Here is a 129919-nt window from a genome sequence, read left to right as displayed (position 1 = left end):
TTGCTCACCCAGAGTGCGTGGCAATGGGCCCCCAGCGATGGGTGCTCACACATGAGGGTGCAGCAATGGGTACCTGGTACTGGGTCCTCACCCAGAGTGCGTGGCAATGGGCCCCCAGTGATGGCTGCTCACCCATGAGGGTGTAGCAGTGGGTGCCTGGTAATGGGTGCTCACCCAGAGTGCGTGGCAATGGGCCCCCAGCGATGGGTGCTCACACATGAGGGTGCAGCAATGGGTACCTGGTACTGGGTCCTCACCCAGAGTGCGTGGCAATGGGCCCCCAGTGATGGGTGCTCACCCATGAGGGTGTAGCAGTGGGTGCCTGGTAATGGGTGCTCACCCAGAGTGCGTGGCAATGGGCCACCAGCGATGGGTGCTCACCCATGAGGGTGTAGCATTGGGTGCCTGGTAATGGGTGCTCACCCAGAGTGCGTGAGAATGGGCCCCCAGTGATGGGTGCTCACCCATAAGGGTGTAGCAGTGGGTACCTGGTACTGGGTCCTCACCCAGAGTGCGTGGCAATGGGCCCCCAGTGATGGGTGCTCACCCATGAGGGTGTAGCAGTGGGTGCCTGGTAATGGGTGCTCACCCAGAGTGCGTGGCAATGGGCCCCCAGTGATGGGTGGTCACCCATGAGGGTGTAGCAGTGGGTGCCTGGTAATGGGTGCTCACCCAGAGTGTGTGGCAATGGGCCACCAGCGATGGGTGCTCACCCATGAGGGTGTAGCAGTGGGTGCCTGGTAATGGGTGCTCACCCAGAGTGCGTGGGAATGGGCCCCCAGCGATGGGTGCTCACCCATGAGGGTGGAGCAGTGGGTACCTGGTACTGGGTCCTCACCCAGAGTGCGTGGCAATGGGCCCCCAGTGATGGGTGCTCACCCATGAGGGTGTAGCAGTGGGTGCCTGGTAATGGGTGCTCACCCAGAGTGCGTGGCAATGGGTCCCCAGTGATGGGTGGTCACCCATGAGGGTGTAGCAGTGGGTGCCTGGTAATGGGTGCTCACCCAGAGTGCGTGGCAATGGGCCACCAGCGATGGGTGGTCACCCATGAGGGTGTAGCAGTGGGTGCCTGGTAATGGGTGCTCACCCAGAGTGCGTGGGAATGGGCCCCAGTGATGGGTGCTCACCCATGAGGGTGTAGCAGTGGGTACCTGGTACTGGGTCCTCACCCAGAGTGCGTGGAAATGGGCCCCCAGTGATGGGTGCTCACCCATGAGGGTGTAGCAGTGGGTGCCTGGTAATGGGTGCTCACCCAGAGTGCGTGGCAATGGGCCCCCAGTGATGGGTGCTCACCCATGAGGGTGTAGCAGTGGGTGCCTGGTAATGGGTGCTCACCCAGAGTGCGTGGCAATGGGCCACCAGCGATGGGTGCTCACCCATGAGGGTGTAGCAGTGGGTGCCTGGTAATGGGTGCTCACCCAGAGTGCGTGGCAATGGGCCACCAGCGATGGGTGCTCACCCATGAGGGTGTAGCAGTGGGTGCCTGGTAATGGGTGCTCACCCAGAGTGCGTGGGAATGGGCCCCCAGTGATGGGTGCTCACCCATGAGGGTGTAGCAGTGGGTACCTGGTACTGGGTCCTCACCCAGAGTGCGTGGCAATGGGCCCCCAGTGATGGGTGGTCACCCATGAGGGTGTAGCAGTGGGTGCCTGGTAATGGGTGCTCACCCAGAGTGCGTGGGAATGGGCCCCCAGTGATGGGTGCTCACCCATGAGGGTGTAGCAGTGGGTACCTGGTACTGGGTCCTCACCCAGAGTGCGTGGCAATGGGCCCCCAGTGATGGGTGCTCACCCATGAGGGTGTAGCAGTGGGTGCCTGGTAATGGGTGCTCACCCAGAGTGCGTGGCAATGGGCCCCCAGTGATGGGTGCTCACCCATGAGGGTGTAGCAGTGGGTGCCTGGTAATGGGTGCTCACCCAGAGTGCGTGGCAATGGGCCCCCAGTGATGGGTGCTCACCCATGAGGGTGTAGCAGTGGGTGCCTGGTAATGGGTGCTCACCCAGAGTGCGTGGCAATGGGCCCCCAGTGATGGGTGGTCACCCATGAGGGTGTAGCAGTGGGTGCCTGGTAATGGGTGCTCACCCAGAGTGCGTGGCAATGGGCCACCAGCGATGGGTGCTCACCCATGAGGGTGTAGCAGTGGGTGCCTGGTAATGGGTGCTCACCCAGAGTGCGTGGGAATGGGCCCCCAGTGATGGGTGCTCACCCATGAGGGTGTAGCAGTGGGTACCTGGTACTGGGTCCTCACCCAGAGTGCGTGGCAATGGGCCCCCAGTGATGGGTGCTCACCCATGAGGGTGTAGCAGTGGGTGCCTGGTAATGGGTGCTCACCCAGAGTGCGTGGCAATGGGCCCCCAGTGATGGGTGGTCACCCATGAGGGTGTAGCAGTGGGTGCCTGGTAATGGGTGCTCACCCAGAGTGCGTGGCAATGGGCCACCAGCGATGGGTGCTCTCCCATGAGGGTGTAGCAGTGGGTGCCTGGTAATGGGTGCTCACCCAGAGTGCGTGGGAATGGGCCCCCAGTGATGGGTGCTCACCCATGAGGGTGTAGCAGTGGGTACCTGGTACTGGGTCCTCACCCAGAGTGCGTGGCAATGGGCCCCCAGTGATGGGTGCTCACCCATGAGGGTGTAGCAGTGGGTGCCTGGTAATGGGTGCTCACCCAGAGTGCGTGGCAATGGGCCCCCAGTGATGGGTGGTCACCCATGAGGGTGTAGCAGTGGGTGCCTGGTAATGGGTGCTCACCCAGAGTGCGTGGGAATGGGCCCCCAGTGATGGGTGATCACCCATGAGGGTGTAGCAGTGGGTACCTGGTACTGGGTCCTCACCCAGAGTGCGTGGCAATGGGCCCCCAGTGATGGGTGCTCACCCATGAGGGTGTAGCAGTGGGTGCCTGGTAATGGGTGCTCACCCAGAGTGCGTGGCAATGGGCCCCCAGTGATGGGTGCTCACCCATGAGGGTGTAGCAGTGGGTGCCTGGTAATGGGTGCTCACCCAGAGTGCGTGGCAATGGGCCACCAGCGATGGGTGCTCACCCATGAGGGTGTAGCAGTGGGTGCCTGGTAATGGGTGCTCACCCAGAGTGCGTGGGAATGGGCCCCCAGTGATGGGTGCTCACCCATGAGGGTGTAGCAGTGGGTACCTGGTACTGGGTCCTCACCCAGAGTGCGTGGCAATGGGCCCCCAGTGATGGGTGCTCACCCATGAGGGTGTAGCAGTGGGTGCCTGGTAATGGGTGCTCACCCAGAGTGCGTGGCAATGGGCCCCCAGTGATGGGTGGTCACCCATGAGGGTGTAGCAGTGGGTGCCTGGTAATGGGTGCTCACCTAGAGTGCGTGGCAATGGGCCACCAGCGATGGGTGCTCACCCATGAGGGTGTAGCAGTGGGTGCCTGGTAATGGGTGCTCACCCAGAGTGCGTGGGAATGGGCCCCCAGTGATGGGTGCTCACCCATGAGGGTGTAGCAGTGGGTACCTGGTACTGGGTCCTCACCCAGAGTGCGTGGCAATGGGCCCCCAGTGATGGGTGCTTACCCATGAGGGTGTAGCAGTGGGTGCCTGGTAATGGGTGCTCACCCAGAGTGCGTGGCAATGGGCACCCAGTGATGGGTGCTCACCCATGAGGGTGTAGCAGTGGGTGCCTGGTAATGGGTGCTCATCCAGAGTGCGTGGCAATGGGCCACCAGCGATGGGTGCTCACCCATGAGGGTGTAGCAGTGGGTGCCTGGTAATGGGTGCTCACCCAGAGTGCGTGGGAATGGGCCCCCAGTGATGGGTGCTCACCCATGAGGGTGTAGCAGTGGGTACCTGGTACTGGGTCCTCACCCAGAGTTCGTGGCAATGGGCCCCCAGTGATGGGTGCTCACCCATGAGGGTGTAGCAGTGGGTACCTGGTACTGGGTCCTCACCCAGAGTTCGTGGCAATGGGCCCCCAGTGATGGGTGCTCACCCATGAGGGTGTAGCAGTGGGTGCCTGGTAATGGGTGCTCACCCAGAGTGCGTGGCAATGGGCCCCCAGTGATGGGTGCTCACCCATGAGGGTGTAGCAGTGGGTGCCTGGTAATGGGTGCTCACCCAGAGTGCGTGGCAATGGGCCACCAGCGATGGGTGCTCACCCATGAGGGTGTAGCAGTGGGTGCCTGGTAATGGGTGCTCACCCAGAGTGCGTGGCAATGGGCCCCCAGTGATGGGTGCTCACCCATGAGGGTGTAGCAGTGGGTACCTGGTACTGGGTCCTCACCCAGAGTGCGTGGCAATGGGCCCCCAGTGATGGGTGCTCACCCATGAGGGTGTAGCAGTGGGTGCCTGGTAATGGGTGCTCACCCAGAGTGCGTGGGAATGGGCCCCCAGTGATGGGTGGTCACCCATGAGGGTGCAGCAATGGGTACCTGGTACTGGGTGCTCACCCAGAGTGCGTGGCAATGGGCCCCCAGTGATGGGTGCTCACCCATGAGGGTGTAGCAGTGGGTGCCTGGTAATGGGTGCTCACCCAGAGTGCGTGGCAATGGGCCACCAGCGATGGGTGCTCACCCATGAGGGTGTAGCAGTGGGTGCCTGGTAATGGGTGCTCACCCAGAGTGCGTGGCAATGGGCCCCCAGTGATGGGTGCTCACCCATGAGGGTGTAGCAGTGGGTACCTGGTACTGGGTCCTCACCCAGAGTGCGTGGCAATGGGCCCCCAGTGATGGGTGCTCACCCATGAGGGTGTAGCAGTGGGTGCCTGGTAATGGGTGCTCACCCAGAGTGCGTGGCAATGGGCAGCAATGGGTACCTGGTACTGGGTGCTCACCCAGAGTGCGTGGCAATGGGCCCCCAGTGATGGGTGCTCACCCATGAGGGTGTAGCAGTGGGTGCCTGGTAATGGGTGCTCACCCAGAGTGCGTGGGAATGGGCCCCCAGTGATGGGTGCTCACCCATGAGGGTGTAGCAGTGGGTGCCTGGTAATGGGTGCTCACCCAGAGTGCGTGGGAATGGGCCCCCAGTGATGGGTGCTCACCCATGAGGGTGTAGCAGTGGGTACCTGGTAATGGGTGCTCACCCAGAGTGCGTGGGAATGGGCCCCCAGTGATGGGTGCTCACCCATGAGGGTGTAGCAGTGGGTGCCTGGTAATGGGTGCTAACCCAGAGTGTGTGGGAATGGGCCCCCAGTGATGGGTGCTCACCCATGAGGGTGTAGCAGTGGGTACCTGGTAATGGGTGCTCACCCAGAGTGCGTGGCAATGGGCCCCCAGTGATGGGTGCTCACCCATGAGGGTGTAGCAGTGGGTGCCTGGTAATGGGTGCTCACCCAGAGTGCGTGGGAATGGGCCCCCAGTGATGGGTGCTCACCCATGAGGGTGTAGCAGTGGGTACCTGGTAATGGGTGCTCACCCAGAGTGCGTGGGAATGGGCCCCCAGTGATGGGTGCTCACCCATGAGGGTGTAGCAGTGGGTACCTGGTAATGGGTGCTCACCCAGAGTGCGTGGGAATGGGCCCCCAGTGATGGGTGCTCACCCATGAGGGTGTAGCAGTGGGTGCCTGGTAATGGGTGCTCACCCAGAGTGCGTGGGAATGGGCCCCCAGTGATGGGTGCTCACCCATGAGGGTGTAGCAGTGGGTACCTGGTAATGGGTGCTCACCCAGAGTGCGTGGGAATGGGCCCCCAGTGATGGGTGCTCACCCATGAGGGTGTAGCAGTGGGTGCCTGGTAATGGGTGCTCACCCAGAGTGCGTGGGAATGGGCCCCCAGTGATGGGTGCTCACCCATGAGGGTGTAGCAGTGGGTACCTGGTACTGTGTCCTCACCCAGAGTGCGTGGCAATGGGCCCCCAGCGATGGGTGCTCACCCATGAGGGTGTAGCAGTGGGTGCCTGGTAATGGGTCCTCACCCAGAGTGCGTGGCAATGGGCCCCCAGTGATGGGTGCTCACCCATGAGGGTGTAGCAGTGGGTGCCTGGTAATGGGTGCTCACCCAGAGTGCGTGGGAATGGGCCCCCAGTGATGGGTGCTCACCCATGAGGGTGTAGCAGTGGGTACCTGGTAATGGGTGCTCACCCAGAGTGCGTGGCAATGGGCCCCCAGTGATGGGTGCTCACCCATGAGGGTGTAGCAGTGGGTGCCTGGTAATGGGTGCTCACCCAGAGTGCGTGGGAATGGGCCCCCAGTGATGGGTGCTCACCCATGAGGGTGTAGCAGTGGGTGCCTGGTAATGGGTCCTCACCCAGAGTGCGTGGCAATGGGCCCCCAGTGATGGGTGCTCACCCATGAGGGTGTAGCAGTGGGTGCCTGGTAATGGGTGCTCACCCAGAGTGCGTGGGAATGGGCCCCCAGTGATGGGTGCTCACCCATGAGGGTGTAGCAGTGGGTACCTGGTACTGTGTCCTCACCCAGAGTGCGTGGCAATGGGCCCCCAGCGATGGGTGCTCACCCATGAGGGTGTAGCAGTGGGTGCCTGGTAATGGGTCCTCACCCAGAGTGCGTGGCAATGGGCCCCCAGTGATGGGTGCTCACCCATGAGGGTGTAGCAGTGGGTGCCTGGTAATGGGTGCTCACCCAGAGTGCGTGGGAATGGGCCCCCAGTGATGGGTGCTCACCCATGAGGGTGTAGCAGTGGGTGCCTGGTAATGGGTGCTCACCTAGAGTGCGTGGCAATGGGCCCCCAGCGATGGGTGCTCACCCATGAGGGTGTAGCAGTGGGTGCCTGGTAATGGGTGCTCACCCAGAGTGCGTGGCAATGGGCCCCCAGTGATGGGTGCTCACCCATGAGGGTGTAGCAGTGGGTGCCTGGTAATGGGTGCTCACCCAGAGTGCGTGGGAATGGGCCCCCAGTGATGGGTGCTCACCCATGAGGGTGTAGCAGTGGGTGCCTGGTAATGGGTGCTCACCTAGAGTGCGTGGCAATGGGCCCCCAGCGATGGGTGCTCACCCATGAGGGTGTAGCAGTGGGTGCCTGGTAATGGGTGCTCACCCAGAGTGCGTGGCAATGGGCCCCCAGTGATGGGTGCTCACCCATGAGGGTGTAGCAGTGGGTGCCTGGTAATGGGTGCTCACCTAGAGTGCGTGGCAATGGGCCCCCAGCGATGGGTGCTCACCCATGAGGGTGTAGCAGTGGGTGCCTGGTAATGGGTGCTCACCCAGAGTGCGTGGCAATGGGCCCCCAGTGATGGGTGCTCACCCATGAGGGTGTAGCAGTGGGTGCCTGGTAATGGGTGCTCACCCAGAGTGCGTGGCAATGGGCCCCCAGTGATGGGTGCTCACCCATGAGGGTGTAGCAGTGGGTGCCTGGTAATGGGTGCTCACCCAGAGTGCGTGGGAATGGGCCCCCAGTGATGGGTGCTCACCCATGAGGGTGTAGCAGTGGGTGCCTGGTAATGGGTCCTCACCCAGAGTGCGTGGCAATGGGCCCCCAGTGATGGGTGCTCACCCATGAGGGTGTAGCAGTGGGTGCCTGGTAATGGGTGCTCACCCAGAGTGCGTGGGAATGGGCCCCCAGTGATGGGTGCTCACCCATGAGGGTGTAGCAGTGGGTACCTGGTACTGTGTCCTCACCCAGAGTGCGTGGCAATGGGCCCCCAGCGATGGGTGCTCACCCATGAGGGTGTAGCAGTGGGTGCCTGGTAATGGGTCCTCACCCAGAGTGCGTGGCAATGGGCCCCCAGTGATGGGTGCTCACCCATGAGGGTGTAGCAGTGGGTGCCTGGTAATGGGTGCTCACCCAGAGTGCGTGGGAATGGGCCCCCAGTGATGGGTGCTCACCCATGAGGGTGTAGCAGTGGGTGCCTGGTAATGGGTGCTCACCTAGAGTGCGTGGCAATGGGCCCCCAGCGATGGGTGCTCACCCATGAGGGTGTAGCAGTGGGTGCCTGGTAATGGGTGCTCACCCAGAGTGCGTGGCAATGGGCCCCCAGTGATGGGTGCTCACCCATGAGGGTGTAGCAGTGGGTGCCTGGTAATGGGTGCTCACCCAGAGTGCGTGGGAATGGGCCCCCAGTGATGGGTGCTCACCCATGAGGGTGTAGCAGTGGGTGCCTGGTACTGGGTCCTCACCCAGAGTGCGTGGCAATGGGCCCCCAGCGATGGGTGCTCACCCATGAGGGTGTAGCAGTGGGTGCCTGGTAATGGGTGCTCACCCAGAGTGCGTGGCCAGTGATGGGCTCTCGGTCAAACTCGGCCATCAGTGAGCCCAGCTCCAGTGAGGTTCCCTGGGCAGAGCCCCTGAGCTGTGAGGGCCAGACCGGCTCAGCGTCTGCACCCATGGGCCGTTCCCCCACCTACGGGTGCTGCTGAAGTGAAGGCCGCCAGACGCGGGCACGAGCAGGGAGCCAGGGCCGGGACACGAGCGCCCCCCCGCGGTGCTGGCCGTCCCCGCATCGTGCGAGGTCACGTGAGGAGGCGGACTGTCCGCGCTGCGCAGGCGCGGCTCCTGCCGTTGCCCCGGTAACCGGCCCGGCGGGATGAGCGCGGCCGAGGTGGACGAACGGGTCCGCGGCAAGTACCGGCTGCGGCGGCGGCTGGGCAGCGGGGTGAGAGCCCGGGGGGGGGTGGCTGGAGAGGGCCCGGGGGGGGGCTGGGGAGAGCCCGGGGGGGGGGGCTGGGGAGGGCCCGGGGGGGGGGGCTGGGGAGGGCCCGGGGGGGGGGGGCTGGGGAGGGCCCGGGGGGGGGGGCTGGGGAGGGCCCGGGGGGGGGTGGCTGGAGAGGGCCCGGGGGGGGGGCTGGGGAGGGCCCGGGGGGGGGGCTGGGGAGAGCCCGGGGGGGGGGGCTGGGGAGGGCCCGGGGGGGGGGCTGGGGAGGGCCCGGGGGGGGGGTGGCTGGAGAGGGCCCGGGGGGGGGGGGCTGGGGAGGGCCCGGGGGGGGGGCTGGGGAGGGCCCGGGGGGGGGTGTGAGGGTGATGGGGGGTGAGGGTGAGCAACAGGGAGGGGGGGGGGGAGGGCCCGGGGGGGGTGTGAGGGTGAGCAGCAGGGAGGGGGGGGGGGAGGGCCTGGGGGGGGTGGATGTGAGGATGAGGGTTGGGGAAGGAGAGGAGTGGGAGTGAGGACTGAAGTGGGGAGGGGGTGTAAGGGAGCGCGGTCAGTGAGTGGGGGGGGTGAAGTGTAGTGGGGTTAGGGGCAGGGTGGGAGAGGGTGTGAGGGCCAGCAGTGAGGAGGGATGAAGGGTGTCGTGGAGATGGGGCAGGCCCTTCATTCCAACCCGTCCCTGCCAGCCCTGTATGCCCAGTGTCTGTCATCGTACCTCTGCCTCTTCCTGTCCCCCTGCCAGTCCCACCCACGTCCCCCTCCCCAAAAGTGTCTGTTTTTGTGCTATAATGTTCTATGGTTGACTGACTGCCCTCCTGGGGTCATTTACGGTGAATAATTAACACATCGAACCATCTTCAAGGTTCAAGATTCCATTTATTGCTTATAATGCATTATAAATTTAACCTACGTGATAATCGACAATTTAACTTTTGCCCTCCACATGGAAGCCGGCTAAAAGCTGAATGTAAAGGTATTTCTTCCCTTTTCATGCAGGCCCAAGAAAGCTTGCTCCAATCTCCCCTTTCAGCCTGAAGGTGGCTGGGGCAATGATGGAGCGTTAAGGCAACATGGCTACTTGTGCCATGATGCCATAGATATGTGCCGAGTGGTGGCTGTCTTCATTACCCATAATGCCCTATGCAGCTGTAACCTCTCTGCATTTCCCAGAACAGATCCAACTACTTGGGGGAATTACAGGTAGGGTAGATAGCCATTGTCCTGATGGCCCAGTGAGGTGCTGGAGGCCAGAGCAGCTGGCAGGGCTGTCACAGCCGCCTCCTGCCCTGATGGCCCCCGCCGGCTGCCCCTGCCCTGAGGGGGTAGTGAGTGGGAGAGAGATGGGTCGCAGGCTGACAGTGTCATCGCAATTTCATCAGCCCACCCCAAGTGTTTGGTGGAACGTTCCACTCTACCGCTGACACTCCCTCAGAGAGGGATTGAAGTCGGCACCTTGGAGCTGGTCAGGGAGCATTCATCAAGGTAAGTTTTCCGATGTGAGGGCGGAGAATCTCCTCCTTTATAACCATATAACCGTTTACAGCACGGAAACAGGCCACGTCGGCCCTTCAAGTCCGTACCGGTTCACTTGAACAACTGCACTAGCTCCTCCGCAAACTCCTGAGGAAGCAGAGGCTCTCTTCGTGATGCCACCGGTGCGCTGGTTGTCATTATCTCAAAACTTTTACTAAGATGTATCTTGATTTTTGATATGCCTGTGGTTTTGGAGCAAAGTCGGGTCAGATACAGCAATGAGCTCTCTGAACCCTTCTCCATTAACAATGGCGTGAAGCAAGGCTGTGTTCTCGCACCAACCCTCTTTTCAATCTTCTTCAGCATGATGCTGAACCAAGCCATGAAAGACCCCAACAATGAAGACGCTGTTTACATCCGGTACCGCACGGATGGCAGTCTCTTCAATCTGAGGCGCCTGCAAGCTCACACCAAGACACAAGAGAAACTTGTCCGTGAACTACTCTTTGCAGACGATGCCGCTTTAGTTGCCCATTCAGAGCCAGCTCTTCAGCGCTTGACGTCCTGCTTTGCGGAAACTGCCAAAATGTTTGGCCTGGAAGTCAGCCTGAAGAAAACTGAGGTCCTCCATCAGCCAGCTCCCCACCATGACTACCAGCCCCCCCACATCTCCATCGGGCACACAAAACTCAAAATGGTCAACCAGTTTACCTATCTCGGCTGCACCATTTCATCAGATGCAAGGATCGACAATGAGATAGACAACAGACTCGCCAAGGCAAATAGCGCCTTTGGAAGACTACACAAAAGAGTCTGGAAAAACAACCAACTGAAAAACCTCACAAAGATAAGCGTATACAGAGCCGTTGTCATACCCACACTCCTGTTCGGCTCCGAATCATGGGTCCTCTACCGGCACCACCTACGGCTCCTAGAACGCTTCCACCAGCGTTGTCTCCGCTCCATCCTCAACATCCATTGGAGCGCTTACACCCCTAACGTCGAAGTACTCGAGATGGCAGAGGTCGACAGCATTGAGTCCACGCTGCTGAAGATCCAGCTGCGCTGGATGGGTCACGTCTCCAGAATGGAGGACCATCACCTTCCCAAGATCGTGTTATATGGCGAGCTCTCCACTGGCCACCGTGACAGAGGTGCACCAAAGAAAAGGTACAAGGACTGCCTAAAGAAATCTCTTGGTGCCTGCCATATTGACCACCGCCAGTGGGCTGATAACGCCTCAAACCGTGCATCTTGGCGCCTCACAGTTTGGCGGGCAGCAGCCTCCTTTGAAGAAGACCGCAGAGCCCACCTCACTGACAAAAGGCAAAGGAGGAAAAACCCAACACCCAACCCCAACCCACCAATTTTCCCCTGCAACCGCTGCAACCGTGTCTGCCTGTCCAGCATCGGACTTGTCAGCCACAAACGAGCCTGCAGCTGACGTGGACTTTTACCCCCTCCATAAATCTTCGTCCGCGAAGCCAAGCCAAAGAAGAAAAAAAAAAGTCTTTGGTGGTTGAGCCTGCAGTATACATCCTTTGAGAACAATTAGGATTTTAATACTGGGAGAAGATGAATGGTGGATGTTTCAGTTTGGAATCCTCCATCAAGACCATTTTCATGGTCCACCACACGGCCATTTTCAGTGTCACCTACAAATATGCTCAGATTTTTGGCTTTATGAAAGGGTCTAAAGAGTTGCCGTGAGCATTGCCCAGCATGCCTTACAGTGGGAGAAAAGAGAAGCAAAAAAGTGTCTTTTCAGAAACACCGTCAGCTCCTTTAACTGGTTGTTAAGGTCTATATAGAGCTGTGATGCATCGAGTCCACGCTGCTGAAGATCCAGCTGCGCTGGGTGGGTCACGTCTCCAGAATGGAGGACCATCGCCTTCCCAAGATCGTGTTATATGGTGAGCTCTCCACTGGCCACCGTGACAGAGGTGCACCAAAGAGGTACAAGGACTGCCTAAAGAAATCTCTTGGTGCCTGCCACATTGACCACCGCCAGTGGGCTGATATCGCCTCAAACTGTGTATCTTGGCGCCTCACAGTTCGGCGGGCAGCAACCTCCTTTGAAGAAGACCGCACTGACAAAAGGCAAAGGAGGAAAAACCCAACACCCAACCGCTGCAACCGCTGCAACCGTGTCTGCCTGTCCCGCATCGGACTTGTCAGCCACAAACGAGCCTGCAGCTGACGTGGACTTTACCCCTCCATAAATCTTCGTCTGCGAAGCCAAGCTAAAGAAGAAGAAGAGAGCTGTGAGCATTAGGACTAGCCCCTTGAACCCGCTCTTATCAGCAGAGTATATGCAGGGGAAATTCACATGGTCACATAACCCACACGTGAACACCACACTGACACGGAGATCCAGATCCAACCCAGGTTTCAGGCCCTGTGAGGCAGAGGCCCTTCCAGGTTTTTTTCACAACACGATAGAAGCTGATTCTGGCAATTTAAACCTGTGCCACCCAATTAACCTATAACTCTGTATATTTTGGAGGGTGGGAGCAAACAATAGCACCCTGAGGAAATCCCACACAGACACAGGGAGAACATAACAATTCCTTATTGACAGCACAGGATTCGAACCCGAGCTTCTGGCACTGTAATAGCATCACACTAACTGCTAAGCTAGAAGTCCCTCTGTGCTGGAAATTGAGGAGAAACAAACAATATTTGTAGTTGATAAAATTGCAAGAGAAATTCAGGAGTCTGAAAGATGACAAAGCCCAAGTGCACAATAATCTCCCCAGCCCCACAACCCTACCCACTGCCAGTGTGGGCCCCTGCCCACAGACCAGCTGCCACTGCAGGCCTCTTCCCGGCCACTGAACCCCAGCTAGTGCAGGCCACTGTCACAGACCTGCTGCCAGTATGGGCCCACTGACCCACGGCAGGTGCAGTCCCTGCAAACACTGACCCACTGCCAAGGCAGGCCCCCTGGCCATTGACCTGCTATGTTAAGATCATGTCCACCGACTAGCTGTCCATGCAAGGCCCTGCCCACAACCAGTGCGGGCCCCTCTCTCACCTCTTGACCCACTGCCAGCATTGTCCTTTGCCCATTGCCTGTGTACTCCCTACCGAATACCAACTGCTTGTGCCGTCCCATCTCACTGACCACTGCCACTAAAGTCCCCTCACCTGATTGAACACACTGATAATCACTGACCCTTCACCCTACGGTACACACCGATGATCACTGACCCCCTCACCATACTGAAAACACTAATATCCACCGAACCCTTAACCTTCCGGACACACCAATAATCACTGACCCCTCATCCTATCATACACACTGATAATTACTGACCCCCTCACCCTACCTTACACACTGATAATCACCAATCCCTCATTCTACTGTTACACCAATATCCACCAAACCTGCACCCTATCTTGCAAAACGAATATCACCAACCCCTCACCCTACCAAACACACCAATAATATCCAACCCCTCACCCTACTGTATACACCAATATCCTCCGAACCTTCACTCTACCATACCGATAATTACCAACCCCTCACACTACCGTAAACACCGATAATCTCCGACCACTCACTCTACTATATACACCAATATCCACTGAATCCTAACTCTACCATACACACCGATAATCAGTGACTCCTCACCCTACCGTACACACCGATAATCACTGATCCCTCATTCTACTGTGTGCAGACCGATAATCACTGACCCCCTCACCGTACCATACAGACTGATAATCACTGACCCCCTCATCTGACTGTACACACTGATAATCACCAACCCCTCACCCTACTGTACACCGATAATCACCAACCCCTCACCCTACGGTACAGACTGATAACCAACCCCTCACCCTACTGTACAGACCGATAATCACCAACCCCTCACCCTACCATACACACCGATAATCACCGACCCCTCACCCTACCGTACATACCAATAATCACCAACCCTTCACCCTCTTGTACAGACTGATAATCACTGACCCTCTCACCCTACCGAACACCGATAATCACTTACCCCCTCACCCTACCGAACACCGATAATCACTGACCCCCTCACCCTACCGTACACACTGATAATCACTGACCCCTCACTCTACCGTACACACCGATAATCACCAACCCTTCACCCTACTGTACAGACTGATAATCACTGACCCCCCCCTCACCCTACCGAACACCGATAATCACTGACCCTTCACCCTACCTTCTCTCTCTTCTCTTCTCTTTGGCTTGGCTTCGCGGACGAAGATTTATGGAGGGGGTAAAAGTCCACGTCAGCTGCAGGCTCGATTGTGGCTGACAAGTCCGATGCGGGACAGGCAGACACGGTTGCAGCGGTTGCAGGGGAAAATTGGTGGGTTGGGGTTGGGTGTTGGGTTTTTCCTCCTTTGTCTTTTGTCAGTGAGGTGGGCTCTGCGGTCTTACACACCGATAATCACCAACCCCTCACCCTACAGTGCACGCCAATAATCACTGACCTCCTCACCCTATTGAGTACATACCAATAATAAAATAAGGATATTGGGAACTCAAATAGTAATAGGAAATTAAACCACAGAGATCCTGATGTTTGTTGTACGGAAGGACCTCGGGGTGTGTCTATAAGTTGACGTCACCAGAGGTAGGAATGATTGAATTCCATGACATAAACAAAGATCAAACAACGTTAAGCTGAGCAAGACATACTTTCTGGGTTTATTAGGTGTCCCTCTCTTATGGACTCCTCACCTGACCGGACACAGTTCACCAATCTGGCTGCATCTTGCATGTGGCCTTGAAGTTGTCCTTGTTCTCAATTGGCTGGTTAGTGTGCACACCCAAGTGTGGCCTCTGGCGAGTCATCAGTGGTGATGGCTTCACACAAGAATATGCGCAAGGCTGCAACAAGTCCATACATCTCGGAAAACTCACTCACTTTGATGGAGCAGTGATGAAGACATTTGGAAGCTTCCTTTCGTGGGCAAAGGCATTTAATGCAACAGTTGGAACATCTTGCTGGAGTTGTTCAAAGCATTGCTTAGGCTGGGCTTGGAGCATTGTGCGCAGGTCTGATTCCCAAGATTTCATCTGGAATGGATGACTAGTGATAAAGAGAGATGGGATGGATTTATTTTCACGGGAATGTAGGAGCTGAGGATGAACCTATTTGGGGAGTGTGTGGAGTCTAAAACTAGAGGCCAAGGTTTCAAGTGAGGGGTGGACATTGAAAGGTCTGTGAGGACAAGCCTTCCGTAAAGAGGGCAGTATGCAGGGGAGGTGGTGGAGCGGGTCAAAAATCACAGCATTCATGTTCCCAGGTGAGAAGATTCTGGAACGAGAAGGAAAGGTTTAAAGTGACGGGGTAAAGATTTGAGAGGCACTTCAGAAGCAACTTTTTCCCCTTAGAGCATGGTCCATATTTGGAACGAGTTCCCAGATGAAATGTTAGAAATTACAACACTCAAAAGACATTTGGAAAGATGTATGGAGAGGAAGGGATTAGAAGGATATGGACCTGGAAAATCGGACTAGCCTGGAATGGCAATGTGGTCTCTGCAGGAAGGGAGTGAGTGTACGGTTGAACCAGATGCATCTGTAAATCTCATTTCTAGGCTTATGGAATAGTGTGGAAAGCAATTGATCGACAGACAGGAGAGATCGTGGCAGTGAAGAAAATCTTTGAAGCCTTCAGAAACCGGACAGATGCTCAGGTATCTTGGGGACAAGGGTGGGAATTGCGTGTTTTTATTTTATTTACAGCATGGAAGAAGCTGAGCCCGGTCATTTAAACCCATGCACCCAGTTACACCCAAATTAACCAACAATCCCCATACGTTTTTGGAGGGTGGAAGGAAACCAGAACACCCACGGAGGAGACCCACGGAGACATGGGAAGAATGTACAAACTCATTACAGACAGCGCTGATCCAAACCCTGACCACTGGTGCTGTAATAGCATTGCGCTAACTGCTACGCTCACTGTCCCGTTGATTTAGAGATCCCATAGCTAGCTACTATCAGACCCCAACTGTGGAGGCTGTGTCCCCAGTCCTGCAGTGATGGGGTGCCAGAGTAGATGTACTTTCTGGGTTCCTGGCCAGAATAATCCCTCCCGTTTCCCTCTTAGTTTTTCCCATGAGCAGGGGAAGGGTGTTTTCATTTCCACATTGGGGCAAGGGGAGCCTCAGTATGTAGTGAGCCTTTACTGTCCATATCCCATTCGGGTAGTTCCACCCTGTGCTAGCCACCCAGCCCTGGGTAGTGGGAGGTAGAGAAAGGTTTGTTCTGCTCTGCCTGATCCTGCCTGATTTTTTTTTTTTACAGAGGACCTTCCGTGAAATTTTGTTCCTTCAGGTGAGTTTCTTGTATTGATGATGTCATGAGGAGATCCATTGGGGTGATGGGAACTCACAGAGATATCATTCCATTGGCCCCATGTGCAGGCATCAGTTTGGCACAGATACATGGGGAAGGGTTTGTTCATGTGCTCTCCTGTTCTTTGTTCACAATGTGGCTACAAGAGCTGGTCAGAGATGAGAAGTGTTGTGGAACACTCCAGTTTCCTGGATGAGTGCAGCTTCAACATCTCACAAGTGCCAAAGGGTGGTTGAGGAAGGATTTTTGCACGCCTTTCATCAATATCTGTGATAGCAATATCAGATCACTATTCACTGGTCAGCACTGACAGTTCATCGACTTGTAACTTGTACCCCTCCACTTTTCCCGGTTATCTTCTCACACCTATGCTGCTCTGCCCACTGAACTATCTTCATTTTCCTTTTGTGCTGGTTTCCACATTTGTGAATGGATATACTGCCTTTGGAGACGAACAGAGAAGTTGGAACACAGAACAGCCATTCTCAGCGGGGAGGCCCTATGGTCTCCCTGGGGCCACAGCACATTTAAGAAAAAGCCTTGTTTTCTTTTTGCCTCATGTGACATCAGTTTTTATGTTTTTCTTGTAGTTGGAGAGAAGTACGAAGGAAATCAAAACTTGACTACTTCACAGTTTCCAGGCACCCACTACTTTGTGTATAAAACAAAATGCATACCCTCAACATTTCCCCCTAAACTTTCTTTCCCTCCCATAAAGATGTCCTCTGGGATTTGCTACAGTTGTTCCAGGAAAAAGTGCTGCCCATCTACCCTATTTATGCCTCTCAAAATCATGAAGCTCTTGATTAAATCACCTCTCACTCTTCTTCATGCCAAACCTTGCCTCATGAGACACCAGGTTGATTTTGAAAATAAGGAAGTTAATTTATGAGGAGAGTTTGAATAGGCTGGAATTATAGAAGGATGAGACCATAAGATATGGGAGCAGAAGTAGGCTATTCAACCCATATAGTCTGCTCGCCGTTCCATCATGAGCCGATCCATTCTCCCACTCAGCCCCACTCTCCCATATTCTCTCCATAACCTTTGATACCCTGACTATTCAGATATCTATCTCTTCTGGTTTTCCATCCCATAGGATGGTGATGATTCCCTTCTGTTAGTTTGGGAGTGTTTGATATGAGGATACCCACTCCTCAGAAAGGAGCAGCGTGTGTGTGAATGGATTTAGGTGAGTAGGGAGTTGCACATGTCTAGACCCACCCTCTTGGATCCAGCAGCATGGTGAGGTCCAAGACGCCTGGGGGAAGATCTGTTGCAGTGAATGGCCTTACCAAGCTTCAATGAAAGGGATGCCCTTTCTGAACTTCACAGCACGTATTTGCTCGATGGCCATTGACCTTACAAAAGGGTTCATCCGCCCTTTGACAGGTCTTGTTTTACATCCTGCAGGGTGTTTAACAACCCTCCGCACCAGGCAAGCCTGGTGGGGGAGAGGTTTAGTCACTGACCACCTGACCATGCGACAGGTAGTACTGGGTTACCTGGTACCAGTAGCACTCAAACCAGTGACCTGACCTATCAATCTCTGTCATAAATATACCCAACGACCTGGTCACCACAGCCACCTGTGGTAGCAAATACCAGAAGTTCTCCGGTCCCTGGCTAAAGAAATTCCTCTGTATTTCTGTTTTAAATACGCATCTGTTAATCCTGAAGTTGTGCCCTCTTGTCTTGTACTCCTCTACTGTGGAAAATAACTTTGCCTTTCAACATTTGAAGTCCCTTCTCATTCTTCTGAATTCCACGGAGTTAGGACCAAGAGCCATCAAACATGAGAGGGGATCTTAATTGGAACACAGAAATTTATAGCATAGTCCAGGCCCTTCGGCCCACAGTGCTGTGCTGACCTAACCTAGTCTACCAACTGCTAGAATTTTCCCACTGTATAATCCTCTGTTTTTCTCAGTTTCATGTACCTATATAACAGTCACTTAAACAACCCCACTATACCTACCTCCACCACCGATACCAGCAACATGTTCCGTGCACCTGCCACTCTCTGTGTGAAGAATCTACCTCTTACATCCCCCTGTACTTACACCCATGCACCTTAAAACTGCACCCCCTTGTGTTGGCCATTTCAGCCCTGGGGAAAAGCCTCTGGCCATCCACATGATCAATGCCTCTCATCATCTTGTACATCTCTATCTTGTACATTCTCTGTCGCTCCAAGGAGAAAAGACCCAAGATCACTCAATCTCAGAAGGCATGGTCTCCATCCAGGGAACATCCTTGTAAATCTCCTCTGCATCTTCTCAACAGAGAGGACCAGAAGTGACCAGAACTGAACATAACATTCCAATATTCTAAATTACATTTCTTATCAAAACATTAAATTATGAAAAGAGTGCTATAGATTTGTAGAAGCAGGAAGCGTGTTTTCACTGGCAAGTGAGATGAAAGTGAAGGACATAGCCACAATATTCAAAGGCTGTAGATTTAAGATTTGGATGGAGGAGGAGCAGCTTCTCCGGAGAGCAGTGAATCTGGAATTCTCTGCCCAAGACACAGCCAAGCATGTCTCATTAAATGTGCCTAAGATACATATACAGTATAACTCTAATAAAATCAGAAATCGGATTCTCTGAAATCCTCTATTATCCAAAATTTTAAAAAAATCTGAAACAAATCAGAATCAAATCAAATCAAATCAAATAGCTTTTTATTGTCATTGTACAAGTTATACAACGAGATTCATGACAGCAGTACAAGGTTACCAATGCAGCGACGCAACCACAGAAGTTAAATAAAAAATTTAATTTACAGTGCCGTATATGTCCTTGATGTGAATAGAGGGGGGGTGTCGGCTGTATGTATAATAGATGTGGAGGACAGAGAGGGGAATTTGTGGATATGTGTGTTCAGTACCCCCTCCATAAATCTTCGTCCGCGAAGCCAAGCCAAAGAAAGAAAAGAAGAAAGTAGTGACAGCCTGGGAGAAAAAGCTGTTTCTGAATCTGTTTGTTCTTGTCTTGATTGACCTGTAGCGTCTGCCAGAGGGTAGTAGGTCAAACAGATGCAGGGCAGGGTGGGTGGGGTCCTTTATTATTGCTTGTGCTCTGCTGAGGCAACGAGAGGTGTTGAAATCCTTCAGGGAGGGTAGGGGACATCCAATTATCTTTTCTGCTGCCCTCACCACCCGTTGAAGTCTTTGCCGCTCTTCTTCAGTGCAATGGGAGAACCATACTGTGCTGCAGTACAGCAGGATGCTCTGTCTGGTGGAACTGTAGAAGGTAATCAGCCACTTCTGACCCACCTTGCTCTTTTTGAGCATTCTCAGGAAGTACAGGCGCCTCTGGGCCTTTTTGATGACTGCTGAAGTGTTTACAGTCCAGGAGAGGTCGTCTGAGATATTGATGCCCAGGAGGGTGAAGCTGTGGACCCTCGTCACACAGTCACCATCTATGTAGAAGGGGAGGGGAAGCTGGGCTTCCTGAAGTCCAGAATGATTTCCTTTGTTTTTGTGGTGTTTAGGATCAGGTTATGAGCCCGGCACCACTCGGTCAGATTCAGGATTTCATTCCTGTAGGCAGACTCATCTCCCCCTGTGATCAACCCCACCACCGTGGTGTCATCTGCAAACTTCGCCACGGTGTTACTGGCGTGGACAGGTCTGCAGTCGGCGGTGTAAAGAGTGAAGAGCAAAGGGCTCAGCACACAGCCTCGTGGGGAGCCCGTGCTCAATGTGCGGGTGGAGGACAGGTGGGTTCCAAGTTTGGCAGTCTGTGGTCTATCTGTAAGGAAATCTTTGATCCATGAACAGGTGAGAGGATGAAGGCCCAGAGCAGACAGTTTGCTGACTAGGATATCGGGGATAATGGTGTTAAAGGCTGAGGTGAAGTCCACGAAAAGTACCCTTGCATAGGTGTTCCTGTGTTCCAGATGGCTCAGCACAGTGTGGAGGATGATGGATATGGTGTCTTCCGTCGATCTGTTTGCTTTATAAGCGAACTGGTGTGGGTCGAAGGAGGGAGGAAGACAGTCTTGGGTGTGGCCTAGGACCAGTCGTTCCAGGCACTTGGTGATGACAGGTGTGAGTGCTACTGGACGGTAGTCATTTAGGCCGGTTATTTGTGGTTTCTTTGGTATGGGTATGATGGTGGAGGCCTTCAGACAAGCTGGTATAATGGCTTTTGACAGGGAAAGGTTGAAGATTGTGGTGAAGACCTGGGACAGCTGATTTGCACAGGCCCTAAGTTCCTTCCCCGGTACGCCGTCTGGACCAGCCGCTTTTCTTGGGTTTACCCTGGCGAGGGTTCATTCCACCTCGAATGGCTGCACAGTCAGTGGCTCGTAGCTAGGGGCGGACTGGGTTAGAGGGGGTGCAGCTGTAGGCTGCCGGGCGGTGGACTCAAAGCGTGCGAAGAAGGTATTTAACTCCTCCGCAAATGCAGTGCTTGAGTCCACAATTTTGCTGGGCTGACCCCTGAAGTTGGTCAGCTGTTGTAACCCTTGCCACACTCGCCTGGGATTGTTGTCGGTGAGACGGCCTTCCAGTACTTCCTTATAATCTAGCTTGGCTTTCCTGAAGCCCTGGCAGCACTATACAATTTATTATCACTGGATCTAAAGGCAGTGTTGCGGCTCCTGAGGAGTGATTTAACCTCCCTAGTCATCCAGGGTTTCTGGTATATCCAGAATTTTTTCGGAGCCGAACTAACCAGGACCTCGGGCTCCCGGGCAGGAGCAGGACCCACGGGCTATCACCACGAATGGGGCCTCAGTGGGCAAGTGTCGGTGATTGGCGATGGCCAGCAAGTTTTTTTGGTGAGAATTAACCATTTTTTTAATGCTTAAAAAAAGCCTTCCCCTGTTGTTTAAACACTGTTGCAAGTGAGTTGCTGTTGCTACTGGGCTGTTTTAAAACCAAAAATTACCAGTTCTCCAGGAAAAAAACTTTATCTGATGTAGGCCCGGTCCAGACTATTTTGGATAATCGGAGTTGTACTGTAGATATATTTTTGAATAATATGGGAATTAAGGGTTATATGGAATGGGTGGGTAGTGGAGTTGAGTGAAACACCAAAGTCTGCAGATGCTGTGTGTGGCGATACAACCACTACACTGGCTGCACTCCTACCAGCCTACTGCATGGGGGAACCACTGTACCTGCAGGTAGGCAACCTGGGAGGCTGGCCCCACCTGCCAGCTTTCAATCACCGTCCTGTATAGAATGGGGGACAGTCAGACGCATGTGCAACCAGCAAAGATACTGAGACTGGAGTACGTTTAAGCTGTTGTACAGTCTGTGGACTTTGCTTCAGAATGATTCACATGGCAGCGCTCATAATTTAATTAGCTTAAAAGTAAAAGGACCATGATGAAGTTCCTCACCATCGAGAGGCTGGATATCGATCCTCAACACCCGGAATTTCCAGCATACTTCGAGATCTGCAATTGAAGTAATCATCCACATACAGGCTGATGTCATCAACACTAACCAGAAGAAAGTCATGGTACGTCACACCAAGCTGAGCCCGCATGCTTTCCAGGCTATCCGACACTGCACAGATTTTCCTGGAAGGCATGTACTGGTTTCCGATTAATTTAATCTACGCTCGGTACCTGCTCAGCATCAGGGTACAGCAGCCAGGTGAGATGGCATATGCTTACCTGGGGGCAATGCGAGATCTAGCACGCCCATGTACGATCGAAGCTGGGGAAGTGGAGGGACTCGTCCAAGATGCCTGTGTGCGAGGGTTGCGGTCAAGGGCAACTTAATAGAGACTGTTGGAGGAGAATAATGCTTCCCTTACCAGGATCATGAACGTGGTCTGCTCCCTAGAAGCTGCAGCTCATCATGCAGAGGTCTTCGATGCTCACCTTCCCCAACCTCCAGCCTGGCCGACGTCGATGACAGCAGTCACTGAGGGGCTGCTGCCGACGCAGTCTGCTACTGTAAGTACTGCGGGTCCCAGAGTGAGTCAGACAGGTGATCCCAAAAGAGCTGTCCTGCAAGGAGCTCACATTGTTCCTGATGCAGCAAGAAAGGCCGCTTCACCAAAATGTTCCTCTCCAAACCCACCGGGAGCACTGCGGCCCTCCAAGACTAACTGGGAGCTCCTTCCAACCCTGAATGCGTGCATCTCCTGGGCACTGCCATATGGGCCAGCCAACCCCTGACCACCTCACCTTTCCTGACTCACAGCTAAGACAAAGTCGTCAACCTGCGTGTGTGCAAAACTCGCCACACCCCACACTCCAAAAGGCACCAACTGGCTGCTACTCGCCACAACCATCAGGGAGCAGCAACTTGGACCCTGAGGTGGTCCTAGCGTCCTCCACACTAATGGGGGACATTTCCCATGGACTCAGGTTCTCAATGACGGACATTACTGTCAATGGGAAGGTAATAAAATACCTGTTTGAAAGTGGTAGTACTGAGCGCTTTGTGCACCCGAGCGGGGTCCGTACGCTGAAACTCAAAAGTATATCCAGAGAACTTCGCTATTCCTTTTGCGGCCCAGGACCACTCCATCAAACCACTGGGGTGCTGCTCAGTGAACTTGACTATGAGGGGAACATATCAAGGGTTCTGGCTTCTGGTCATGCCAAAGCTCTGTGCCCCAGTTATCCTGGGACTAGACTTCCAGTGTCACCTGCACAGCTTCACCTTTACCTTCGGTGGCCCACTCCCCCCCCACTCACCATCCACAGCACAAAGTCCAGTGACTGCCCTCAGTCCACTTGCGGGCTCTCAACCCTACAGATGTCCTCTCCATCCCTCTTCAACTATCTAACATCAGACTGTAAGTCCATAGCTGCCAAGAGCAGGCACTGATGTGCGGCCGACAAGACCTTAATCAAGGCAGAGGTGAGACGGTTTCTGGTGGAAGGAGTTATAGAGCCCAGCACCAGCCCCTCGAGAGCCCAGATCCTTGTCATAAAAGGGGGCAGCAAACTGAGGATGGTCATCAACTATAATCAGACCATCAACTCTGATGGTACCCCCCACCAGCTGGACGCCTACCCACTGCCCCGCATTGGCGATATGATCAACAAGATAGCCCAGGACTGGGTTTTTCTCGATGATTGACCTGAGGTCGGCCTATCATCAGCTCCCCGACCATGCCCGGGATAAACCTTATTCCGCATTTGAGGCAGATGGGCGCTTCTAGTTCTGCCAGGTCCTGTTTGGGGTCTTTGTGTTTCAGCGGGAGATGGACTGCATGGTAGACTGGCACAATCTAAGAGCGACTTTCCCATACTTGGATGATGTCACCATCTGTGGCCATGACCAGCAGGACCATGATGTCAACCTGAAGAGATTTCTCCAGACAGCTGAGGCGCTGAACTTCACTTACAACAGGGATCAGTGCGTGTTCAGCACCACCCGCCTCGCGTCCTGGGGTGCATTGTGGAACACAGTGTCATCAGTCCTGACCCAGAATGCATGTGCTCCCTAATGGAACTGCCCCTCCCTTACACACTCAAGGCCCTCCACAGGTGCCTAGGGCTCTTCTCTTACTACTCCCAGTGGGTCCCTCACTTCTCGGACAAGGTCTGCCCACTGGCCAAAGCTACCACTTTTCCCCTCCCTGCTGATGCGCAAGCGGCCTTTGGCTGCAACAGACAAGACATCGCCAATGCACGATACTGCCGTGGATGCGAACCCCCCACTCCAAGTGGAGTGCGATGCCTCTGATGTTGCCCTCGCTGCCACCCTCTGTCAAGGGGGCAGACCTGTGGACTTTTTCTCCAAGAGCCTCCACAGTCCATCGAAAAGGTGGCCCAGGTGATCATGGAAGCAGTTTGTCACTGGTGCCACTATCTGGCAGACAGAAGGTTCACCCTTCTCACTGACCAGCACGTGGTGGCATTCATGTTCAGCACCACCCACAGAGGCAAGATCAAAAACAACAGGATCTTGCACTGGAGAGTTGAGCTGGCCACTTTCATCTACGACATCCAGTATAGGCCGGGGACCCTCAATGACTCTCCTGAGGCCCTGTCTCGTTCCTGCGCCAGTGCTAGATCTGAACAGCTTCAAGCGCTGCATGACACGCGTCTGTACCACTTCATTAAGTCCTAGAATCTCCTCTTCACCATCCAAGAAGTCTGCACCATTACTGAGTCCTACAGGGTCTGTGAAGAGTGCAAAACTGCGCTTCTACCCGCAAAAGGCCCATGTAGTGAAGGCCACTTGGCCCTTAGAGCGACTCAGCGTTGAATTCAAGGGACCACTGCCTTCCACGAATAAGAACGTCTATTTCCTCTCAGTCATAGATGAATACTCCTGTTTTCCCTTTGCCATCCCTTGCCCTAACACCTCCACTGCCTCCGTTATCAAGGCCCTGGTGCAGATCTTCACCATGTTTGGATACCCGGCATTTATCTACAGTGAACGAGGCTCCAGCTTCGTGAGTGAGGAGTGTGAGGCATTGCAGCTCGTCACACGACTAGCTAGAACCCCAGGGGCAACGGGCAGGTGGAGCGTAAAAATGGGGTAATCTGGAAGGCAGTCCTGGCCCTGATATCAAAAGGCTGGTCCATCAACTATTGACAAGAGGCCCCCAAGCCATATGGTTGCTCTTGTGCAGACCCCCCACAAATGCCTTTTCTCCTTTCCTAGGAATTTGGCAACTGGTGTCTCCCTGCCAGTGTGGCTGACATCTCCGGGACTGGAGCTCCTCCGTAAACGCATGAGGACCCACAAATCCGATCCCCTAGTTGAGCAAGTGCACCTTCTCCATTAAAACTCAAATGATGCTACGTCAGGTACCCCAATGGACGTGAGGACACTGTCTCAACCAGGGACCTGGAACCACCAGGGACCTGGAACCACCAGGGGCCCGGACCTCTCACCCTGGGCATCCATGGTTCATCCAGGAGCCACCACCATCTCTCTGCCTCTCCAGGGAGCCCCACTCCCCGCGGAGCTGCCCCACACCTACACCCCTTCTCTGTCAGACACCATCCTGCCCACACCACTGGTCACCCCAGCCACCCTGGACCCAGCTGACCCTCAGGCAGCCCTGCCCCTACCGACCATTGGCCAAGAGCCTGTCCTGCAAAAGTCCCAGAGGCACAGGCGACTGCCGGACTGCCTGAACTTATAAATACTACCTGGTACTGAGAACACCGCCCTCCTCTCCCCCACACCCAACCAAAGGGGTTGAATGTGGTGATGCAACCATTACACTAGCTGCACCCCTACCAGCCTACTGCATGGGATGGGGGGGGGGGGGGGGGAATCCACTGTTCCTGCAGATAGGCAACCTGGGAGGCTGGCCCCACCTGCTGGCTGTCAATCACCAGCTCCTCGAGAGCCCAGGTCCTTGTCATAAAAGGGTGCAGCAAACCGAGGATGGTCATCAACTCTGATGGTACCCCCCAGCTGGACCCCTACCCACTGCCCCGCATCGCCAATATGTTCAACAAGATAGCCCAGTACAGGGTTTTTCTCAATGATTGACTTGAAGTCGGCCTATCATCAGCTCCCCAACCATACCCGGGGTAAACCTTATTCTGCCTTTGAGGCAGATGGGCGTTTCTACTAGTTCTCGGGCCGGCCCCTTTGGGCGACAGTCAGACACACTTGGAGCCAGCAAAGATACTAAGACTGGTGTACTTTTAAGCTAACTAAAGCCTGTTGTACAGTCTGTGGACACCCAGCAGCGCTCACACTGTAACTGTAGTAAAATCGCAGAAATGTTGGAGGAACTTAGCAGGTCTCGTGGCATCCATAGGAGGTAAAGATGTATAACCAACGTTTTGGGTCTGAGCCCTTCCTTAAGATATGAGTGAAAAACAGACAGGCCGCCACATAAAAAAGTGAAAAGGGAAGAATGGACAAAAGGTGTTAATTGGACATGAGGATAGGAGAGGAAGTTATTTGAGGGAGGGGTGTTGTTTTTGGCTCTGAAAGGAGACAGAGGGAAATGGGAAGAAAGAGAGAGAGACAGCTAGAGAAAATGAGACATTGGGAAAGGTGGGGAGGGGGGTGAAACAGAAACCAGAGAGGTCGATGTTAATGCCATCCAGTTGGAGAGTGCCCAGATAGAATATGAAGTGTTCCTCCAATTTGCAGGTGGTCTCAGTCTGGTAGTACATGTGACCGTGGTCAGACATGTCAGTATGGGAATGGGGTGAGGAATTGAAATGGGTGGCCACTGTGTGATCCACACTGTTGTGGCTGTCAGACCCGAAGAGCTGAGTCCGTGGGCTGACCATCCACATCATATTGAATGCTGGAACATGCTTGATGGGTCAGATGGCCTCCTGCTCCTGTGTCTTATCTTCTTACAAAGATTGCTTGCAGAGGAGTCCTCACTGTACCAGATGTAATGTGACAATGAAGTTGTTCTGGGATTCTTCACGCCTGTCTGCAGCACTGAATTGCATGCTGACTGGCATCTGAGTATTGCCCATTTTTACGGACATTGCTGATGGTTCAGTCCCTCTCATTCCCTCCCCATTTAACCTTGCCTTTTCCTCCAGGAGCTTGGAAACCATTGCAACGTGATCAAGTTGCTCAATGTCATCCGAGCAGCAAATGATCGGGACATCTACCTGGTCTTCGAATACATGGGTAAGTTGCAAAACTAATCCTTGTGTGGCAGAGGGGCTGTCGGGAGAGAGGGAGAAAGGCATGAGGCTGTAATGGGGGTTCAGGGGAGGGGCTGTTGGGGTTGTGGCTCCCCATATGACAGACTAGCGCTTCAAAGTTCTCAGTGCCTTCGATACAAACTTAGCCTTAAATAAGGAGTCCACGTGCATTTGATTGCAGCCATCCTTTTATACACAATCCCTTTGCATTAGAGTTTGCCTTCCTCGGAGAAAGGTAAATAATTCATATTTTGGTACTGAGGGAGGTAATTCAGTCATGGAGTTATATGGCATAGATTCTTTGACCCACCTTGAGCCAGTAGTATACCTGAGCAAGTTCTATATGCCAGCATTTGGCCCATATCCCTCTAACCCTCTTCTTTTGGCTTGGCTTCGCGGACGAAGATTTATGGAGGGGGTAAAAAGTCCACGTCAGCTGCAGGCTCGTTTGTGGCTGACAAGTCCGATGCGGGACAGGCAGACACGATTGCAGCGGTTGCAAGGGAAAATTGGTTGGTTGGGGTTGGGTGTTGGGTTTTTCCTCCTTTGCCTTTTGTCAGTGAGGTGGGCTCTGCGGTCTTCTTCAAAGGAGGTTGCTGCCCGCCAAACTGTGAGGCGCCAAGATGCACGGTTTGAGGCGTTATCAGCCCACTGGCGGTGGTCAATGTGGCAGGCACCAAGAGATTTCTTTAGGCAGTCCTTGTACCTTTTCTTTGGTGCACCTCTGTCACGGTGGCCAGTGGAGAGCTCGCCATATAACACGATCTTGGGAAGGCGATGGTCCTCCATTCTGGAGACGTGACCCATCCAGCGCAGCTGGATCTTCAGCAGCGTGGACTCAATGCTGTCGACCTCTGCCATCTCGAGTACTTCGACGTTAGGGGTGTAAGCGCTCCAATGGATGTTGAGGATGGAGCGGAGACAACGCTGGTGGAAGCGTTCTAGGAGCCGTAGGTGGTGCCGGTAGAGGACCCATGATTCGGAGCCGAACAGGAGTGTGGGTATGACAACGGCTCTGTATACGCTTATCTTTGTGAGGTTTTTCAGTTGGTTGTTTTTCCAGACTCTTTTGTGTAGTCTTCCAAAGGCGCTATTTGCCTTGGCGAGTCTGTTGTCTATCTCATTGTCGATCCTTGCATCTGATGAAATGGTGCAGCCGAGATAGGTAAACTGGTTGACCATTTTGAGTTTTGTGTGCCCGATGGAGATGTGGGGGGGCTGGTAGTCATGGTGGGGAGCTGGCTGATGGAGGACCTCAGTTTTCTTCAGGCTGACTTCCAGGCCAAACATTTTGGCAGTTTCCGCAAAGCAGGACGTCAAGCGCTGAAGAGCTGGCTCTGTATGGGCAACTAAAGCGGCATCATCTGCAAAGAGTAGTTCACGAACAAGTTTCTCTTGTGTCTTGGTGTGAGCTTGCAGGCGCCTCAGATTGAAGAGACTGCCATCCGTGCGGTACCGGATGTAAACAGCGTCTTCATTGTTGGGGTCTTTCATGGCTTGGTTCAGCATCATGCTGAAGAAGATTGAAAAGAGGGTTGGTGCGAGAACACAGCCTTGCTTCACGCCATTGTTAATGGAGAAGGGTTCAGAGAGCTCATTGCTGTATCTGACCCGACCTTGTTGTTTTTCGTGCAGTTGGATAATCATGTTGAGGAACTTTGGGGGACATCCGATGCGCTCTAGTATTTGCCAAAGCCCTTTCCTGCTCACGGTGTCGAAGGCTTTGGTGAGGTCAACAAAGGTGATGTAGAGTCCTTTGTTTTGTTCTCTGCCCAATCCCTCTAACCCTAACCCACGTTCAAATGCATTTAAATGTCAGAACTACCCCACTTCTTCCGCTTCCTCAGGCAGCTGGTTCTATACATTCCCCCTCCCCCTGTTTGTTGGTGTGCCCTCCTTCCTTTATCCACCTATTACCTCCTGCCTGTGGGACTGTGCTGCTCCACTCCACCATTTTGTGGGACACCTGCCTAGATTTTGCTCATACCTTGATGAAGTGCTCAAGCCTGAAACATTGGTTATGTATTTTTAACTTTGCTGTACACTGTTTGACCAGCTGAGTTTCTTCAGCATTGTGTCTTTATGTTTGTAAAGCAGGGAAACAGTTCTTTTAGCTCATCTAATCCATGCCAGCCAAAATGCCACCTCAGGCAGTTCTATTTGTTTTCATTTCCATATCCCCCCCCCCCCAATCTTCCCTATCCATGTACCTGTCCAAATATTTTGCGAATGTTACTGATGTACCCACCTCTACTAGTTTTTCTGGTAGCTTGTTCCATATACCCACATCGCTCTGTGTGAAACAAGGTGCTGATCAGTTCCCTTTAAATGCTTCCCATCTCACCTTACATCTATACCCTCTTGTGTGGACAGTGAATGAGAGGGCCTAAGAGGGTTTGAGAACTGGGTGACCTTGCAGTATTTCCTGGAAGTGGTGGCATGGTGGTGAAGAAAGATTTTGGCACAGTTGCCTTCATTGGTCAAGAATTTGGGCATCATGTGGCCAATGGAAAGAATGTCATGAAGCTGGAATAGATGGGGAGGAGTCACGTGATAGAGTAGTGGCCGGTAGGGGAACTCCAGCCCTCTTCAGAAAAGTTAAAAAAAGATAGAGAAAAAAACAAAGGCACTAACATAAAAACCAAAACAAAGTGAAAGTAAAAGTGTAGAGAAAATAGCAGCAAAGAAAGAAAAACCAAAAACAACAGGAAGAAAAGAAGGAAAGACGTTAGAAGAAGAAGGGGAAGGCCTTACTGGTATGAGGAGGCCCGCCATGGAGAGAGAAGCCCGCTCCCTGAGGTCAGTCGAAGCCCCGAACTCGGGACTACAAAAATGGCTCACGGAGCGAAACAAAAGTGTGCAAACGCGCATGCGCGATGCGCAAGACAAAAATAACACTGATGGGTCGATCTCCACAGCTGAAACAGGCAACTACAACACAACAGCAAGAGGAAAACAGAAAATAACGAGAACAAGAAGGAAGAGAATAAAAATAAGAAATCAAAGAAACAACAGATGACCAACCCAGAGGAAGAAGACCAACACCAAGACACTTCTAATAAAAATAAGAAGACCAAAAATACCCAACAAAATAAAACAAACAACTCAACAAGAAAACCAGAAGAGACAGAGGTAAAGGACACAGATCCTGGAGTGGACTCAGAAGAGGAGGAAGAACACAGAGAAATGGAAGATGAAGGGAAGGGCAAGTACATGGATATATTTTTTTTAAAGAATATATGGAAACAGTAAAAGAATGGCAGTCACAAGAATTCAGTGAAATAAAAAGAAGAATAAAAAGTACAGAAGAAAAAGTGAATAGATTAGAGATGATCATGACAGATATAGGAAAAAGAGTAGACAAGGTGGAAGAATGAGAAACAGCCATAGAAATGGAGGTAGATGACTTAAAAAAGAAATTAGAAGAATCTGATAAAAAAGTTAAGGAGTCACAGGAGCTGTTAGCTCAGAAGATAGATATAATGGAAAATTATAGAAGAAACAATATAAAGATAGTGGGCCTTAAGGAAGATGAAGAAGGCAAAAATATGAAAGAATTTATAAAATAATGGATCCCCAGGGTCCTAAGAAGACCAGAATTACAGGAAGAAATGGAAATAGAAAGGGCACACAGAACATTAGCCCCTAAACCACAACCACAACAAAAACCAAGATCCATTCTAGTAAAATTCCTAAGATATACAACAAGAGAAAATATATTGGAGAAGGCAATGAAAAAAATAAGAGAAGACAAAAAAAACCACTGGAATACAAGGGTCAAAAAATTTTTTTCTATCCAGATATAAGTTTTGAACTCCTGAAGAAGAGAAAGGAGTTCAATGCAGCAGAAACGACCCTATGGAAAAAAGGTTATAAATTTATGTTAAAATACCCAGCGGTACTTAAAATAGTTATTCCGGGGCAGCAAAACAAACTATTCTCGGATCCAGAAGAAGCACGAAAATTTGCAGAACAACTACAAAACAGACAGAGAGATGAAGAAATGTAACAAGAACAAAAATGACAACAAACTATATGTATGTGTGTATGTAGGTATATATATATATATATGTGTGTGTATGTGTATATATAAAAAATAAGAGTATAGATAAGAACTAAGAAGGGAAAGAAAGGAAGTAAGGAGGGAATTAAGAGAGTGACCTTTGCTATATATGAAGATTAAAATCTTTTCTGGGGGGGCTGGGTGGGGAAAAATTACAGTCACTGTGAAATCAGTTGACACTTGCGAGCGGATTCGCAAATCCAAATGGAGAGGGGAGATGTGGTTGCCCGACAAGGGACAAAGGACAACTCAGAAAGGGGAGGGACTATTGGGGTTAAAGGAATTTTAGATATGAGAATAGTGGAAATATTTTATGTTATAGAAATGTTGTCTTATAATGTGTTCAAAAAAAGAAAGCAGAAATGGATAAGAAGGGAAGGTGGTGATGAGGAAACGGAAAGGAAAGATAAACAAAGTATGAAATGGCTATGTTGAACTATATGACTTTAAATATTAATGGAATACATAACCAAATCAAAAGGAAGAAACTGTTAAATTTACTGAAAAAATAAAAAATTGATATAGCATTCGTACAAGAAACACATCTAACTGAAGTGGAACACAAGAAATTAAAGAGAGATTGGATAGGACATGTAACAGCAGCATCATATAATTCAAAAGCCAGAGGAGTAGCTATATTAATAAAAATGTACCAATCAAAATAGAAGAGGAAATAATAGATCCAGTAGGGAGATATGTAATGATAAAATGTCAGATATATTCAGAATTTTGGAATTTACTCAATGTATATTCACCTAATGAAGAAGATCAAAAATTTATGCAAGATATCTTTTTGAAGATAGCAGATAGGCAAGGGAACATACTAATAGGAGGGGACTTTAACCTCAAACATGGATAAAACTGGAAAAAAAAACTAACAGAAAGAACAAAGTAACCAAATTTATAATTAAATCGATGCAAGAAATGCAACTTTTGGATATATGGAGGAAACAACACCCAAAGGAAAAGGAATATTCATACTATTCGGGTAAAACATACTCAAGGATAGACCTATTCCTGCTATCAGCCCACATTCAAGGGAGAGTTAGGAAAACGGAATATAAAGCTAGACTATTATTGGACCACTCACCCCTGTTATTGGCAATAGAGCTAGAGGACATCCCACCAAGAATGTATAGATGGAGATTAAACTCCATGCTACTTAAAAGACAGGATTTTAGAGAATTCATTGAACGACAAATTAAAATGTACTTTGAAATAAATACGGAATCAGTGAAAGATAAGTTTATACTATGGGACGCAATGAAAGTGTTCATCAGAGGGCAAATAATAAGTTACGTAACTAAGATGAAGAAGGACTACAATCGGGAAACAGAACAGTTGGAAAGGGAAATAACAAATATAGAAAAAGAATTAGCAATAAAGGAAGATACAACTAAAAGAGAATTGGCAGATAAAAAAATAAAATATGAAACACTACAAACATATAAGGTGGAGAAGAACATAATGAAGACAAAACAGAAATATGAGCTAGGAGAAAAAACGCACAAAATTCTAGCGTGGCAGCTTAAGATTGAACAAACGAAAAGAATGGTATTGGCATTAAGGAAAAAGGACAAACAAACTACATATAATCCAACAGAGATCAATGAAAACTTCAGGAAATTCTACGAGCAATTATATCAAACTGAAAATGAAGGGAAAGAAGGCAAAATAGATAAATTTCTAACTAAAATTGAACTACCGAAATTACAAACAGAGGAGCAAAATAAATTAATAAAACCATTTGAAATAGAAGAATTACAGCAGATATTAAAAAGACTACCAAACAATAAAACACCAGGAGAGGATGGATTCCCAATAGAATTCTATAAAACATTTAAAGACTTATTAATTCCCCCCCTTCTGGAAGTAATCAACCAGATTGATAAAACACAAAGCATACCAGATTCATGCTAAACAGCAATAATTACAGTAATACCAAAGACAGGGAAAGATCCACTTGCACCAGCGTCATATAGACCAATATCTTTACTTAACGCAGATTATAAGATAATAGCTAAACTATTAGCAAACAGATTGGCCAACTATGTGCCAAAAATAGTAAATCTAGACCAAACTGGATTTATTAATAAAAGACGAACAACAGACAATATCTGTAAATTTATTAACTTAATTCATGCAGTAGAAGGAAATAAAACTCCAACAGTAGCGGTTGCTTTAGACGCAGAGAAGGCCTTTGACAGAGTAGAATGGAATTATTTATTCAAAGTACTACAAAAATTCAGCCTACCAGAGAAATATATTAATTGGATTAAAGCATTATATAAGGGGCCATTGGCGAAAGTGACAGTAAATGGATATATATCAAAACAATTTAACTTAAGCAGATCAACAAGGCAGGGATGTCCACTATCTCCCTCACTGTTCGCCTTAGCTGTTGAACCACTAGCAGAACTGATAAGAACAGAAAATAAAATAAAAGGGATAAAAATAAAAGAGAAGGAATATAAAATCAGTCTATTTGCAGATGACATATAATATACTTAACAGAACCAGAAATATCAATAAAAGAATTACATAAGAAATTGAAGGAATATGGAGAAGTATCGGGGTACAAGATCAACGCAAATAAAAGTGAAGCAATGCCAATGAATAATGCGGATTTCACAAAGTTTAAGAAAGAATCGCCATTTAGGTGGCAAACACAAGCAATGCGATACCTAGGTATACAACTAAATAAAAACCTCGGCCATCTATATAAACTCAATTACCATCCATTAATGAAAAAAATTACAAGACGACTTAGAGCATTGGAAAGACTTACCACTAACACTGATAGGAAGGATAAACTGTATTAAAATGAATATTTTCCCAAGGATACAATACCTATTTCAGTCATTACCAATACACCTAACAGAGAAATTCTTCAAGGAGTTAAAGAAAATAATAAGGAAATTCTTATGGAAAGGGGGAAACCGAGGATAGCGCTAGATAAATTAACAGAATGGTACAAACAAGGGGGCTTACAGCTACCAAACTTTAAGAATTATTATCGAGCCACACAATTAAGATACCTATCAGATTTTTAACAAGGGAAAAACCAGATTGGACCAGATTAGAACTAGATAAAATAAGGGAGAAGATACCTGAACATATACTATAAAAATGGGATGAAAAATTGGTGCAACGTAGGAATTCACCGGTATTGCATCATCTGCTCAACATTTGGAAGAAGATTCATGTAGAAGGAATAAAACAAATTACCAACTATCAAAACTAATATTGACGCAAAATCAGCTAATCCCTTTCACAATAGATAACCTTTCCTTTAGAGAATGGGAGAGAAAAGGGATCAAAAGAATAGAAAATTGTTTTTCGGGAAATAAATTATTATCCTTTGAACAAATGAAGGATAAATATAATATAACTCATGATACAATGTTTGCATACTACCAACTGAAAACCTACTTGAAGGACACATTGGGAAACAGTCTGAGGTTACCAGAAGGAAGCAATTTTGAATGTGTGATTACAGACACAATGATATTTTAAAAGTATGTAACAAACATGTTCATCAAACTGCAAGAAAAGGAGAACGAGGAAACAAACGGTAAACCTAAACAAAAATGGGAACAAGATCTAAACATAAAGATAAAGAATGAAACATGGGAGAAGCTATGCTCCAGAACTATGAGAAATACAATAAACACGAGGTTACGCATGATACACTATAACTGGACACACAGGCTATACATTACACCTCAAAAGTTAAATAAATGGGACCCAACAGTATCAGACAGATGCTTTCGCTGTAAAAAGGAAACGGGAACAACAATTCATGCAATTTGGACATGTGAGAAAGTGGAAAAATTTTGGGAAGATCTAAACCAGATATTAAATAAAATCACAAAAAGCAATATACCAAAAAACCCAGAGATTTTCCTCCTAAGTAATATAAGAAACAAAGAATTTGGACTCGATTTGGATGGAGCACAAAAAAGATTTGTTATGATAGCCCTGGCTGTAGCAAAAAATGTATTATGTCAACCTGGAAATTAGAAGACAACGTGAGAATACAACAATGGTATATAGAAATGAATAAATGTATTCCATTAGAAAAAATAACATATAATTTAAGAAATAACATCACAATATTCGAACAAATATGGGAGCCATACATGAAACACAATAGAGAAATCCTACCGTGGACTTCCACCACCTAAAATGACAGAAGGAGAAGATAATGAAAAGAACTGAATCAGTAAAATTTCTTGTTTATTTTTATTAAGTGACAACATTGTTTAATGGGTTTAATGTATCTTATAGATTGAACTTTAAATAAATGGGGAAGGGAGGGAGGGAAGGGAGGGGGGAAAAAGGGGGAGAAAATGACACTATATATTTAAGAAGAAAAATGTCTGTATGTATCTTGGTCAATATGGTTTATAGTGTGAAAAATAAAATAAAAAAGCTGGAATAGATGCAGAGAAAATTCATAAGGATGTACCCAGGACTGGAGGGATGCCGTTACAAGGTGAGGCGGAATATTCTGGGAAATTTCTCCGTGGTGTTCGAGGCTGAGGGGAGACCCTGACCTTTATAAAATCATGAGGGGGATGGATAAAGTAAATGGTTACTGTCTTTTTATAAGAATAGTCAAGTAGTAACATGGGTCTGTCTATTCACTGTCTAACACTTGCCCTCAAGTAACTTCTCAAATGCAATACTTTACACTTGCTATTAAATTTCACCTGCTACTCCTTGAAAAAAGAGAAGCTGAATGGGTTCAGCAGGTCGTCAGCATTCCCCAGAGAGGCGTTCCACCATGGCCCACTTTCCTAGTTGATCCTTGCCTTTCCAAATACAAATGGATCCTGTCTCCAATACCTTTCCTAGCACTGATGTCATTCTCACTGGCCTGTCATTCCCTGCCTTTTTCTTGCAGCCACTCTCCAGTCTTCCATTATCTCACCCTAAGCTCAAGATGACATAGACATCTCTGCCAGCACCCCAGGGATTTCTTCAGTAGCTCCCCACAGTGTTCTGGGATACATGGGTGTCAACTATGGTGAGCAAAATACTTTTCAGTCATGCAGCCTGGAGCAGTAACTGGGTGGCGACATTGAGGAACCCACAGAGATCCAGTGTTGGGGCATAACTAGCTCATGTATTAAGTCATTTTTATCAGAAAAGAGATGGTGTTGGGTCTTTTGAGGGGCATTAAGATAGACGTTCCCTGGGCCTGATGGGATATAGCAGGTGAAGAGATTGCTGGGCCTTGACAAAGATCTTTGAATCCTCCTCCAGTCCTCTGGGGCCTCTCCTGTCACTCATGAGGATTCAAAGATCTTTGAATAGCTGATGTTGCACCTTTGTTCAACAACTGGACAAAGGATGAGCCAGGGTATCAAAGGTTATAGGGAGAAGGCCGGGCAGAGAGGCTGTGGGAAAATTGATCCACTCATGACTGAATGGCGGGCCAAGCTCAATGGATCTATTTCTGCTCCAATGTCATGGATAATCCGGGAAATTAGAGGCCAGTAAACTTCACATCAGTGGAAGGGAAACTATTGGAAAGGATACATAGAGATCAGATTTATGGACATTTGGGAGTCATAGTCAGATTTGGAGATAGTCACCATAACTTAATGAGGGGAAAGACATGTCTGACCAATTTGATTGTTTTTGAGGAGATGACAAAGATGGTTGATGAAACGTAGGCAATGGACAAGGTCTCTGATAGGCTGATTCAGAAGGTGAAGATGCATGTGATCCAAGGTGAGTTTGAATTCAGAATTGGCTGGTCAATTGAAGAGAAAAGGTAGTAGTGGAAGGGTGTAATTCAGGCAGGAAGTCCAGGAACAGAGGCGCTCCACAGGGACCGGTGTTGGGATCACTGTTTGTCGGAACTACACATGACTTGGATTAAAAAGTAGATGAGTGGCTCAGTAAGTCTGCAGATGACATTCAGATTGGTGGAGTTGTGGACAGCCCCCCCACATCTCCATCGGGCACACAAAACTCAAAACGGTCAACCAGTTTACCTATCTCGGCTGCACCATTTCATCAGATGCAAGGATCGACAATGAGATAGACAACAGACTCGCCAAGGCAAATAGCGCCTTTGGAAGACTACACAAAAGAGTCTGGAAAAACAACCAACTGAAAAACCTCACAAAGATAAGCGTATACAGAGCCGTTGTCATACCCACACTCCTGTTCGGCTCCGAATCATGGGTCATCTACCGGCACCACCTACGGCTCCTAGAACGCTTCCACCAGCGTTGTCTCCGCTCCATCCTCAACATCCATTGGAGCGCTTACACCCCTAACGTCGAAGTACTCGAGATGGCAGAGGTCGACAGCATCGAGTCCACGCTGCTGAAGATCCAGCTGCGCTGGATGGGTCACGTCTCCAGAATGGAGGACCATCGCCTTCCCAAGATCGTGTTATATGGCGAGCTCTCCACTGGCCACCGTGACAGAGGTGCACCAAAGAAAAGGTACAAGGACTGCCTAAAGAAATCTCTTGGTGCCTGCCACATTGACCACCGCCAGTGGGCTGATAACGCCTCAAACCATGCATCTTGGTGCCTCACAGTTTGGCGGGCAGCAACCTCCTTTGAAGAAGACCGCAGAGCCCACCTCACGAACGAAAGGCAAAGGAGGAAAAACCCAACACCCAACCCCAACCAACCAATTTTCCCTTGCAACCGCTGCAATCGTGTCTGCCTGTCCCGCATCGGACTTGTCAGCCACAAACGAGCCTGCAGCTGACGTGGACTTTTTACCCCCTCCATAAATCTTCGTCCACGAAGCCAAGCCAAAGAAGAAGAGAGGGTTATCAAAGAATACAACAAGATATGGACCAGTTCCAGAGAAATGACAGTTGGAGTTTAATCTGGACAAGTGTGAGGTGTTGCACTTTAGGGGATCAAATGTCAGGGGAATATATATAGTCAACACAGGATTCTTAAAAGTATTGATGTGCAGAGGAATCTGGGGCCAAGTGAGGAGGTTGTGGTGCAGCAACGTAAAATTTTGGTTTGGTTGTGCTTGAAATACTGCGTGTAAGTCCAGTCACCTCATAACTGGACGGATGTGTAGAGGTTTGAGGATGCTTGTTTTTTGAAAGATATTGAGGACTTGCTTAAGAAGAACGAGGTGCACAACAGGTAAAGGTGGCAGGAACACAAAGGAAATCAGGAGGTCAAAAAATAGGCATGAGGTTGCTCTGGAAGACAAGGTGAAGGAAAATCCTAAAGGCCTCTACAGATAAATAAAGAGCAAAATGATAGGAAGGGATAAAATTAGTCTTCTTGAAAATCAGAGTGGTCATCCATCTATGGAACCAAAAGGTATCAGGGAGATCGTCAATGTATTTACCTAAGAGACTGATTCAGATTCTACAGAAATGAGGCAAACAACGATGAGGTTATGGAGTCTATATAGATTAAAGAGGAGGATATGCTTGCTGTCTTGAGGCAAATAAGGGTGGATAGGAGGTTCTTTGAACAAGATTGAGACTAGCAGATGGTATGTTGCCACCTAGGTACCAGGATCAGAGACGTCTCAAATCGAATCCAAAGCATTCTGAATTAGGGTGCGCAGCCAGACGTCATAATCTACGTTGGTACCAATGACATGTGAACATAGGAATAGGGAATGTCCAGAAGAGGGAATATAGGGAGTTACGAAGGAAGCTGAAGAGCAGGACCTCAAGAGTGGTTATCTCAGGATCGCTGCCTGTGCCACGCACCATTGAGGGTGGGAATAAGATGTTGTAGCAGATGAATGTGGCTAGGAAGTTGGTGCAGGGATTCAGATTTGTGAATTATTGGGATCTGCACTGGGGAAGGTCTGACCTGTACAAAAATGACGGGCTATACCTGAATTGGAGAGGGATCAGGTTTGATAGAATGTTTGGGAAGGGATTAAACTAGCTTGGAATTACAATATTATGACTGTTACAGAGACTTGGCTGGTGGAAGGATAGGATTGGCTGATGCAGGTACTGGGATTGAGAGGTTTTAAAAGGAATAGGATGGAAGGTTAAAAAAAGGAGGGGGGAGTAGCATTATTGGTCATGGGTAGTATCATGATAATAGAAAGGGAGAGGGAATGTTCACTGAGTTGGTGTGGGTGGAAGTCAGAAACAGGAAGGGAGCTATCACTGTGTTGGGAGTAGTCTATATGTCCCCAAATAGCCTTTGAGACACCCAGGAGCAGATAAGGAGGCAGATTATGAAATGGTGCAGAAATTACAGTGTTGTTATGGTAGACTTCAACATTACTGGTATCTTCTTACTGCAAAAAGGATAGATGGGGCAGAATTTGTCAGGTGTGTTCCATAGAACACTACAGCACAGAAAACAGACCATTCAGCCCTTCTAGTCTGTGCTGACTATTGTTCAGCTAGTCCCAATAACCTGCTTCCATAAGCCTCCAGACCTTTCCCATCCATGTATCTATTCAATTTATTTTTAAAACTCAAGATCGAGTCCACCCCCACCACGTCAGATGGCAGCTCATTCCACACTCCCACCACTCTGTGAAGTTCCCCCTAAACCTTTTCCCTTTCACCCTAAAACCATGCCCTCTTGTATTTATTTCTCCTAATCTAAGTGGAAAGAGCCTACTTGCATTTATTCTGTCTATACCTTTCATAATTTTGTAAACCTCTATCAAATCTCCCCTCATTCTTCTTTGTTCCAAGGAAAAAAGTCCTAACCTGTTTAATCTTTCCCTGTAACTCAACTTCTGAAGACCCAGAAATATCCTAGAAAATCTTCTCTGCACTCTTATTCTTCCTGTAGCTAGGCAACCAGAACTACACACAATATTCCAAACTTAACCTCACCAATGTCTTAGATAACTTCAACATGACATCCCAACTCCAATCCTCAATACTCTTATTTATAAAGGCCAAGATGCCAAAAGTTTTCGTTACAATCCTGTCCACCTGTGACACCCCTTCAGGGAACAATGTACCTGTATCCCCAGGTCTCTTTCCCCTTCCGCATTCCTCAGTCCCCAACCATTTACTGTGTGCATTCTTTGATTTGCTCTTCCAAAATGCAAAACTTCATACTTTTCTTCATTAAACTCCATCATCCATTTACTGGTCCAATCTCCCAGTTGGTCCAGATCTCTCGCCAAGCTTCGAATAGCTTCCTCACTGTCCACTACACCTCCAATCTTTGTCTCATCAGCAAACCTACTGATCCAATTGACCACATGATCATCGAGATCATTGATATAGACAACAAACAACAATGGTTCCAGCACTGAGCCCTGAGGCACATCACTAGTCACAGGTCTCCAGTCTGAGAAGCAACCATCCACTAACACTCTCTGTTTTCTCCCACACAGTTAATTTCGAATCCCTCTATGGATACCTTGTGTCTGAACCTTCTGAACTAACTTCCCATGTGGGACCTTGTCAAAGGCCTTACTAAATTCCATGTAGACAACATGCAAAGCCTTTCCTTCATCTACTTTCTTGGTAACTTCCTCAAAAAACTCTACAAGATTTGATAAACACGACCTATCATGCACAAAGCCATGCTGACTGTCCTGAATCAGCCCATGTCCAAATACCTATATATCCTGTCTCTCAGAACTCCTTCCAATCATTTACTGACGTCAGGCTTACTAGCCTATAGTTACCTGGCTTACTTTTGGAGCCTTTCTTAAACAGTGGGACAACATGAGCTACTCTCCAATCCTGTGGCACCTCTCCTGTGGCTAAGGACATTTTGAATATATCTGTCAGGGCCCCTGCAATTTCAACACTTGACTCCCACAAGGTCCGAGGGAATATCATATCCAGCCCAGGGGATTTGTCTCCCTTTATTCGCTGTAAGACAGCAATCACCTTCTCCTCCTTACATCTCTCTTCTTCTTAATCATATCACCTATATCCCTTGAAAACCAGGGTTCCCCATGCCTGTTAATTTTGTCTTTAAACGTGCAAATTCTGCACCCTCAAAATCTTGCTCTTGAATACCTTCCACTTGCCAGACGCATCCTTGCCAGAAAACAGGTTCTTCCAATCGACGCTTCCAAGATTCTTTCTCATTTCCACAAAATTGACCTTTCTCCAATTTAAAACTTCAACTCAAGGACCAGACCTATCCTTATTCATTAGTAAGTTGAACCTAATGACACTATGGTTAAGAAGGATTCCTGATAGTTCATAAACCAGCCGACGAGAGGGGAGGCCGAACTGGATCTCGTACTGGGTAATGAACCTGGTCAGGTGGTGGACCTCTTGGTGGGGGAGCATTTCAGTGAAAGTGACCACAACTCCCTGACCTTTAGCACAGCTATAGACAAGGAGAAAAACAGACAAAATGGGCATGTTAATTGGACAAGGGATTATTACGATAGGACGAGGCAGGAACTAGAAAATCCAGCCTGTTTCTGTGCTGTAATGTTCTATGGTTCGAGGAGGTTTATCGGGATGTTTCCTGATTTCGAGGGTATGAGTACATTGGAGAAATTGGACAAACTTGGGTTTTTTTTGTCTGGCATGAAGGACATGAGAGATGACCTGATGGAGGAGGTTACAATCATTGAGTGACATTCATAAGGTGAACAGTCAGAATCTTTTCTATGAGGGAAAGGAAGTTCGAGGGACGTGTACGGATGTGTGTTTTTAGACAGAGAGAGAGAGAGAGAGAGATAAGATGCCTGGATTGGGCTGCCAAGAGCATTGATGGAAGCAGTTATTCAGATTTATTGTCAGAGTACATACGTGACATCACATACAACCTAAAAAATTCTTTTTACTGGGGGAAGGCAGAATAACCACTTAAATATAGCGCAAAAAAAACCTGCATAACCTATACATGTATCAAACTGACCAACATAAAGAGAAAAAAATAATAAAATGCAAAAAGGTCCTTAAGTGAGTCCCTGATTGAGTTTGTCGTCGAGGAATCTGATGGTGGAGGGTTAGCAGCTATTCCTGAACCTGGTGGTATGAGTCTTGTGGCACCTACACATCTTTCCCAATGGCAGCAGCAAGAACAGAGTGAGTGCTGGGTGGTGTGGATCCTTGATGATTGCTGCTGCTCTCCAACGGAAGTGATCTCTGTAGATGTTCTTGATAGAGGAAAGGGTTTTGCCTGTGATGTCCTGGGGGGGGGGAGTCCATGACCTCCTGAAGGGTTTTAAACTCAGATACAATATAATCAGATACAATAGTAGAGTTTCAGGTGCTTCTGGATTGACACGCGAATATAAAAGGGGATGAAAGGATGTGTTTGATTTACAGAGCATGTTTGGATAGACCTGTGACTGAAGGGCCTGTTCCTGTTCTGTGGTCTAAATACCCCAGCCTTCACTCATACTGCTAAATACCCCGGGCTCTACTGTCATTCAGCTAAATACCCCAGTTTCCACTGTCATCCTGCATGAGGTGTGGCAATGAGATCACTCAGCTGTATCGAGGGCCAGTGTTTTGTCAGTTCAGCACTTCTGGTCTGTGTTGCATCTCCAGTTTTCCAGAGTGGGTTGTGCTTGCATATGGCAGTTGAAGTTCCTGAGGACCAAGGTGGTTTTCTATTTTGTCAGACATTTGTATCCTTTATGTGGTATTACAGAGACGGATTTACATGCAGTGATAAAGAAAGGAAACCTCCTGAAGGATATTCACATCCGCTACATCCTTTACCAACTGCTGAAGGCCACTAAGTTCATCCACTCAGGAAACGTCATTCACCGGGATCAGAAGGTACAAGAGAGCACTGACATTACACACGGGAGCAGAAATATGCTATTCAACCCATCAAGTCAGCCCTTTAATCATGAAGTGATCCATTCTCCTTCGGAGGAAGAGTTGAGGAGTCTTACCTATGTTGGCTTGTAGCATGGATTGCTAAACATAGCCAACAAAAGGCAGGAATAGCTGGGACCCTTGCGTGACTTGCAAATTTTCTCCTGCCTTTTAGTGAAAACTACAATTGCAGTGTCTGCAGGCTTTCTTGTTTAACAAGATGATCCCTCTATTCTGACTCTTTGCTTCCTGCCCGTCAGCCAACGCACTCCCCACGCTGGTGTGTTTCCTATTATACCATGGGCTCTTATCTTGTTAGGTAGCCTCATGTGCAGCACCTTGTCAAAGGCCTTCTGAAAATCTAAATACACAACATCCACTGCATCTCCCTTATCCAGCCTGCTTGTTACCTCCTTAAAGAATTCCAATCGGTTTGTGAAGCACGATTTTCCTTTAAGGAAACCATGCTGCTTTGGCCTATCTTGTCATGTGTCTCCTGATGTCAGGCTAACCGGTCAACAATTTCCTTTCTGCTGCCTCCCTTCTTGAACAGTGGGATGACATTTGTGATTTTCCACTCCTCCGGGATCATGCCAGAATCTAACAATTCCTTAAAGATCATTCCCAATGCCTCCACAATTTCTACTGCTACTTCTTTCAGAACCCAACGGTACAATCCATTTGGTCCAGGAAACTTATCTCACCCTTAGACCATTCAGCCTTTTGAGCACCTTCTCCCTTGAAGTAGTAACTGCACTCACTTCCCTTCTCTGGTAGACTTGGATATCCGGCACATGGCTAGTTTCTTCGACAGTGAAGACTGATGCATAATACTCATTCAGTTCCTCTGCCATCTCTTTGTCTTCCATTGTTATTTCACCTTCTGCTCTAGATCCTGAGAGCTTGCAGTCCCATTTCCTGTGACCTGCCCCATTCCCTGCCTTTGCTTTTTCGCCTACCCCCACATTACCAGTGTATTAAGGCAGAGAGTGGTGGTAAATCTATAAGGAGGAGAGGCGATCGCTAGAAATAGAGAGGGAGAGAGATAGAACTATAGGATACCACAGCACAGAAAACAGGACATTTGGTCTTTCTAGTCTGTGTCAAAATATCATTCCACTAGCCCACTGACCTGCACCCATTCCATAACCTTCTGGACTTCTCCCATCCATGTTCCTATCCAATTTATTCTTAAAACTTGAATGAGCCCGCATTTACCACGTCAGATGGCAGCTCGTTCCACACTCCCTCCATTTTCTGAGTGAAGAAGCTTCCGCTAATGTTCCCCCTAAACCTTTCCCCTTTCACCCTAAAGCCATGCCCTCTCTATTTATCTCTCTTAATCTAAATGGAAAGAACGTACTCACATTTACTTTGTCTAAACCCCTCTATCAAATCTCCCCTCATTCTTCTTCGCTCCAAGGAATTAAAGTCCTAACCTGTAATTCAACTCCTGAAGACCCGGCAACATCCTAGTAAATCTTCTCTGCACCCTTTCAATCTTACTGATATCCTTCTTGTATTTAGATGACCAGAACTGCATATAATACTCCAAATTTGGCCTCACCAATAGAGTACTCCTCTACTCAATAATTTGATTTGTGAAGACCAAGATGCCAAAAACTCTCTTTATAATCCTGTCTATCTGTGACGCCTCTTTCAGGGAATTATGTATCTGAATTCCAAGATCCCTTTGTTCTTCCACACTCCTCAATGCCCTATCATTTACTGTATATATTTTTTCTTGGTTTGTCCTTCTAAAATAGTCCGGATTCCTCTGCAAGCTTTGAAAGCCTTCCTCACTGACAACAACACCTCCAACCCAGTCCCAGCACTGATTCCTGAGGCACACCACTAATCTCCAGACTGAGAAGCAACCATCCACTACCACTCTCTGCCTTCTCCCATTCAGCCAATTTTTAATCCAGTTTACAATCTCTACATGAATACCAAGCATCTGAACCTTCTGAACTAACCTCCCATGTGTAACCTGTTGAAGACCTTACTAGAGTCCATGTAGTCAACATCCACAGCCTTTCCTTCATCTACTTTCTAGGTAACCTCCTCAAAAATGCTACAAGATTTGTTAAACATGACCTACCACACACAAAGCCATGGTGACTATCCTTAATCAGCCCTTGGCTGTCCAAATATTTGCTGTAAATCTGATATTTGCTGTAACACCCTCCAATAATTTACCTACTACTGACATCAGGCTCACTGTCCTGTAATTTCCTGGTTTACTTTTGGAGCCTTTTTTAAATAACAGAACAACATGAGCTACCCTCCAATCCTCCGGTACCTCACCCGTGGATCTATTAAATATTTCAGCCAGGCTCCTGCAATGTCTACACTCGTCTCCCGCAAGATCTGAGGGAATATCAAGTCAGGCCTAGGGGATTTATCCACCTTTATTTGCTGTAGGGCAGCAAGCACCTCCTCTTTAATCTCTAAATGTTCCATGACACCACTGCTTATTTCCCACCCTTCCTTGTACACTATGCCAGTTTCCTGAGTAAATACAGATGCAAAAAATCTGGTTAAGATCTGAGGCTCCACAGATAGACAAACATTCTGCTCTTCTCGGGGACCAATCTTGATCCTTATTATCCTTTTACTCTTAACATACTTGTAGAAACCCTTTGGGTTTACCTTCACATTATCTGCCAAAGTGACCTCATGTCTTCTTTTTGCCTTCCTGATTTCCTTACTACATTTTCTATACTTTTCTAGTACCTTATTTGTTCCTTGTTGCCTATACCTGTTATATACCTCTCTCTTCTTCTTAACCAGATCACAAATATCTCTTGAAAATCAAGGTTCCCAATTACCTTCTAACCTTGCCTTTAATCCTGACAGGAACATCCAAACTCAACACTCTCAAAATTTCATTTTTAAAGGCCTTCAACTTACTGAACATATCCTTGCCAGAAAACAGCTTATTCCAATCAACCTTTCTCCAGTTTAGAATTTCATTTCGAGGACCAGACCTATCTTTCTCAATAAGTAATGAAATTAATGACATTATGGTCACTGGTCCAAAAATGTTCACCCACACATACCTATGTCTCCTGTCCTGTCTGATTCCCTAAGAGGAGATCAAGTATTGCATCCTCCCTCATTGATACCTCTATATATTGATTTGGAAAACTTTCCAGAACAAATTTGACAAAATCCAGTCAATATGTGGAAAGTTAAAAATCTACTATCACAATTTTCTGTTTCTTACATCGGTTAGGGTTAGGGTTAGGATTTGATCCTCCAATTCTCTCTGACTATTGGGCAATGTATAACACAACCCTATCAGTTATGGTCACACCTTTCTTGTTCCTCAGCTCCACCCATATGGCCTCTGTAGACAAGCCCTGTTTAAGGTGTCCTGTTGAAGCACAGCTGTGATATTTTCCCTGACAAGCACTCCTCCCCCTTTCATCCCTCCCCCTCTATCACATCTGAAACAATGGAATCTTGGAACATAAAGCTGCCAGTCCTGCCCCTCTTGCAACCAAGATAGATAGAGATAAGATGGAGGTAAGGTCTTTGAATTTAAATTGGGAGTGTTACAAGTCCAGGAGACTCCAAAACTCAGCAGCAATAGAAATTCACCAAGACAATGGTTACTTAAACAAAAGTTGCTTTTTATTTTCTTTAAACATAAAAACAGGATCAAACTTTAACATTACTATTAACTTAACCTAACTTAACCCCATTCTAATTCTAAGTGCAAGTGTCTGTACTTTCATGAAAGTTCTTTGTTTCACAGTCCAACCATTCACTTCTCACTCCTCCAAGTTCATTGGTATCAGGCATTTTTTATGCTGTGCAAAGAATTTAACATTTATGAATCTTCACCAGGCTCTGGTGCTTAAAGTTAAATAGTTACCGCTCAGGAAGGCTCTTGTTGGATTCAGAGAGAGATTTATTGCTCATTGGACACGCATAAATTGATTTCCTCCAATCAGTGTCTTGCTGAAGAAACTTGCCCCATCATTGGTTTTCCAAATGATAACCACAGAGTGTTTCCCTTATTTCAGGAGAAATAATCTAGCCAGCCATTTCCTCTTGTCAGGACTACAAGGGTTTTGAACAGGCCAAATTCAGAACTCACAATCTGTCTTCAAAATGGGGTCTTTCAACAAGCTGCCAGCTTGGCATGTTGCAGCCTCAACAGCTACTATAGAACTGACTTCTCTCTCTCTCTCTTTCTCTGAGAGAAGAATCCTGTTTGTTTTTTCCTCTCTGCAAATGACCTCTCCCAAGGCTCCAAATCCAATCTTTGAAAGATCTTATCAGCTCTTGAGTCCGGACTCTGTTCCGTTTGCAATTCCATTGTCTCTGAAAAATCAACTGGAGCCTCAATGTCCAGCTTCAGCAAAGCTCTTGCATTTTAAATGAGATGTCTTTTGTTAAGTGTTTGTATGTTCAGTGACCTACACTAAACCCCCCACAATCTGTCTCTTTAAAGACATATTTATCCATAACCATACTAATATAACCTGTAATGAAAGGAATTAATGGAGTCAGCAGTTAGGGCAATTGTCAAGAACCCAAGATCACAAGAAAAAGGAACAGAAGCAGGCCATCTGGCCCATCGAGTCTTCTCTGTGAAACCTCCCTGAGCTAAACTGCTCTCACATCTAGTTCCAAGTTCCGGCCTTGTCCCCATATCCCATACCCTGACTAATTAGATACCTATCAATTTCCCCTTTAAATTCCCCCAATGATCCTGCCTCCACAGCTGCAGGTGGCAATGAATTCCATAAATCTACTACCCTCTGGCTGAAGAAATTTCTCCTCATCTCTGTTGTAAATTGGTACTTTTTAATTTTAAGAGTGTGCCCTCTTGTCCTGGAATCACCCAACAGGGGAAACATCTTATTTACATCTACTCTGTCCAATCCATTCATTATTCAAAATGTTTCTATGAAATCCCCTCTCATTCTTAAATATTCTAATGAATAGAGTCCTAGAGCCGCTAAGCGTTCCTCATACGTTAGCCTTCTCATTACTGGAATCATTCTGGTAAACCTTCTCTGTACCCTCTCCGACCTTGCTATATCCTTTCAAAGCTATGGGGCCCAAAACTGCACGCAGTTCTCCAAAGGAGGTCTCACCAGAGCCCCATGGAGTCTCATCAACACCTCTTTACTCTTATACATAATCTCCTTTGAAACAAATGCCAACATAACATTCACCTTCTTTACTGCTGATCCGTCCTGGCTGTCAATTTTCAGATTATCCTGCTTGAGGACCCCCAAGTCCTTTTATACTTATGAGATTTGAATTTTCTTCCCATCCAAATAATAATCCGACCATTTATTTCCTCGTCCAAAATGCACAATCGTACATTTCTTTGGTTACGTGATGTGGAAAATCTGGGTCAACATAATTCTCCCTGATGACCACACCTGCAAGAGGTGCATCCAGCTGCAGCTCCTGGGAAATCAAGTTAGGAAGCTGGAGCTGGATGAACTCGGGATCATTCGGGAGGCCGAGGCAGTGATAGAGAGGAGCTTCAGGGAGACAGTTGCCCCGAAAGGTCAAGTGACAGGTAATTGGGTGATTGTAAGGAAAGGCTTGGGGAATAAGCAGACAGGGCACAGCACCCCTGTGGCCGTTCCCTTGAACAATAAGTATACTATTTTGGATACTGTTCGGGGGGACGATTTACCAGGAACAAGTCATGGTGGTCACGCCTCTGCCACAGACTGGACCCTCAGCTCAGAAAGGAATTGAGGAGAAGAGGAGAGCTGTGGTGACTGGGGGCTCATTGGTTAGGAGAGCAGATAGGAAGTTTGGTGGGCGAGAGTAAGACTCCCAGATGGCATGCTGCCTCCCAGGTGCCAGAGTCAAGGACACCTCTGATCGAGTTCATAGCATTCTGGAGGGGGAGGGTGAGCAGCCAGATGTTGTGGCCCACCTGGGGACCAATGACATAGTTAGGAGTAGGGATGAGGTCTTGAAGAGGGAATATAGGGAGTTAGGGAAGGAATTATAAAAAAAGGGACCTCAGGGGTGGTGATCTCAGGATTACTGCCTGTGCCACACACCAGAGAGGATAGGAATAGGAAGTTGTGGCAGTGAATGTGTGGCTGAAGAGCTGGTGCATGGGGCAGGGGGTTCAGATTTGTGGATAATTGGGATCTAATCTGGGGAATGTTTGACCTGTACAAAAAGCATGGGCTGCACCTGAACTGGAAAGGAAATCAGTATCCTGGCGGGCAGGTTTGCTAGACCTGTTGGGGAGGGTTTAAACTGGGGTGGGAAATTAGACTGTGAGGGTAGAGTAGAAGGACAAAGCTTGATGCTATGTGCTCTGAGTTGGTGAGGAAAGGCAGGCAGGGGACAAGACATGAAAGGAACCAGTTAAAGGGGTTAAAGGGGTCTATTTCAATGCTAGGAGTACTAGAAATAAAGAGGATGAACTTCGAGCATGGATCAGTACATGGAACTACGATGTTGTGGCCGTTACTGAAACTTGGCTGGAGAATGGGCAGGATTGGTTCAGGGTTTAGGTGTTTTAAAAGGAATAGGATGGGAGGTAGGAAAGGGTGGTGGGGGGTGAGTACCATTACTGGTCATCAAGGCTGAAAAGGGAGGACACTGCAGAGGGAGGGTCAAGTGAAACAATGTGGGCGGAAGTCAGAAATAGGAAGGGAGCTCTCACTGTGCTGGGAGACGTCGACAGGCCCCCAAATAGCCCTCAGGACCCCGAGGAGCAGATCAGCAGGCAGATTTTGGAATGGTGGGAAATACAGGGTTGTAGGATGATTTCAACGTCCCTAATATTGACTGGCACCTCCTGACTGTAAGAGGGATGGATGGGGCTGAATTTGTCAGGTGTGTTCAAGAAGGATTCCTGACACAGTGTGTGGACCAGCTGACGAGAGGAGAGGCCAGACTGGATCTAATTCTGGGGAATGAACCTGGTCAGGTGGGGGACCACTCGGTGGGGAAACATTTCGGTGAGAGTGACCACAACTCCCTTAGCCTCGACATAGTTATGGAAAAGGATAAAAGCAGACAAAATGGGGAAGGGCTAATGACAATGGGATGAGGCAGAAACTACCAAGTAAATTGGAAACAGATGTTTAAGGGTGAAAGCAGAGAAGTAATGTGGAGGAAGTTTAGGGACCACTTGTGCTGGGTTCAGGATAGGTTTGTCCCACTGGGACAGGGAAAAGATGGGCGGAAAAGGGACCCGTGGCTGACAAAACAGGTGAAGCAGCTGGTCAAGGGGAAGAAGGAAGCATTTGTTAGATATTGGAAGCAGGAAACAGGAAGGGCTCATGAGAAGTATATGGTCGCCAGGAAGGAGCTTAAGAAAGGATTTAGGAAAGTTTGAAAGGGGCATGAGAAGGCCTTGGCTGTAGGATTAAGGAGAACCCCAAGTCATTCTATGCGTATGTGAAGAACAGAAGGATGACAAGAATGAAGGTGGGGCCTGGAGACAGAGGAGGTTGGAAATGACCTAAATGAATACTTTGCTTCAGTATTCACAAGAGAAAAGGATCAGGATCAGGGTGAGGTCAGAATAGAACAGGCCTGTGTGCTGGACAATGTGGAGATTGAGGAAGAGGAAGTGTTGGATCTTCTTTAAAACATCAAGATTGATGTCCCCAAGGCCAGCCGCGATATACCCCAGGCTGCTATGGGAAGGGAGGTAAGAGATAGTTGGGGCAGCAGCTATGATCTTTGAATCTTTTGGCCACAATGGAGGTGCTGGAGAATTGAAAATGGCAAATATAGCCCACTTTTTTAAAACGTAATGGAGAATCCTGGGAATTATAGACCAGTGAGACTTGTCAGTGGGGTGTAAACTATTGGGGAGGATTCTTAAGGACAGGATCTTTGAGCATTTGGAGAAGTCCAGTTGACTCGAGGATAGTTAGCATGTTATTGTGAAGGGAAGGTCATGCCTCACAAGCCTAATTGAGTTTTTTGAGGAGGTAACAAAAGAAATTGATGAGGGTCGGGCAGTAGATGTGGTCTATATGGATTTGACAAGGTCCCCCAATGAGAGTCTCATCCAGAAAGTCATGAATCTTGGTATCAGTGGAACCTTAGCTTTGTGGATAAAAAATTGGCTTGTAGGAAGAAAGCAGAGAATAGTAGTGGAAAGAAAGTGTTCTGTCTGGAGGGCGGTGACTTGTGGAGGGGCTGCAGGGATCTGTTTTGGTCATTTTTATAAATGACCAGGATGAAGAGGCGGAAGGATGGGTCAGTAAATTTCCTGATGACACAAGGGTGGGAGGAGTTGTGGATAGAGCTGAAGGTCGTCAAAGGTCACAAAAGGATGTGATCAGGATACAGAGATGGGTGGAAAAGTGGCAGATGGAGTTTAATCCAGATAAGTGTGAGGTGATGCATTTTCAAAGGACCAACCACAAGGTTGAGTACAGGGTTAATGGTCGATTATTTAAGAGTGTGGATGAATAGAGGGACCTTGGGGTCAAAATCCATACATCCCTCAAGGTTGCCGCACAAGTTGATAGGATAGTTAAGAAGGCCAATGGGATGTTGGGCTTCATTAATGGGGGATTGAGTTCAGGAGTAGAGGGGTTATGTTGCAGCTCTACAAATCTCTGGTGAGACCACACTTAGAATATTGTGTTCAGTTCTGATCACCTCATTAAAGGAAGGATGTGGAAGCTATGGAGAGGGGGCAGAGAAGATTTATACCAGGATAAGTCTTATGAGGCAAGGTTAGCAGAGCTGGGACTTTTCTCTTTGGAGTGTAGAAGGATGAGAGGAGACGATAGAGGTGTGGATAGGGTGGACAGTCAGCACCTTTTTCCCAGGACAGAATCAGCAAACACCAGAGAACATGTACAAAGTGAAGGGAGGGAAGTTTGGAGAGATGTTGGGGGGAAAGTTTTTTACACAAGAGTTGCGGGTGTGTGGAATGGCTTGCTGGGATGGTGGTGGGACACTTGGCAAGCTCTTAGACAGGCACGTGGATGAAGGAAAAAGAGAGGGTTAAGGGGTAGGGTGGGTTTAGTACTAGTGATATATGGGTTGGCCCAACATCGAGGGGTGAAGGGCCTGTGCTGTTGTGTTCTATGTTGTATGCCACAACTTCTGCTTGCTTGTCGCCCCAGTCCCAGATCCTTCTTGTTCACAGCCCCCGCCCCGGCCCATACTTGTTCACAGCCCCCACCCCAGCCTCTACTTGTTCACAGCCCCCACCCCAGCTTCTACTTGTTCACATCTCCTGCCCCAGCCCCTACTTGTTCACAGCCCCCACCCCGGCCCCTATTTGTTCACAGCCCCCACCCCGGCCCCTATTTGTTCACAGCCCCCACCCCGGCCCCTACTTGTTCACGGCCCCCACCCCGGCCCCAACTTGTTCACAGCCCCCACCCCAGCCTCTACTTGTTCACGGTCCCCCACTCCGGCTCCTATTCCATGCCCATCCCCAACCCATATTTATTCACGCAGCCCTTACGCCTTTCTCCAGTACAAACCTCTGCATTCCTCACAATTGTGGTTCATGATTCAGCTGCACTGATTTTCTCTGCTCTCCTTCCAGCTCCCACCCTTCACTTGAAGCCTCCAGCGCTTTCCTTTAGCATTTTTCTCATTCTCCAGCCTTCCAACATCCTCCTGGATTCGGACTGCTTTGTCAAGCTGTGTGATTTTGGGCTGGCCAGGTGCATCAATCAGATACAAGAGGAGCATGGGAACCCTGCGCTGACAGAGTATGTGGCCACTCGTTGGTATCGAGCACCAGAAATCCTCCTCGCCTCTCCCAGGTCAGCTCTTTGTTTTTTTTTGTATTTATTAATTTTGGAAACTGGGTGCTGCAGCAAGACTGGAATTGTTGACCATTCTTCTTCGCTCAGAGGGTGGTCCATATCTAGAGAACACTGCCAGAGGAAACTCTGGAAGTGGGTAGGATTGTGACATTCAGTTGGACAGATTTATCGATGGGAAGGGCTCAGAAGGATATGGACCAATGCAGGGAAGTGGGCTTATCTCCGAATACCACCTTGGTTGGCATGGACAAGTTGGGCTGAAGAGCGTGTTCTGTCTGTTTGACTCTATTTCTGATCATGTTTGAGAATTTGATGCCTTGGGCTGCTTCCGGACTTGTAGTTGTGTAGTGGAACTGAGCAGAAATTTGTCCTTTGGCCACCATGTTAGTGCTGACCTTGCCTGCATTATGCACTCGCCTCTTTCACTGCCTTGATTGATTGTATCTAACTCCACTGCCATCTCTGGCAGCAAATGGCATGTATCTTTCTGGAAAGAAACACTGTCCCTCTAATCCCCTTTCATTCTCCTTGTTTTCATGTTCAACCAAAACTCTTTCAAATAAAACTCATCTTTCAACACATCACCCAACTTTCAATCACATCCCTAATCTGTTGTGACCTTCGACAACTTGTCTTACAATCGACACCACCAACTTTTGTGTTACTTGTAGACTTACTAATTATACCTCCAACAATTGCATCCAGTTGTTAATATTAAAAATAACAAAAATCTGGAATGCTAGTACCTATCTTTGCAATACACCACTGGTCACACATCTCCAAATAGAAAAACTCCCATCCACTTCCTTTCACCAAGCCAATTTTAGATCCAATTTGCAACCTCACTCTGGTTCTCTTTTCCCCTCATCCTCTGGAGCAGCTTACCATGTGGGATCTTGTCAAGTGCCTTCACTTAGTCTTCAAAGACAAAATCTACTGACTTGCCTTCATTTGATCTTCATAGCTACATAGAACACAGAAATCTACAGCTCAGTCCAGGCCCTTTGTCCCAGTGTTGTGCCGACCTGATAACCTACTCTGGCAACTGCTGAGAATTTCCCCACTGTGTAACCCTCCATTTTTCACAGTTTAATGTACCTATCTAATAGTCTCTTAAACGATTCTATTGTACCTGCCTCCACCAGCGTGCTCTATGCACCCACCACTCTGTATGAAAAACACCTCTCACATCGTCCTTTAATGTATCCTTTTGGCTTGGCTTCGCAGACGAAGATTTATGGAGGGGTATGTCCACGTCTGCTGCAGGCTTGTTGGTGACTGACAAGTCCGATGCGGGAGAGGCAAACACGGTTGCAGCGGTTGCAATGGAAAATTGGTTGGTTGGGGTTGGGTTTTTCCACCTTTGTCTTTTGTCAGTGCGGTCTTCTTCAAAGGAGGTTGCTGCCCGCCGAACTGTGAGGCGCCAAGATGCACGGTTTGAGGCGATATCAGCCCACTGGCGGTGGTCAATGTGGCAGGCACCAAGAGATTTCTTTAGGCAGTCCTTGTACCTCTTCTTTGGTGCACCTCTGTCACGGTGGCCAGTGGAGAGCTCGCCATATAACATGATCTTGGGAAGGCGATGGTCCTCCATTCTGGAGACGTGACCTACCCAGCGCAGTTGGATCTTTAATCACACCCTGGTTATTTGGATCAAAAGGAACTTGGGTGGGAGCCTCAGGAATGTGATGGTTACATGCTCCCATTTATCAGTTAGTTCATTTTCATTTGTGTTGGACTGCCACTTTAAGAGAACAGATTAACAAAAGCCTGCTGGTTTTGGAAAGTGACTGTGAACTGGCAGCAGGCTTTGAACAGCATGTTTCAAAAATTAGATACATATGCAGAAACCCTGGAAATCCCAGGTCAGGAGACCATGTGACCAGTGTATTGAAGAAGCAGTGCACAACTTAGCTCAGGGGCCATTTTAAGGAGAGAGAACAGGAGCAAACAGCTCTCTGAAGAAATACTGTGTTGGATTGGCCTCATGCGTGATTATAGACAATCTGTCTGATTTCTTCCTGTCTGTTATAGAGGAATGAGTATATAGGCAATCTGATTTCCTCTTGGTTATTATAGAGGAGTGAGAATACCATTCTGTGACCAAAAGAATGAAGGTCACTTGAGTTCGGCTGACCCACGGAAAGGGTTCTGGAAGTTTTGTGAGCATCACTTGCTTCATGTACCCTACGCCAAAGAGGAGGGGAGTTTTAGTTGTCACTCGCTGGAAGCATCTCACGTCCATGGATCGACACTGAATTTCGGAAACTGAACTTTGAACTGCCTTCCAAAAATTGTTCCTTGAGCTGCAGTGGCTTGGGATATTCCACACACACCCAGTATATTTGCGCATTGTTGGGGGTTAAGTTAGATAAGTTAGTTAAATTAGATAAAGTGTTATATTATTGTTTATTAATAATTAAAATATAACACTGTCTGGGCTCATTTCTATTGCTGCTATCTGGTAAGTAATAGTGATATAAATAGTTTGAAGGATAAAGAAGATTATAGCAAAGTTCATCCCATCAGGTTCAGGAGTTGATGTTGGAGGCTAATGAAAATGCTGCTTCAAACATGGTGCAGGAGGGAGAGATTGAGATTTCTGGATTATTGGACTCTCTTCCTGAGAAGGTGAAAGCAGTATTGGCAGGACGAAACTAGAGGGGGAACTAATATCCTTGCAGGAAGGTTTGCTGGTGCTGCCTCAGGAGGTTTAAACCACATTGCAGGGAGGTGGGAATGGGAATCCGAGTGCCAGATAGTAGAGTGCAAGAGGTGTAAAGGTTAAAACCTTGTGTTTTATTTTAAACTCTTAGTTCATTTTGTGCCTGTCTCTTTAAAAGAACTATTGTTTGTAGTGTTACCATAGTGACTATGACATCATATTTCGTAATATCCGCCCAGACTAACAGCTTACTTATTATTCTTCAGGAAATTTTTCTTTGAATTTTTTAGTTTCTCTTTAAATTTGTTTATCAATATTGTTATGAATCTCTTTAAAGTTTCCATAGAATATTCCAGAAGTCTTTGGGAACATGTCTGTGAATTGCTCAGTTTGAAATTGGGTCAAGGTCTGACCAGACACCTGTGACCTTGAAAAAGATAAACCACTGCTAGTAGCAGAATTTTCAGGAACCCCAGAAGAATGTGTTCTTAAAAGTTATAAATAACCAGAGATAAGAAAGCTTGTGTGCAGAACCACACAAAGTCAATTCAGAGCAATTCTCTTAGAGGGACCACATAAAATACAAATTTGTTTACAGTTCCCAGGAACCAGGGGAACCCAGGTTGCAGTGTGACAAACCCAAGATGGATAAGAAGTCGTCTCAGGCTAAAGACCTTCAGCAAACAGTTCCTCTCAAAACCAGCAAGGCAGACCGATAATGCTTGACAGGATGTTGGAGCCAGTTGCCAAAGAAGAAGCGGCTTTACTACCAAGCAAGAAGGGGACTCTGTCAAGGCCCTGCAGGCCTCATGAGCTGGCTTAAAGGTTAGTGGAGCTGGAACAGATGAATGTATGTTGCAAAGTCCCATTGGTGCTGTACCAAGTGAAATCCAGAAGATAGAGATTCAATCAGAAAGTTCAGATGTGAATCCTGATGATAGTATTTCCAAATTTATGAGCTCAGGTAGACCTTCAAAGTCTTCAAAGCCATCTAGAGAAAGAAGATGTGCTTCAAGCATAACAGCTATGCATGGTAAGGCACAAGCAGACTTGGCTACTGTCTGTGCACAGCAAGTGGTTGGAGAAAAGATGTACTTTAGAGGATTGGAAAGCTGAAATCAAGAAACGGCAATTGGAGCAAGAAGAACAACTTAAATGGCTAGTGAAAAACAAGATAGATTATTGAATAGAACCACATGGTATGAATATGGCTTCTACAAGATTTGTAACTGAAAGTGATAGACCCAAAGAGCTAGCACCTCACCTTCCAGCCGAGCCATGGGTAATGCAGCCACAAGAAACAAATATACTCGAGCAAGGAGCCCCGGGTATCACTGCAGTGCTCAAATGACAATGACCAATCTTATGGAAAGTACTAGTGACCTTCAATCTCTCCAGAGCGCACAATACAAGGATCTTCCCGAAAGGAGAGTATTTCAAAAAAGCTCAACCATGCAAGTTGATCATACTCAACCATTGATGTCTTTTCATGTTGCTGGAGAACCGGCTACAAGTCAAGGATCTCCATCAGTTACAACTCAAGGTCCTACACCTATGGCACCAGTTCAAGAACTGTTTTCTTCATTCACCTTAAGACAACCAGTCGCAAGCCATGGTGGACAAGACAATATAATATCACTCATAGCAAAACAAGGATCATACGGTTTGCCTCAGAAGGAAATTCCAGTTTTTAATGGAGATCCATTACAATATCTGACATTCATGAAATCTTTTGAACATCATATTGAAAGTCATACAAAAACACTAAAGGATATAAACAGAGTGGAGAGAGTGCAGAGAAGGTTTACCAGAATGTTACCTGGGTTTAAGCATCTAGAGTATAGGGAGAGATTGGACAGATTAGGTCTTTATTCTTTGGAGCGTAAAAGGTTGAGAGGGGATTTGATAGAAGTATTTAAGATTATGAAAGGGATAGACAGAGTGGATGTGGATAGACTATTTCCGTTAAGAGGAGGAAAGATTAAAACAAGAGGACATGAGTTAAGAATTAAGGGGCAGAGGTTTAGAGGTAACATGAGGGGGAACTTCTTTACTCAGAGAGTGGTAGCCATGTGGAATGAGCTTCCGGGAGAAATAGTGGCGGCGGAGTCAATTGTATTATTTAAGAAAAGGTTGGACAGGTATATGGATGAGAAGAAGATGGAGGGTTATGGGCATTGTGCAGGGAGGTGGGACTAGAAAGGGGTGTTTGGTTCGGTGTGGACTAGAAGGGCCTAATGGCCTGTTTCCGTGCTATAATTGTTATTTTTTTTATGTTAATTTATCTGTATTACCTGGAACAGTATATTGAAGGACAGGGGAAGGAGTTAGTCAAGTTGCCAATATATGAATCCAGAACAAGGTTTTAAAAGGGCAAAAATATCCATCACACAAGATTGTATAAATTGGATTGAAAGTCTTAAAATGTTAGAAAACTTTGAAGTCAACAGATGTTTTAAACCAACAGTTTGGAAATGCCACATTTGCTCAGTTATTCCACTTTGCTGATTCAAGCAAAGGTGGTTTTGGTCCTGTCATTTATTTTGTACTACAAAATAATCAAGAGTGAATTGTGGAGTTATAATGGGAAAAGACAGAGTGGCTCTATAAAGCCAGTCACTATATCTTGAATGGAATCTTTTCTAAACGGAGCCAACACACGGGTGTCCACTCCTTAATTTCTTCTGTGCTCTTAAGAAGATTGGCATCAAAATCCAGAAGGGTTAAAAGAAATTTCAATGGCCGATCCTGAAATCCAAAACACTAATGTAAATATTATTCAAATATCTAATGAAAATGATCTGATCACTCAATTAATTTGCTATCACTCTTCATGGTTTTCTTTGAAAAAGGCTGTAGCATGGATTCTTAGGTTAAAAACTATGCTTTTAAATCATATCAAGAAAAAGAATCTGAAGACACGAAAGAGCTGATACCTAATAGTTGTGCAGGGAGGTGGGATTAGAAAGGGGTGTTTGGTTCGGTGCGGACTAGAAGGGCCTAATGGCCTGTTTCCGTGCTGTAATTGTTATTATTATTATTATTATTATTATTATTAAGTTGATGAATGCTGAATTGGAAATAAGTCGTTTTTGTCAGAAGAAGGTGTTTGATAACGAGATATCAAAATTGAAGAAGAATCTGAATGTTACAAAAACAAGTTGTGGTTTACAAGCTAAATCCTTTCTAATAGTTTACACACCACTACACTCAATACATCATTTACAAGAATAGCACTTGGGAAGGTTACACATGGTAGGCTTATTCAGAAAGTCAGAAGGCATGGGATCCAGTGAAGCTTGGCCATGTGGATTCAGAATTGGCTTGCCTGTAGAAAGCAGGGGGTTGTGGTGAAGGGAGTACACTTGGATTGGAGGGTTTTGTCTAGTGGTGTCCCACAAGAATCGATTCTGAGACCTCTGCTTTTCGTGATTTTTATTAACGACTTGGATTAACAAGGGAAATTAGAGACAGCATTAGGTCCAAAGAGAGAGCATATCAATTGGCCAAGAAAAGTACCAAATCCGAAGACTGGGAGCAGTTCTAGATGCAGCAAAGGAGGACAAAGGGATTAATCAAGAGGGCAAAAATAAATTACGAAAGTAAGCTTGTGGCAAACATAAAAACCAACTGCAAAAGCTTTTATAGATATGTCAAGAGGAAAAGATTGGTGAAATCCAGAGTAGGTCCCTTGCAGTCAGAATCAAGGGAATATATAATGGGGAATAAGGAAATGGCAGACCAATTAAATTCTTACTTTAGTTCTGTTTTCACAAGAAAGGATACAAATAACCTCCCAAGGATGTTGGGAAACATAGAGACTAATGCAAGGGAGGAACTGAAAGAAATCAGTATCTCTAAGGACATGGTCTTGGGGAAATTGATGGGATTGAAGGCCGATAAATCCCAAGGGCCTGATAATCTACATCCTAGGGTACTTAAGGAAGTGGCCATTCAGATAGCAGATGCTTTAAGAATTATTTTCCAGAACTCGATAGACTCAGGATCAGTACCCATGGATTGGAGGGTAGCTAATGTTACCCCACTATTTAAAAAGGGGGGTAGAGAAAAAGCGGGGAATTATTGGCCGGTGAGCCTTACATCAGTAGTGGGCAAAATGATGGAATCCATTATTAAGGATGTAATAGCGGAGCATATGACTAGCAGAGAAGGGATCGGACAGAGTCAACATGGATTTACAAAAGGTAAATCGTGCTTGACAAATCTATTGGAATTCTTTGAGATGGTGACAGGTAAAATAGATGGGGGAGAGCCAGTGGATGTGGTGTACCTGGACTTCCAAAAGGCCTTCGATAAGGTCCCACATAAACAAGTGGCATGCAGAGGGAGTCACGTGATGGAGTAGTGGCCGGACGGTGAACTCCAGCCCTCTCCAGAAAAGTCGGAAAAAAACAAAGGAAAACACAAAGGCACAAAAATAAAAATTAAAGAAAAGTGAGTATAAAGGTGGAAAGAAGATGGCGACGAAAAAAGAAAAATCGAAACCAACGGTAAGAAGAGAGGAAGAGAAGACAATGGAAGAAGAAGGAGAAGGCCTTACCTGTTCGAAGAGGCCCGCGGTGGAGAGAGAAACCCGCTCCCTCAGGTCGGTAGAAAGTGGACTACAAAAATGGCTTGCTGAGCCGAGTAAAAGTGCGCAACCGCGCATGCGCGATGCACATGCAAAAAAACACACCGACGGGAGGGGTGACCAGCTGGGGAGTCGATCTCCACAGCCGGCAACGACAGCTGCAGAACACCTGCAGCAAGAGGAGAACATAGAAGACAACGAAAACAAGAAAGAAGAGAAGAAAAGGGCAACAAAGAAACAACAGATGGCCAACCCAGAGGAAGAAGAAGAGGAAGAGTACAGTGAAATATAAGAAGAAAAGAAAGGCAAGATAAAGGAGGTACTTTCTCTTATTAAAGAATACATGGAGTCATTTAAAGAATGGCAAGTGCAGGAATTTGATGATTTAAGAAGAAGAATAAACAATACAGAAGAGAAAATGAATAAAATAGATATGACCTTAACAGAAATGGGAAAGAGAATGGACAAGATGGAAGAGCGGGAAGCAGCAGTAGAAATGGAGGTAGAGGACTTAAAAAAGAAATTAGAGGAATCTAATAAAAAAGTTATAGAGACACAAGAACTGTTAGCTCAGAAAATAGATAAAATGGAAAATTATAACAGAAGAAATAACATAAAGATAGTGGGCCTTAAGGAAGATGAGAAGGCAAGAATATGAGAGAGTTTATAAAAGATTGGATCCCCAGGATCCTAGGATGTCCAGAACTACAGCAAGAAATGGAAATAGAAAGGGCACATAGAGCAGTGGCCTTTAAACCACAACCACAACAAAAGCCAAGATCTATTTTAGTAAAATTCCTAAGATATACTACAAGAGAAAAGGTACTGGAGAAGACAATGGAAAAAGTAAGAGAGGGCAAAAGCCACTGGAGTACAAAGGGCAAAAAAATCTTCATTTATCCAGATATAAGTTTTGAACTCCTGAAGAAGAGAAAGGAGTTCAATACAGCAAAGGCGATTTTATGGAAGAAAGGGTATAAATTTATACTAAAGCATCCAGCGGTATTGAAAATATTTATTCCAGGACAACAAAACAGACTATTCTCTGATCCAGAGGAAGCACGAAAATTTGCAGAACAATTACAAAATAGACTGAGGGATGAAGACGTATAACGAGAGTACAAAAGACTGCGAACTAAAAAGACACATAAGTTTTGAACTCCTGAAGAAGAGAAAGGAGTTCAATACATCGAAAACGATCTTATGGAAAAAAACTATTCTCGGATCCAGAGGAAGCAAGGAAATTTGCAGAACAACTACAAAACAACCAGAGAGATGAAGATATGTAATAAGAGTAAAAATGACCACGATTTATATGTATGTGGTAAAGAGGTATATGTGTGTATATGTATAATGTGCAAACATGAATGTATCTGTATTTAGAGGAAAATATAGATAGTATTCTTCTTTTCTTTGGCTTGGCTTCGCGGACGAAGATTTATGGAGGGGGTAAAAAGTCCACGTCAGCTGCAGGCTCGTTTGTGGCTGACAAGTCCGATGCGGGACAGGCAGACACGGTTGCAGCGGTTGCAGGGGAAAATTGGTTGGTTGGGGTTGGGTGTTGGGTTTTTCCTCCTTTGCCTTTTGTCAGTGAGGTGGGCTCTGCGGTCTTCTTCAAAGGAGGTTGCTGCCCGCCAAACTGTGAGGCGCCAAGATGCACGGTTTGAGGCGTTATCAGCCCACTGGCGGTGGTCAATGTGGCAGGCACCAAGAGATTTCTTTAGGCAGTCCAACAAGAATTAATAAGGGAAGGAAATGGAATAGAGGGAATAAGGAGGGAATTAAAAGAGTGACCTTTGTTACATATGAAAAGTGAAATCTTTTCTGGGGGGGGCTGGGTGGGGGGGAGTTGCGGTCACTGCAAAATCAGCTGACGCTTGCGAGTGAATTCGCAAATCCAAATGGAGAGGGGAGATGTGGTTGTCCGACAAGGGATAAAGGACAACTCAGGAGGGGAAGGGGAGATTGGGGCAAAAGAAGTTTTAAATAGGAGAATAAGGAAAATGTTTGATGTTTTAGGAATTTTGTCTTATAAAGGGTTCAAAACAAGAAAACAGAAATGGATAAGAAGGAAAGGTAATGATGGAGAAACGGAAAGGGAAGATAAACAAAGTATAAAATGGCTACTTTGAACTATATGACTTTAAATATTAATGGAATACATAACCAAATTAAAAGGAAGAAACTGCTAAATTTACTGAAAAAAAAAATTGATATAGCATTTGTGCAAGAAACACATTTAACTGAGCACAAGAAATTAAAGAGAGATTGGGTAGGACACGTAACAGCAGCATCATATAATTCAAAAGCAAGAGGAGTAGCTATATTAATTAGTAAAAATGTGCCATTTAAAATAGAAGAGGAAATAATAGATCCAGCAGAGAGATATGTAATGATAAAATGTCAGATATATTCGGAGTTTTGGAATCTACTCAATGTATATTCACCTAACGAAGAAGATCAAAAGTTTATGCAAGATATCTTTTTGAAGGTAGCAGATACGCAAGGGAACATATTAATAGGAGGGGATTTCAACCTGAATTTGGATTCAAATATGGACAAAACTGGGAAAAAAATTAACAGAAAGAACAAAGTAACCAAATTTATAATTAAATCGATGGAAGAAATGCAACTTTTGGATATATGGAGGAAACAACACCCAAAGGAAAAGGAATATTCATATTACTCGGCTAGACATAAAACATACTCAAGAATAGACCTATTTTTATTATCAGCTCGTATGCAAGATAGAGTAAGAAAAACAGAATATAAAGCTAGAATACTATTGGACCATTCACCCTTAATATTGTCAGTAAAGCTAGAGGACATCCCTCCAAGAATGTATAGATGGAGATTAAACCCCATGTTACTTAAAAGGCAGGATTTTAGAGAATTTATTGAAAAACAAATAAAAATGTATTTTGAAATAAATACGGAATCAGTGGAAGATAAGTTTATACTATGGGATGCAATGAAAGCATTCATTAGAGGGCAAATAATAAGTTATGTAACCAAGATGAAGAAGGACTATAACCAGGAAACAGAGCAGTTGGAAAGGGAAATAGTAAATATAGAAAAAGAATTAGCAATGAAGGAAGATACAACTAAAAGAAGAGAATTGGCGGATAAAAAATAAAATATGAAACACTACAAACATATAAGGTGGAGAAGAACATAATGAAGACAAAACAGAAATATTATGAACTAGGAGAAAAAACGCACAAAATTCTAGCATGGCAGCTTAAGACAGAACAAGCTAAGAAAATGGTATTGGCATCAAGGAAAAAAGACAAACAAATTACATATAATCCAAAAGAAATTAAGGAAAACTTTAGAGAATTCTATGAACAATTATACCGAACTGAAAACGAAGGGAAAGAAGGGAAAATAGATGAATTTCTGACTAAAATTGAACTACCAAAACTACAAATAGAGGAACAAAATAAATTAACAGAGCCATTTGGAATAGTAGAAATACAAGAGATAATAAAAAAAATTACCAAATAATAAGACACCAGGAGAGGATGGATTCCCAATAGAATTCTATAAAACATTTAAAGACTTATTAATTCCGCCCCTCCTGTAAGAAATCAACCAGATTGATAAAACACAAAGCTTACCAGATTCATGTAAAACAGCAATAATTACAGTAATACTAAAGCAAGGGAAAGATCCACTCACACCAGCGTCATATAGACCAATATCTTTACTTAACACAGATTATAAGATAATAGCTAAACTATTAGCAAACAGATTAGCAGAGTATGTACCGAAAATGGTAAATTTAGACCAAACTGGATTTATCAAAAAAAGACGCACAACAGACAATATTTGTAAATTTATTAACTTAATTCATGCAGTAGAAGGGAATAAAGCACCTACAGTAGCAGTTGCTTTAGACGCAGAGAAGGCCTTTGACAGAGTAGAATGGAATTATTTGTTCAAAGTATTGCAAAAATTCAGTTTACCGGAGAAGTATATTAATTGGTTTAAAGCATTATATAAGGAACCGTTAGCGAAAGTGACAGTAAATGGACATGTATCAAAGCAATTTAACTTAAGCAGGTCAACACAGCAGGGATGCCCACTATCACCTTTATTGTTTGCGTTAGGTATAGAACCACTAGCAGAATTGATAAGAACAGATAATAATATAAAAGGAATAAAAATAAAAGATAAGGAATATAAAATCAGTTTATTTGCGGATGATGTTATAGTGTACTTAACAGAACCAGAACTATCAATAAAAGAATTATATAAGAAATTGAAGGAATATGGAGAAGTGTCGGGTTACAAGATAAACGTAAATAAAAGTGAAGCAATGCCTATGAATAATGCGGATTTCTCAAAATTTAAGAAGGAATCACCATTTAGATGGCAAATGCAAGCAATAAGATACCTAGGTGTACAAATAAACAAAAATCTCAGCCAACTATATAAACTCAATTATTATCCACTAATGAAAAAATTACAGGACGATTTAGAGCATTGGAAAGATTTACCACTAACACTAATAGGAAGGATAAACTGTATTAAAATGAACATTTTTCCAAGGATATTATACCTATTTCAGGCATTGCCAATACAACTGACAGAGAAATTCTTCAAGGAGTTAAAGAAAATAATAAGGAAATTTTTATGGAGACGGGGGAAACCGAGGATAGCACTAGATAAATTAACAGAATGGTATAAACAAGGAGGCTGACAACTGCCAAACTTTAAAAATTATTATAGAGCCGCACAATTAAGATACCTATCAGATTTTTATCAAACAAGGGAAAAGCCAGATTGGAAGAGATTAGAATTAGATAAAATAGGGGAAAAGATACCTGAACACATATTATATAAATGGGATGAAAAATTGGTACAACGTAGAAGTTCTCCAGTATTACATCATCTCCTCAATATTTGGAAGAAGATTCATGTAGAAAGAAATAAAACAAATTATCAATTACCAAAACTAATATTGACGCAAAACAAGTTACTCCCTTTTACAATAGATAACCTTTCCTTTAGAGAATGGGAGAAAAAAGGGATTAAAAGAATAGAAAATTGTTTTTCAGGAAATAGATTCTTATCCTTTGAACAAATGAAAGATAAGTACAATATAACTCAAGATACAGCGCTGGCATATTACCAATTGAGATCCTACTTGAAGGATAAATTAGGAAGCAGTTTGAGTTTGCCAGAGGGAAGTAACCTTGAATATATGATTACAGATACAATGATAATCAAAAGATTTATAACAAATATGTATATTAAACTGCAAGAAAAGGAGAATGAGGAAACAAATGGTAAAACTAAACAAAAATGGGAACAAGATTTAAATATAAAGATAAAAAAGGAAACATGGGAGAAGTTATGCTCCGGAACGATGAGAAATACAATAAATACGAGGTTACGTATGATACAATATAACTGGATACACAGGCTATACATTACACCTCAAAAGTTAAATAAATGGGACCCAACAGTATCTGATAGATGTTTTCGATGTAAAAAAGAAATGGGAACAACAATTCATGCAATCTGGACATGTGAAAAAGTAGAAAAATTTTGGGAAGATCTAAATCAGATATTAAATAAAATAACAGAAAACAATATACCAAAGAATCCAGAGATCTTCCTCCTAATTAACATAAAAAACAAAGAATTTGGAATTGATTTGGAGGATGCACAAAAAAGATTTGTTAAGATAGCTCTAGCCGTAGCAAAAAAATGTATTATGTCAACCTGGAAATCGGAAGATAATTTGAAAATACAACAATGGTATATAGAAATGAATAAATGTATTCCATTAGAAAAAATAACATATAGTTTAAGAAATAATATTGAAATATTTGAACAAATATGGGAGCCTTACATTAAATACAATAGCGAAACCTACCGGGGACAATCATTACCTAAGTTAACGGAAGGAAAAGGAAATGAAAAGAATGGACTCAGTAGAATTTCTGGTGTATTTTTATTGAATGGCAACATTGTCTGACTGGTTTAATGTATCCTAGATTTTATACCTTAAATGGACGGGAGGGAGGGTGGGATGGGGGGTGGGGGGGTAGAAAATGGTACTGTATATGTGTGAAAAGGAAAAAGTGTGTACCATGGTTAATGTGATTTATGGTGTAAAAAATAAAAAATTAAAAAAAAACAAGTGGCATGCAAAATCAAGGCTCATGGGATTGGGGCAAGGTATTGATGTGGATTGAGAACTGGCTGGCTGATAGAAGACAGAGAGCTGGGATAAACGGCTCATTTTCTGAGTGGCAGGCGGTGACCAGTGGGGTGCCACAGGGATCTGTCCTGGGACCCCAGCTGTTCACAATTTACATTAATGATCTAGATGAGGGATGTAATATCTCCAAATTTGCAGACGACACTAAGCTAAGAGGGGGTCAGGAAGCTCCGGTATTATTTGGATAAATTGGGGGACTGGGCAAATGCACTACAATGTGGATAAATGTGAGGTAATACAAACCGGAGGGCAGATTACTATTTGAATGGCAATAGATTGGGAGATGGGGAAGTGCAGAGAAACCTAGGGGTTCTTGGGCACCAGTCACTGAAAGCGAGCATGCAGGTACAGCAGGCGGTTAAAAAGGCAAATGGTATGTTGGCCTTCATATTGAGAGGTTTTGAGTATAGGAATAAGGATACCTTACTGCAGCTGTACAGGGCCTTGGTGAGACCCCACCTGGAGTATTGTGTGCAGTTTTTGTCACCTTATCTAAGGAAGGATGTTCTTGCAATGGAGTGAGTGCAGAGGCGATTCACCAGGCTGATACCTGGAATGGCAGGAATGACTTATGAGGAAAGATTGCGCAAATTGGGATTGTACTCGCTGGAGTTTAGAAGATTGAGAGGGGATCTCATAGAGACCTATAAAATTCTGGCAGGACTGGACAGAATGGATGCAGATGGGATGTTTCCAATGGTAGGGGAGTCCAGAACCCGGGGCCATGGTTTGAGGATAATAGGCAAACTATTTAGGACCGAGATGAGGAGGAATTTCTTGACCCAGAGGGTGGTGAATCTGTGGAATTCATTGCCACAGAGGGCAGTAGAGGCAGGTTCATTGAATATATTTAAGAGGGAATTAGATATGTTTCTTCAGTATAAGGGTATTAAAGGTTACGGAGAGAAGGCGGGGACGGGGTACTGAACTTTAAGATCAGCCATGATCTCGTTGAATGGCGGAACAGGCTCGAAGGGCCGAATGACCTACTCCTGCTCCTATCTTCTATGTTTCTATGTTTCTATCAGCAGAATACTAGTATCAGCTCATATGCATAAGCAGAAATAATGTGTAATACGTCTCAAAAATATCTGTTGGTCCCTGACGCCTCCCAGCTGCCATCACCGATCCCCGACTATGGTCCCTGCTCCTGCCAGGAGCCCAGAGTCCCCGCTCCGGCCAGGGGCCCGAGGTCCCCGCTCCTGCCAGGAACCCAAGGTCCCCACTCCTACCGGGGGCCCGAGGTCCCCGCTCCTGCCGGGGGTCCGAGGTCCCCGCTCTTGCCGAGAGCTTGAGGTTTCCGTTCCTGCCCGGGAGCCCAATGTCCCTCTTCTGCCAGGACCTCGAGGCGACTTTTTCGATGTCGATGGCACCACACCTGCTGCAGTCAATGCTGAAGACTTGGACCCAGCTCCGTTTGGCATCTTTTCGGCCAGAAGCAGAGATTTGTTTTTTTTTACTATTATTTTAATCAAACTGGCACCAAGGGAGTGTCACAGCTCCACTTGGGCAAGTCAGGTGTTGAATTTTTTCCACTTATGACGGTAAGTTGGCATGAAAAAAGTTCGGCTTTTGGATGTTTTCGGACCTTCGGATACGGGGTACTCGACCAGTATAAACCATAAAGCATTCAACTTTATTTTCAGTTACATTCTTTGAAAACATTTACCTGTCACCGCATCTGCAAGTTCATCCTACTCCACGAAATTGCCGAAAGACAAACAATAGCATCATAGATAATTAATCCCCCCCAAGTTCACCGATAAAGCCTCTGACTGGGGCAACTCTTATTAACAGGGATAAGGAGACTCTTTAAGAGAGTCGCCCCAATGGCGAGTGGCATCAACCAGGTCTTCATCCTGGGAAACACCATTGCTGTTTCACCCAACCACTGCTACGACCAAGGCTGGCTGGATATTTGCTCCCATCTTCACCAAAAGTTTACGTGTTACTTCAGAGAATATTTACTTTTACAATTTTAAACATGTATTATTATCTATTATTTTATTCATATTTATTTTAATTTTTAAATTTATTTTCCTTTTGCTGTTTACTTGAGGCCTGCTGATAGTTTGAATTCTGGATACCAGGGGTTTTATTATATTTGGACAGCCAATGAAGGATGAGGGATAGTCAGCATAGTTTTGTGTGCGGTAGACCTTTTTAACCAATTGTTTGGAGATAGTCAGAAAGATAAGTCCGTGCATGTTGTCTGAATGGACTTTACTAAGGCCTTTGACAAGGTCCTGATGGGAGGATGGTCAAGAAGGTTCAGTCATTTTGTATTCAGGATGAGCTATAAACTGGATTAAACATTGTCTTTGTTGGAGAAGTCAGTGTGGTGTAGAGGATTGTCTATCTGCAGGAGGCCTGTGACTAGAGGTGAGCCTCAAAGATCAGTGGTGGGATCATTGTTGTTTGTCATCTACATCAATGCTCTGGATTATAATGTGGTAAATGGGAGAAACAAGTTTACAGATGATACCAAGATTAAGGGTGCAGTGGACAGCGAGGAAGGCACTCAAAGCTTGTAGCAGGGTCTGGACAGCTGGTAAGATGGGCTGTAAAATGGCAGATGAAATTTAATGACAACAAATGTGAGGTGTTGTATTTTGGAAGGACAAACCAGGGTAGGACTTCCATGATAAACGGTAGGGAACTGCAGAATGTAGGTGAACAGAGGGATCTAGGAAGACAGACACAAAATTCCTTCAAAGTGGTGTCACTGGTAGTTAGGGTCATAAAGAAAGTTTGTGGTGGCTTACCACAAGGCAGACAAACCGGCCCCGCTTGTAAGCCACGTGGCGGGGCAGCCGGCCAAAATGGCACTGTCGGGGGTTTCCCTTCCTTCCAGCACAGGGCTCAGAAACTCACACTGGGGGACCACGTGACGCCCGGATGATGTCAGTGCCCTCCAGCGCGGTTCTCAGCCAGGTCTGGGCTGGGAGATTAAGTGCAGCCCAGCAGCCTGCAATAAACTAGTCTGCTCACTAGCTTAACCCGTCTGGTTGTGTGTCTGTTATTGCAGGGGCAGTGTAGCTGCCGCTACAAGTTCATGATTCCTTTATTGTTGTATAAAAGTACAGACAATGGGAGTCTCCCTTTCCATTCCCTTTGTCTTCTTTTCTCCAGCTCTCCATCACATTCCATCTCCATTCACAGAGCCATCCTTCCTCCCCCTGCTTGCCAGTGTGCCCTCCCTCCCTTATCCACCTATTTCCTCCAGCCTGTGGGACTGTGCTCCTCACTTGTCCCTCCCCCTCACCATTTTGTTTGGGCACCTGCCTATATCTTATCATACTTGTTGAAGTACTTAAGCCCAAAATGTTGATTATGTTGTAGTGGCCCACGTACGGAGATGTGGACTGGCCCACAAAATGGCTGATGAACACATGGACCTGGGGTTGACATAGGCTGTCAATGGAGGTGACCTCCCATATGGCAAGAAGACAGGGAACTGTGGCGGGAACACCGGCCAAATCTAGACCGGGACTCCAATGATACAGGGCCCTGACATCAGTCTCTGGGGCCTATATAAACACGATGGCCAGTGCAATAAACCAGTCTTGAATTCAGTGGGGCTGAGGGGGAAAATGGATCTGCTCATAATTAAATGGTGGGATTGACTCAATGGGCTGAATAGCCTATTTCTGCTCCTATAGTCTCCTATAATTTATGGTCTCCTGTGTCTTATAGTTGTGGGAGAGTGCAGGAGGCACAGTCACAGAATAAAAGGATGTCCCTTTCGAACCAGAGATAAGGATAAATTTCTGTCCAATTTGTGAATGTGTGGAATTTGTTGCCACAGTCAGCTATGGAGGTCAAGTCATTTGGTGGATCTGAAGCAGAGGTCGATAGGTATTTTTATTGGTACGTATGTCAAAAATTATGGGGAGGAGGCAGAAAAATGAGGTGAAAGAAAGAATATATCAGCCGTGACTCTGAAAAACTCTGCAACTACCCTTTCTTCTTGCCTCGACACCTCTAGCCAAGTCACCTGCTCTGCACTGACCTCACATTCACCAAAGTCCCTCTCCCTGGTGAAAGTGTTAATTGATGTGGGTTTAAATTTGGGGCAGAAGTGCTGATTGTTTTCTCTTCACACTGCCACAGAGAAACTTAAATCCACTAGCTTCAGGGCAGGGTTGGAATAATGCAGTTCCAACCTAGTTACACAAGAAGGTAGAGGCTGGAATCTGGAGCAAAAAACAAATGCTCTAAGAACTTATTGGGTCAGGAAGCATTTTTAGATGCAGAACAATAATCGACATTTCGCGTTGAGTCACTGCATGAGCAACTGGCATGTTTGAGAGAAAAATGTTCCAGGTAGTGGTGGGCCTCAGGGGTCGGTGCTGGGACCCTTGTTGTTTGTCATCTATATCAATGATCTGGATGATAATGTGGTCAATTGGATCAACAGGTTGGCAGATGACACTAAGATTGGAGACGTTGTGGACCGTGAAGAAGGTTTTCAAAGTTTGCAGAGGGATCTGGACCAGCTGGAAACATGGCTGAAAAATGGCCGATAGAATTTAATGCAGATCAGAGTGAGGTGTTGCATTTTGGAAGGACAAACCCAGAAAGGACGTAGACGGTAAATGGTCGGGCACTGAGGAGTGGGGTAGAACTGAAGGATCTGGGAATACAGATACATAATTCCCTGAAAGTGGTGTCTGATAGGGTTGTGAAGAGAGCTTTTGGCCTTCATAAATCAAAGTATTGAGTCCAGGAGTTGGGAAGTTATGGTCAAGTTGCATAAGACATTGGTGAGGCCAAATGTGGAGAATTGTGTGCAGTTTTGGACACCGAGCTACAGGAAAGATATCAATAAGATAGAAAGAGGCAGAGAAGATTTACTAAGATGTTGCCTGGACTCCAGGAACTGAGTTACAGGGAAAGGTTTAACAGGTTAAGACTTTATTCCCTGGAGTGTAGAAGAATGAGGGGAGATACGATAGGTATTTAAAATTATGAGGGGGACAGACAGAGTAAATGTAAGGTGTTTTTATCCCGGTCCTCCACCTCAAGGCTGGGTCCATCCACTGAGAAAAATTTGAATGTACATTTTTATGACGCAGCCCTAAAAGGCAGCTTCTGCAGCGCCTCGTAACACCCTCTGGAGCTTATGGAGGCGGGGCAAGTGGTGCCATAGCATCGCCTGTCACCATGAGGTCTAACATATGTACCAAGCAATGGCCATCTTCATTACCCATAATCCCCCTATGGGGGACTTTTAGGTAACAAACACAACCATTGATCATTCTTCCAGCTCTTCTGCCTGGCACTGCCCCTTCAACTTGACTCCCCAGCTCTGTTTCTCCATCTCTACTCCTCTGCATCTGTCCTCCTTCCTCCCACCTCCCAGGCCATGGAACTCAACCTAAGTTCCCTTTGCCCTCTGTCCCCAGCGGCTTGGTGGGCTTCGACTCTCTTTGCCCCCGCTGGGGATCCGGCTCTCTCTCCAGCTTCCTGCTGCCCTCCTGCTCTTCAGTCTCAATGGCCTTACTGAAGGAGTAAGGGGTGGAAGGGGAACGAGAAGAGGACATTTCTGGGTGGCAGGAGGGAGCCCTAACCCCAGCACCAATCACCATGGGAGCCCTGGTGATGGCTCCTGGGTCGCGGACTGCAGCAGGTGTCATCACGATGTTATCAGCCCACCCCTAGCCAGCTGAGGACCAATGTTAACATTTAAATTTAAGTTTTTTACATTTTTAATTTTTTAGCTTTTTAAAATTAAATTAAATTTAAACATACAGCACATTTCAGCTCACAGGTTCATGCTGACCAATTTACACAAATTAACCTACACCCCAGTACGTTTTGAGTGGTGGGAAGAAACCGGAGCCCCCCGGGAAACCCACACAGCCATAGGGATAACATACAAACTCCTTACAGACAGTGCGGCATTCGAACTCTGGTCCCATCACTGACACTGTAAAGGTGTTGCGCCAACTGTGCCACCCTGAAGAATTTGGACAGGTACATGGATGGGAGGGGTATGGAGGGATATGGACTGGGTGCAGGTCAGTGGGACAAGGCAAAAAAACTGGTTCGGTACAGACTAGAAGGGCCGAAGGAGCCTGTTTCTGTGCTGTAATGTTGCATGGTTCTATGGTTTAAAGAGCAAGGAAATCAGAAATAATGGTGGGCAAGTGATGTTGTCAGGAAATAGGATCCTGGCCCTGGGTCATGTGTTGTAGACATTTATGTATTGTTGCTGTGGATATGCCTTCACAGGAAGCATGCAGGGCCATCAAAACTAATTCCAACATATCTCTTTGTACAGGTACACCAAAGGTGTGGACATGTGGAGTATTGGGTGTATTTTAGCAGAGATGCTGCTCGGCAAACCACTCTTTCCTGGAAGTTCCTCAATAAATCAAATTGAAAGAATCATGAGCGTAATACCAGCCCCGTCAAGTGAAGGTACCTTCCTCCTGTAATGATTCTCTCGTTGATGCTCTTTCTCTTCCTGCCATGCACAAGAACAGAAGAAGATGGGAGTGTGGACATTTGAGCCTTGTGCTTTCAGTAAAATCATGATTGAGCCTTACTTAGAACCATAGAATAATGCAGCAAAGAAACAGGCCCTTCGTCCCTTCCAGACTCTGCCAAGCTATTATTCTTCCTAGTCCCACTGACCTGCACCCTGACCATAGCCCTCCATAAACCTCCCATCCATGTACTTTCCAAATTCTTCTTAAATGTTGAGCCCACATTCACTACTTCAGCTGGCAGCTCGTTCCACACTCCCACCACTCTCTGTGTTCCTCCTAAACTTTTCCACTTTCACCTTTAACCCACATCCTCTGGTTTGTATCTCACCTACCCTCAGTGGAAAGGCCAACCTATATTTACTCTGTCCATCCCCCTCATTATTTTAAATACCTTGATCAAATCTCCCCTCATTTTTCTATGCTCCAGTGTCATTTGCAAACTTGCTGATCCACTTGACCTCATTACCATCCAGATCATTGATATACAGGTGGTCCCTGACATACATCCAAGTTCCATTCTGACCAATCAGTCATATCTTGAAATGGACGCAAGTTGGACATCTGTTGCTCCAGCCCTGCACTCACCTTCCCTACCTTGAACACCGGATCCACCACCCAAAAATAGAACACATTTGGCGCCCTCCAGACTGCTATGGCTGCTGCCATGTTGGTCTATCGAAATAAACAGCCCCTGAATTCATGTGACCAGAGGAGTAATTTTTATATTTACATTTTTCAAAAATTAATACAGTTTTTTTTTCAGTCGTATGTATGGATTGTAGTGAGTCGCATAGGTTGGAAGTTGGGGACCACTTGTAAAAGACAAATTAACAATGGTCCCAGCACCAATCCCTGAGACACACCACTAGTTATAGGCCTCCATTCTGAGAAGCATCATCCAGCACCACTCTCTGGCTTCTCCCGTCCGGCCATTGTGGAATCCAGTTCACTACTTCACCATGAATACCCAGCATCTGAACCTTCCTGACTAACTTCCCCTGAGGGACCTTGACAAAGGCTTACTAAATTCCATATTGACAACATCCACAGCCTTTCCTTCATCAACTTTCCTGCTAACCTCAAAACAACTTGACAAGATTGGTTCACTAGGACCACGTTGGCTATCCCTTATCAGTTCCTAGCTATCCAAATTCTTGTATACCTGACACCTAAGAACACCTTGCAATAATTGACCTATGACTGAAGTCAGGCTCACTGGTCTATAATTTCCAGGGTTACTTTTGGAGCCATTTTTAAACATCAGAACAACATGAGCTCCCCTCCAATCCTCTTGCACCGCACACATGGCTAAGGACATTTAAAATATTTCTTCCAGAGCCCCTGCAATTCCTACCCTTGCCTCCCTCAAGGCCTGAGGGAATATTTTGTTAGGCCCTGGGGATTTATCCACCCTTATTTGCTTTAACACAGCAAGCACTTCCTCTTTAATCTTTACAGGTTCTATGACCTCACTGCTTGTTTATCTTACTTCCTTTGACTCTGTGCCCATTTTTTGAGTCAATACCAATGCCAGAAAACTCCTTTAAGATCTCCCCATCTCTTCTGGTTCTTCTCATAATAGATCTTCAAAGAGACCAATTTTGTCCCTCTCCTTTTGCTCTTAATATACCTGTAGAAACACTTAGGATTTTTCTTCATATTGTTGGCCAAATGTTATGAGCCCAAAGGATTCAAAAACCAGCAGTAACAGAAATTCACCAAGATAATGGCTACTTCTGGTTTTCTTTTTTTTTGAAATTTTATTTATTGTTTACATCAGTACAAACTTTGACTCGGTGCATATAGCTATCACATTATAATAACATAACACACAATGATACAAACATTTGTAATATTTTTCCCCTCCCCCCCAGTAAAAGAAAGAAAAAGAGAGAAACATCTAAATCTACACATTTATTACTACCCATTATTTCTTATAGTACTTATTTTATATTCTAATATTTATTTTTAATTGAGAGGAGTGGGGGATATGGATGTTGTGGATGGACTTTTACTAACGAAATCCATATATGGTTCCTAAATCTTATAAAAATTTCCCCTCTGATTCCTTAAACTATATGTAATTTTTTCAAATGGTACACAGTTTGGCATTTCACTGTTCCATCTATCTGTTGCTACAAAGTTCTCTGTTTTCCATATAATCGCTGTATACTTTTTTGGCTACTGCTATTGCTATATTCAAAAATGTTGTAATTGGTTTTATTTTCTTAACACAGAATAATAAAATCAATATTTATCACTTTTAAGTTACTTAACTCCCTTCTAATCCTAAATGTGTATGTGAGAAGATGGATCATTTTCACTGTCCATTCATTTATTGTTCTCCAAGTTTACTGGTATCAAGCAATTTTCAGTACTGGGCACAGAATTAAACAGTCATTTTATTCAACGGGCTCTGGTGCCTTAACGTAAGTTGTTACCAGTTAAGAAGTTCTTTGGTGGGTGCAGAGAGATGTTTGTTGGACACGCTAACTGATTGACTTCAATCTGCAACCAAAGTGTCTTTCCGGAGAAACGTGCCTTCTTCCAGGTTACTAGAAAGAGTTCATCTTTTCCCCTATTTCAGGAGAAACAAACAATAACGAGCCACGACAGAGATTTTGAATAGGTTGAACTCTGAACTCAAAACCCGTCTTGAAATGGGGTCTTTAGCAGGCCTTTCACTGGCTGCTGCAGGTTTTACCTCCCTCTCTCTCCTTTCTTTTCAGTTTTTGTTTCTGTCTTTCTTTCTGTTTCTGTCATGTGATGTTTGTGTGTGTGAAAAGAGACCTAAACTACCTAATCTTATTCCCCCTTTTAAACATATATTTTATTAACTTATTCCATTACACTCTCCCCTACAAAGGAATTTTAGCTCTCGAGCTAAAATTATTTGATAACCTAAACAAATTTGTAACTATCTCTACAATGATAATGATACACAATATATATCACGTTACAGCAACATATCCCAATAATGAAACATTTCCCTTTACATTATCATTTCAACATCTAGACAAGCAATCTGCGATCACATTATTTGTACCTTTGATATTAATTTGCAGATTATATTCTTGCAAGTTCAAATTCCAGTTTAACAATCTCCTATTTTTATTCTTCATCTTATTCAAAAACACTAGAGGATTGGTCAATAAATATCATTACTGGTTCATGGGTTGTACCCAGACACACATCAAAATTCTGCAGAGCGAGTATTAGAGATAACAGTTCTTTCTCAATAGTGGAATAGTTCCTTTGATGAACATTGAATTTCTTTGAAAAGTAGGCAACTGGATAGTCAATTTCATCATCATGTTTTTGTAACAAAACTGCATCAGCTGCCCCCTCACTGGCATCTACTGCTAAAGAAAATGGTTTGTCAAAATCAGGAGATTTTAACACAGGGCAATGGCACAGCGTCTGCTTTAAATTCTCTAAACCTCTCTGACAAGATTTTGTCCAGCAAATTTCTCTCCTTTTTTCAAAAGATTGTTTAAAGGAAGAGCAATTTCTGCAAAATTCTTGCAAAACTTCCTATATCATCCTGCCATTCCTAAAAACCTGCTCACTGCTTTCTTGCTGTAGGAAATAGGGAATTCAGAAATTGCCTGCACTTTCACTTCAACCGGCACAACTTTGCCCTGACCAACTATGTGTCCTAACTATGTCGCAGTCGCATGTCCAAATTCACTTTTAGCTAAATTGACAGTTGTTTGCTTCAGATAATCTTGCAAATAATTTTTCCAATTTCACCGGATGTTTTTCCCATGTCTTATCAATATAAGCATCTGTATATTTTAACTCTTGGATTACAGAATTTATCTTCCTTTGGAACATAGCATGGGCATTTTTCATGCCAACAGGAAGCACATTATATTTGTACAAATCAGATGATGTCACAAATGCGGAAACATCCCTTCTTTTCTCTGTTAGTGGAACACACCAGTAACCCTTCAACAGATCCACTTTAGTAAGAAATTTAGCTTTCCCAATTTTATCAATAGAATCGTCAGTTCTAGAAATGGGATAAGCATCTGTTTTGGTTACTGCATTAACCTCCCTGTAATTGGTACAGAATCTAACAGTTCTATCTGGTTAAGGTACCAGAAAACAAGGAGAACTCCAATCTGAGTTTTAAGCTTTAATAATACCATTTTCCAACATGTATTCCACCTCCTGATCCATTATTTTATTCTTTTCAATGTTTATTCGATAGGGGTGTTGTTTATGGGACTCGCTCCTCCCACATTCACATCATGACAAATCATTGATGTCCTTTTTGGCACATCAGGAAATAATATGTTTATTTTAAAAGCAACTGCTTTTATTCTTGTGATTTAAGATGACCTAATTTTTCCTTCAGATTTTTCAAAATTATTGAGTTAGACAGCCACACGGGAACTATGGTTGCTTTAAGGTTACCCTCACAAGATTCTTTTTCCATGATATTATGATCCATAACTTCCTCAACCCTGTCAACAACTAACATCTCTGATTCATACTGTTCTCCACTACCATTTTTCTCATAGTAAGGTTTCATATGTTCATATGATAAATCTGAGTTTTATTCCTTCGATCTGGAGTATTCAATTCTGATTTTACTTCATATGGACCAGAAAATTTTGCTTTAAGAGGATTGTCATGTGTTGGGAACAAAATTAATACTTTATTTCCTGGCTTAAAATTCCACACTTGAGTCTTCCTGTCAAATAACCATATAACCATATATAGCACAGTACTGGCCAATTTGGCCCTACTAGTCCATGCCCACCCTCCTAGTCCCACTGACCAGCACCTGGTCCATATCCCTCCAATTCTCTCCCCTCCATGTAATTATCCAGTCTTTCCTTAAATGTAAATAACGTCCCTGCTTCAACCATCTCTGCCGGAAGCTTATTCCACATCCCAACCACCCTTTGCATGAAGAAATTTCCCCTCATGTTCCCCCTATAATTTTCCCCCTTCAATCTCAAACCATGGCCTCTGATTTGAATATCCCCCACTCTTAATTTAAAAAGCCTATCCACATTGACTCTCTCTGTCCCTTTTAAAATCTTGAACACCTCCATCAAATTCCCCCCTCAATCTTCTAAGCTCCAGAGAAAAATAATCGTTTCATTTTTCCCTGAGCCATTTTAAATTCTCTTGAGCCAAAATCTACATTTTTTGTGACTGCTTTTTAAATTTAGAAACATAATCCAGCAAATCCAACTGCACATCCTCATTAACCCACTTTCTTTTATCAACATTAAAGGTCCTCTAACTTGATGTCCAAACACAATTTCAAAAGGGCTGAAACCTAATGAATCCTTTACAGACTCTCTTATAGCAAATAACTGTAAATGAATCCCTTCGTCCCAATCTTTTCCATTCTCTCGGCAGTAAATCCTCATCATATTTTTAAGATTAGAATAAAATCTTTCCAAAGCTCCCTGAGTTTCAGGATGGTATGCAGATGAAGTGATCTGTTTAATTCCCCGTTCATAAATCAACTAGTGAAACAGTCCTGACATGAAATTACGTCCTTGATCAGTCTGGATCTCTTTAGGTTACCCAAAAACTGTGAAATTTCTTTCCAAAGCCTTTACCACTGTTTTTGCTTTGATATTCCTCAATGGTATAGTTTCTGGAAATCTGGACACCATTAACAAGTACTGATTCCCAGCTTTTGTTTTAGGCAGGGGACCCACACAATCCACAATAACCCTAGTGAAAGGTTGCCCAACAACTGGAATAGATTGCATGGGAGGTACTGGAGGACCTGATTAGGTTCCGCACAACCTGACAAAGGTGACGTGTCCAGCAACAAAATTTACAACATCCTTCCTCAGACCAGGCCAGAAAAATAGTTTTGAAATTTTATAAATGGTCTTCTTTATACCTAGATGATCTCTCAAAGATGTACTATGGGCCAAATTTAAAATTTCATTCTGGTAGGCTTTAGGAATGACCACCTGATGAATCACTGCCCACTCTTCATTTGCAGGGACATCACAAGGTCTCCATTTCCTCATGAACAATTCATCCTTCCAGTAATATCCTCAGAGCATTTCCTCAATCTCCTCATCCACAGCCTTCTCCTCAAGACCTTGAGATCAGAATCTGTCTTTTGCTGCTCAGTTAACTCTTTTCTTGACAAAGACAAATCCTGACTCTCAAATTTACCTGCTCTTTCTGGACTATTTCAGAAGTACTGGGCAAGTCTCTATCAACTGAATCTTCCTCTGCTCTCATCATTTTCTTAGTCAAAGACCTTGTCACAGCACACGCAGGATCTATCTCACAATCTTCATCAACCTCATCCTTACTTGGCTTATTTGTTAATCTCAAAACTGACCCAACTTTATCCTCTGCCAAATCATTTCCTAGTAAGAAAAACTCCTCAAATGGGCAACTTTGAAATTACTCCCACTACAACTGGTCCTTTAATTCTGAATTCAACACTATTTTGTGCAGAGCTGTTGATTCTACATCTCCACCAACACCTCTAATCAAAGTCGCTTCTCCTGTGTCCATCTTTTGATCAAGGGACAAGACATTCTTCAACAACAATGACTGGGCAGCCCCAGTATCTCTGAGAATTTTAACTGGTTCTTGGGAACTTCCTTCCTTTACTGAAATCAAGCCCTCTGAGACAAAAAGTTTGAATACATCCAAAACATCCTTACCAGGTATGGAACCTCTGTTCTCATTAAAGTTCAACTACCTGAATACAAACTTTTGGTAACTTTTCTTCTTTTTTCAGCACTATGCAATTTGCAGGAACATGACCAGGTTTCTTACTGTAATAACAGACAAATCCTGAAATTCTGTCCTTTCCTAATTTACCCTCATCTTTTCTCTTATTATTCTCCCCAGACTTAATTTCAGGCTTTCTTGTCTGTTCCACTTTAATCTTCCGAAAAGGCTGACTATCTTGACAGTTGTTTTTGTGAGTTAAAGCATATTCATCTGCTAACCTAGCTGTTTGTTGCCGTGTCCCCACATCTTTCTGATCCAGATATAATTTGATTTAATTGGGTATACACCTTTTAATTTCCTCAATTAATAGCAATTCTCTGACACCGTTGAAATCATTATTTATTCCTCTAACAGTAAAAAAAATTCAGATTTTTCAAGTGCAGAATCCACATGAGATTGGTTCCCTGTTTTCCCCAAATTCCTAAATTTTTGACTATATTCTTCCGGAACAACTCATAAGCTTTTAATAGTGCTTGCTTAACAGTCTCCTAATTTGCCACTTGCTCTGCAGTCAAACTGGAGTATGCCAGTTGTGTCTTTCCCCTTTAATACACTTTGGAGCATAAGAGGCCACTGTTATTTCGGCCAGCTTGAGCTCTGAGCAGTCTTTTCAAAAACATAGAAACATAGAAGATAGGAGCAGGAGTAGGTCATTCGGCCCTTTGAGCCTGCTCCGCCATTCAACGAGATCATGGCTGATCTTAAAGTTCTAAAAGCTGAAAATAGGTATCTATATCTCTCTCATCGAAAGGAAGAACTAGATTAACCTCTCTACTGGCCATAAAATTCTCTCCAGGAGTTCAAGCTTCAGTTCTCTCACCTCCCTCCATCTCAAGTTTTAATTTCTCTTATTAAAACTGCCTCTTTCTTCTCAGCTTTCTTCAAACTCATATTTCCTATTTCTTTCAGCTTCCTCCATTTCAAGTTTAAGTTTGTGTTTTTGCAGTTTAAACACCTGTTTCTCTCTTTCTTCATCCACCCTCTGTTTTTCTCTCTCTCTTTCTCCAGCTCCAATTTGTTCAATTGCAATTGCATTTCCACAGATTTATCCTCAGGAAAATGTTATATAATGTCTTCCTCTTCAAATTTTCCCTCACTTATATAATATTTCACTATAATTCTCTGTATTTCTATTTTCCTCATGAAACTCTCAACTTCAGCCAAGGATTAGCAATGACCATCGGTTCCTCTTTTTCTCTGAAGCTCTGCAAGTGATGGTTGGACCAAAAATTCATTTAGATCCATTGCTGCTGTTTTCCCCATTCAAGGTTTAAATGAGCTTGGTAAAACAATTTATTAATAAATCCCAAAAAATACAAAGGTTTAAGAGCCCAAAACTCCAAATATTTTAGTTTGAAAATTCCAAATATTTCAAATCAAGCAGACGAGACCCCACTTGTTACGAGCCCCAAGGACTCAAAAACCGGCAGCCACAGAAATTCACTTAGACCACGGCTACTTCAACAAAACTGGTTTTATTTTCTTAATACAGAATAATAAGATCAATGTTTAACTGACTGTAGTGGCCCGTGTGCAGAGTCAAAAACCGGCCCAAAAAAATGGCAAATGAATTCAGCGACTGCACCGATCTGGGGGTGACACCAGCCACGATCCCAGGTGACCTCTGTACGGCAGGAAGATGGGGAACTCTGGCAGAAATGCTGCCCAATGCCAGGCCAGCGGTCTGATGACGTGGGGCCGTGACATCAGGGCCTGGGGCCCATGTAAGTGTGACAGCCAAAGCAACAAACCAGACTAATTTTCCAAGGCTTTGGTTTGCGTGTTGTTCTTCTCCACACTCATCGCTACATTGGTGACCCTGATAGGTCTAACTGGCAGTTAGACCCAAAGATGACGATCAAGCATTGCCAGTGACCATCCAGTAGTCTGTCTCAGGCTCTGAACATTTTGGGTGTCGCAGCCACATGTGTGGCCGAACAGACAGAGGCTCAATTCCAGCTTCGGCACATCGCCACCGCTGACACCCGCTTCTTCTACGTCGTGAGTGCACTCAATCAGGACACAGCGGCAAGGGTCATAGATTTCCTAAGGCAGTCTCCGGAGCAAGGGAATTATGCAGCCCTCAAAGAGCTATTAACCTGCACTTTCGGGCTCTCCTGGTGTGAGTGCGCTGCCCAATTGATGCATATGGATGGATTGGAGGAGAGGGCACTGAAAAGGCTGACTATCTTGACAGTTGTTTTTGTGAGTTAAGTCATATTCATCCACTAACCTAGCTGTTTGTTGCCATGTCCCCACATCTTTCTCATCCAGATACAATTTGAAACTGAGTTCGATGGCGTTGTGGATAGTGCGGAAGGTTTTCAAATCTTACAGAGAGATTTGGGCAAGTTAGAAGAGTGGGGCTGAAAGTTGGCAAATGGAGTTTAATGCTGACAAACGTGAGGTGCTTCGTTTTGGTCGGACTAATCAAAATAGGACATAGATGGTGAAAGGTCGGCCATTAAAGAATGCAGTTGAACAAAGAGATCTAGGAATAATGGTCCACAGTTCCCTGAAGGTGGAATCTCAGGGGGATAGGATAGTGAAGAAGGCCTTTGGAATTCTGGCCTTTTTCAATCAGAGCAGAGTAGAAGAGTTGGGAGGTCATGTTAAAATTGTACAAGGCATTGGTGAGGCCAAATTTGGAATATTGTGTTCAGTTCTGGTCACCAAATTTTAGGAAGGATGTGATCAAAATAGAGAGAAGATTCACCAGATGATCCCTGGGTTTCAGCACCTAAGTTATAGAGAAAGGTTAAACAAGTTAGGGCTTTATTCTCTGGAGCGTAGAAGGCTGAGGGAGGATTTAATAGAGGGCTTTAAAATGTTGACAGGGATAGCTAGAGTAGATGTGGATAGACTTTTTCCACAAAGGACAGGGGAGATTCAAACAGGAGGACATGAGCTGAGAGTTGGGGGAAAAAGTTTAGGTGGAACACAAAGAGAAGCTTCTTCACTCAGAGAGCGGGGTCTGTGTGGAACGAGATTCCGGTGGAGGTGGTGGAAGCAGGGACAATATTTTTAAGAAAAATTTGGATAGGTATATGGATGGAAAGGGGTGGAGGGTTATGGGCAGAATGCAAGTCAGTGGGACTGGGAGAGTATAAGTGTTTCATCACAGACAAGAAGGGCCGTAATGGCCTGTTTCCATGCTGTGATTGTTATATAGTAAATCTAGTTTAATCTCCCTGGAGCAGCACTAGAAAACCTTCCACCAGGATTTATTCCTTTAAATACCTAAAAGCCTATGGTGGAGTCACACAGCAAGGTGAGCCCTCCAGGCCTGGCTGCCTCCCATCATATCTTGTCTACACCCTCACCTTCCCCGACACAAGTGGTTCACATGGACTTCAGCAAGATAAAAGTCCTGAATGGGGGGCCAGTCCATAAAGTAAAGGCACATGGGATTCAAGGTGTTTAGGCACTTGGATCCAAAATTGGCTTGGTGATAGAAGACAGAGGACACAGGGCTGGATTGGCGATTTTCTGAATGGAAGTGGAATGTTTAGTTCCATGTTCTATAGTTTGCTGTTTGTCATACGTAGAAACTACATGGATTTGGCAAGGTCCTTTATGGCAAATTAGTCAATAGCTTTGACAAGGTCCCACCTGGCACATGAGTCTGGAAGGTTCTTGGCCCAGAGGGTAGGAGATAAGGAGAAACTACTTGACTCAGAGAGGAATATAGTTGTCTGCGACAGAAAATTGTGGATTGCTGGACGTATCATGAGGTATGGGGAAAGGTGGCACGGTTAGCCGAGCGGTTAGCTCAATGTTGTAACAGCACCAGTCACCCAGACTCGAATCCAGCACTGACTGTAAAGAGTCTGCTTAGGTTTTCCCCAGGGGCTTTGGTTTCCTGCCACTGTTCGAAGCTTACGCGGGGGTTATAGGTCAGTTGGTTTATTTGGGAAGCCTGGGCTCACGAGTTGGAAGGGCCTGTTACTGTGCTGTATGTCTAAATTAGAAAAAGAGGCTGTTGAGATCAGTATTCAATGGTGGACCAGGCTTAAATGGAAGATATGAGCTCATACATTTAGTTACTATATCAAAGACTGACTGTTATCCAAATGGAGAGTTGGAGACCTGTGACTAGTGGTGTCCCTGAGGGGTTGGTGCTGGGACCCTTGTTGTTTGTCATCTATAACAATGATCTGGATGATGATGTGGTAAAATAGATCAGCAAATTTGCAGATGGGACTAAGATTGGAGACGTTGTGGACAGTGAGGAAGGTTTTCAAAGTTTGCAGAGGGATCTGGACCAGCTGGAAAAATGGGCTGGAAAATGGCCGATGGAATTTAATGCAGACAAGGGTGAGGTGTTGCATTTTGGAAGGACAAACCAAGAAAGGACGTACACGGTAAATGGTCGGGCACTGAGGAGTGGGGTAGAACAGAGGGATCTGGGAATACAGATACAGAATTCCCTGAAAGTGGGGTCATAGGTGGACAGGGTTGTAAAGAGAGCTTTTGGCATCTTGGCCTTCATAAATAATCAAAGTATTGAGTACAGGAGTTGGGATGTTGTGGTAAAGTTGTAAGAGACATTGGTGAGGCCAAATTGGAGTATTGTGTGCAGTTTAAAATTTTAAAATTAGACATACAGCACAGTAACAAGCTCTTCCAACCCACGAGTCCTTGCTGTCCAATTAAACCCAATTAGGCCTACAATCCCTGTACATTTTGAACCTGAGGAAAACCCACACAGACATAGGGAGAACTCTCAAACTCTCCACAGACAGCACAGCGCTTGAACCCAGCTCGCTGGTGCTGTAACCGTTAACCTCTACTCTAACCATTGCCACCTTCTGCAAATTTATTGGATTAAAACATCTTGTAAAAGATCAGCTGTGATCTTAGTGATTGGCCTATTCCTGCTGCTAATCTTATGCTTGTGCTACATATTCAAATATGAAGGAAAGGAAGGCACGTATATACCTGTGTAAAAATAATTCATGACACCTGGCACAATAAATTGAGGTCTGTGAAAAATGTTCAGAAATCATTAGCTAAATAAAAGCATTCATTTTTACAGTGTAATTCTTTACTTACATGATTACAGATATCACACAAAGCCCTAATCCCACAAGGCTCCTAAACCTGTTACAACACCAACTTACGCAAGCCAGCTAGTCTTGGCACACCGTGACTGATGGGCTGAATGACAGGGGATTTTGCTTGTCTAACTACAGGAAGAATATCATTAAGATAGAAAGAGGCAGAGAAGATTGACTAGGATTTTTCCTAGACTTCAGGAACTGAGTTACAGGGAAAGGTTCAACAGGTTACAACCTTATTCTCTGGAGTGTAGAAGAATAAGGGGAGGTTTGATAGAGGTGTTTAAAATTGAGGGGAATAGACAGAGTAAATATAGATTGGCTTTTTCCACTGAGGGTGGGTGAGATACAAACCAGAGGTCATGGGTTAAGGGTGAAAGGGAAATGTTTCAGGGGAATTTCTTCACACAGAGAGTGGTAGGGGTGTGGAACAAGCTGTCAGCAGAAGTGATGAATACAGGCGCAATCTTAACATTTAAGGAAAATTTGGACAGGTACGTGGATGGGAGAGGTATGGAGGGATATGGGCTGACTGCAGGTCAGAGGGACTTGGCAAATAAATGGTTCGGCACAGACTAGAGGGGCCAAAGTGGCTTGCTTCTGTGCTGTAGATGTTCTATAGACCACAGAGACAAAGAGTTGTCATCAGCTGCAGCCTGTAATTAAGGAAGAAAATAGTTCATTGACCTTTATTGCTGCAGAGATGGAAGAAGAATGTTCCTGGGGAAGTTGAGGTGCTTCCCTTGGTAAAAGAATCATGGAATGATCTGTCAGTGGTGGCAGGTACAATAAGATCTTTGTAGAAAATATTAAATAGGTACATGGAACCATGAAAAATGGAGGGTTATGCAGTGGGGAAAATTCGGGAAACCTTGTCGACTAGGTTATTTCAGCATAACGTGGTGGCCAAAGGGCCTGTACTGTGCTGTAGATTTCTATGTAGCATAGCTACAGGTTGGCTGAGGCGAGAGGGAGCCAGACACGGGTTACTGCTGGCCATCCATCTCCTGTTATGAATCAACCTCAATCCCAACAAGCACTCAAGGTACATTGTGCTCGGAGGCAGTTCAGTGTGAGACCAAGTGGTTTGATGTGTCTGCTTCTGTTCTGATGTAGTGTGAATAAGATGTTTACCTCTACCAGTGCCTCACACATCATGGGCCAATCTCCGTTTGAACCTCTTTTATCTCTTCACAGACGTGCAGTCCATTAGCTCGGATTACGGAGCTTCTGTTGTTCAGAAGACTTTGACCAGGTGAGCCAGCACTTTCCTCCACAAGGAAAGATGTCATTCAAAAAGCTCAGTCAGAGCAGTGACAAGATGTCTCATTGTCAGGCCCAGAACCTCGATCGACGAACTCCTACCAAGCACCACCCCTCAGGATGCACTGGACCTTCTGAACAAGTTACTGGTCTTTAATCCCGATCATCGACTCTCTGCTGAGCAGGCCCTGGCTCACCCCTATCTCAGCAGGTAAGAACACCAGCTGCCTCCACTCTGGAAATCAATGGGTGCCAACAGACAGCACACAATACTCTGCACCTGTACCCCGTGGTCTCTCAGTTCAACAACACTCTACGGGCCCTACCATTCTCCATGCAAGTCATAGAACACACCAGCAGCATTCAGGCCCTTCAACCCACAATACGGTAATGATCTATAGGGAATATTCCATATTCCAACAAAAAAATACTAAACCCTCCCTTCCCCGTAACCTTCTATTTTTTTTCTGTTCATGTACCTGCCTTAAGAGTCTCTTAAATGCCCCTAATGTTCCAGCCTCCACCACCATCCCTGGCAAGGCATTCCAGGCTCCCACAACTCTCTGTGTCTCCCCTAAACTTCCCTTCCTTCACTTTGTCCTCTGGTGTTTGCTGTTCCCACCCAGGGAAACAGGTGCTGTCTATCCACCCTATCTATGCCTCTCATAATTTTGTTGACCTCTATTGTCAATTCTCATCCTTCACACCAAAGAGAAAAGTCCCAGCTCTGCTCACCTTACCTCATAAAACTTATTTTCCAACCAGGCAACATCCTGGTAAATCTCCTCTGCCCCCTCTCCACAGCTTCCATATCCTTCCTATAATGAGGGGACCAGAACAGAACACAATGCTCTAAGTGTGGTCTTACAACTTGTTAGGTCTGCTTTGTTCATGAATGAGTGAGACAAACACCAGACTGAGTCGAAATCAGGGTTCTTTGTTCTTTATTACCAGATTGTAACACTTGCAACTAACCATGTTAGTCGGAGAATGCATTCTGCCGTTATCAGCAAAATGGTGATTTTTTATACCCTTGGATACGTGCTTAGAACATCATCATATCATTACTTGTCCAATGACTAAAACTGTTGCTATCCTTTCCCTGCTAGCTTCCTGCCTCTCAATCCATCAATGTCTCTCTTATCTTGTAAGTACAAGGATGCATTCACATCTTGTTACAGCCCTGTACAGGGTAACTCCTTACACATTCCCATCTCATGATGTTTTACCTTACAATCCCTCCTTTGTCCTCTTTAGAGGACAATCTCGCCCTGACTATGCTACCACCGCGTTACATTAGTTCGCCTATTATTGCCAAGCTCTATACGGGTTCTGTTCACAGGGTAGTTCGGCTGGTGGGCGAGGGCTCCCCCAACCCTCCTTTGCGTACACCCCCCATCCGTCACCCCGATCCCATTGCCCGTTTACAAGTTTCATCCCATTTGCCCCCAAGCAAAAAACTTTACATTAGTAAATTCCCAAGTTAACATATGGTCTACAATCTAATTCATAATACTTGTTCTACAATCTGATTAATAATGTTTGTGTTACAATCAATGTTATAATATTTGTTCTACAATCAAGGTTATAATATTTAGGTTACAAGCAAGGTTAAAATTATATGTGTAACAATCTAATTCACAATCCCTCCTTCCCATCACATTCCCCTTCAGACTCCAGATCGATCTCAGCAACTTTCTCCGCCTCCTGTAATGTGAGATAGTCTTGCTCCACAGCCTGCACAGCTTGATATTTCGGAGGCAGTTCATCACGGTCAGCAAAGGCTCTCTCTATGGTCCTCGTGACCAGCGTTCGAATGCATGGAATACAACAACAGCCACAAGTGATAAAAATTGATACAGAAATGAACAAACCCAGCAAAAGTTGTCCTAACAATGTGCTCCATCTCCCAAACACTCCCTGTAACCAGGATAAAACAGGATTGGAGACTCCAGACTGGGCTTTTAATTCTTTCGCCAATGCCCTAAGTTTCGTTAACCCCTTAGTGAGTGATCCATCTGGTCCTGTGTTATTAGAGATAGAAGTGCAGCATAGATCTCCAAACATAGCACACACTCCACCTTTCTCTGCCAGGACCATATCAATCGCTATCCTATTCTGAAGTGTCATAAGGGAAGTTTCTGACAGTTGTTGATGTATTGCCTCAACAACGTCCCTGGTCAAATTTGCAAGGCGCTGGACATTATAGTGAATAAGGTTGATCCTATTAACATTCTTATTTACAGTGATGGGAAATATTGCACTAAAAACAGGAAAGCTTTCAAACCCAGCTGCAATCTCATCGGCTAATTTAAATTCGTCCGGAATATTCCGGGCTTGGCCAATGGCATCAATCCATACCCCATCAGGGTTCCTTCCTCCCGGCCCCAAGAGTCCAACACTCCTCCTTTTCCTCCACAGCCAACTCTCTGTGTGGCGCAATTCTAGGGAATCCTCGTCTCCCTCCTGCCTTTTGACAATCAGCACTGGCGCATTAAGGGTTACTAGAGCACACCGACCATCCCAGTTAGCGGGGAGCCAGTTGTACAGCACTCTTCCTCCACAAAACCACCAAATATCCGCCCTAGCCTGGGTCAAGCGGGTTGCACTACTGCTATGTGAGAGATCAACATGAGTCCTGCACGAGTCGCTGGGCAGCCAACCCACATGGAAAACGTGCGCTGCTGTGTTGTTGTTGGCAAAACAAGTAACATTAGTTATGCCTGTGGATCTAAAGACAGGGGGAGCTACATTAGCCGGAGCTATGGGAAACGTCTGTTCCCATATCAGACACCTATTCAGTGGGTTGGATTCTGACATTAGGTTCAAGGCGCAGTCCATAGCATCTGTCTCCTCAAAAATTGATCTGCTCATCCGTAATAATGGCCTTCCTCGGGCACAGACCCAGCAGTTCCCATAGCCTGCTTGGTCCGCATATTTACCCATCTGATCTATCCAGGAGTTTGACTCATCAATACCTGTCTCAATTGCTATCTTCTCTCCCCTGGACATCTTCGTACTGTCGAATTTTCTCACTTCCCCCTCTTTCGAAGTGGGTTTAATTATGTCCTTTGTGTATGTTAGTAAGTCGAACCTCACCACTCCCCAAGGATCTTTTCCATTAATAGACACTCCAATCATTAGATAGAAGAGGTCTCCGACACCATGTTCTCTCCCTGTGCCCCCCTCGCATGTCTTAGAGCTCCATCCCTTCATATTCCACGGGTTGCGCAGCCCCGCCTTTACTGTCAAAATCAGGGGATTCTCTCCTTTCATTGAATAGGTCACAGCACCACGTATCAGGGAGATTTTAGTGAAAAAATTATAATAAGGTTTGCTGGACCCTTTGTTAAGGGGTTTTCTTATCCATCTAGTGTCGGGTCCTGTCCACCACCAAACCTCACCCCAAGACGGACAGACATGTAGACCCCATTTAGGATATCCTATTTGAAAGGCACACATGTAAACATCATATCCTCTCCAGGACGCCTCATTCTAACCACACGCTATTATACTGCATAGATCGAACTGGAAGGTGTTATCCCTGTCTATGTCTACCTTTAGAATAACTTTGGCCCCGCAGGAATCCGAGCTATTCTGCTGACTTATCTGGCATCCCATTAGTAGTACTGCCCATAGGGCCCCCGGTATCGTCTGCATGAGTCTCATCAATTCTATCAAGGCTGGCTACGTGCTGTTTTGCCTTGGAACAGTAGGCAAAATGATGCTAATTATGATCCCCTGGTTTGTCAATTCTTACCGACCTATCTGTTACGGCGGTAACAGTGTATGGTCCAGACCACCTAAATTCAGTCCAATGTACTTTACCTGGTTTACGGATATACACCAGGTCTCCCTCCTTTACTGGAACTCCTTCGGTGTCCGGGTTCTCCTTACTAGCATTCGCCACCTGTTGTGAAACTAAAGCAACCATATTACCCAGCATCTGCATATAATGATCTAGTTCCACTTCCCTTTCTTCCCACAACTTAACCCATGCTGGATCAGTCTTTGGACCGGGCATGGGTCGACCCGTTAGAATCTCATGCGGTGACAGGAAGGTATCTTTGGCCTTCTCTTGTCGCATAGACATCAGTACTAATGGCAATGCCTCAACCCAATTCAACCTGGTCCCCCCTAAAACTTTCCCTAATTTAGATTTTATCGTTCTGTTTGCCCTTTCTACTAACCCCTGGCTCTCAGGCCTATAGACACTACCAAAACGGTGTTTGATCCCTAGGTATTCTTCAACCTGTCGGATCAGCTCATTCTTAAAATGAGACCCATTATCAGAGCATATCCTGCTGGGGACTCCATAGCGGGGTATTAACTCTCGCGTTAGCCAGCCTATTACACTATCCGCATCTTCTTTCTTTGTTGGAATAGCCTCCACCCATCGTGAGAACCTATCTACTGCCACTAAAAGATATCGGTAACCCTCCTTTGTCCTAAGGTCAGTACCCATATCTGTATAGTCAATATAGATCTCTTTCCACGGGGCTGTCGGTACTGGAAATCGTAAAAGCGGGTGGGGTAAGGTGATCCTTTGGTTATGCCCGTTGCAGATAGTACATTCAGCTCTAAAGTTGTCAATGTGCTCGCGTAAGTGGGGATTCCACCAATGTTGTTTAAGCGTATTATAAGTTTTGGTGGCGCTAATGTGAGTCGGCCCATGAGCTTCTTCAAATAATAGTGGGAGTAATTGACGAGGGGCAACTATCGTACCTATAGGGGAGCGCCAAACATGTACTGTCTGATTTTCATAGCTGATCTCCTGTCGAGTGGCACCGCGTTTCATCCATTCCTCTTTCTCACTTGGGCTAGCTTTTTCCTGTATTTCTATTAGGTGCTCAATATTCGGTGGGGGTCCCTCTCCCTTCTCATCTGTGTAGTCATTCAATCTGCTACAAGTCTCCTTAGTTTCAGATTCATTTTTTTTGTTATGGGACCTCAAAATCATCCCCTGTATATGTTCATGATAACCAGTAACCTGTTTGGCTGCCCTGTCAGCCGCCGTGTTTCCCTTCCCTTCCTTTGTGTTATCTGGGGAATGGCCCGCCACCTTAATTAGGCTCAGAGCCCGGGGAAGCATGACCTGTACTGTAGTAGGTTTTCGATACCCTAGTATCTTTTCTCTATGTGCCTCAGACATGGCCGTACCGTTTTTACCCACGAGTCTTCCTAGGAAAGTTACCACCCTCCTTCCGATCTGACATTTCGACCTTTTTACTTTAAATCCAGCCTCGCCTAACCCCTTGAGTAAAACTGCTGTCCCTGTCAGGCACTCATGTGGCGTTTTCCCTGCTAATAGTAGGTCGTCTACATACTGAATCAGTGTAACATCTTCCGGGAGCTTTAATTTCATTAGGATTTCGCTAAGGGCCTGATTGAACAGTCCTGGACTGTCCTTATAACCCTGAGGTAATCTAGTGTATGTGTACCGATGTGCTTGGTAAGTGAAAGTGAACCAGTCTTGGCATTCCTCAGCTAATTTCAAGCAGAAGAATGCGTTTGCCAGATCAATGACAGTATAGTATTCGTGCTCCGGACTCAGAGCCCTAAGTGCTACATATGGGTCTGGGACTGGTCTCCCGATGGTCTTGGTAGCCAAGTTAATCTCCCGGAGGTCGTGTACCATCCTCCAGTCTTTTCTACCCGGTTTGGGAACAGGCATGATGGGCGTGTTCCACATACTGTCAGGTGCCGCCCTTAAAACCCCTGACTCCATTAACCCTTCTATCGTTCCTTTAATACCCTCCTCCTGACTGGGCGACAAGCGGTATTGTTTTCTCCATATTGGTTTCTGCCCGGGGTTGGCCAATTCTAGAAATACCTCTCCTTTTATTACTCCCACATCATAGGGCCCCGTTGTCCATATATGTGGACTCAGATTAGAAAGATATTTGTCTGAGTCTCTGTGATCAATATTTTCTCCTTCTATGGCTCGGTCTCTTTCTACTTTCTCATTCACTACCTGGTCCCATGCTTCAATATTCAGTCTGACAAATTTTCCTCCCTCCGAGGTGGAATATCCCGGGATTTCTGTCTGCCTGTATTCACACCCTATCGCTTCCTTTACCATCGGACCCAGCTGTCGAGCGTGATGATCTTTGGCAATACCCAAGGTCACATGAGGCACACTTTCTACTCCTAAGCAGAACCACTCCATTTGTTCTTCTGTCATGACAACCATAGCAGCTATTCCCTCCTTACCTACAAAGATAAATGGACAATGTATCGTTTCTGTCTTCCCTTCTTTTAGAGAGTCCCACCTCTCCTCATATTCCTGGTCCGGGTGGATGGTGTAGTTTAATGTAACATGCATAGGATCTAGTGGAGAATGGTAATCCCCATACCGAGGAATACTGGCCCTCCACTCAAAAAACTGTTTAACCAGCCCTGGGCCTGGTTCATCATACAGTAGCCGACTCCAGAAAATACTAACCTCCACAGAGTCTTCTGAAGCGATAGATGGGGTCATTACTATAAACTGTCCTCCCCTTCTTATTGTATCCCCTGGGTATGTTAACCGAAGGCCCTTCTCAGAACATTGTATGGTTATTCCTAGTTTGGTAAGAATGTCCCTTGCTAATAAATTAATGGGGCAACTTGGCACAACCAGGACAGGCGTTTTAACCCTTTGTCGTCCAAATGTCATGTCGATGTTATCTGTATAGGGCTTTGTTTCCCTTATCCCGGAGAATCCTATTGTAGATAATGTTTTGCCCGAAAATGTGCTCCCTGGGGGTTTTTTAATCACTGTCGTAACTGCTGCCCCTGTGTCAACCATAAATTCAATTTTTTCTCCATTTACCGTCCCCCAAATTTTTGGTGGCTCCCAGGGAGGCGTGATTTTTGATTCTCCAGGGCACCTTCAATAATCAAATTCAGCACCTTCCTCAATATAGTCATTACACTGAGGTGCCTGGACTTGTTGATCACTCTGCCACCCCCCGATTCTCTGGGGCCCATCAATGTGTCCACCCCTACCCCTTGCTTGTCCTCTTAAGTTTCCTCCTCTTCCCCGATAGCCTCTAATAGAGGGTAATCTTTTTCCCCTTGCTCTCCCAGCCTCCGGACAGTTCCGCTGGTAGTGTCCAGGATTTTGGCAGTACCAGCATACTGCATGTTCCCCTCTATACATTGTACCTAGCTGTCTTTCCCAACCATTTCTTACTTGGGGTCCCGGATTTATCACTGGCCCCATGACCTGTGGGACTATCTGTTGGGCCGCTAATTTAACCCCTATATGTTCTATGGCTCTCACCAATTTATCGGTTGTTTTGTCCACCTCCTTCTGGGACGCACTTTCTGACTTAGCATGCTCTGATTGACGATGTCGTTTGATTGCATGTGTCAGGTGTCTTTTCCACAAATCCTCTGACATTGTCTCTACTCCCACAATGTCCCTTAATTTTGCTTGAACCGTAGCAGGTAGTCCGTTTATTATCCCATTACGAAAGTGAGCCCTTCCTAAGGGGCTGTGGTCGGGTCTTTCTCCAGTCCCTGTTTCCCATAAGTCCCATGCTCGAGTGAAATACTCGTGTGCAGTCTCTCCTTCCTTTAGTTGAAGGGTTACCAAGGCATCCAAACTATAGGGTGTAGGAAATGTTTCTCTAAGTGCTTCCCAAAATTTATTCCGAAGTGGGTTAAATTCTATTTCATCCCCCAATTTACTGCTTCTTACAATTCTCTCTATTTGCTTCAGGGCCCCTTCTGCCTTTAATCTTATCATGATAGTTCTGACATCTGCGAGTGCTAATTGTTCTTGGCAGGTTTCTCGCTCAAAACAAGAAATCCATGGACTAGCCCCATTACTCAACGGAGGTAGTTTTTTCATTAAACTCTCTAAGTCCATTCGTGACCAGGGTACATATTTTTGAGTTCCCCGTCCCGTGATCAGTAATGGGCATTGATATCTCAATTTTGGGGATTTCTGCTCCTTCTTTACTCACCTTGTTCTGACTCTTCTTCGTCACTGTCACTGTCCCTATCAGCTTCCAATGTCTCAGGGTCAAAGGTATATTGGTCACGTTCATCTCTAAGATAATCTTTTCGGCCATAGTTTAGTTGTTTCACATCTTTCTCTTTTGTCCTAACTATGTCCAGGTAGGCATGTCTATTTTTCTCCCTCCCGAGTCTTTTCCTTTTACTTTCCTCCCATGGTGGATCGTATCTCGTTTCCTCATCTGTACTACACTTTTCGTCCTTTACTCCTATTACCATTCCTTCAGCTTTAATTTCTCCTGACAGTGTTGTAGTTATCTTTTCCACTTCCTTCAATACACCTACCATTAATTCTTTTTGATCCTCACTGATCTGCCCCAGCACATTAATATCTCTGTTTAAGTTTTTAATGTTATCCTGAACCTTTTTCATGTTCCATTTCTGTATCTCTAACTCCTTTTCTATTTTCTTGGACTCCAGAGGGGTCTCCACATCTATTACTCCCCCTTCTATTTTTATTAAAGGGGCCTGTACCTCGTCTGATGTGTCCCTATTCCCGAGGTTCTTGTCACACCCCAGTGTCTCAATATCTGGATATAAGGGACGTGACTCCAGTATCCCATCTGGGGTGCCAGGGGCACCTTGTGACTCCACATAGGGCGGGGGTCTACAAGCTATTTCTACAGGGGCCATAATAGGTGGGTTATCAGGGAGACCAAATTCTTCGAATATAGCTAGGACATCGCGGTACTGCATCTCCTTGTCTCTCACCCTCTTTTTTGCTGACTCGCGATTAAAGATTTTGTTTTGTGTCCCGTTTTGTTTAATTGTATAAGACTCACTTATAAATGATTTATTGTCAGAGTACATACATGACATCACATACATCCAGAGACTATGAGAGAGAGAGAGAGAGAGAGAAAGAGAGAGAGAGAGCATAGCGAGAGAAAGAGATAGAGAGGCAGATACACAGAGCACAAGAGATAGAGAGAGAAAATGCCTTGCACTGGCCCCACTGGGAGAAAAGTCTTCAGATTAACACTTTTGTTTCAAAGGTTTTAAAAGGTTCTCATCCTGTGATCACTGGTCTGGATCAGATTGGGTCTCCCACCACTGGGAACTATCACTCCTTCCTTCCCTCCCACCTCGAGTGAGCTACACGTCAGCCCACAATGTCTGCCCTGATCCCGCAATGGTGGGGGTGCGGGAAAGAGGGAGGGAGAGAGGATAAAACAGGATCCCATTTGATGCGGAGCTGGAATTGTGGGCACAAAATTAAAACCAAATTGTATTTCTCTGCCCTGCCCAACCTGGGGATTTCAGGGCAGCACCGCCACAGATTGGGATTGGGAGGGGGAGTGGGTGAGAGAGGAGGGGGGGGAGAAGAGAGAGAGGGGGAGAGAAGAGAGAGAGGGGAGGGTGAAAGGAGGGAGGGAGAGAGCAAACCCGGACACTTCGTGGCTGGAAACTGGAAACAGGCACTTTTCCTTTCCCTTCTGTGTTTTGTTTCTTCCAGCTTATCTAAGCCTCTACGTTTTAAAATTCTTTTTTTCCTCACCTGTCAGGAACATCTCAGTGCCCCCGGGTAACCAACCCCTCTTCCTCCAGCGGTCTACACATTTTCGGAGCATTTTTTGTTTTTCCAATGCCGCATTACTGGTATTTCGCTCCTCTAATTCCTGATTAATTTCCTTAATAACTTGGTCAAAAGTCTTAGCAGGCAACTGTACAGCCATAGCTGCAGGACCGCTTTCTAATGCCTGTTTTAATTTAGGTTTTTGTCCGTTTAGGGGATCTATGTCAACGAAAATTGCTTTTAAAAATGTCTCCTTGCAAGCTGGATGACTAATATCTTTTAAAGGAATAGTCTCTAAGTCTTGTCCTCCAATTGACTTCAGACTGTCCTGTATACTCTGATTGCTCGTTTTCCACTCTCTGTTTTCCCAAAGGGGTCTGAAAGTTAAATTACAACTAGAAAACCAAATATTTGGGCTATACTTTTGTCCTGTTTCCCTGTACCAATCTATGAATTTACGTAACTTTATCTCCTTGGTGATGTTGGGAATACCCTCATTTAACTTATCAAAAGTATTTCGAATAAACTGGGTGTCTCTTAGGAGTTTGTCAACTTTTTCATTAATATCTCCTACCTGATCCGGACACAGCTGTCGCAGCCTTCTGTCGTCGTTCTTGTTCACCAGGCAGGCGTCCCTGAGTACTTTTTTTGTTGTCTCAAGGTCTCTAGTGTCTGCTGTGGTATTCCACCACGGCGAATTGGGGAAATAAATTCTTAACTTCTCAAGTGTACAGACATTATCATACCTACCGGACATTTATAAGTCAGTCTCTCAGATACAATTGAGGCCAATAAGCCTGAACCTTTGTTTTCTTTCAAAGCCCAACCTTCACGTGGGAGATTTCTCCTCTTAATAACCAGTTTAGGGCAGAAAACTCAGGTCCTCAATTGTTTATAGACCACCTTCTCACTCTATTGGACTTTGCAACGACACAATAAAGACTTTTAAACTCTAGTAGTTTCTTGCGAAGCACTTAATAAATGTCATTCAAACACCTTAAGGACTTTTATCTTGTCTGTAATCACTTACGTGTTACAATCCTGGCATGCGACCTTCAATTGTGGTCGTCTAATTTGTCCGATCTCCAGTTCTTACTGGCAATCATAAAGATTTTAAAAAAAAAAGAGAATTTTGTTAAAACAGGCTTCTCTGGACCTTTTTATCAGCCGGCTGAGATGATTGTCAGAAAAAACAGAAACCGTCGTCCAGTGTTCACTCACCCATCACGTCGGGGTCACCAAATTGTTAGGTCTGCTTTGTTCATGAATGAGTGAGACAAACACCAGACTGAGTCGAAATCAGGGTTCTTTGTTCTTTATTACCGGATTGTAACACTTGCAACTAACCATGTTAGTCGGAGAATGCATTCTGCCATTATCAGCAAAATGGTGATTTTTTATACCCTTGGATACGTGCTTAGAACATCATCATATCATTACTTGTCCAATGACTAAAACTGTTGCTATCCTTTCCCTGCTAGCTTCCTGCCTCTCAATCCATCAATGTCTCTCTTATCTTGTAAGTACAAGGATGCATTCACATCTTGTTACAACCCTGTACAGGGTAACTCCTTACACATTCCCATCTCATGATGTTTTACCTTACAAACTTCAAAATGTTTCAATGAGATCCGCCCCACTATGGAGACACATGACAAGATAGGCCAAAGCAGCATGGTTTCCTTAAGGGAAAATCGTGCTTCACAAACCAATTGGAATTCTTTGAGGAGGTGCCAAGCAGGCTGAATAAGGGAGATACAGGGGATGTGTATATGGATTTTCAGATGACCTTTGACAAGATGCCACACATAAGGTCACTAAACACTATAAGAGCCCATGGTTTAACAGGAAACACACCAGCGTGGGGAGAGCATTGGCTGACGGGCAGGAAGCAGAGAGTCAGAATACAGGGATCATATTCTGGTCGCTGCCAGTTGCCGATGGTGTCCACAGGGGTCGGGGTTGGGGCCACTCTGTTATCTGATTTGGATTCTGGACTGAGTGGCTTTGTGGCCAAGTTTTCAGATGGTACAAAGGGAGGTGGAGGAGCAGTCATGGAGAGGAAACACGGAGGCTGCAGAAGGACGTGGACCAAGGATTCCCAAACATTTTCAGGCTACACTACCTTGCCCTCCAGGGCACATCCCGAGTACTGGGTAGGGTCAGTGGTGACACTGAGTGGGGTGGGGGAGTCAGTGAATCTGAGCGGGGTGGGGGGGGTCAGTGGTGACGCTGAGCGGGGTGGGGGGTTCAGTGGTGATGCTGAGCTGGGTGGAGGGGTCAAAGGTTACACTGAGCGGGGTGGAGGGGACAGTGGCGAAGCAGAGCGGGGTGGGGGGTGTTCAGTGATACTGAGTGAGGTGGGGGGTCAGTAGTGATGCAGAGTGGGATGGGGGGGTCAGTGGTGACGCTGAGCAAGGTAGGTGGGGGGGGTGAGTGGTGACGTTGAGTGAGATTGGGGGGTTAGTGGTGCTGAGCGGGGTGGGGGGTTAGTGATACTGAGCATGATTGGGGGGTTAGTGGTGCTGAGCAGGGTGGGGGGGTCAATGGTGACGCTGAGCGGGATTGGGGGGGTCAGTGATACTGAGCGGGATGGGGGTTAGTAGTGGTGCTGAGCGGGATTGGGGGGGTTAGTGGTGCTGAGCGGGATTGGGGGGGTTATTGATGCTGAGCAGGATTGGAGAGGGGGCTTAAGTGCAGTGCTGAACGGGAGATATTGGCTTCAGTAGAAAATGGCAGCCACCAAGACCAGTTCTTGCAAGAATGCCTTGTTGCCATTCATTCTGCTCACTAAGCAGCAGATTGAATAATAACAAGACTGAAGGTTTGGAACACCCCCTTTTCCACCTCCTTTTTCCTCACCATCCCATTGGATCTTTCCACCATCCATTGTAGGAAACACTAATTTAGACAGGAGAACAGGCAGAGAAGTGGCAAATGAAATACAATGTCAGAAAGTGGACGGTCGTGCACTTGGCTGTTTTCTATAAGGGGAGAAAGTTGAGAATTGCCAGATGCAAAGGGACCTGGGGTTCCTCGTGCAGGAGCCTGAAGGGAAACTTGCAGGTTGAGTCGGGAGTGAAGGCAGCAAATGCAATGCTGCCATTCACTTCAATAGAATCTAAGAGCAGGGATATGATGTTGAAGGTTTATAAGGCCCTGGTGAGACTTCACGTGGAGATTGTTAGCAGTTTTGGGCTCCTCATTTAATAAAGGATGTGCTGATGTTGGAAAGAGTCCAGAGGAGGTTCACAGGGATGATTCTGGGAATGAAAAGGGTATATGAGGAGTGTTTAACAGCTCTTGGCTGTTCCCATTGGAATCTAGGAGAAATAGGGGGGATCTCATTGAAACATTTTGAATGTTGAAAGACCACACTTTGTTCAGTTCTGGTCACCCCATTACAGGAAGGATGTGGAAGCTATGGAGAGGGGGCAGAGGAGATTTACCAGGATGTTGCCTGGATTGGGAAACAAGTCTTATGAGGCCAGGTTAGCAGAGCTGGGACTTTTCTCTTTGGAGTGTAGAAGGATGAGAGGAGACTTGATAGAGGTCAACAAGATTATGAGAGGCATAGATAGGGTGGACAGACAGCGCCTGTTTCCAAGGGCAGGATCAGTAAACACCAGAGAACGTTTGTACAAAGTGAAGGGAGGGAGGTTTAGGGGAGACGTCTGGGGTAAGATTTTTTACACAGAGAGTTGTGGGGGCCTGGAATGCCTTGCCAGGGATGGTGGTGGAGGCTGAAACATTAGGGACATCTAACAGACTCTTAGGCAGACACATGGATGGAAGAAGGGTTACAGGGGGTTTAGTTTTTTTTAAAGGAACATATGGGTTGGCACAACATTGAAGGCTGAAGGGCCTGTACTGTGCTGTGGTGTTCTATGTGTGACAGAGTAAATGTTGAAAGGTTGTTTCCCATGGTGGGAGGGTCGAGGACAAGAGGGCACAACATCGGGTTTGAAAGGGTCCACTTAAACTGAGATGCGGAGGAATTTCTTCAGCCAGAGGATGGTGAATCTGTGGAATTTGTTGCCACAGGCGGTTGTGGAGGCCGGGTCATTGGGGGTAATTAAGGCAGAGACTGATAGGTTCTTGATTAGCCAGGGCATCAGAGGTTATTGCCCTGGCTAATCAAGGACATCATGATTAGTGTAGCAATTTGCACACTGTTACAGCGAGCAATCAGGACCGGGCCTCAAATCCTGTGCTGCCTGTGAGGAGTTTGTATTTTCCCCCTGGGTCTGCGTGGGTTTCCTCCGGGGTTCCAGTTTCTTCCACCCTCCACTCTCCAAAGCATAACGGTGAGGGGTGGGTGGGGGGGGGGTTGTAGGTTAATCGGATGTAATTGAGCCTGTTTCTGCTCCGATGTCTTCTGGTCGTCCTCCAACTCTCCAACCCCTACCCTTCTCTCTCCATCCAGAGACCTACCCCCTCTACCTGTCACTTCTCAGATTTTGTTTTGTTTTACCCTCTACACTCCCACCCCCACCCACCAATGATCTCATATCAATTAGCCTACACTTTCCCCCCTGCCCCTTCCTCCCTCTTCTGCCCCAACCCCTTTTTATTCAAGAATCTGCTTGTTCCTTGCTTGTACCTTGACAAAGGGCTCTCACCTGAAGTGTTGGTTACCCTTTACTTTCTATAGATGCAGTGTAACCTGCTGTGTTTCTCACCCAGATAACTACGTGGATGGGAGGGGATTGGAGGGGGATGAGTGTAATATGGGCACGTTGTTCCACACGGACAAGCTTGGCCTGTGGGCTGTTGGTGTGCTGTGGGGCTTTGTGTCTGCTTGGTTAAACCAGGGCAGGACTTGCATGGAGAATGGTAGGGTCTTGGACAATGTTGGAAACCATATAATTATATAACAATTACGGCCCTTCTAGTCCACCCCGAGGGACTGAAGGTTCAGAGTTCCATGAAAGTGGTGACCCAGTTAGACAGGGTGGTGGAAACATTTGGCACACTTTCCTTCATCAATACGTACAGGAACAGAGACATCATCTTACAACTAACCGTGCAAGATGTTGGTGAGACCACACAAAGTATTGTGCGCAGTTTTGATCATCCAGCTACAGGAAAGATTCACTAAAACATTATCAGGATTGGCAGGTTTGAATATCAAAAGAAGTTACATGGGCTGAGACAGGTAAGTGATTGGTGTACTGGATAATGGATGGATAGAAAGAGGTAGGGGAGGGAAGGGATGGGGTGGAGTTTGGTGACAGGCAGGTTAGTGATTGGTGATATAAGCAGAGAGAATGGAGGGAGAAAAGGGTAGCAGATGGAGGCAGGAAGGCAGAGTGATAACAGACAGTTGCTGACCTGTCTACCCATATCCCTGGAGATGGTATTCCCCTCATCCACCTCCCCCCCCCCCCACACCAGCAGTTTTCTGAAACGACTTCGTGCTCCATTCGTGATGAGAGCTGTGTACCTGGTCAATGCACATTTAATCCAGACCATCATGTGCATTTGATGCAGATTTCATAACCCATCGAAGGAACCCAGGCTGGACTACGATGTCATCCTGCCCGTGGATGACAACACACAGCTGTCAGTGGCTGAGTATCGCAACAAGTTGTACCAGGTACTTCATTAGTGGCATTGCGATGGTGGGGACTCCTTGAGGTATTAGGGAAATGAGAGTCCATGGTGCAGGGGGTCTCTGGTATTTGGGTAGTGCGGGGTCCTTTGGTATTGGGACATAGGAGTCTCTAGTGCAGCAGGGGTCTCTGGTATTGGTCAGTGAGGGGTCGGTAGGGGATTGGGGCAGAGGGGTCTGTGGGTTTGGGGCAGTAGGGGTGGGGGTGGGCAGTGCCATCGCATGGGGAGAACATTGGCTGACGGGCAGGAGGCCTAGAGTTGGAATACAGGGATCATATTCTGGTCGCTGCCAGTTGCCGATGGTGTCCACAGGGGTCGGGGTTGGGGCCACTTCTTTATATGTTGTACATTAATGATTTGGATTCTGGAATGAGTGGCTTTGTGGCCATGTTTGCAGATGGTACGAAGGAAGGTGGAGGAGCAGGTCATGTTGAGGAAACACGGAGGCTGCAGAAGGACATGGACAGATGAGGAGAATGGGCAGAGATGTGGTGAATGAAATACAATGTCGGAAAGTGGACGGTCGTGCACTTGGGTAGAAAAATAAACAGGCAGAATATTTTCTATAAGGGGAGAAAGTTGAAAATCCTCAGATGCAAAGGGACCTGGGATTCCTTGTGCAGGAGCCTGAAGGGAAACTTGCAGGTTGAGTCGGTGGTGAAGAAGGTAAATGCACTGTTGGCGTTCACTTCCACAGGAATAGAATCTAAGAGCAGGGATGAGATGTTGGGGGTTTATAAGACATGGGTGAGACCTCACTTGGAGCAGTTTTGGGCTCCTCATTTAAGAAAGGATGTGCTGACATTGGAGAAGGATCAGAGGAGGTTCACAAGGATGATTCTGGGAATGAAAAGATGATCATATGAGGAGCGTTTAATAGCTCTTGGCTTGTACTTGTTGGAATTTAGACAAGTTAGGAGGCGTGTCTCATTGAAACATTTTGAACGTTGAAAGACATGGAAAGAGTAAATGTAGAAAAGTCATTTCCCCACAGCGGGAGAGTGTAGGACAAAAGGGCACTACTTCAGGATTGAAGGGTGATCACTTCAAACAGAGATGTGGAGGAATTTCTTCAGCCAGAGGGTGGTGAATCTGTGGAATTTGTTGCCATGGGCATTTGTGGAGGCCGGGTCATTGGGTGTATTTAAGGCAGAAATTGATCGGTTTTTGATTAGCTAAGGCATATAACATGGGGAGAAAGTCGGGCATTGGGGCTGAATGGATCAGCTCATGATTGAATGGTGGGGCAGACTCAGTGGACTGTATGGCCTATTTCTGCTCCTTGGTCTTGTATGTTTTTATGGGTATTCGGGCAGTGGTGGCCCATGGATATTAGAGCAGTGGGAGGTCAAAAGAGGACTTGGAACAGTGGAGTCCATGGCATATTAGGGCAGTGGTGGGGGGGGCGTCAATGGGGTATTTTAGCAGTGGGAGTCCATGGGGTATTGGAACAGAGGGGATCCATGGAATATTGGGGCAGAGGGAGTCCATGGGATATTGGGCCAGTGGGAGATCCCTGGGGATTGGGCCAGTGGGAGATCCCTGGGGACTGGGCCAGTGGGAGATCCCTGAGGATTGGGCCAATGGGAGGTCCTTGGGGTATTGGGCCAGTGGGAGGTTCATGGGGTATTGGGGCAGTGGGAGGTCCACGGGGTATTGTGGCAGTGGGAGTCCATGGGGTATTGGGGCAGTGGGGGTCCATAGGGTATTGGGGCAGTGGGAGGCCATGGGGTATTGGGGCAGTGGGGTCCATGGGGTATTGGGCAGCGGGGGTCCATGACGTATTGGGGCAGTGGGAGGTCCATGGGATATTGGGGCAGTGGGAGGTCCACAGGATATTGGGGCAGTGGAAGTCCATGGAGTATTTTTTTTTGAAGACTTTAATTAAAATTTTATAACATGAATACAATAAAGAATTACATTTAAAGAAAAATAGAAAAAAATTTTTTAAAAGGTATGATTACAATATTACATCAGGAAGTCCATGGAGTATTGGGGCAATGGGGTCCATGGGGTATTGGGGCAGTGGAAGGTCCATGGAGTATTGGGGCAGTGGAAGTCCATGGAGTATTGGGGCAATGGGGTCCATGAGGTATTGGGTCAGTGGGGGTCCATGAGTATTGGGGCAGTGGTATTCCATGGAGTGTTGAGGCAGTGGGGGTCCATGAGGTATTTGGGCAGTGGGAGGTCCATGGGATATTGGGGCAGTGGTAGTCCATGGAGTATTGGGCCAGTGGGGGTCCATGAGGTATTGGGACAGTGGGGGTCCATGGAGTATTGGGGCAGAGGGAGACCATGGGGTTTTGGGCCAGTGGGGGGTGCATAGGGATAGGAACATAGGAAGTAGGCCAAAAATGGCCCATCAAGCCTGCTCCACCATTCAATATGATCATGGCTGATCTAATTTATGACCTACCTCCACCTACCTGCCTTCTCCCCATATCCCCTAATTCCTCTATCATGTAAAAATTTATCTAACCAAATTTTAAATATGTTTAATGAGGCAGCCTCAACCACTTCCCTGGTTAGAGAATTTCAAACATTCACTACTCTCTGAGAAAAACTATTTTTCCTCATCTCTGTCCTAAATCGACTTCCCCCGAATCTTGAGACTGTGTCCTCTCGTTTTAGTTTCCCCGGCCAGCTCAAAAAACCTTCCTACATCTATCCTATCCATACCCTTCATAATCCTCTATGTTTCTATAAGATCTCCTCTCATTCTTCTGAACTCGAGCGAATACAATCCTAGATGATTTAATCTTTCATCATAAGTCAACCCCTTCATCCCAGGGATCAACCTAGTAAACCTCCTCTGGACTGTCTCCAAAGCCAGTATATCCTTCCTCAAATATGGAGACCAGAATTGGACACAGTACTCCAGGTGCGGTCTCACCAGTACCTTATACAGTTGCAAAACTGATGGTGGCACACATAGACGCAGCAGCTTGATGCTCTTCCTTTCGGTGCATTCTATGCATGTTTTTGTGTATACGTTTGCTTGTTAATGTCTGGTTGGGGTATGCGAACCCCATCTACAATCGACAGGATCTTTTGAATTTAAGTTAACACCGTAGGAGGTCCATCGTGGGTGTGTTTCTGTACTCGTAAAGTGCTGAAGCAAATTGCCCGAACATCGGGCCCTTTGTGGTTCGTTGTTAGGTCCGGCAGGAGTCAGAGGAAGAGGAGATACAGGAAGCAGAAGAATGGAAGCAGGTCTGGCATGCTAGACAGGCTTAGGAGACAACCCTACAAACCACTGCTATCCAGTATTTTCCTTATCCCTGCTGTACCTGTTACCAACAAAATGGACGAGTTTAAATTGCAGATTTCAGCCAACAAACTCCTTTGAGGACTGTTGTAATCCATTAATAATGGAGATGCGGCTGCATCCACTTATCCCAGGTGTAGCAATTGAATGAGCAGGCCAAACGGCGTTTTGCTGGGATAGAAATAAAGACTCTGGTAAAAACAAAGGAGGGGTGGTTATGAATGTGAAAATCATAGACAATCTCTAGCCCCTTTCAAATTGCAGGGGGATCTATCCATTAAATTAAGGGGGATCCCACCCCCAAGATGACTCAGTAAGTGATGTGTCGCACGATCAGTTTTCCCCCACCAGCCATCAATAGCCCCCACACCCCACCCCGCTGACAGTCACCACCACCCCTACTAGTCAGTCACCACCCTCGTCAGTCGCCACCCACACTGTCAATCAACAACCACCCGTCAGTCACACCCCCCCCCCACCTCAGTATCGTCCCACTGCCGCGAAAGGGGGGATGGTGGTGGCTGCCACAATGAGCTGCTCCAGAATTGAGCCGTCACTGCAAACCAGAGTGGTGTTCGCAGTAGTGGCACATCCCCCCCCCCCCCCCCCCCCCCACCGCGGAAGCAACCTCTCTCCCCATAATTGTGGCAGCGGCACCTCAACCTAGGGGTTTCCCTGTGATGCCAGTGCGCAAACACTGATGTCACCAGAGTAATCAGGTTGGCCATTTCCCCTTTCAAACGTTGGAGCAGGATGCCTGGGTCAGTTTTACTGGTTCTTTGACCACCTCTGAGGTAGGTCAGGGATCCGGTTGAATTCTGACTAGGTTGACCTGATTGGACCCTTTCAAATTGCCATGTAATTGGGATGCTAGCTTTCCAAATTGCCCAGTTAACCCCATTTTACATGGTAGTTTGAAAGGGTCTATTGTTCTCCTGAGCTGGAGTAATTCCGGTTTAAATGAAGGCATATTTACCTTCCATATAACCATATAACCACTTACTGCACAAAACAGGCCAGTTCGGCCCTGCTAGTCCATGCCGTAGCAAATCCACACCCTCTAGTCCCACTGACCAGCACCCGGTCCATACCCCTCTAGTCCCCTCCTATCCATGTAACGATCCAGTCTTTCCTTAAATGTAACCAATGATCCCGCCTCGACCACGTCTGCCGGAAGCTCATTCCATATCCCCACCACCCTCTGCGTAAAGAAATTTCCCCTCATGTTCCCCTTATCATTTTCCCCCTTCAATCTTAAACCATGTCCTCTAGTTTGAATCTCCCCCTTTCTTAATTGAAAAAGCCTATCCACAATTACTCTGTCTGTCCCTTTTAAAATCTTAAACACCTCTATCAAGTCTCTTCTCAATCTTCTACGCTCCAGAGAAAAAAGCCCCAGTCTGCACAACCTTTCCCTGGAACTCAGACCCTGAAATCCTGTCAACATTCTCGTGAACCTTCTCTGCACTCTCTCTATTTTGTTTATATCTTTCCTATAATTTGGTGACCAAAACTGTACACAGTACTCCAAATTTGGCCTCACCAATGCCTTGTACAATTTCATCATAACCTCCCTACTCTTGAATTCAATACTCCGATTTATGAAGGCCAACATTCCAAATGCTTTCTTCACCACACCATCTACCTGAGTATCAGCCTTGAGGGTACTATTTACCATAACTCCTAAATCCCTTTGTTGCTCTGCACTCCTCAATTGTCTACCATTCAATGTATATGACCTATTTAAATTTGCCTTTCCAAAATGTAGCACCTCACATTTATCTGTATTAAATTCCATCAGCCATTTCTCAGCCCACACCTCCAGCCTTCCTAAATCACCTTTTAATCTACGGTAATCTTCCTCACTGTCCACAACACCACCAATCTTTGAGCCATCCGCAAACTTGCTTATCCAATTCTCCACCCCTACATCCAGATCATTAATATATATAACAAATAATAGTGGACCCAGGTCCGAACCCTGAGGAACTCCACTAGTCACCGGCCTCCAATTGGACAAACAATTTTCTACCACTACTCTCTGATACCTCCCATCAAACCACTGCTGAATCCATTTCACTACCTCCTTATCTATACCTAATGCCTCCACCTTTTTTCCTAACCTCCTGTGGGGAACTTTGTCAAAAGCTTTATTAAAGTCCAAATAGACAACATCCACAGCTTTCCCTTCAACAACCTTTTTTGTAACCCCCTTGAAGAACTCAATTAGGTTTGTCAAGCATGATCTACCCCTGACAAAACCATGCTGATTACTCCCTATCAATCCCTGTACCTCCAAAAATTTGTAAATACCATCCCTCAGAACACTTTCCATCAACTTGCCCACCACAGACGTCAGACTTACAGGCCTATAATTCCCAGGTTTGCATTTGGACCCTTTCTTAAACAGAGGAACCACATGCGCCACCCTCCAATCCTTTGGTACCACCCCTGTGGCCAGCGACATCCTAAATATCTCTGTTAATGGCCCCACTAACTGTCCACTAGCCTCCCTGAGTGTCCTAGGGAATATTTTGTCCGGTCCGGGAGATTTATCCACCTTTATCTTTTTTAACACAGCCATCACTACCTCCTCAGTTATCCTTATATGCTTCATGACCTCCCCACTATTTTTCTTTACTTCAACTGGTTCAACATTTTTTTCCCTAGTGAATACCAAGGCAAAGAAATCATTCAAAATTTCCCCATTTCCTCAGACTTCTCACTCAGCCTACCCTCGCTATCTACAAGGGGTCCAATTTTATCTCTCACTAATCTTTTACTTTTAATGTACTTATAGAAACCCTTTGGATTTATTTTTACTCTGTCAGCCAAAGCCTCTTCATGCCTTTTTTTGGCCTTTCTAATTTTTTTCTTAAGATTCCTTCTACACTCCTTGTCGTCCTCCTTCAACTTCTCAGCTCCCTGCTCTTTATACCTCTTGTACACCTTTCTCCTAACCAAATTTCCAATATTCCTCGAAAACCAAGCCTCCCTATGACTTCCAGCCTTTCCTTTGATCCTCACTGGGACATAACGACTCTGTACCCTCAAAATTTCTTTTTTGAATATTCTCCATTTTTCATTAACATCCTTACCTGAAAATATCCTGTCCCACTCAATACTCCCCAAATCCCTTCTTATTCCTACGAAATTTGCTCTTCTCCAATCCATAACCTCAACTTTAGGCCCCTCCTTGCTCTTCCTTAAAACTACCTTAAAACTAACAGAGTTATGATCACTAGACCCAATTGGTTCTCCAACATTAATGTCCGCTACCTGACCTAGCTCGTTCCCTAACAGGAGATCCAGTATTACACCATCCCGAGTCAGTTCTTCTACTAACTGATTTAGAAAACAATCCTGAACACATTTAACGAACTCTAAAAAAATTTGGAACGCTTCACGAATTTGCGTGTCATCCTTCCACAAGAGTCTGTTTACATTCCTCTGAATGCTACTGAGCATAGCTTTAGGCTGTCCTCTCAACAGATCTCCTACCCCATAGCAGCCACATTATAGATGGAGATTTAAAGGCAGTCGTCCTGAAATCTGAACAGCATATTAAATATGCTACCAGGGTTAATACTGCTACCACAGCTGGGCCAGTCAGATCACTTAACTATATCCGTAATCCCATCATACACTCCCCTTAGAAGGAAAGCTCAACTCAATATAAGGACTGTTAAGACATGGGAAGGAGGTTCCTTGCAGCTACAGTATTGCTTTGAAAGGACTAACTGGGACATTTTTGAAGACCAGGATTTGGAGGTGTATACATCAGCTGTACTCTGTTATATACAACACTGAAAAAAACACATAAGAGCTGGTGGAGAAACCAAAATGGTTGGTGATGTATCCTTACCGTCGCTGCATAAGGCACTGTTTGACCTGCTGAGTTTTTCCAGCATTTGTGTGTTTTTTCACTTCACCACGATGTCAACAGAATCCTGTGTTTTACCTATATACAGAACTGTTGACAGGCATATTCAGGTATATTCCAACCAGAAGCCCTGGATGACAAAGGAGGTCAAAACTCTTCTCAAGGATCATAACACTGCCTTCAGGTCTGGCGATAGAGCACTATATTGTACTGCTAGAGCCAACCTGAAGGGAGGCATCAAGGATGCTAAAGTGGCTTATAAAAAGAAAATTGAGGAGCACTTTATCAATAACGACCAACGGCGAGTGTGGCAGGGCATCCAACATTTCACCAATTACAAAACCACCAAGGGTATCACCCCTGGCCAAGGTCCTTAATCATTTCTTTGCTCAATTTGAGGTGAAGGCAGCGGAAATGAACACAACCCCTCCTCAGCATCCAACACTGTGCAGAAGTATGATGTGAGACAGTGCTCAGGATGGTGAATCTAATTAAGGTGCTAGCTCTGATGGTGTGACAGGAAGGGTGCTGAAGGAATGTGTCCACCAGCTCTTCAAGGTCACAAAGATCTTCAACCTGTCTGAATCCATCATCCCACCCTGCCTGAAATCTGCCAGCATCATCCCACTGTCGAAGAAGAATGTCCTCAGCAGCCTCAGTGATTACCGTCCGGTGACCCTTACACTGCTTCGAGAGGCTGGTCTTGCAACACAGAAAAGCCAGCCTCCCACCCACCTTTGATTCCTATCAGTTTGCCTATAGTGGATGCCATCGCCACTGCTTTTCACACTATACTGACCCACTTTGAACCCCAGGGGAGCTATGTGAGGAAGCTTTTTATAGACTTCTGTTCTGCCTTTAATACCGTCATCCTGAGCAGTGTAGTTAGAAAACTGTGTAATTAGGTTTTCCAAATCTATTTGTCTCTGGATTAAGGACTTTCTAACAAACTTCCCCCAGATAGTTAAAATTGGTACTCACCTCTTCTCTACCCTTATATTCAATACTGGCTCCCAACAAGGCTGTGTATTGAGTCCCAACCTCTCATAAATATCTATGATTGTGCCTCCATATATTCTACCCACATCATCAACAAGTTTGTGGACAACTGTGACTGGACTTGTTTCAAGAGGAGACGAGACAGCCGCCAGGGATGAGTCCAAAGACTGACAGTGTGGTGTTCAGAAAACACTCTCGTCTTGAACGCCTCAAAAACAAAAGAACATAATAAACTTCAGGAAGGACCCTACAGTTCCAGACCTATTATACATCTTTGGGGACTGTGTGGAAACGGTCACTGCTTCCAGGTTTCTGGGTACGCACTTTGCTGAAGATCTCTCTGGACTACTAATACAATCGCAATAGTTTAAAAGGCACAGCAATGAGGATTCTTAAGAAGGTCAAGCTGCTGGTGTTCTTTTATCGCTGCTCCATCGAGTGTGTGCTAACCCACTGCATTCCGATGTGGTTTGCCAGCCACAGACAAGAGGGACCCAGATTACAGGCTGCGCACTGCCCTCTTTGGAGGATTTTTACAGATCTTGCTGCCTCAATAGAGCAGTGACAATAAAGGTTATCTATCTATCTATAGGGGCAGTGTGGGTCAATGGAGCATTGGGGCAGTGGGAAGGGTTGTCCATGGGGTATTGGGCCAGTGGGGATCATAGGATATTGGGCAGTTGGGATCCATGGGGTATTGGGGCAGTGGGAGTCATAGGGGATTGGGGCATTGGGGTTTATGGAGTATTGGGGCAATTGGAGTCCATGGGGTATTGGGGCAGTTGGAGGTCCATGGAATATTTGGGCAGAGGGGATCCATGGAGTATTGGGGAAAAGGGGATCCATGGGGTATTAGGGCAGTCAGGGTCCAAGGGATATTGGGGCAATCAGGGTCCATGGGGTATTGGGGCAGTGGGAGATCCATGCAGTTTTGCGGCAGTGGGGGTCCATGGGTTATTGGGATAGTGGGAGTTCCATGGATTATTGGAGCATCAGGTTTCATGGGGGTATTGGGGCAGGGGGTGGTCCATGAGCCATTGAGGCAGGTGAGTCCTTGGGGAATTGAGGTAGAGGGGAATCAATGGGGTATTGGGGTAGTGGAGCATATATGAGGCATTGTTTTTCCATAGGGATTTGGTGCACTGGGGATCAATGGGAAATTGGGGATGGGGGTGGTGATTGGGATATTGGGGCAGTGGGAGTGCATGGGATAGTGGGGTTGGATGGTGAGTGGCAATGGGGAGTGTAGGTAGTCCACAGTGGGTGTTGAGATTCTGGGCAGAGGATCACTGGCTGAAAATGTGGGAAGGTAACAGGGGATTGTACATTTGGTGATATTTTCTCCATCTCCCCCACTCCTCGGCTCCCCTTCCACTCCCACTGGTCAGATGATCCTGGATAGAAAGACAAATGTTCGCTGGCAGCGGCAAATGATGACAGAAGCGCCGCCATTAAAGTCACCTACGAGCCCAGAGCCAAGAAGTACAACTTCACCCAGTCCCAGGATGCCAACAGTGGATGTCACAGAGGGACCTGCCAACGATGAGGTGGTTTTCAGCCATTCCACGACAAACGTCACCTCATATAATCCAATAACTCACAGCCCGTTAACGTATGCAGCCCCTCCAAGTGAGTACTGGGATCTAGTACCACATCTCTGCTGTTCCTTATGCTCTGGCTTCACAACCTGCCATTCCATATCTCCACTCCACCACTGTCTGAACCTCTCACCATTTCTTCTCTTTATTTTTGCAACACCATCACCTCCACCTGATTAGTGCCACTATCAAGGATGGAACAAGAACTGTGCTCCCTCTGCCTTAACCCTAGGGAGCACCATTGTATTTGAAATATATGTATACTCCTCCCTTCAAAATGTAGAGTGCAAGGTCAATTGGGCTTGTGGCCGTATCTGTGCTGTCCATCTAAATTTAAAAATATTTTTCTGCCTCGTCCCACTGACCTGCACCTAGACCAGAGCCCTTCATACCTCTCCCATCCATGTACCTATCCAATTTTTCTTAAATGTCAAAATCGAGCCTGCATTTCACCACTTCAGCTGGTAGCTCGTTCCACACTCACTACTCTGTGTATAGAAATTCCCAGACAATGCTGGGGGATAGTTTTAGCCCTTTAGAAATTTTAACTTCTTTAGAAGGAGTTGGAAGGACTTTGACTGCACAAGACTTTGGTTGGGCTCCACTTGGAATTCGTTGCCCCATTACAGGAAGGATGTGAGGCTTTGGAAAGAATGCGGAAGAGGCCAGTTTTGAGGCTATGAGTTATAGGGAGATGGGACAAGTCTTGAGTTGTTTTCTCTGGCGTGTTGGAAGCTGAGGGGAGTCCTGAGAGAGGTGTATAATATCATGAGAGCCAGAATCTTTTCTCCAGGGGAAAATTGTCATCAGGGGATGTATGTTTAAGGTGAGTGGGGAAAAGTTTAACATAGAATGCTGCAGTCCAGGCCCTTCAGCCCTCGATGTTGTACTGACCCATATATTCCTTTTAAAAAAAGCACTAAACCCTCCCTACCCTGTAACCCTCTATTTTACTTCCATCAATGTGTCTGTCTAAGTTTCGAAAATTCCCTTAATGTTTCAGACTCCACCATCATTCCTCCAAAGCATTCTCTGTATAAGAAAATGTACTCCCTTAAACTTTCCTCCCTTCACTTTGTACCCATCTCCTCTGGTGTTTGCTGATCCTGCCCTGTGAAAAAGATGCTGGCTGTCCAGCCTATCTGTGTCTCATAACCTTGTCAGTCTCTATCAAGTCTTCTCTTATCCTCTACGCTCCAATGAGAAAAGTCCCAGCTCTGCTATCTTGCCTCATAAGACTAATTTTCCAATCCAGGCAACATCTTAATAAATCTCCTCTGCACCCTCTCCACAGCTTCCACATCTTTCCTGTAATGAGGTGGCCAGAACTGAACTCCCAAAACTCCAAGTGTGGTCTCACCAATGATTTGTAGAGTTGCAACGTCACCTCTCTCCTCCTGAACTCAATTCCCCCATTAATGAAGCCAAACATCCCATTTTAACTATCCTATCACCCTGTGCGGTGACCTTGAGGGATGTATGGATTTGGACCCCAAGGTCCCTCTGTTCATCCACACTCTTAAGTAACCGACCATTACTCCTGTCCTCAGCCGTCTGGTTTGTCCGTCCAAAATGCATCACCTCACATTTATCTGGATTGAACTCCATCTGCCACTTTTCTCCCCAATCTTCAGCTCCATCCACAACTCCTCCAAGCTTCGTGTCATCCGCAAACGTACTCACCCATCCTTCTGCCTCTTCATCCTGGTCATTTATAAAAATCACAAAGAGCAGGGGTCCCAGAACAGATCCCTGTGACCCCTCCACTAGTCACCGTCCTCCAGGCAGAATAGTTTCCTTCCACTACTGCTTTGCTTTCTACCTGCAAGCCAATATTTAATTCACGGTCATCCCATCCCCCATGACTTTCTGGATGAGTCTCTCATGGTGGACCTTGTCAAATGCCTTCCTAAAATCCATGTAGACCACATCTTAATGGAGATGTGTAGGTAAATATTTTTACACAGAGAGTGGTGGATGCCTGGAACTTCCTGTCGGGTGTAGTGATGGAAACAGCTACACGAGTAACATTTAAGAGACGTCTAGATGAGCACGTGGATATGAAAGGGATCCAGGGATATCTATCAGGTCCAAGCACCAGAGATGTTGTTTAATTTGGACCTCATGCTTGTCACAGACACGTGGCTGAAGGGCCTGCTCTTGTCCTGTACCGTTCGAAATATTTTTGGTTGAAAGTTTAGACATACAATTCAGAAACGGGCCTTTTCAGCCCACGAGCCCCTGCTGCCCATTTGCACCCGATTGGCCTCCAACCCCCGGTATGCTTTGAAGGGTGGGAGGAAACTGGAGCACCCAGGGAAAACCCACACAGACACTGTAAAAACATACAAATTCCTTACAGACAGCGTTGGATTCAAACCCCGATCCCGGTTCCTGGTGCTATAACAGCGTTGTGCTAACCGTGCCGCTCCTAAATTCTTCTCTCAGAGAGTTATCAATGTTTGGAGTTCTCTGGAGACCACAAGCATCTGCTCCCAATCGATGTTTTCCTGTCAGACTCTGCCCTGAGCTCAGTGAGCCTCTGCTGAATCATTTCCTGGCAGGTAGTGTATGTTTCAGCCCAGCTAATTCAGATGTCACCTCAAACTCTGCAGGAACTCACTCAGTCGAGCAGCATCTGAGTTTGTGTTTAGCTTCAGCTTTCAGCATCTGTAGTCTACAAATGTGCTGGAGAACCTCAGCAGGTCACAAAACATCTACAGGAAATAAAAGGTAACCAATGTTCATGAGCGGCATAGATAGGGTTGAGAGCCAGTACTTTTTTCCCCAGGTGAGAGTAGCAAACTTCAGAGGTCATCTGTACAAGGTGAAGGGAGGAAAGTCAGAGACAAGTTGTTAACACAGAGTGGTGGGCACCTGGAATTCCAGGGGTGGTGTTAGCGCCTGGAACATTAGGGACATTTATAAGACTTTTAGGTACATGGATGCAAGGGTTATGGGTGTGAGGGAGGGAAGGGTTCCTTTTTGAGTACGTCTATATAGGTCGGCACAACATCAAGGACTGAAGGCCAGGTACTGTGCAGTGTTCTATGTTCTAACATTTCAGGCTTTGGCTTTGGATAGGGGATTAACAAAAAATGGGGGTGGGGAGGGAGGGTGGGTGGTTTTGGGGCGGAAGAGAACACGCTAACAGGTCAGAAGTGGATACGGGTGGGATGAGATAAACATTGAGAAATGTGGGAGGAGGTAGCTCTGATTGGAGAGGGAAAGGGTAGGGAGTTGGAGGTAAGGAGACTGGGGTAGGGAAAGAGAGACTTGGTAGAGAGGTTTAATGGAAATTGGAGGTCGATGTTAATGATGTCTGGTTGAAGAGTGACCAGACCGAATAGTAGGTGCTCATCCAATTTATGGGTAGCTTTGGTTTGACAGACCATGGACAGACATGTCGGTGTGGGAATAGTGTGTGGAATTAGAGTGGGTGGCCACTTGCTGTTGCAGCGGACAGAGCCAAGATGCTCAACGAAACAATTTCCCAGTGTCTCTGATGTAGAGGAGACCACAATGGGAGTACCGGATGAAATGTTGCTTCACTTGGAAAGACTGTTTATGGCTCAAATATTGGTGAGGGAGGAGGGGTGAATGCAAGTGACGCATTTCTTGGGGTCACACAGGTAGGTACTAAGGGGGCAATTAATGAGAAGGAATGAGTAGACGACGGAGTCCCGGTGGGAGCGGTCCCTGCGGAAGGCAGAGAGGGAGGGGAAGATGTGTCTGGTGGTGGGATCATGTTGGGGAGGCCACTTCCTCCCTTGCTCCCCCCCAAACTTTTTATGCAAACACCTGTCTGCTTCTTACTGTGATAAAGGGCCATTGCTGAGTTTCTCCAGCTCATTTGTGTATTGCATTCAACCCCAGTGCCTCCTTTTTGTTTAATCGCATCTGCAGCCTCTTGTTTGCTTGATTCAGAACTTTATCTCAACTCATTCTATTCTACAAGCACACAAAGTGTATTCTTTCAGAAGATGGTGAGTCCTCAAGTCTCTCTTCCTTAAAGGTCGTTGAAGGAAAGGTGTTGAACATTTTGAAGGGAGCAGTAGATACGGCAGACTCCATTCTCTAACTCTCCACTCATCTCAAGAACACCAAGGGCATTGATGTTAAACAGCAGTTCATCAACTACTCCTTCCCAAACGATGATCGAGGCATCAGTGCCCCTTTGCAATGACATCAGTGACTTCCTGTCTAACAGACGAAAGTCAGTGAAGATGGATAACATCTTTCACATAAACACTGGCACTCCTCAAGGATGTGGTCTCAGTCCCCAACTGCATCACATGACTGTACAGCGAAATACTCTTCCCACTTCATCTTGTTTGCCACTGATACCACAGTCACGGTCCTGGAACCAAATAACAATGAGATGCAATACAGGAAAGTGAAAGACTAGTGGGTGGCACAGTTGATGTAGCAGTTAGCGCAACACTGGGACAGTGCCAGTGATTGGGTCCAGGGTTCTAATCCTTCACTCTCTGTAAGGAGCTTGTACGTTCTCCCCGTGTCTGTAGGGGATTCCCTGGGGGCTTTGGTTTCCTGCCACGTACCAGTGGTGTAGGTTAATTGTGTGTAAATTGGGCAGCACGGACTCATGGGCCGAAAGAGCATGTTACTATCTAAATTTAGTGGCTTGATGCCAAGATTACAACCTCTCAACATCAATAAGATGAAGGAGGTGATCATTGTTCCAGGAGAGGGGGCAGAGTCCACACCCCTATCCACACTAATGGTGCTGAATTGGAAAGAGTAGATAGCTTCAAGTTCTTGGAACCTGACCCGGGACAAACCTGCTAATTTCTTGGTTAAGAATGCTTGGCAACACCTCTACTTTGGCATATCCCTCTGTCCTTCAACCACTGAGAACACCACACAACAGAAACGGACCCTTCTCCCCTATGTTCACCATCTTTCCCTCTCCCCACATTCACCCTCTCCCCCACATTAACACTCTCTCTCTCACATACCCCCTCTCTACCCTGTTAACCCCCTCTTCCCAATGTTGATCTCTCTCCCCCACGATCACCATGCCCCCTCTCCCCCTGGATTCACCCTATCTCCCACCCACCCCCTGCTTCCCCTTCATCCACTACCCCACTGCCTCCCTCTCTCTCCCTCCCTGCAGAACACGTATTTGGAAGGAGACAGGGTGATAGTTTGAGTTCAGCACACCTTCAGCAGGCATCAGCACTGAACAATGCAGGCGATGCACAGTGCAGGACACAGCACCACCCCACACCTGATGGGCAGAGGGCTGCAGCCGTGAGTATAGTTGGAGGGGGATGGGCACAGACCACTCTGCAAAGCCCCCTCCCCCTCACTGTCCCCTCCCTCTCACCGTCTCCTCCCCCTCACAATCCCCTTACCATCTTCTCCTCCCCCTCACCATCCCCTGCCCATCACCCTCCCCCTCACAGTCCTTCCCCCTCATTCACCCCTCCCCTTCACTGTTCCCTAACCCCATAGTCACCTCCCACTACCCTCCTCTCACAAACCCCTCACTGTAGCCTCCCCCTCTCTCCTCACGTTCCCCTCTCCCACTCCTTCCATCCTCACCCCCTCCTTCCATCCTCACCCCCTCCTCCTCCCCTTGCCCCTCCTCCCCTTCCTACCATCCTTCGCTCCCTCTCCCCCTTCTCCCCACTCCCCCTCTCCCCTCCTCCTGTCCTTGCCCCCCTCGGCCTCCTCCCCTTGTCCCTCTCCTCTCCTCTTCTGCTAGCCATTTCTCCCCCTCCATCCCCTCCCTCCTCTCACCTTCTCCACCCCTCTCCTCCTCTTGCCTTCTCCTCCACCCCTCTCCACTCCTCCTGTTCTCACCCCTTTCCCCTCGCCCCCTCTCCCCTCCTCTTTGGCCTCTCACCCCTCCCCCCCATTCGCATCCCCACCCCCTCTCTCCATCCTCCTGTCCTCATCCCCTTCTCCCCCTCCCTATCCTCTTGTCCTCTCTCCCCCCCCCCTTGTTCTGTCCCACCCACTCCCCTTTGCTCTGCCATTGCCCTGTGATGTCTGCCTGTGCATGCTCCTCTGTTTCTACATGTCAGGCACCACAGGGTTCCTCAAACCCCTATCCGCTTGGAACCACATCAGTTGCTGTCTCCAGGGTATACACCACAGCCCACCACCATCATACAACTGCCGCCAATGTCCTTACCAAGAAGGAACCTGTGCAAGAAGGATTGGGGATGGCTGTATCCTCTGCACTGCTGGTGAGTAACAGAACATTTCCACCCATCTCAACCCTCTGCAGCTCCGAAGTCTGCCGTCCTGCGCCGGGAGCTTCACGGAGTCCAAGAGTGGGACCTCGTGTAGCACTTGTACCAAGCACTGGTTATGGTGCCCTGTGGGAGGTGATGGTAGGGATGAAGTTTGTGAGCAGCGGTGTATGACAGGGATTGGAGCTGGCACCTTTGCTGGTTGTATTATGCCCTAAAGACTCAGGCATGAACATTGTAAATTACAGATGCTGCAAAGATTGACAGTATTGTTGACGCCATAAAATTATATTGATCAACTGGTGAATAGTGCAGAACAAGGCAGATGGGATTAGTTATTTTTGTAGATATAGTACTTGTCCTACATATGTATTATTTATCTGTATATGTGTTACATGGGAAGTAGGAACAGGAGTAGGCCAAAAATGGCCCATTGAGCCATTTAGATCATGGCTGATCTAATTTATGACCTAACTCCACCTACCTGCCTTCTCCCCATATCCCCTAATCCCCTACATCTTGTCTGTTTGCATGTTTTTGTACTGAGGACCGGCGAACACTGTTTCATCGGGTTGGACTGCACAATCAGATGACAATAAACTTGACTTAAGAATGATAGAATCACAGACTACTCCTGCACGGAAACAGGCCCTTCTAGCCTGTTCCAAACCATTATTCTCCCTTGTATGCTATTCCCAGATCCTTCAGTTCTACCCCACTCCTCAGTGCCCGACCATTCACCGTGTACGTCCTTTCTTGGTTTGCCCTTCCAAAATGCAACACCTCACCCTTGTCTGCATTAAATTCCATCGGCCATTTTTCAGCCCATTTTGCCAACTGGTCCAGATCCCTCTGCAAACTTTGAAAACCTTCTTCACTGTCCACAATGTCTCCAATCTTAGCGTCATCTGCAAACTTCCTGATCCTTTTTACCACATTATCTATTGATATAGACAACAAACAAAAAGGGTCCCAGCACTGATCCCTGAGGCACACCACTCGACACAGGCCTCCAGTCAGACAGAGAATCCTCTACTACCATTCTGATTTCTCTTGTTTAATGTCTAATCCAATTTACTACACCACCATGAATAACAAGTGACTGAACCTTTCTGGCTAACCTGCCAAACGAGACCCTGTCAAAGACCTCACTACAGTTCTCTGGGTTCACACTGGAACAGATCCTCTTCACCTCAGCCGTGAGGAGGGAGGGCTGCCCATTCTTCACAGGGAGGCAGGGCTGCCCATTCTTCACAGGGAGGCAGGGCTGCCCATTCTTCACAGGGAGGCAGGGCTGCCCATTCTTCACAGGGAGGCAGGGCTGCCCATTCTTCACAGGGAGGCAGGGCTGCCCATTCTTCACAGGGAGGCAGGGCTGCCCATTCTTCACAGGGAGGCAGGGCTGCCCATTCTTCACAGGGAGGCAGGGCTGCCCATTCTTCACAGGGAGGCAGGGCTGCCCATTCTTCACAGGGAGGCAGGGCTGCCCATTCTTCACAGGGAGGCAGGGCTGCCCATTCTTCACAGGGAGGCAGGGCTGCCCATTGCTGTCACCTTGGATTGTGTTCATCAAAGTGTGCATTGAGGTTTTCAACCTGTCAGGAAGCGAAGCGACATTGTTGTTGATGCACAGGGTTAACAGATCAGTTATGTCTTGAATATCCTGCTACATGTTAGATGTCAGTCAATTATCTGATGAAATCCCACATTGTAGGTTTGTGAGAAAGGTTAGGGCACATCAACAAGCTGACTGGATACCAATTGACTCAGTGATGACAGTCAGAGAGTGGGGGTGGAGTGCAGATTTCCAGTCAGGTCAACTGTGGTGAGGATGGTACCTCAGGGTTTGGTAGTGGAAAACTTGCTTTTTGTAATGTACAGAGAAGATGTTTGTGGTGATGCAAATTTGCTGCCGGGCCAGGCGGGGAAATGGGCTAAGGAACGATAGAAGCAAGTCCCCAGCTGGCCTGCTGATTATCTTCATGCTCTGTTGTGCAGAACCCAAGGCCTCAGTTGCAAATCCGAGAGAGTCGCCCCGTGAAGAAGATGTTCCAGATGTCAGCAAATGTGGAGGGGGCAGGGAATCCTAAAGCTGCTTGGGGCAGCTACTCTCAGACCTATGGAGTGATCAGTCAAAGTGGCCTGGAAAACCTGCGCAGCCTCCACAGGCAAACCAAGGGCATAGAAAACAGTAGCTGGGCTTGGTCACAGCAACACTGGCACTGCGTGTCCAATGCAGGACAGGATGCGGACAGGGCAGATGGGGGTCGGCAGGAGAGGGCAAACAGGTCAGTCAATGGTGGACACCGGACAGCAGGGGGTATGGGTCAGTCAGTGGTGGAAATGGGTCAGGAGGGGGTGGGGGTCAGTGGTGGACAGGAGAGGAGGGGGTTGGGTCAGTGATGGACACCAGACAGGAGGGGAAGGGAGTCAGTGATGGACAGGAGAGGAGGGGGTTGGGTCAGTGATGGACACCGGACAGGAGGGGAAGGGAGTCAGTGATGGACACCACACAGGAGGGGAAGGGAGTCAGTGATGGACTTCACAGGGAAGGAAGGGAGTCAGTGGTGGACAGGAGAGGAGGGGGTTGGGTCAGTGATGGACACCAGACAGGAGGGGAAGGGAGTCAGTGATGGACAGGAGAGGAGGGGGTTGGGTCAGTGATTGTCACCGGACAGGAGGGGAAGGGAGTCAGTGATGGACACCGGACAGGAGGGGAAGGGAGTCAGTGATGGACACCAGACAGGAGGGGAAGGGAGTCAATGGTGGACAGGAGAGGAGGGGGTTGGGTCAGTGATGGACACCAGACAGGAGGGGAAGGGAGTCAGTGATGGACAGGAGAGGAGGGGTTTGGGTCAGTGATGGACACCGGACAGGAGGGGAAGGGAGTCAGTGATGGACACCAGACAGGGGGGGAAGGGAGTCAGTGGTGGACAGGAGAGGAGGGGGTTGGGTCAGTGATGGACACCAGACAGGAGGGGAAGGGAGTCAGTGATGGACACCGGACAGGAGGGGAAGGGAGTCAGTGATGGACAGGAGAGGAGGGGGTTGGGTCTGTGATGGACACCGGACAGGAGGGGAAGGGAGTCAGTGATGAACAGGAGAGGAGGGGGTTGGGTCAGTGATGGACACCAGACAGGAGGGGAAGGGAGTCAGTGATGGACAGGAGAGGAGGGGGTTGGGTCAGTGATGGACACCGGACAGGAGGGGAAGGGAGTCAGTGATGGACACTGGACAGGAGGGGAAGGGAGTCAGTGATGGACAGGAGAGGAGGGGGTTGGGTCAGTGATGGACACCGGACAGGAGGGGAAGGGAGTCAGTGATGGACACCGGACAGGAGGGGAAGGGAGTCAGTGATGGACAGGAGAGGAGGGGGTTGGGTCAGTGATGGACACCGGACAGGAGGGGAAGGGAGTCAGTGATGGACACCGGACAGGAGGGGAAGGGAGTCAGTGATGGACACCGGACAGGAGGGGAAGGGAGTCAGTGATGGACAGGAGAGGAGGGGGTTGGGTCAGTGATGGACACCGGACAGGAGGGGAAGGGAGTCAGTGATGGACACCGGACAGGAGGGGAAGGGAGTCAGTGATGGACACCGGACAGGAGGGGAAGGGAGTCAGTGATTGACACTGGACAGGAGGGGAAGGGAGTCAGTGATGGACAGGAGAGGAGGGGGTTGGGTCAGTGATGGACACTGGACAGGAGGGGAAGGGAGTCAGTGATGGACACTGGACAGGAGGGGAAGGGAGTCAGTGATGGACAGGAGAGGAGGGGGTTGGGTCAGTGATGGACACCGGACAGGAGGGGAAGGGAGTCAGTGATGGACACCGGACAGGAGGGGAAGGGAGTCAGTGATGGACAGGAGAGGAGGGGGTTGGGTCAGTGATGGACACCGGTCAGGAGGGGAAGGGAGTCAGTGATGGACACCGGACAGGAGGGGAATGGAGTCAGTGATGGACAGGAGAGGAGGGGGTTGGGTCAGTGATGGACACCAGACAGGAGGGGAAGGGAGTCAGTGATGGACATGAAAGGAAATGGGGGTGTCAGCCAGTAGTGGATATGGGATAGGAGAAGGAGAGGATTGGTGATGGGAGTGGGTAGGGATCAGTGATGGACTGGAAAGGTGGTGAGGGTCAGTCAGTGAAGAACATGGGACACAAGTGGGCGTCAGTGATGGACATGGGAGGGGTGAAGGTCAGTGATGGACACAGGTCAGGAAGGGGTGGGAGGCTTGTTCAACAGGACAGGTGTGGAAGAGGGTCAGTGTTGGAATTGGGACAGGAGGGAATGGGGTTCAGAGATGGTTATGACAGGAGAGGGTGAAGGTCAGTGATGGACGAGATAAGAGGGGGTGGTGGGTCAGTGATGGGCAAGGGTCAGGAGGGGGCTGGGTTCGGTGATGGACGGGACAGTGTGGGGGTTAGTGATGGACAGGAGCAGACCCTCCACCTCAGGATTCCTGCCATCTCGTTCTCCAGGTGGGCTGATGTTTGGACTTGGGCCAGCAGGGTCCAGCGGTGAGTTTTACGAAGTCCAGGGTCACTCAGTCAGTAGCTGCCTTTATGCCTGCTGTAGTGAGTACCTGGTCCTGGCCACATGCACCATCACCACACCGCCCCCCCCCCCCACCCTCTTGTTCTTCCTGTTCACCCTGAGAACAATTGTCTCCTGTCAATGTGGTACAGTCTCTGCATATGTCAGCACTGTGCTGTATGATTGCAGAGATTTACAATAAAACGCAACAACGTACACTTCCTGACTGGCAGAGTTGTTTACTTGACCCACACCCCAGGACCATCGATCCCCTTCTCAGCATATCCCTATCACCCACTCCGTGAAGATCCTTCTGCTGCGTGCCCCTTTCCTGTCCATGTGCCCCTCTTCCTCCTGTTGTGTGACAGGGCTTACACTGGCCCACATGATCTGCAGTCTTCCTGCAGTGTGGCCTTCCACCTGCTCTGAAAACGCAATCATGACACATTCTGTGTCACAAGATTAATGAGAGGTTGCCACAGAAGAGAACAGCTGGAGATGCAGACTGGGTGGATGGCAGGCCATCATCTTGGCACGGCCTGGAAACTGAGAGGAATCAATTTGTGTTCACTGGGACAAGGATGAGAAGAGGGTTGGGGATCAATTTCACCTATGCATGATCTGCATATCCCTCCCTGTGTTCATTCCAGCAGCTCTCACAGAGCCATGACTTGCAGCTCGTAGTCACCATCCTGTGGAATCATCTCCTCTGCTTCTCCTTGTCAACAGTGGGGGGGGGGGGGGGTGGTGTCATCTGCATTACTGGGGCCCCACGCCAGTCTACTGCTCCCCTGGAGTGTACGAACCCTCAAGACTACTGGCTGCATAGGTTCCGCAGTTTCAGGTATTTAAATAAAAACACTGTTGGCTCCTTTAACAGGCCATTTAAATCCTGTATGGAGTCATCGGCACTGGAACTGGGCCGTTCAACCCTGCAGAGGAGCGCTATGTCTCTGTGTCTCTGGTCACCGCTCTCTCTGGGTCCGCACCACCGGCATCATTGCTGTTACAGCAATTCTGGCAGCTCCAGGAAGGTCGCCAAGAGCAGTGGGAAACCAGGAGATGGGGAAACCTTTAAGAAGTATCAAAGAACCATGAAGCGAGCAATAGAGGGAAGGCAGACGAGAAAAATGAGCACAAATTATCAAAACGGACAGGAAAAGCTTTTCTAGCTATAAAACACTAAAGGTGGTGATGGTGAAGTTTGGTTCCTTGGAGAATGAGAAGGGGGGGATTGATATTGGGAAATGAGGAAACGGCTGAGGCTTTGAATGACTATTTTGTGTCGGTCTTTCCGGTGGAGGACTCGTCGAACATGTCAAAGGCAGATGTTCTGGATGTGAAGGGAGGGGAGGTCCTGGGTATAATCGCTTTCACTAGAGAGGAAGTGCTGAGTAAACCTGAGGGTGTGAAGATAGACAAGTCCCCTGGTCCTGATCGAATGCATCCCAGAGAATTGAACGTAATGACACAAGTTGAGTCGAGGCTTTAGTGATAATTTCCCAAAATTCTCTGAATCTGGGCTGGTCCTGGTGGATTGAAAGATGGCGAATGTAATGCCACTGTTCTAACAAAGATGTAGGCAAAAGGCAGGGAACTACAGACCAGTTAGTTTAACATCTGGGGGTGGAAAAATGTTTGACTCTATCATTAAAGAAGAAACAGCGAAACATCTGGAGCAAAATGGATCCATCAGGCAGACGCAGTGTGGACTCAGCAAAGGAGGGTTCTGTTTGATCAACTTACTGGAGTTCTCTGAGGATATAATGAGGGGTAGATAGAAGGGAGCAGGTGGACATGGTTTACAAGGATTTCCAGAAGGCACTTGATAATGTGTCCAGAAGATAAGGATGCAAGGTTGGGGAAGATGAATGAGCAGGGATGGAGAAATGGTTCGCCAATAGAAAGCAGAGAGTTGGGTACAGGGGTGGTTTCTGGTTGGCAATCGGTCGTGAGCAGGGTGTCGCAGGGGTCTGTGCTGGGCCCACAACTCTTTTTTTTAAACTTTAAGACTTTATAACATGAATAACATATAGGATTACATTTAAAAAAAATTAAGAACAAAATAATAAAATTACAATACAGTATCAGTAATCTAAATAAACTATACCCTCCCCAATAATTATTACACATTAATAACCCAACTCAAATTAGTCCAACCCCCCCATTCCCCCCCAAAATAAAGAGTGAAGAATTAATAAAGTTATATTAATATATGTGAGAAAAAAACCCACTTACAAAAAAAACAAAAACATAACCGATTAAAATACTAACAAAAAGAAAAGTAATTAATACTAAGATATCAGACTTAAAAAACATATTTAAATCAAACTTAAATGCATATATTTAACAAACGGAGTTAAGATGAAACATATATTTAACTCAAACTTAATATAAAAAAATTAGTGAAGTTAGTAACATTATCTATCAAAAATTCTTAAACAATAATTAATTCTTAAAAAAAAATTGTAGCATGAAATAAAAAAGATGAAAAAAACTTTCTCTATATAGATAAACCTTCACCAAATATCAACTAACTTCACATCTATCATCATATTAGTCACATAAACCACCATCTTAAAACAAAATTCAAACCTCATTAAGCATTGTACAATTCAATTTTAGTACTCTTCCACCATTTTTCCCTTTTACTCTTGAATAGTTATCCAATAAAAGCTCCAATACCACATTTAAATATCCCCAATCATTACGTTAAAATTCAGATATCCAAATAATAAAAACACATCTACAACGAAATCTATATCTTCAACAAATGGAGTATAAACCACAAACAAAATTCAAGCCTCATTAAGAATTGTACAATTCAATTTATAACTTTCACCATTATTCCCTTTGTAACTAAAATAGAAAAATAATATACACCAGAATTACCACTCCTTTCACCTTAAAGTTAAAGAAAAAATAAAAAAAAACTTATCCATCCCATTCACATTTAAATTTCAGATATTCCTTATCTACTGAATAAACTTTACCAAAAAAACTATATCAATTTTTAGTTTTTTAAACAATCAAATACTTTCTTATGCTTTTTTTTATATTTAAACAAAAAAAACCCCTTCACTCTTTAATCTCTTAATACAAAAAAAGGAAAAAAAAACGGGTAGGAGGTTAAAAATACCCCCTCCCGTCTAAACCGCGCAATGCGGTAACTCCCAAAAAAAAATGGGTGTGAGATAAGTCTCTCGTAGCAGATGACTTTCAGGAAATAGTGCCTATCCAGTTCTCTCCCCCAACTCTCACTTCATCTTAAACTAACATCATCATTATTTAATATCCCTTGTTTTTTAAAAAAAAACATTTGAAAAAAAAAGACAACTCTTCTTTTAATCAGCTCCAACTGCCGAGTCACCATTACAACCATTCCTTCTTGGAGCACGACTCTTTTCTTCCATCTCTTGTCTCCTTAGAGATCGCGGCGGACTATGTCTCTGTTGAAACTGAGTGATTGGCAACTCTTGAGCAAATGCTATAGCTTCCTTTGGAGAATCAAAGAACTTTGGTTGGTAACCATCTTGAAAAACCTTCAAAACAGCTGGATATCTAAAGGTTGCCTTGTAACCTTTCTTCCACAACAACTCTTTAGCAAAGTTGAATTCCCGTCATTGGAACATAACCTCTTGACTCAAATCCACATAGAAGAAAACTCGATTATTTTGAATCATCAAGGGTGATTTTCTCTGTTGTGCATTTCTAATAGCCACTCGTAAAATTATTTCTCTGTCGTAATAATTCAAGCAACAAACCAAAAGAGGTCTTGGACTTTGACCTGAAATAGGTCTTCTACGCAAGGCTCTGTGAGCACGTTCCAGTATTATACCTTCCGGGAAATATTCTTGACCCAGCACCTGCGGAATCCATTCAGTAAAAAATTTTCTTGGGTCTGGTCCCTCCATTCTTTCCAGCAAACCAATAATCTTCATATTGTTCCGTCTGGATTGGTTTTCCAAATAATCAATCTTTTTCACCAAATTTTTATTTTGAGTTTGTAAGTCTTCGACCATTTTGGTCACATCAAAAACTTGATCCCGTATTTCGTCTATATCTTCTTCACACGAATTAAATTTATCTCTCACTTCAAGCTTAAAAGCTCCAAACTCAGCCATCTGTTGAGAATGTATTTTCACCAGAGTATTAAACCTAGTACCAAGTTCAGTCATAATCTTGGATAATCCCTGCATTGTATAAGATAATTTAGATTCAAGATTCACAAAAATCTTTTCAATTGGAAGAGATTTTGGCTCAACAGATTCCTGCTTCTTCTGCATAACCAAAGGATCTTCTGTTCCTTCCTTCATTCTTGTTGCCTTCCTTGTAGTATGACTGCGTGTGGAAACCCCAGCCACAGCCTCTCCAGCAGTGACTGGAGGACGGTGGCCGGGGTTTTCCCCAGTCCATAATGTATTAAGTTCTCCCAGTACATCAAGTTGTATAGGTTCTTCTATCTCAAGAGGTGCAGTTTGCCACCTCTACAGTTGACAAATGCCTTTGAGTAACTCTTTGTTCTAAAGGCTGTTTGGCGTCCTATTTAGGGGGCTCTACTGATGTAACATAGAGCTCTACATCCGAACACTGTACCTCTCTCCTGGGATCCATTTTACGCTGAGTCCCGGTGTCTTTCCTGTAAGTAGGCTCCAAAACTTGAACTTTTGAAAAATGTAGTTTTTTGATGATCTGTTGTCGTTTTTTTTTTTGCTCTTTTCCACCAATTGTACCATCATAAGTTAAATTAACAGCACTGAAGTTATCTAAACTTTTAAAGAATTTTAACGGGCATTTCTAGACAAAACAATAAGATAGAGACAGGAGTGGACTGGAAGGCACGTCTGATCCTTACGCCATCTTGCCACACCCCTGGCCCACAACTCTTTACGCTGTCCATAAACCATATGGATGAGGGGACAGTGTGTCGTGTATCTTAGTTTGCTGAAGACACTAAATTGAGTAGAAAAGCAAATCGTACAGAGGAGAGACTGCAGAGATATTGATAGGTTAAGTGAATGGACAAGGGTCTGGCAGCTGGAAGTACAATGTTTGTAAATGTGAGGTTATCCACTTAGGAAGGAAAAATTGAAGATCAGATTATTATTTAAATAGCAAGTGATTGCAGCGTGCTGCCATGCGGAAAGGCTTGGGAGGGCTTGTGCATGAATCACAAAAGTTGGTTTGCAGGTGCAGCAGGTTATCAAGATGGGAAATGGAATGTTGGCCTTCATTGCGAGAGGGATTGAGTTTAGGAGCAGGGAGGTAATGCTGCAACGGTCCAAGGTCCTGGTGAGACCGCATCTGGAGAACTGCATGCAATTCTGGTCTCCTTACTTGGAAGTATATACTAGCTTTGGAGACGGTTCACCAGGTTGATTCCAGAGATAAAGATGTTAGCCTATAAGGAGAGATTGAGTTGTTTGGGATTGTACTCAATGGAATTTAGAAGAATGAAAGCATAGCGCACAACAGCACAGTATGGGTCCTTCACCCCTCGATGTTGTGCCGACCCATATATTCCTTCGAAAAAAAGTACTAAACCCTCCCCTGTATCCCTCTACTTTTCTTCCATCCATGTGTCTGTCTCAGAGTCTCTTAAATGCCCCTAATGTTTCAGCTTCCACCACCATCCCCAGCAAGGCATTCCAGGCTCTCACAACTCTCTGTGTAAAAAAAGTATAATTTAATTGCACAGATTATATTTGTTGCTGCTTTTTCTTAATAAGACGATTCCCTTCTGGGCTCTAATTAGCTTGCTTGCACATGGTAGGAGAGGAGATGTGTTATGAGCCCAGAGGACCCAAAAACCCAGCAGCAATAGATATTCACCATGATAAATGATTACGTAAACAAAAGTTGCTTTTAATTATCTTTAAACATGAAAATAGAATCAAACTTTAACTTATCTTTATTGACTTACTTAACTTAACCCCCTTCTAATTCTAAGCTCACGTGTATGTAATGTGTGTGTAAGTTCAGAAAAGTTCTTTGGTTCACAGTCCAATCTCACTTCTCATTCCTCCAAGTTCACTGGTTGCAGGCAATTCTTATACTGTGCACAGAATTCAACATTTATAAAGTTCACCAGGCTTTGGTGCTTGAAAGGTAAATTATCAGCCTGTAAGTTTGAAATTATCAGCCTGTAAGTTTGATGTCTGTAGTATGTAAATTGATGGAAAGCGTTCTTGGAGATAGTATATATAGGTATATGGAGGGACAGGGTCTGATCAGGGATACTCAACACAGATTTGTGCGTGGAAGGTCGTGTTTGACCAATCTTGTTGAATGTTTTGAAGAGGTGACTAGGAATGTTGATGAGGGTAGAGCAGTGGATGTTGTCTATATGGACCTCAGTAAGGCCTTCGATAAGGTTCCGCATGGGAGGTTAAGTCCTTGGGTATTAATTTGGAGATCGTCAAATGGATTCAACAGTGGCTGGAAGGAAGGTGCCAGAGAGTAGTAGTAGATAATTGTTTGTCAGGATGGAGGCCGGTGACAAGCGGTGTACCTCAGGGTTTGGTATTGGGACTGTTGCTGTTTGTCATATATATTAATGATCTGGAGGATGGGGCGGTAAATTGGATTAATAAATATGCAGATTATGCTAAAATAGGGGGAACTGTGGATGATGAAGAGGGTTTTCAAATATTGCAGAGGGATTTAAACTGCTTAGAGGAGTGGGCAGAAAGATGGCAGATGGAGTTTAATGCTGATACGTGTGAGGTGCTTCATTTTGGAAAGAATAATCAAAGCAAGGCATATATGGTAAATGGGAGGGCGTTGAAGAATGCAGTGGAGCTGAAAGATCTAGGAATAACAGTGCATTGTTCCCTGAAGGTAGGAGCTCATAGTAATGATGAAACTGTACAAGGCATTGGTGAGGCCAAATTTAGAGTACTGTGTGCAGTTCTGGTCACCGATTTATAGGAAGGATATTAACAAGATAGAGAGAGTGCAGAGAAGATTTTCAAAAATATTGCCTGGGTTTCAGTATCAGGAATACAAGGAGAGATTGAGCAAATTAGGTCTTTATTCCTTGGAATGTAGAAGGCTGAGAGGGGCTTTGATAGAGGTGTTTAAGATAATGAGAGGGATAGATAGAGTTGAGAGTAGGAGAGATGGATACAAGAGGTCAAGGGTTGAGAGTTGACGGGCAAAGGTTTAGGAGTAACTTCTTTACTCAGAGAGTGGTTACTATGTGGAATGGGCTTCCGGGAAAGGTGGTGGAGGCAGGCTCAATTTTGTCATTTAAGAAAGAGTTGGATAAGTATATGGATGGGAGGGGGATGGAGAGATATGGGCAAAGAGTGCTGGTAAGTGGGATTAGAGGAGGGTACTTGGATCAGTGCAGACTAGGAGGGCCAAATTGGCCTGTTTCCATGCTGTAATTGTTATATGGTTATATGGTTACCGCTCAGGAAGGTTCTTGTCGGTTTTCAGAGAGAGATTTGTTGTTCCAGGACATCCACAACTTATGTACTTCCATCAGCCACTTCAGTGTCTCACTGACGAAACTTTCCCCCTCAGGATTCTCCAGATGATAACCTCTTTCTTTCAGGTTACCACAGAGTGCCTTTTTGTTTCTCTTATTCCAAGTGAAACATTGGACAGCCAATCCTCTCCTCTTGCATGAACCACAATGGCTTTGACCGGGCCGTCTTACAAATGGGTTTTCCGTAAGCTTGCCAGCTTGTCCTGTTCCGGTCCCGGCTGCTTCTGCTGGCTGTAACACTGTACAAGTGATCTGTCTCTCTCTCTCTCTCTCTCTCTCTCTCTCTCTCTCTCTCTCTCTCTCTGAGAGAAAGCCTGTTTGACTCTCTCTGCTTGCAAAACCACATGACCCTCTTACAACAGCAAGCTCTCCTCCAGACAATATGCATCTCCAGCAAGATCTTTCATCTGTTGCCTTTTGTAAACAACAATCCATTAGTGAAATCTCTTGAGCTCTCTTCAAAGATATGTTTAGCATGGGGCAGAGCTCCAGTATTTTAAATAAGATCTGTCTTAAAGTGCTTGTATGTAACCTTCTCTAATAAACCTTTCCCAATTTATCTGCATCTGTCACAGATGGCAGAAGAATTTATTTATAAATGGAATCTTAAATTAATTAAAAAGAAAACAAATAACCTATTATTTTATATTTGGGATAAAATTAAACAATTTATGGGATTAAAAGAGGGATTATCCTCAAAGATGCCTCTATCCCAAAATACTCATGACTTTGGATAATAGAATCTTGGTATCAGGTGCATTGAAGATTTTTATGATCGACCAAAATCTGGGCTACATAAGATCGAGGGAGAGATGGGAATGGATTTGGGCATTGTAATCGATCCACAATGCTGGTCAGATCTATATGGAGATAGTATGTTGACCTTAATTAACTCTAGATAAGGACTGATACATTATAATTTTCTGCACCATTTATATCTCACTCCTCAAAGGAGACAAAAATAAAGCAGAATTTTCTGACAGGTGTTTTAGGTGAGATATAGATGTTGGTACCTTTTTACATTCCACCTGATTATGCACAAAATTAAGACCTTCCTGGATAGAATTGGGGGAAGTGTTGTCAAAAATTGTAGGGGTGAACTTCCCTCTTGACCCTGAATTGTTTCTTCTGGGATTTGGCAGTTATAAAAGTTAATTTCTTCAGAAGCAAATCTAAATTTATTAAAATTGTGTTGTCAATAGCCAGGAAACATATTGCAGTAACATGGAAATCTGATTCCCTATGTCACATTGATCGTTGGAATATGGACG

At 46.0% G+C, this 129919-nt stretch overlaps 1 protein-coding gene across 1 annotated transcript; it reads left to right on the top strand.

Annotated features, from left to right (window-relative positions):
- The first annotated feature begins 8399 nt into the window (after positions 1 to 8399).
- mapk15 (mitogen-activated protein kinase 15) lies at positions 8400 to 121369 on the top strand. The gene is made up of 15 exons (XM_069915165.1): positions 8400 to 8502; positions 15556 to 15654; positions 16268 to 16297; positions 26783 to 26873; positions 42527 to 42657; positions 52291 to 52454; positions 72235 to 72374; positions 85444 to 85501; positions 85583 to 85720; positions 100526 to 100631; positions 110187 to 110427; positions 115534 to 115670; positions 116450 to 116614; positions 118619 to 118908; positions 121099 to 121369. Exons 1-15 carry the CDS (start codon positions 8434 to 8436, stop codon positions 121139 to 121141), a joined length of 1902 nt encoding a protein of 633 aa, XP_069771266.1. The 5' UTR covers positions 8400 to 8433; the 3' UTR covers positions 121142 to 121369.
- The last annotated feature ends 8550 nt before the right edge of the window (positions 121370 to 129919 follow it).

Source organism: Narcine bancroftii, chromosome 1 (assembly GCF_036971445.1).
Source record: "Narcine bancroftii isolate sNarBan1 chromosome 1, sNarBan1.hap1, whole genome shotgun sequence".
In the NCBI taxonomy this organism is placed as follows: Eukaryota; Metazoa; Chordata; class Chondrichthyes; order Torpediniformes; family Narcinidae; genus Narcine; species Narcine bancroftii.
This window is presented reverse-complemented; position numbering and strand designations above follow the sequence as displayed.

What these genes read in the sequence shown, in the direction of transcription:
- mapk15 (XM_069915165.1), top strand. Translation starts at nt 8,434, where the DNA reads ATGAGCGCGGCCGAGGTGGACGAACGGGTCCGCGGCAAGTACCGGCTG. An exon ending in ATGGGCAGAGGGCTGCAGCC is followed by an intron (nt 115,671 to 116,449) that starts GTGAGTATAGTT and finishes TCTACATGTCAG; the next exon opens with GCACCACAGGGTTCCTCAAA. An exon ending in CGGCAGGAGAGGGCAAACAG is followed by an intron (nt 118,909 to 121,098) that starts GTCAGTCAATGG and finishes CTCGTTCTCCAG; the next exon opens with GTGGGCTGATGTTTGGACTT.